The sequence below is a fragment of the Metopolophium dirhodum genome, chromosome 1 (assembly GCF_019925205.1).
Source record: "Metopolophium dirhodum isolate CAU chromosome 1, ASM1992520v1, whole genome shotgun sequence".
In the NCBI taxonomy this organism is placed as follows: domain Eukaryota; kingdom Metazoa; phylum Arthropoda; class Insecta; order Hemiptera; family Aphididae; genus Metopolophium; species Metopolophium dirhodum.
The window spans coordinates 30,045,084-30,189,262 of NC_083560.1; the positions used below are offsets into that span (position 1 = coordinate 30,045,084).

At 29.4% G+C, this 144,179-nt stretch overlaps 10 protein-coding genes and 3 pseudogenes across 10 annotated transcripts; 4 read left to right on the top strand and 9 right to left on the bottom strand.

The window, feature by feature from the left end:
* Positions 1-3,738: 3,738 nt before the first annotated feature.
* On the bottom strand, positions 3,739-4,348 carry LOC132933749 (52 kDa repressor of the inhibitor of the protein kinase-like). Its single transcript, XM_061000030.1, has 2 exons — positions 3,917-4,348; positions 3,739-3,855 (listed from the first exon to the last, which is right to left on the bottom strand). Exons 1-2 carry the CDS (start codon positions 4,295-4,297, stop codon positions 3,739-3,741), a joined length of 498 nt encoding a protein of 165 aa, XP_060856013.1. The 5' UTR covers positions 4,298-4,348.
* Positions 4,349-4,766: 418 nt separating this feature from the next.
* LOC132935922 (zinc finger MYM-type protein 1-like) lies at positions 4,767-5,612 on the bottom strand. Its single transcript, XM_061002574.1, has one exon. The coding sequence runs from the start codon at positions 5,610-5,612 to the stop codon at positions 4,767-4,769; it is 846 nt and encodes a 281-aa protein (XP_060858557.1).
* A 5,012-nt stretch (positions 5,613-10,624) lies between these two features.
* LOC132935931 (protein max-like) lies at positions 10,625-15,281 on the top strand (the record flags this gene model as incomplete). The annotated part of the gene is made up of 2 exons (XM_061002584.1): positions 10,625-10,720; positions 14,832-15,281. A coding segment is annotated over exon 2 (408 nt), but the record flags the coding sequence as incomplete, so codon positions are not given.
* Positions 15,282-20,417: 5,136 nt separating this feature from the next.
* LOC132935940 (uncharacterized) lies at positions 20,418-24,617 on the top strand. Its single transcript, XM_061002594.1, has 3 exons — positions 20,418-21,562; positions 21,787-22,624; positions 24,603-24,617. The coding sequence occupies exons 1-3, from the start codon at positions 20,418-20,420 to the stop codon at positions 24,615-24,617; spliced, it is 1,998 nt and encodes a 665-aa protein (XP_060858577.1).
* Positions 24,618-25,039: 422 nt separating this feature from the next.
* On the bottom strand, positions 25,040-28,523 carry LOC132935952 (kelch domain-containing protein 3-like; annotated as a pseudogene).
* A 24-nt stretch (positions 28,524-28,547) lies between these two features.
* On the bottom strand, positions 28,548-29,981 carry LOC132935961 (ubiquitin-conjugating enzyme E2 W-like; the record flags this gene model as incomplete). Its single annotated transcript, XM_061002610.1, has 4 exons — positions 29,747-29,981; positions 29,579-29,667; positions 28,805-28,907; positions 28,548-28,745 (listed from the first exon to the last, which is right to left on the bottom strand). Coding segments are annotated over exons 1-4 (414 nt in total), but the record flags the coding sequence as incomplete, so codon positions are not given.
* A 2,500-nt stretch (positions 29,982-32,481) lies between these two features.
* LOC132935971 (kelch domain-containing protein 3-like) lies at positions 32,482-35,263 on the bottom strand. The gene is made up of 7 exons (XM_061002614.1): positions 35,113-35,263; positions 34,854-35,015; positions 33,499-33,686; positions 33,210-33,423; positions 32,850-33,140; positions 32,679-32,778; positions 32,482-32,560 (listed from the first exon to the last, which is right to left on the bottom strand). The coding sequence occupies exons 1-7, from the start codon at positions 35,261-35,263 to the stop codon at positions 32,482-32,484; spliced, it is 1,185 nt and encodes a 394-aa protein (XP_060858597.1).
* A 24-nt stretch (positions 35,264-35,287) lies between these two features.
* Positions 35,288-36,721, bottom strand: LOC132935979 (ubiquitin-conjugating enzyme E2 W-like; the record flags this gene model as incomplete). The annotated part of the gene is made up of 4 exons (XM_061002627.1): positions 36,487-36,721; positions 36,319-36,407; positions 35,545-35,647; positions 35,288-35,485 (listed from the first exon to the last, which is right to left on the bottom strand). Coding segments are annotated over exons 1-4 (414 nt in total), but the record flags the coding sequence as incomplete, so codon positions are not given.
* Positions 36,722-39,141: 2,420 nt separating this feature from the next.
* On the bottom strand, positions 39,142-42,187 carry LOC132937211 (kelch domain-containing protein 3-like). Its single transcript, XM_061004033.1, has 7 exons — positions 41,853-42,187; positions 41,594-41,755; positions 40,238-40,425; positions 39,949-40,162; positions 39,589-39,879; positions 39,417-39,516; positions 39,142-39,298 (listed from the first exon to the last, which is right to left on the bottom strand). Exons 1-7 carry the CDS (start codon positions 42,001-42,003, stop codon positions 39,202-39,204), a joined length of 1,203 nt encoding a protein of 400 aa, XP_060860016.1. The 5' UTR covers positions 42,004-42,187; the 3' UTR covers positions 39,142-39,201.
* Positions 42,188-50,848: 8,661 nt separating this feature from the next.
* On the bottom strand, positions 50,849-80,640 carry LOC132934553 (SUMO-conjugating enzyme UBC9-B-like). Its single transcript, XM_061000875.1, has 6 exons — positions 79,683-80,640; positions 60,236-60,305; positions 60,083-60,166; positions 51,349-51,466; positions 51,117-51,261; positions 50,849-51,040 (listed from the first exon to the last, which is right to left on the bottom strand). The coding sequence occupies exons 2-6, from the start codon at positions 60,299-60,301 to the stop codon at positions 50,977-50,979; spliced, it is 477 nt and encodes a 158-aa protein (XP_060856858.1). The 5' UTR covers positions 60,302-60,305; positions 79,683-80,640; the 3' UTR covers positions 50,849-50,976.
* On the top strand, positions 60,972-62,855 carry LOC132935987 (uncharacterized; annotated as a pseudogene).
* Positions 80,641-88,997: 8,357 nt separating the features above from the next.
* LOC132935994 (uncharacterized) lies at positions 88,998-93,836 on the top strand. Its single transcript, XM_061002648.1, has 3 exons — positions 88,998-89,305; positions 92,161-92,587; positions 93,381-93,836. Exons 1-3 carry the CDS (start codon positions 88,998-89,000, stop codon positions 93,834-93,836), a joined length of 1,191 nt encoding a protein of 396 aa, XP_060858631.1.
* Positions 89,444-91,520, bottom strand: LOC132937522 (uncharacterized; annotated as a pseudogene).
* Positions 93,837-144,179: the final 50,343 nt, after the last annotated feature.

Below are 144,179 nucleotides of genomic sequence, written 5' to 3' on the forward strand. Positions count from 1 at the left end.
GTATTACTTTGTAGTAGTACAATATTAATTATTAATTTATTATTTTATAATTTTATAATTAACAAATAAATACATAAATTAATATTTATAAAAACAAATTATGCATAAAATAAATTAATAACAAAATAGGTAAGCATATTGCAAATTGGAATATATTAAAGGAATGATGAAAATAATAATAATCAACGTTTACATAATATGGGTAATGGATATTTGGTATTGTATACAGATATAAAAATTATTATATACCAGTATACCATAGATAAAATATAATTAAATTTGATTTAATATATTATTATAAAATAAAGTAATTTATTAATTATTTGGTATACCGTTTTGAGTAATAGATTCACATCGGTCAGAGAGAAGAAATGAATCGTATATGTATAATTGTAAATGAAATGAAAATTGAAAATACAAAACGCGCCGAACTACGTAGTCGTAAATATATTGATCATAAAAACTGTCCAAAGTCTTTGGAAAAAGTAATTTCCCTGTGGTCAAATCTAAATTTAGATTGCTAGGGCGTCACATTAACATTTAGATAGTCAGAATAACACTAAATAGTGTTGATTTAACAATAATGTCAACTTTCAAATCAACTATTCTATGGAATAGGTATATTGTTTGTATTAAATATACAAATGTTGTTTTAACACTTATAATTTATTATAAGCTACAGAAAACTCAATTTAAGATTTGTTTATCCAACTCCTACAATTAAGTAAAATTAACAAGAAAATTACTAAAACCGAATACTTAATAAAAGTTGATTTAAATATATTTTACTTTTGAAATGTTTTTAATTTTTGTTATTTAAAACATGGATGTTGTTAAACAATATTATTTAATTCAAATCTTCATTTCCATTATTTAAACCACATTACGATCTTAATTTAATAATCACACATTGAATACCTTGACATAAGTAAAATCAACTCCATTATTTCTATGCGTGTACATGCGTATAACAAAAACCTATAACCACAGCTTTTGAATCAGAAGTTGGAATAAAAAAACATTTAAATTTTATTTGATCTAATTTAATCTCAAATTGAATAGAAATGTTATCACTTATCAGTAATTACATAAAAACAGCCAACAGTAGTTGAAAAAATTAGGTTATTTGACATTTGAAAAAATCTATTAAGAGGACGCTACCCATACATTAGTAGTTGTTTCCGTCTTACACACGTACGACATACCAGATTTTGATAAATTTACGTTCACTAGTTTCATTAGTGTGCTGTTAGTTTTGATATTAGAGTGAATTGACCTATTATTAAATTTTTAGGTAAGAACATTATCTATGCTTAGACGTTGCCGATTTTTCGAAATTTTTATTTTTAATTAAGATATGGGTATGGGAAATATCAAAAATTAAAAATGCTCATATCTCGCTTGAAAATTTAAATATCGTATAAAAGCCAACGTTTAAGCACAGATAAAGTTATTATCTAAAAAATTGATAATAGGTCAAATCACTCTAATATAAAAACTAACAGCACACTATTGAAACTAGTGAACGAAAATTTGCTATGTCGTACGTGTGTAAGACGGAGACAACAAATGCACGTAGCAACCTCTTAAATGTACATAGGTACGTCTAATATAAGTTCACTACTTGAATGTTTTTTAATCTGTTGTACAAAAACTATATACTTTTGTCATATAAAATAAAGTATTTGTCTTTTGATTTGATCGAACTTATTATAAATTGTTCTGTATTCATAATATGTTATAAATGGGTTATACTTATAAAAATCATCATAAACGATATTTCTTTTTTAAAAATGGGATATGCATTTTTTTTTATTGCATTTATTTGAACATACCTGTGTTCTATTACGCGATTATATATATCTTGTAACAAGTACTTAGAATTTTTATAACTTTTTTTAACAAATTGTAGATAATTTTCAAACTTAAATGAACTAAATGAATCAAGAGGCCCGTGATTTTTTACGAAATTGGGTAGATGAATTAGATCATGGACGTTATAACTAATATATTGCTTATCGTACAAGTTATAATAATCATCGACAAATGTTCGTAATAACATATTGGCCAAATCATTGTAAATAAAAAAAGTTTCACTGGAAATAAGAAGGCGGATTACAGTATAAAAATGTATATAGGTAGTATGTTCCCTTCAGAATTTTGTAGATTACCTAAATCATTAGAAGAAATTGAATTTTGGAAAGCAACATAATTCAGATAATTTCTTCTATACACTGGGCCAATGGTGTTAAGAGGAAGACAAAAAAAAAGTTTTACACTCTGACACTCATTAGTCATTAGGTATAACAAATTTAATAGTTCTGTTGAAATAGTATTAATATCAGGAATCAGGATTAGAAAATCTAACATGCTTAGGTCCTTTCAACCAGAAAACATTAAAAACAAGGATTCTTTTCATTACATTTGTTGCTTGTCGTGTGTTAACAAATGGTATAACTAATAATATAGTTATATATTCGAGTATACTATCATGATTGTTAGATTATATTATTATATTAAGTATAGCTACTATGGAGTTATATCGTTGTGACAAAATTTAAAACCGCTGTTCCGTCTAAAGTGTTTTATTATAAAATTGTATTAGGTACCTATATACCTATTATAAATTATCACTACTTAGCGAACAGTCATTCTTTTAGCATTATGGTGTTCAAATTCAGATTTTAATGCGTATTAACACTATTATAGAGCATCTATACTCATATTATATTAATTTTTAATATTGTATTATTACTTTATAGTCTTCCAAGTTTAAGAAATTCGACAATAATGACTTCATTTTTGTTCTCATGTTTTTTGTCGTACATAGTACACAAACGTGGATAATATTTTCCATCTCGCGTATAAGTTGTACCTAACACAATGTATGAATATTTTCAACTTAACAATGGCTTAAATCTGCGTTTTGAATATTTTATTGTGTTACTTCGGTATGTATCATTTCCGTAAACTTTCTATAGAATAGAATATCATTGAACATTTTGGACGTAAAATATTTTACACGGCACACGCACTAATTTAAAATCATATTTTCTAGGTCAAAAAAAAGTCAAAATAGTTTTAAAATTGTATGGAAAATGGTCATTTTAAGTTTTGGTGAAAATGTTGAGTGTCTAGGGATATTGATCATTACAACGAAATCAAAAATCGATTGATGAAAATTCGTTAGGTAATTTATCGGTGAAGTTCTAATATTGTAGATTAGGTTAGGTATTCAATGTTCTTTCCAATGAAATTGTGATGCGATTGCATCAATTTATTAAATTAAATTTATGATTGTATTGATATTGACCCCGGAGTCGCCCATCACATGACATTGATTTTTGTATTTTGTACCTAACAGTAAATAATCGGAAATATTTTCAACAATTTATTGATGCTGTCATCGGCGGTTCGAATGAAGATCTGGAGTTATTAATCGACTACTTATTATTATTATTATTGTTTATTAAACGCCGAAACGGCAGTTTTACATAATATTATTACAAATAGTATGGTTATCAGTGTTCAGTGTTATAATTATCAACAACTATTTTATAATATACAATGCACAGTTTTTCAGTGGCGGATTTTCAAAATTTTTCTGGGGGGGGGGGGGTCCTAAAAAATAATATGCATTTCAAATGTGTTATTTTTATTTTTATAAAAACAAATGTGTTATATTATATTGTGCTTATGTATATAATATACATACTATATTGTCTATATTCATAAAATTTACAAAATAAAATCTAATCTTCTTTTGGTTTTGCCTAGTTCTGCCAAGACTGCGTCAACTGTTAAGCATTGCTCATCCCTATGAATCGACATCATTGCCAAGCCGTTTAGTCTAGCCTGAAATCAAAATATTTTTTTATTGATGTATTTTGCATAATATTTGACTATTTATTCTTACCTCGTTCATAGAATTCCGTAGATATGTTTTGATTCTTTTCAAATTTGAAAAGGAGCGCTCATTTGATGCAGTAGAAACTGGTATAGTAGCAAGGATCTGAAGGAGTTTGAAGACACTTGGGTACATTTCTTTATTGCAAAATGTCATTGCTTGGAGTGCATTTTCTGGCTTTTTTCCCATGTTTTTTAATCTTCTTTGCCATAATTTATATTCAGTTGATAATAACGAATGATTTGTGAACTCCAGATCATCTTTGTAATCATCGGCTAATTGAATAAATTTATCTTCATTTTCTTCTGTATCAAACAGTGACTGAAAATTGTTAAGCTTAATCTTATGATTGACAAACCTTTGTTCAAGTTCAGTTATATAAGAATCCATGTACGGATTAAATATGGATACACGGTAATACTCTTCGGTAGATTTTGCTTGAATATTCATTCTATGTACTTGTCTTCCTATAACTCTCGGCATTGTTATTTCCACTTGAAATTGAGCAGCTAAATCATGTGCAGCTGTATATATTTTTTTAAATGAGTTTTCAGCATTATTTCTAAAACATTTCATTTCTTCTAAAGTTTCATCAGCTAATCTAGTTGCTAATTTTAAATCAATGTCAACTTTTTGCAACTGTTTAGATAGGGGTAAACCAAATCCAAAACCTTTTGATAATATTAATAATGAAATAATGAATTCTCCATCTAAGATTGATTTTTGTAAGCGTTGTGCTTTTCCACTTGTATCATGATCGTTCCATTCTGATATTTCACTAAAAGACTCTACAATAAATTCAAAAAGTTCTAAAAAATCATGCACCGCGTGATAACGTTCAATCCATCTCGTTGCACAACTACGTTTTAGTGTTTTTTTTTGTTGTGTCATTAGAGGAATCTAAAATTTTGTATGATAAAACATTTTTTCGTTTGGGATGTATGAAAAAATCTCGAATTTCGCCAATCAAGCTTAAACAATTCATGATTGGTCGCACACCACATGATTTAGTGACAACAAGGTTTAAAATATGTGCAGAGCAATGAACATACATCGCAGAAGGATATATTTGTCTTATGTGAGATTGAACGCCATTATAGATTCCCGACATAGACGCAGCACCGTCATAACCTTGTCCACGAAGAAATTTAAGCTCTACACCGAATTGCTTAAGAGTTTCTAATATTAAATTTGCTAAACCTTTACCTGTTGTATCATGTGCTGGTACAAATTGTAAAAACTCTTCACAAAGCACAAGTTTATTTAAATCAACAAATCTGACACAGAGAGACATTTGTTCCACGCCCGATATATCAGCTGTTTCGTCAGCGAGTATTGAGAAACATTTTGTAAAATTTACACGTGCTACAATATTTTTGAGTAAAACTGAATTACAGGCTTCAATAATAGAATTTTGACTTGTTTTACTCGTATATTTAATTGTACCATCACTTTCTAAACACATTTTCAAATTTAAATCTCCTTGAGCTCTATAACGAAGAATTTCTCTAAAGTTTCCTTCATTATTTTTTAAGTCATTGTCATCAGATTTAGTGATAACTAAACGACCATCATCACGATGCCCTCGTAGAGAAATGTTCTGACGCCCACATAAAATAATAGCTTCAATTATTGGTTTAATTTTGTTTCTATTTTCTGTAATCTGTTTAACTCTCTCGGTATCTAATTGTTGTTCAATAGACATTTTTGGATTTTTTAAAACGTTTGAAAAATTAGTAGCATCAAGAAAACAGTGATATTATATAGTGATATTCTAGAGATGAGTGTTTGGTAAATATTTCAACCGCGTGTTTCCAGTTATTAAATTTTTTTACTACAAGACTACCTAACAATTAAGAATTGTGTCCACCATGAGATTTCGAAAACGCTACACAAAATTTACAAAATGCACCGTCTTGTATTCCTGAATACGACAACCAAGGAAATCGCAGTAACCATGCATATTGAAATTTAAGATTTCTTACTTTTTGGTCTTTTCCAGAAGTAATTGATGTTATCGGAAATTTATAATTTATTTCTGGTGTCCAAACTTTATTTAATATGTCATAAATTTCATTTTGTGAAAGTATTTTGTTGCAGAATAAACTGATATCATAATTATTATGAGTTAAGGACGAAAACGGAGTTGCTAAATCATAAATAGATTTTTTTTGTACTAATATCAGTAACATTAGGTGAAAGTGGTCTTTTAGTTGATACATTTTCTCTTAAGGTACAAGTTTGATTAACATTTGAAGTTTGAATAGGTTTTAAAAAAAAATTTTTAATGGATGTTTGGTTTTTAGACGACATTTTATTGAAAAATAAGTTTGTACTCACTTATGATTTTCTGTAAATCGACTATTGCGTTATTACAGTGTGTCAGTGTTAGTGTCAATTGGCGACGGTCAACTAATCTATACATTTTAATAGTAGGTATAAAATTACAGAAATAGTGTGATAATAATATTGTTCTCTATAGTGGAAAAATACGCAGATAAACTCACTTTCGCTATACAAAAGAATATCGGGAATTAACGTTACGACGGACGATTTTATCAAAACTATTAAAATACGATTGTAAAATATTTTATTATATTATTATTATTTCAGTAGATTCTTGATAACCAACCTACTTATATTTGAAATATATATATATATTATTATGTTATACGGTATACCTACTGCAGGGTCAGACTCTGTGTATGTATTATTTAATTATAAATGTATTATATCAGTGTCTGGGGGGGGGGTCCATACCCCATGGACCCCCCCCCCGTAAATCCGCCACTGCAGTTTTTGTATTAATTTGTTTAAATATTTAATTCTCCCGTGCTAAGTGGATTAACAGTATCTCCATCGAACCAAAATGTTGTGAAATAAACTGAATAGGTTTAGACACAAAACTCCATATACTTACTAATTAAGAATTGATTTTATAAATTTTTAAATATTTTCGTTTATTCCTTGTCCGTTAAAATGGACTTACGTCTTATTTGTTAAGCACTATACCTACCTACCAGAAGCAAAATTACAGTAAATCCATTTCAAGGGAGATATTGTATATTTTTTTAAGGACGTTTTCTTTTAATAGGGGGATAAGTAGGTACTTTTCATATTCTGAGTGGAGGATGAATGTATAAATTTACAATAATGTGTGTTTTTTTTTTAAATTTTTTTATTTGTAACTGTGTACAAGATACGTAAATGAAATAATATTTCAATTTTCCACTTCAGTATCTTTTTCGATAGGAAAATGAATCTAGTTGGTGTATTGAAGATGTCGAAATTAGAAATTCCTAATAATTTTCAAAATCGCCGGGAAAAACAAAAAAAAATTAAATAAAAACGAGAATTTTTACGCAATTCGTTTTCAAGCAAATCGATTTTGGTTATTGGTGTAAATATAAAATAGACTATAGATACATGCAATTTTCACTGAATATTAAGGTATAATAGAATTTTCTATTCAACATAAAATTTAAAAAATATATTCAGCTGTTTACGGACATTTTAAGTTTCCAATTTTTTTTAGTTTTTTTTTGTATAAATGTAATTACAATTATATATTTATATTCATTTAGTCAAAAGGTTTGTAAATTTAATACAAGGATTGTAATTCATTGTTACAATGGCAGTTTTTTATGAGCATTTAAAGTTCAACTTTTGACAAAATACGTAAAAATCACAAAAATCACAAGGTTGAGCATAAATAGGGTATAAATGTATACATTACTTTATTCACAATAATATCTTCAAATATACTTAGCAATATCATATGCTGACTGACTGTCTTCGCTCAGAATCGCTTTTCTTATACAATATTATTATATAATTGAATTCAAATTTAACACAATCAATTACAGTGACCCACTTAAAACCTACTGCACAGTAAAGCCACACCCACTTGCCCATTTTTTTTTTAAATTATATTACGACCGGTCGTAAACTTCGCGACACCAAGTGAAACCACACCCTTGGCTGTGATTTCACTAGATAATATATACATATATAGAAAAATTTTTTTGTTGGATAGGACTATCATCGGGGAAGGCTATAGGCTATATAACATCACGCTACGACCAATTAATAGAAGTGCTTAAACAGGTATTTTGAGATTTACAATGGAAATATTTGTTTATAAATGGTTGCTTTTGGTTATAGGAGAAATAATTAATAGAAACAGTATTTATTTATTATTGGTTGCTATTATTTGTTGGGTACAAAGCGTGAAAATTTAGTAGAAGGCGCCTCATTAATTTATTGTTATATGTTTATTGCTTCAAAGGCAGATGAAAAAAATTAAAAATCCATAGTTACAGTTTTTATTTATAAACATTTAATTCAAATTTTGACAAAATTTGTCAAATTTAAAATGTAATAATTATTTTGTAGTTAAAAATGTATAAAATGTTCTTTTATAGATAAAGATTGAATATTTAAAACATGGCTCTTCGTAAATAGGTCATTTATAAATTATTACTTTATTCACAATAATATCATCAAATATACTTGTTAATATCATAGGCTGACTGACCGTTTTCGCTCAGAATCTTTTTTCTTATAGAATGATATTATATCATTGAATTCAAATTTAACACCATTACAGTGACCTTACCCACCTTTTTTTATATTGTTATTATTAATTATTATAGCCGGTTGAATTAATATTATAATATTATTATTATTTTTTATTCGTTGCCCTGGCGATAGACAAAGCATTAGAAATCAAAAACTCATTTTTAGCTGGTTTTTGTAATTTGTCGGTAATTTGTCGGTAGTTTTTCCTGTGGCATTAAATGACTAATGAGAAAATTGAAAAATTACTTCTCTAAAGTACTGTCTTGATCCAATTTGCTAAAAGATAAGGTACTTTATGTTGAAATAGAATCACTCCTTCTGGTAACAATTTTGTATAAGGGATAAAAAAAATAAACACTAATGTAAAACCACAGCTCAAAATTTAAAATATTTTCATAGTAAAATACAAACATTTGGTTAATGATTTATTTTAATACGTGTATTATTCAAGTTATTATTTATATAGGTAGTTGAATTGATTTTTTTATAAAATCTATTAATGTATTGCAAGACAATTAATATTTAATTTTTTATTTTTTATGACAAAAATTCGAAGACATATTTTTTCTACTGAATTATTTTTAACATTATTTTGATTTTTTACCTATATATCAAATAGTCTTTGGTTTTTCAATATTTAATAATGTATGATAATTAAACGATTTAAACTGGAGAAACTATTCAATTTGATAATTTATGCAAGTGTGCTAGGAGAACACAACGTCGATACAAGCAGTACGCACTTGTCTACCTTTTTAAAAATGAAGTTGACTTTTTAGTCTTATTATCGTTTGTAGGAGCTAACACTATCTTTTGCAGGAGTTAACACTATGCCTATGTAGAATATTACTTACATGGCTACATGTGTAGGAGTTTACTATTCCCCTAATACATTAGCGTATTTAAGAACGTTATGTTCCTATAACATACAATTTTGTGTATTATTCGTGTGTACAAACCTGCACCGTCAATGTTTTGTGCTGGAAAAAATTTATTTTATAGGGTCGACAATAATGTTGTTTTTATTAAAGCTCGTGTGGCTCAGTCATTATAGAATCGAATATCGATGATAATATGAATAGTATTATATATATATTTTTAGTAGCTTTGTTATTTTAGTACAAAATAGTGGCGACCAACCTTTTTTTACCGAGGGCTTTCAAAAAAAATTCTCGACAGGCCAAGAATTTTTAACATTTTCTTTTCTTTTAATTATTATATTTTATTTTAGGCACATATTAATACTTAGTACACTGATAAGTTCAATTATTTATTAGATATAAAATGTATATTTCAAATATAAAATATAAACATATCTTTATTTTTTTTTTAATGTGAGTGTTTGTTTTTGTTCACATAGAATATCAATATTAGGTGAGAATTAGGTCACCACTAGTATAAAATATTTCGAATGGTTAGAATGTTTTCAGTTTAATGTATGTCCGATAATCATCATACACATATTTTAAAACTGTATGTAGCACCACGGCGTAATCCTATTTTAATGAATTATATTATAAAATTTTTAACACAAAAAACATATCGCCCCGGATCAAAAAGTGGCAATTTATTGAAATACGCCTATCTACAGTGTTTATAAGGGTTTGTAATATGTACATAACCGGAGAGAAACGGAAAACGATATAAATATCGGTATTTATTGCGTATACCTACTATAGTGCAGTATGCCTACGTGACTTTGTGGTAAACAATCAACGCGAAGATTATGTAAAAAAAGGAATTTAAAACGAACGTTTTAGGGTCGAATAATATTGCTTAATATATTATGAACATATGGGTACCACACCCATCGTTATACATGACGTGACATATTTCTACGAATTGTTAGAGAGTGACCCATCGCGTCCAAGGGCCAATAACAGACCCGTGCGGTATGTTTTAACGAGCATTACAGTATCACAATACGAGTACTACTATTATATACATATAAAAACTACGGACAATGGAATTATTTGGTGGTAGGCTCACTTTGCGGTGTCCGTTCTGAGCCAGTGGTTGTACAGTCTATAGAGTTAAACAGGTGGTGGGGTGAGTGTACTCGGGAAGCGACGATCTCTGCGTCTGCATTCCATGGGGCTTAAATACGCACGCAGTGCATTCACAGCTGTCGTTTCGGTTCGATCAGAGTGCATTAACACCGCGTTTTATACAAATATTATTTTTTCCCCCGCTAAACATTCAGTGACTGCCTATACAACCAAATTATTATCGGTGAGTATTTTCTCATTAATCATCTCACTTAGTTCCATTATATTATTTCACTGTCAATATATCTATTAGTCTAGTGTGCTTACATTGTTGTGTATAATAATAATATTCAGATATTATATCCTACATAACAAAGGGTCTCGCGAGTTCTTGTGTACAACCCATATATATAATATATTATATACTTTCTGAGTGAGACAGACAGAACATTCGATAAGAACTATGCATAATGCATTGTATATTATCTATAGTATTATTTTCAGATAAAATATTTTTCTCCGCTTATATTTTCGTAGGAATACTATATTTTTCTGATAAAATACGGTTCGGATGAAATATTTTCTACTTTAGTATTTTCGATGACAATATTTTTCGAATAAAATATGCTTCTGGCATTATATTTTTCATATCAAATATAGTTCTGACAAAATACCTTTCTCAATTTATATTTTCCGGCCAAAATACTGTTCAGACAAAATATTTTCGGTCATTTTACATGCTCCCACAAATACTATAGTACCTACTGACGACTATCTGTCGTCCTGGACAAATGTTTTATATTATAACATTTTAAATGGTCGATTAAAGACAATAATATAACAGGCACGGATCCAGATCAAAGATCACATATGGGGGGGGGGGGGGGGGCAAAATTTTTTTTACAACAAGAATACAATTACAAATTGTAATTACAATATACTTACACTTTATTCTAAATTTAAATTTTTTCCCAATAGTAGTATAATTTTAATGTAAAAAATCAACGATAAAGTATTAAATAACAAAATTTTAACGTTTTTTCATATTGTCGATTTTTCTAAAACTGTCAATTATTAAGATTACTTGGATAATGATGTACCTGATAATGATCCATCGTTTTTGTTGCACATCAATTACGTTAAATATTACGAATAATATATTATTATTATTTTAGTGCATTCTATATATTTTAGAATAATTGGAATATTTTCGGTTCTAATTATTTCAAATAAGTACCTATAAACTGCTGATATAATACCTATAGCATAACGATATGTCACCGCTTTCCTTTTATTCAAATATGTTTTATAATATCATTTTATCTTAATTCATCCCTCCTCCTAAAAGCGGGAATATATTATTTATGGTCGAGTAACCTGCTGGTACGAGTTTTGTATGTAATTTCAAAATGTCATATTATCTTGTATTATTGGATTTTTATTTTTAAATCGTATTAAATTAGTATAATATATTTTATTTCAAAAATTAATTGTATTATAAAATATATTACTTACAAAACAATGTTCATCAGTACAATTTAATTTTTAAATAATATAGGTAACTAAACTATATAAAATTATATTTAATTTAGGTAAAATACAAATACATTTACATAATGATTTATATTTCGATATTTCAGTCACAATTTATTTTTAAATTAAAATGACAAAACCATATTTTAATATTGGATAGTTAAACACCACATTTTTAAGAGGTTAGATCATATAGGATGTAGTAATAGCGTATTATTTTTTTGCTGATATAACTGACGAATCTCCGAATTAGGTGATCGATACAACTCCTCGCATAATAAATTATTCATAGATTACTATCACAAAATTATTGTAAATCTCACTATCTTAGTTCGTGGTTAATACGTATATTATTTATATGTATTAAAATATTTGTATTTCATATATTATTATAAAAATGTAATGTAAAAACTATATTATATATTTTATAATTACACAACCATTAGGTCCGTAAAAACATTGTCTGCGGTTCGGATTCGGACCGTGGTCCGCCAGTTGGTGACCCCTGGTCTTTAGTACCTATATATGATTTAAGTCAGTGATTCTTATCATTGGATATCGCGTTTTATCATTAATATTGTATTTGGTATTAAACAAAGTTTAAGATGACGTCACGCATCGTAAGTACACTAACATGTTGTCTTCGTTTTACTAATGCAGAACATGTATACCACAATATTTACATCCTGCAGTTCAAATTTTGTGTTGTTAGCTTCAATATTAGAGTGAATTGACCTCTTATCAAATTTATAAATTAAGAACATTATCTGTGTACTATCGTTGGGTTTTTATGATATTTTAGGTTCTGAGCGAAGGGATAAATGTATTGATTTTACAATGATGTGTATTTTTTTTTATTTTTTTTTTGTCTGTCATCACCTTTTAGGACAGTAAAAGTACTTGGATTTTCTTCAACAGTAACATTTCTGATAGGAAAGTGAACCTAGTTGTTACTTTGGGGAGTCAAAAGTAAAAAATCCCGTTTTCGAGAAAATCGATTTTGGTTTTTAGTGCAACTCTAAAACAAATGACCGTAGGTAGGTACATGAAATTTTTACTGAATGTTTATATTTACATTTTCTATACACCATACAATTCTAAAAATTATTTGACTCTTTTTGAGCTGTTTAATTGTCAGTTTTCAATTTTTTTAGTTTTTTTTTCTATAAATATCAATAAAATTTTATTTGTTGGGTAAAAAGTGTGAAAATTTAATAGAAGGCTCCTAGGTTATTGCCTCAAAGGCAGATGAAAAAAATTAAAAATCCATACTTACAGTTCTTATTTATAAGCATTTAAAGTTCAAATCTTGACAAAATACGAAAAAGTCACAAAAATTAGCAAATTAGTTTGAGTTGAAAATTCATAAAAAATTTTCTTTTTACATCTAAGATTTGTGAGGGTCCCCCATTTTGGTTTTAATATTACTATTGAGCGGGTAGATATAAATAAGTATCAGTTTTATGATAATTGTTCATATTACCTGATGATCACACGTGAATATTCTGAATGTGTACGAGAGATAAATACGAGAGCGCGATAAGATACGATTAACGTGTTGCTCGGTCGAAGGTGCACTTGTAACTGATACTAATGTTTAATTGTATTCATAGTTATGAATTATCATATTTATCAACTGATAAACCACTTATAATAAAAATGTTGGCTGTTTTTGTAACTAATATTTCATTGGGTATGGTCGAATTGCACTTATTTTAGTCGAACTGCACTTGGGGTCCAAAAAGGTATTCCAAAAAAAATATCATGCATTTGAAGGGATTAAACGTTTATAAAACTCTTTTTTCCCTTCCTAATTACAGGCTTAGGACTGACATTGGTTTTTATCATTGGCGTAGTTAAAAATTATTGTTTTATACATACCATTATCCATTATGTTTTATAATTATTATTGCTTTTTTTTTTTACTAATTTTGATAATTTTTGTACAAATAATATATACATTACTTTTTTATTCTTATTTTAAATCGTCAAATATTATTATAATAATAAATGTGAACGCTCCATATAGAATCCGTAAACATTAATACCGATCCCAGAATCCAGATCTAATACTATAACATTTAACATAAGACACTCGTTATTTCAGAACCCTCCTAACCCGAATTCAATGTCTCCGTCTTACAAATGTAAAACATAGCAAAAACTGTTTTGCGTGGATAAGAACCACTCAGGCTGTAGTCCAATCCAAGCAACCAAATTTTCACACTATAAAGAGAAGAACATATTTTAATGTGCAACGTTGTTTAAATTGTTTCGATAGGTGTCAGAACTCAAAAATGAGTTATTCAAGTTTGAAAAATACTGAATTTTCAAAAATAAGAACTTTTTTCATATTCGTTGTCTTGAAAAAATTAAAATACAATTTCACAGTCAATGTTCTCCTTTTTCTATAGTGTTTGGTTGCTTAATATGTAATTCGTTCTGAGTAGATCTTACCAGCGAAAACAATTTTTACTATGTTCTACATTTGTAAGACGGAGACAACACATGCGTCTATTTATAAAATTTTTAGTCATCACATATCATTCTTGTGTATTCTAGGTACCTACTGCTAGTCCGTGCCTTGTCTCATTTTACGATTTATTCGTATGTGATTGGATAGAAAATTTACATAAGTTGTATTAAAACTGAGTAACCATCAATATTTTTGATTTTTATGCAAATGCATTGCAGGGTAGATATGACCGAATCATATTAATATTATCTATTCAATTTGAAAATTGAATATTGGTTTTTTACATGATGATATATTATAATAATTTGTTAAAATTTTTTCATTAATTATGATTTGTTTTATTTAGTTTTTCACCAAAAAAGTACATTGAATACATATACTCAAGACGATGAGTGATGATGGCCGTGCAGACAATGGGGCAGAGAAGAATTCAATAAGGATGCGCGAACACCATAATTTTGCGGAACGCAAAAGACGTGATATGATCAAAGACAGCTTTACAGATCTTAAAGATACTGTTCCAACACTACGAGATGAAACACCTGTTAGCCGTGCCAAGATATTAAGAAAAGCAGCTGAATACATACAACATATGAAAAAAAGAAATGAAAGCCACCAACAAGACATTGATAATCTCAATCGGCAGAATGATATGTTGGAATATCAGATCAACCAGTCAAAGAGAGTTAAAAATGTTAGCAAATATACTGTGCAGCATAGTAATTTAGCTGTATTCGTATCAGAATCAGACAATACTGATAAATCAGAAGAAGATCTTCAAAAAACTAAAACAGAACTAAAGAAAAAAAAAATTTATGATTAGATTTAAATGTCTACAAAAATTAAGTGGCACATATTATATGTCTAATTTTGTGGGTACATTTAATTCATTATGTACAAGATAGGTAACTGTAATATTTAGAAGTATTAGTAATATTATTATTTGGTATAAAATTTTTAACTGACATTTTAAGGAAAATCAAGATTTTGTTTATTATACCTATATTATTATTTTGTATGAAACAGTTTTGAAATATTTATAAATTATAGTGAACAAAATAAAAAAAATAATTATTTATAAATGTATGGAATTACTTTTTAAAAAAATTTCAAAATAAAATATGTAAATCCATAAAGTAGGCATGTACTAACATGCACTGTACCTGATGTACCTACCTAATTTCTTAATTTGATTATATATTTATCTTAATTCCACAAGTGTTGGATTAAATAAAATAATAAATCTGAAATTGAATGTGTATAAACATAAAATGAACTGCTTAAATTAAAACAGCCTTTGACAGGACTGAACAAATTTTGTATGGGGTTTCACAGTTAGGTACCTATTGTATAGTATAACATAAAAACAAAAAAATATAGATGGATATATTCATTTTAACCCAGGTGGTGTCATAGGTCATACAGATAGTAAGTACCTACCTACATAATAATTTAAAATAATTAACAAACAATATTTAGTAGGTAGGTAACCGTAAATACTAAATAATAGGTAGGTACAGATATTTTTAGTATATTAAAAATTATCAAGAATGTAAGTTTTAAAATGTATTTGGCTATGAATTATGACTTTATAAGGTTATATAATATAGTTATATTTACCTAGTATTCTTAAATTGTTACCTATTTATGAATATGTATAAAGAAACTCCTATATATTGTTGTATACGCACTTTTCAGTTTAGGTGGTTTATTAAGATTTATTTATTTATTTTCAATAATCTCACTATTTTCTGTTTGATTATTAAAATTTAATTCCTCATAAATATTATTAGAAGTATCATTAAACCTAACGTTTTTTAATATATTTTCATAAGTTTCAGAATTTTCCTTTTAACAATTTTGGTAAGTTATATTTTAATTTTCTAAAATATTTTCGGTTTTATTCACAAATGAGCTTGTACTGGCATTAAGATTATCGTATAATCTTAAATTATCTTTTGATATTTCTGAAAGGCTGTCTGAAGTTAATTTATTGATTTTACTTGTGTCAGGGCTCGAATCGCTCAAATCAGATATTCCTGCTTCTTTTTCTAATTTATTAAAATCTATTTTATTAACTTTTGCTTTAATTAAAATTAAATCACATTCTTCTTTGCTTAATATGTTATCTATGTCGACTAATGGTATAGTGCCTTTTAATTATCTACCAAGTTTTGCTCTTAATTCTCTAGACTTACCAGTTGATTTTAATTTTTTGTTTTTGCAATATTGAATAAGAAATGGTTTTATGAGAGTATAGATTTCTGTTAAAGTATTTATTTAAATTATAAACTTGAAAAATTAATTTAAATAATCCTAAATCTATACTTAGACATATTAACTGTGTTTAATTATAATTAATTACTTTTAACTAAAATTGTATACCTAAATTACAATATTGTTAGAATCCCTACAAATTTAAATTATTAAGAAGTTTTATAAATTTATTGTAAGAAAAATTTATTAGGAGTGTTTAAACAGCAAATTTATACTACTAGATTAATTATATTCTAATACAAAACTAATTAAATAATAAAATTACTACTAAAATTAAAATATAAATTAATTAACGCCAAAAACATTTATATTGGTAAACGAAGAATTATTTGTAATTATAGATCGCATATAAACAAATGTATTATAATGAAAGCCATTAGCCCTCGACAAAAAAATGTTAAGTTATAGCATTGATTATGAATACTATTATTTCATATCATTATTCTTATTTATCCTTTTCTCATTTTTACTATTTTCCCATAGGTACATAAGAATGTCATGTTTTTTTTTAATCATCGGATTTCAGTATGGTTAGGTTAGGTTGGGATTTCAATAGCGCATATAGGGAGGAGGCCCCCCGGGCCCATACTAAAATTGCAGGTTCAATTAAAACATTGCATGCTTGTTCACGCTGTTTACAGTTTTTTAACATTACCTATAAGTTAGTTAAAAACATTTTTGACGAATCAGTAATGAAATATTAGATTGTCATGACTTCCTTTGATGATTTCGATATTAAATTCATAGTACAAATAACATTAAAATATATACCTAAATTAAACTGTCAATATTTCTTTCAAAAAAAATATAAAAACTAATTTTACATACCTGCCTAATAATTATAAAATAAAATTGCTCAATATATATTTGTATTGTCTATGTCATAATTACAACCTCTCGGTTCCCTAAAATATATAATTATGTTAGTGCAGTGTACAAGTGATTATAACTTATTTTAATACCTTTTAATGTATTTCTTTTAAAAATTAAATTAACTTAACTTATTAATTGAAGTTAAGTTAATTTAACAGTATTTGTTAACTTAATTTAAACTTAATTGATGTATACAAAATGTCTATTAACTTTAGTTTTAATTTAATTGAAAAAAACTACTTAACTTAACTAAACTGAGTTAAAAAATATCATTAACTTGACAAGCCTTGAGAATATCTAATTTTGAAGTATAAACACATAATGCACATTTTATTTCAAAAAAATGATCAAACCTCAACTCTCAATTAACAGCTAACTAAAAATATATACTGTAGTATACATAATAGACTCTACAACCATTGAACCATAGGTTAAATATTCTATAGTATTTTTAATCTATACTATAACATACAATATACAATATTATATTATATAAATTATAAATACATCAATATATTTCTGTAATCAGCAAAGCGACAGAAAATTAACATTACGTACTAAATATAACATAAAATTCTATTTTATAAGTTTTTTCCCACTTCACTTAATATTTTAAAACAACTTTAAAACGTTTTTTTATTTTTCTTAAAGGGTTTTGGTATCAACAGTTATAGTCTTTAATAAATATTAAAAACAAATTACGTTTATTTTCGATTCTATTATTTACAGAGGGTTTTCGGTTTTTTAACAGGTTCTTTTCAGTCCTGTCTCAGTTCCTAATTATAATTGGTAAATTTATTATTTTAAATATAGATTTTTATTAATTATGTATATGTTTAGGTACTATAAGTATGTATGTAATGCTGTATTTCTCTGTAAATGTAGTATCCATATTTTGTGTCTACATAATACATATATTTAATTTTTATTTATGTATTTCATTCAATAAATATCCGATAAAATATCTTTAACAATACAGTTAATACAATAAAGTAAATCAAGAAATCCATGTAAATTATTCATTTGGTTTACAATTGTATTAACATATTGTTACAACGATTCAAACTGTATAATATTGTATAAACTCGCTCCCGTGCTTTTTACTTATTACTCCGGTAAATATTGACAGTTTTTTGTGTTCTTTATCTTGATCTATTCTAAAAAGTGCGCTTTCAGACCGGTGTCGTTTTTGAGTCGGTCTGACCAATACCCTCCCCTCAAGAGCAACTATTAGTGCTTCCAGCTTATTCACGGCCGCTGTAGAAACGTGAGTTCAATCTTATTTTTATCGGTACAAAGCTCGAAAACCCGTGTCAGTCGTTATCGCGTTATCTGAGAGATTAGACCCGCGCACTGACCCGGGCGTTATACACTGTGTGCGTTTTATAGTTGAAACAACATTTATAAATATAAATATAAACATATACATCGTGATGCAGTGATCGTTAGTTGTCCGCTCATCAACCCGCACATCTCATCAGCCCGTCTTCTTACCTGCAGCTTTGGTTGCCTACCTTATCTTACAAGGCGTATTCATTTAAATGAATCAGAGCTCACCCTCAAGGATCTCCACCCGATCAACCACTGCTGGCAATATTGCTCCTGTAATGTCTGGCAAGTCTTCTAAACCAGCCTCTTCTTCTTCCGATCTGTTGACCCTTGTTGTTTTTAACAACACTATGGCTGAACATCAAAAAACACAAAAAGAAACCCTGGCCCAATGCAAACGCTTGTGTGAATCTCAAAATGCTCAATTTTCTGAGCTCAATGAAAACTTAGGTCGTCTTTCCTCTCAGGTTGTTGAATTAAAATCTGAGAACGACAAACTCCAAAAAATCATCTCTAGTCTCAGCAATCGAGTCCAAGATCTTGAATCTGCAAACAGTAGTCGTCTTATCTCCTCTGCTGACACCTTTCCTAGCATTTTCCATGAGATCACGGAACGTGAGCGCTGTTCTCGAAATGTCATTATTCGTGGTGCTCAAGAATCTTCTTCTTCTGTATTAGAAGATAGAGTCTCTAATGACGTCCTAAAAATAACCGAGGCTATCAAACCGTACTTTCCTGAATTACCATCAGACTTTAAAGCAATAAGGCTAGGTAAACCCAGTGATCGAGGTCCCCGACCACTCAAGGTTTTCTTCCAGTCCAAAGAAATAGCCCAGAAACTTGTCTCAGACTATAATACTAATATCAGATCTTCTCATACTGACAATATGCGCCATCCCATTTCGGTTACTCGTGATCGCACTCCCAGTGAGCGTGAAGCAATTCGTCGCGTATACACTGATTTGGAAAATCGTAAAAAGAACGGTGATTCTGACTTAGTAATCAAATACAGAGATGGACTCCCCTATATTGTACCGGCCCGCAGATCATCCCAGGACAGACGCCATCAAACATCAAACTCGGCCTTTACCCAATCAAAAAACTAACAGTACTCGACTGTTCGCTGCCTAGGCAAGCACTCCGTCGCCTCAACAAAACTGTAAAAAATGACTCATGCTACTACTCCTGCTTAACTGATCCACTCTGCAATTGTATGTATAACATTAAACTTCGTTCTTCAAATTGCTCACGCTGCTACACTGCTGAAATAACTCTAGATTCTTTCTTGCTAGACTTCACTAACCTTAAAGCCTCATTTTGTAAACCTAATAATTTTTCTAATATTTGTAATAATAACTTTTGTGATAATGCCCTTAATTGTAACCTTAAAATATTCTATCAAAATGTTCGTGGTCTAAGAACAAAATTAGTTAGCCTCAGATGTTCTTTCCCCATGTTTCACTTTTATGATATCATTATCCTCACAGAAACCTGGCTGACTCCTGACATAAGTGACAGCGAACTTGGTTTCGCTGGCTTTCAAGTAATAAGACTTGATAGAAACCATAATAACAGCACTTCTACCCGAGGTGGCGGAGTTCTAATTGCTATCAAGGATACCCGTTCCTTTCAACCTATTTCACTAACCGTATCTAATGTTGAACAAGTATTTTTATTATTGTCCCTAAACTCTGGCCACTTATTGGTAGGAGGTGTATACTTACCCCCTCGATCCCCCCTTTCTGTAGTTGAATCCCATACCACTTCTGTTGAACACATCATTTCCTCTTATAAACCAAATTCCCTAGTCATATGTGGTGATTACAATCTCCCTAATATCAACTGGTCTTCTGATGAATTAGGATTAATCGGGACTAATGATCCCAGTATAATTTCCACAACTATTATTGATTCTTTTTCTTACCTTAATTTTTTCCAGCATAATTTCTTTCGCAATAATCATAGCAGTATCTTAGATCTTGTCTTTTCCAACTCCAATAGAATTACAGTCAATTTAGCAACGGAATATTTGGTTATTCCTGATCCTTACCACCCACCTCTTCACGTGGTCCTTCCTTCACAATCTGACAAATCAGTAGTTAATACTCATACTTATAAAGATTTTAAGGCTGCAAACTACCCTGCCATAACGCAATTTATTAACTCCTTTAATTGGGAGTTAACATTTTCACAGTACACAATCGAAGATGCAGCCTCTGTTTTTAATGAAGCCCTACTTCATGCTATCGATCTGTTTGTTCCCACAAAAATATTTAAATTGCCAAAATTCCCTGCGTGGACATCTCCCTCTCTCAAAAATCTTATTTTGGAGAGAAAGCGAGCTCACGCACTCTATAAGTGCTCGAGGTCCCCCTATGACTACTCAGCTTTTTCCAAACTTCGTGCTAAATGCAAGCGCCAATCTAAAATAGACTACCAGTCTTATATAAAAAATACCGAAAACTCGTTCAATCGCAATCCCTCACTATTCTGGAAATCTATTAAAAATCTAAACCAGAAAAACACTATACCCGCCACACTATTTTGGAACAATGATAAGGTTGATACTCCTCTTGGTTCGGCTAACCTATTCTCTAAGTACTTTTATTCTATGTATAATCTATTTCTCCACCCGTCAATATTTCTAATATTAATACTATTCCATATGAACTTCCTTCTAATTGTCACTTCTCCCTCAACGATGTACAACTTGCACTCAACTCTTTAAAAAACACCAATTCTAATGGCCCTGACGGGATTTCAGCACGTTTACTTTTTAATTGTCAAGATTCTATTGTTTATCCTTTATTCCTACTCTTTAGGCTATCTCTTGATGAGGGTATCTTTCCAGCTGCTTGGAAAACATGTTCTGTCACCCCTGTTTTTAAATCTGGAGATCCCTCGCTCGTTTCTAATTACAGACCTATTTCCATCCTACCACACATTTCTAAACTATTTGAGTCCATCGTCTACTCCTCAATCAAAAGAAGTCTTAACCATATTCTAATGGATGAGCAGCATGGTTTCCGTAGTGGGAAATCTACTGTCACTTGCAGCCTATCTTTCACATCATATATTTTAAAAAGCTTTGAATCTGATTGTCAAGTTGATGCTGTGTTCACGGACTTTAATAAAGCCTTCGACACTGTCATTCATAGCCGCCTTATCTCTGAATTGGATTCACTTGGTATCGGTAATCCTTTACTCTCATGGCTCCAATCTTATTTAAGTCAAAGAAAGCAATTTGTAAGAGTTCACGGCGTTGACTCTGACTTATTTATTACTCCCTCTGGGGTCCCCCAAGGAGGGCATCTCAGTCCTCTTCTGTTCATCCTTTTCGTTAACTCAATTAACAGGTACATTTCATCCTCTAAAGTTCTTCTGTTTGCCGACGATATTAAATTTTTCTCAAAAATTACATCTCCGTCTGACAGTCTTCAACTTCAATCAGATCTCAATACTTTCTCTCTCTGGGCCCAGCGTATTGGCCTAACGCTCAACCTCAACAAGTGTCATGTTATGTCTTTTCATAGAAAACGTACTTGCATAATACATCCTTATTCCCTTAATGGCTCTACTCTCAAACGTGTATCCACTGTCAAAGATCTTGGGTTCTATCTCACTCCTTCTCTTTCCTTTGAACACCATATTGATGTTACGGTTGGTAGAGCGTTAAAAACTCTGGGGTTCTTAAAGCGCAACACTAGCCTTTTCACGTCCGCTACTTGTCTCCGCTCCCTCTATTTTTCCCTTGTCCGCTCTGTCTTAGAATATGGCTCAGTTGTATGGTACCCATATCTAGCCAAGGACCAATTACGTTTAGAGCGTGTCCAAAACCGCTTCCTTTCCTACGCCGCCTTTATACTCAATATTGCTCACCCACCCCATGATTACCTACCAGTTAGAACTTCCTTAAATATCCCTACTCTCGCATCTCGTCGTGTCGATGCTGACCTCTCATTCATCACCTCCCTCCTCAACGGCTCAATAGATGCCCCTAACCTTCTGTCCTCAATCTCTTTCCGCGTTCCTGTGCATTTCACTAGAAATCACTCTTTATACCTTGTCTCCTCTCACCGTACTAACTACTCCTCTAATAATCCATTAGATAGAATGCTCCGCCTACTTAATAGCTCCTGATCTTTGGCTGACTATATTATTGTTTATCTCTACTGAATGTTTTTGTCTTTAGTTTATTTTACCTTAGCATGTACTCTTCTAGCTGAACGCTGTTTAGTATAAGTTTAAACTTAAGTCTATAATTATAACTATATTTTCCATGTATTTTATTTCATTATTATCACTTCATGTTAATCTACTAATTGTACAATGTATTTATAAATTGCCGCTTGGCGTTAAATAAATAAATAAATAAATAAATAAATAAATAAATAAATAAATAAATAAATTGTATACTCCATTTACCTATGATTTACAATTTAATATTTTGATATATGTTAAATAAATGTTTCTTGAAATATACATTTCACGATATTATAATCTAATATTTTTTAATACATTTTAATAGCAGTATGGGTTAAGATTATTTTTTAAGATATCCTAGTATTACTGTATACCAGTGTTTCTCAACATTTTTGTAGCAATACGCCAAATTAAATAATATTCAATTTTTTAGAGCCCCTTAAATATATAATATTTTTGTACACATGCAGACCCGGATTTGTGTTGGTGGGCTATCGAGAAAATCTTGGTGTATCAATCAAAATATGGGCTGGTTATGAGTTTGGCCATAATTTTATTTTTATATGATAATGAGAACAACCATGATTAGAAAATATACATTTAATTGAATTATTAAACTGTACAGTAGCTGTATCTCTAATCTAGTGTTTCCCAGGAGGACAGAGGATTCCTCCCTAGGGTGAAAAATTAAGGTACTGCATGGGGGTCATATAGCGATGATGTAATTGTAAGAATAAAATATAAAATATTCAAAATTATAGTCTCTTCAATGACAACAAAACACAAATAAAGAAAAGCAGTATTACCTGTGTTTTTAATTTATCTCCTATTACTGATTTTGATAACAAAAAAAAAAAAATATGTATGTTGGTCTCCCTCGATAATTTGAAATGTCTGACTGTGGTTATTCAACTTTAATCTTAATATTTAACCAAAATAAACCTATGTAATAGTACAATAGGTAAACAGTTGTTGACATCAAATAAAACGTAGTCAATCTGAATATGGGTTCCGTAAATCACAAGTTTGTCGCTCGCTGATAAAAGGAAAGCGATTATAACAGTTGAAGCTGATGAAAAAATTTTACTTCATTGCCTTATTTACTTTAATAACATATATAATCATATAAACTATTAAATGTAGAAATAAATGTATGATAAATTAAATAATAAATACAATTTTCATTACCGAACACTCGGTCAATAGAAAACCTCTATAAATCGAATTTGCTAAGGTCCCCTGAATTTGAAATTATCGAGTGACGACTGTAGTAGTAATTCAATACATATAAAACATAAGTAACAGATATTGCAGATATTTGCATTTTTAACTGTTGTCTGTTAAAACGCGTTAATTTGTTTTACAATAAATATATTTATAAGAAATCTTAAAATATTAATAATTATTCTTAAACTATGATTCTTTATGGTTTTAGAAATTTAAGACATGATATATTTATTTACTATAGATATTTTAAACTTAAGTTGGTGACCTACTGGTTGAGAAACACTGCTGTATAGGTACAACTCCACTTAAAAAATAGTACATTATGTTATATTAGTTAGCGAGCATATTAATGAAAAGGTAAATATATTTAAGTATTTATAATTAACAAATCTACATTTAAAAAGATCTGGGTAAAATTAATGACTATGTTAAAATTAGGTATATTTAATTTCAATAAAATATGGTCACAATTTTCATACTAAATGAGAAGATATAGCTTGTGAATAAATAATAGAACTAATATTCAATACTTCAAACATTGTCATCTAAAAAGAAAAAAAAACAAATTAAACCATAATCAAATAAAAAAATCTTCATATGCTATCTTAATGTACATGGTTCATTTTAATAAGGGACAATATTTGCTTACCATTTTGTTTCATTTGGATTTTTGTTGTCAGTTTTTACATACATGGTATCACCTTCAGGTCTTTTCTGTAAAATAAAATGCAAATTATTTTTGCTATATCCTATAATATTATGTTTAAGGTCCCCACACACTGCAGTGGTGGCAGTAGCAGTTACGGCAAAATGAGTCCGGACACAATGTTACCGCCTCTGCTGCAGTGTGTGGCGTCCTTTATACATGCATATATATTTATGATGATACATTATAAAGCAACCACATTGTAATAAAAATAATTAAGTGCTCACAAGTACTTTTAATCTATACAAGTATATATTATTGGATAAATTAAAATGCTAGCTAACTTATGTGCAATAACTTATGACCTATGTCCCACAAAAGATTATTTAAGAATATGATTTAGTTTTTCACTAAAAATAGAAATATTCCATCTAAATGCACTCAAAACCTTATAAACATTCAAAAAATACAGCAACAAGCAAGTACTTGATGTTGTCTGCCTATTGATGTTATTTGTTTTATCAAAATATTCTAATATTCTCAATGTAAATATATATATATATTTGCGAAAAAATTTTTATTCAAGACAAAACAAGATTATGATCCATCCATAATTCTTACTATTCTACTCATGCAAAGGTTAAAAATGATCAAAAATAAAAAAAAAAAAATTATAGATCATTTTTCCATAACATTTTCAAATAAACAGGTAATTATAATATTACCTATCCCTAAAGTATGCTTTTATAAGCAAAATAGTAAATCAACTTTATATCTTAATTTTAAGTTTAAAAATGTATCTACATAATATCTTACCCCTTTATAGTAGCATACACTTATAAAAATATACATAAAAATATAGAAAAATGTAGGAATATATAATGAGTTAAATTGAAAAACATTTATCCTCTATAATATAATTAATATTCATGTTCTAGTAAGGATTTACTTTTTTATATTGTGTCTTGTATGTAATGTAATCTATAGTAAGCAACTAATAAAAAATAGTTTAAGCTCTGCAGAATATCATATATCATATTGTTGTTTGCATAATATTTGTGAAATCACCTTTTCTTTGCAGCTGCTTAGCATAGACATAATTGAAAGACAAACAGACTGAACTGTTAATACTGGTGACCAGTCACTAGTAAGAATAGATAAACATAATATATGGCCATAACTATACACATGTGGATGAACTGGAATGTTTTGGCCTACAAATGTAACCTAAATAAAAATATAAATGTAAATGAATTAACTATTATAATATATTAAAAAATGTTTACTTTAGGCGACTCGAAAGGATATCCTGTATCAAATTTGAACCGTAACTGAAACTGTTCTCCATCATATAAAGTGCCTATAGGGCCTTGTATATTTATAGTCCAACTAAAAAATAAAATTAAACATAAGATATTATTGATATTTTACGTACAAAACATTTTTTTCAGTAAATACAATTTAATTTGGAAATAATATACCTATCTATATACCTTTATCTATATACCTATATCTAGATAATAAATATCGGAACAATATGTATCTGTATCAATTTGCCTTAAAGCTGCGACCACCAAATATATACATTTTATTATCAATATCAGTTGCAGTATGATAATCTCTATAAGATGGAGGACGTCCCTATGAAAAATAAACCCATCAAAATTGTTAATGGCATACCTGGTAAAAAGATACAATTTTATAATCAAATATTACCTCTGTCTTAACTATACTCCATTCCATGGAGTGCAAGTTTAACATATACAAATCCGAAGTGAACAGATCCGAGCCTTCTTCATATCCGCCAAATATGTACATGCAATTTTGAATGATACATGCGGAATGGCCATCTCTCGGCTCTGGTTTATGTCCAAATACATTTGGTGTTGTCCATTTTAGTGTTTCTAAATTGATAAAAATATTTTATTGTATAAGAATTGTTACAAATATGTTTTATGTTTTTAGGGAAAACATATTTCAAATCAAGAATCAGACCAGCTGTTGATTTCTTACTAATAAAATGTTTCGTTATTAAAGCTCTGATCAGATTTTTTATATTATTACAGAAATAACATAACTTTTCTCTTTTTTGTTTTAACGCAATGGTTCCTAACCTTTTTAAGTCTATGCTTCTCTTTTAAATTTTAAAAAATCTCATGCTCATCCACTTTAAATTAGAGTTTAGACGACCTTTTTACAAAACAAATGCAAACATGAACATTTAAAACATAAAATGTTTAGCACTTTTATCCTGCTCAAAAATAAAATAATGTTTATTTTGAAGGCTTACAGAAACAATTACTAGGTATGGGTATGCAAAATTTGAATTGTATTTTAGTTCTATTAACTGCTCAACTGATCAATAATGAACTGGTCAGCTATTTATTTGTCTTGATGTATTTATCAAGTCTTGACTTGTCATCAGTTCAATTATGCATATTTATTATATGATTTTAGTAGTGAATAAATAATTTCAATAACAACATTACAATACCTTTGTAAGCTAATATTATGATTTTAATAATGCACTGTACAAATATGAATGAAATATTTTAATTAGCATAGTACAATTAAATTACCTACCCTTTTTGGTTCAATTATAATAGTAATGATAGATACTATTATTTATTTATTTTAATTACCTATTTTATAAGTGGCGTAAAACCTATGTCTTAATAGGACGTTGAACCCAGTTTTCAAGTAGACAAAATATTAAATTTGAGTGTTATATGTATTTTTAAATAGGTATTAATATTTAACATGCTCATAACTTGGGTTAAAAATCAAAATATCGTTAAAAAACACCAATGAGTGTACATGAATATTCTGATCTTTGAGTTCGAAAATAAGTCAACTCATTATAATATTTAAGTTAACACCACAATATTGAAACTGCTGAGCATTCATTGTGGTGAGTGTTATGCAAAATTTGAACAAATAGACAACATATGCAAGCACATACAGTCTTCTTCTTATTTTTTTAATAATAAAGAAATATTTAAACATAATTTCATTTAGGTACCTAAATATATTATTTTTTTTTCTTTTATTAAGATTTAAAACAATAAATTACCTGTGTTAAAACAGTACAGAGTGTTACAAGCTCTATTACCATTAAATCCGCCCCACAGATAAATATTAGATCCAAGATTAATTGCTGTGTGGCCATACCTCATGAACGGTACACATGAGCAGTCTTGATTATTTAGCTCCGGTTTCCACCATTTCAATTTTTCTGGAATTACAAAACTAGCATAATACTTGCATATTATTACATTAGGAATGAACTAGGGCACGCAGCGCTATAGCCTAGACGTCCTACAACATTTTACCAGTGTCTAGTATATGTATGTCGATCGGCTTGAATTTTGTGTGGTCTACATCGACGCAGTAACCACCAAACGTAAAAATGCTCGTGCCAATCACGACCGCTGCGTTGCTGACCAGTTTAGGACCACCGGACGTGTGAACCGTGCAATACATATTGTGCGGTATCGTGGAACTAATGGAATCCGTCGACACTCCGCTGGATGAGTTCGAAGAGACCTTTTCTTTGCAGCTGCTTAGCATAGACATAATTGAAAGACAAACAGACTGAACTGTTAATACTGGTGACCAGTCACTAGTAAGAATAGATAAACATAATATATTGCCATTACTATACACATGTGGATGAACTGGAATGTTTTGGCCTACAAATGTAACCTAAATAAAAATATAAATGTAAATAAATTAACTATTATAATATATTAAAAAATGTTTACTTCAGGCGACTCGAAAGGATATTCTGTATCAAATTTGAACCGTAACTGGAACTGTTCTCCATCATATAAACTGCCTATAGGGCCTTGTATATTTATAATCCAACTAAAAAATAAAATTAAACATAAGATATTATTGATATTTTACGTACAAAACATTTTTTTTATTAAATACAATTTAATTTGAAAATAATATACCTAGTCACACTAAGTTGTTGTATTTATAAAAATGTTAATACTCAAATGATAGTTACATTATTGAAAATCCAAGTTTGGATTTTTATAATGATTGTAATTAAATGTTTATATTTTCTACAAAACTTTTTATTTGATGAAATAACTTTAATTTGTTGGAATAAATGTTTATCATGTCTGGTGCTGATCTACATATTGAAAAGATATAATTACTCGCCTCTAAAATATTAGATTATTAACTATAAATTAAATAATTTGGATAGTCTAAAGGTTTAGAATATTGTAGAGTATTTATATAAATCTCAATTTCTGTTGCAGAACTAGTAACAAATACATTGATGATAGATCAACATAATAGCCATAAGATCAAAAAAAAATTCTATATTATAATACCTATACCAAAAAACATAATTAAACCCGATTCATTTTAGAGTTAAAATAAGTACCTAGGTATATATGAAAACTAGACATTTTAATAAAATTATAACAAGACACAGATTACGTAAAGTATAAACATTTGAATACTATATATTATTAAATAAATATTGATTAAACACATAATCAATGATTAATATTACTTACTTTCTAAGATTTTGTTCAGCTTGTACATCTATAGACATACCTGGCGGAGGTTTTTTGGCAAATATTTCAAACTCTTTCATAAGTCTGTTCTATGAAAAAACGAAAAATGATAATAATTTTTTTATACGATAAAGATGTAATTTTCACAATGTATATGGAAATACATACTTCAAATGGAGTTTTCCCTGCCATTTCACGACTATTTCCGACACTAAAATAGTGAAATTAATCTTATGTTTTAGTATTAATTATCGTGTTGTTTGATCATCAATAATTTAGAAATTAATCTAAAATACGCCTTATTGGTAGTTTACTAAAATCTATGAAAGGGAATGTTATATACCTACTCGATTAGCGCAACACGAGAGAATCGCGAACCCCTTTCCGGAGCAGGTTATCACAGTTTTTTTATCATCGTAAGTTTGTCATCACTCAATTTAGACTCGTCGATTTCTACAACTTGACCTACACTGTATAATCGTTAATTTTTTTGGGCGAAAATCAGTTAGCAGTGATGCTCACATTGCTAAAACAAAATCGAAAATATCCCTCGACTTGTTGTGTAAGACCACCTTGGGTAAGCCTCGGAGTTCAAAAAAAAATCCAAGTTACAAAAAAAACGATGAAAATAAAACCGTGATAACCAGCTCCGAAAAAGAGCTCGCGTTGCTTCCGCGATCAGGTTCTATAACCACAACCTAAACTATTTTCTATGAAATTTGTTCCATAGTTTAGTAACCGATTAGTATTCAATCGTAACCGAAAATTTGGAATTAGTAACCTAAATCAAGTACCAGGAAACCCGTTTTTCCCAAACAGGTGCTGGTGTCACGTTATGCCAGCACCCGCACATTGAAATGAGTTATTTAGAAAGTTCAAAACCAAACTAGGTTTTAGTAACCGATTAGTAACGATTCGTAACCGAAAATTTGGAATTCGTAACCTAAACCAAGTACCAGGAAAACCGTTTTTCCCAAACAGGTACTCATATTTTAATCCTTAATATATTCTTCGCATGTATTTTTTATCAAGTATATACGATCATATCCTTGATCAAAAGTATTTTGGGTAGTTTTTTTTAACATGAATATTTTTTTTTTTTTATCATAATTTTAAATTTGTGTACTTATTTATATTATATACATTTTTTTATTATTATTTATTATATTTCATTTTTCTTACTGATTACGAAACAAAAATATTTAAAGAAATGTTATTAAGTATTAACATAGTTATTTTTTAATTCCAATTAACCTATTTAATTTATAATTGTATTTTATATAGATATTTTATTTTTTATTCATATTTGTTTTTGATAAATTAAAAGGCTGTTTTTTATGTAGTAAATTTTTTTTATTCAATAAAAAAATTGAAAAAAAAATACTAATTTAAAATATAATAATGAATATATAATAATTCAGTTGAAATTGTTTACCGTGAACAATAAGCATGGACAAGAATTAAATAATGTCACTAACATAACTGATCTGCAATTAAATGGTATTCCGTCGACTACTATAAAGTATAAACATTCCAACATCATTTTCATTTTCATTTAGTAAGATAGATCTCCGAAACCGGATAGCGGATTTCGCTGTTTGGGGTCTTGTTAGATTCTCATTGGTTTGGAGAAGTGCATTGACGATTTTCAGAACTTTATTTTTAATTAGTTAATTTACTACAGAACATTAAAAAAAACTAAAACAAATTTTATTGGTTGTTTTTTGATGTTTTTCAGCTTTACAGCTTTGTAGTGAGTTAACGATTGGAGAGTTCTGAAAATTTTCACTGCACTTCTCCTAGCCAATGTGAATTTAACAAGACCCAAAACAAGAAAATCCGTTCTCCAGTTTCGGAAATCTACCTTGCTAAATGAAAATCTAGCAAAAAAATAACTCTTTTTAAGAAAAATGTAATTATTTAATTTTTTTATTTTTAATTAAATTTTTTTTCATATTGCCTATGATAAATCTGGTAAATATCATATGCTGTATGCTTGTATTCGTTTTAAGGAAACAAATTATGTCGGTATGATATAAATTATTTTGTATTTGGTCAGATTATTACACATAATTTTACAGTATACCTAAGTACTAAACTATAAAATATAGCTAGGTAATAGCAGAATAAAAATGTTTATTTTGATTTTAGCTAATAAATATATAATAATTCATTTGAAATTGTTTTACGTGAACAATAAGCATGGACAAGAACTAAACAATATCACTAAAAAAACTGATCTGCAATTATATGGTATTCTGTCGACTATTATAAAGTATAAACATTCCAACGGCAAGTTATCAGCCATACGCAGCTATATTTCACAAAGGAGATGACTTAAACTCTGGTAAGTACATAGCGTACTTGAGAGAGATAAATTCAAAATGGATTTGTGCAAGTAACATGGATTTTTCTAGAAAAGATGGTCAACCAACAGTAGAGATGTCTGTGTCATAGTTTTAAGAAAAGTATGAGGTTGTTGTATGAACTATGAACTACAAATTTAAAAACTGTTTGTTTATCCCAATTTACAATCAAATTTAAATACAAAATAATGAAAGAAAATCTCTATTTTACCCAAAATGTTTAAATGATCTCTATTTATTCATATTCTAGATTAAACCTTTTATTAAAATGTGTAGCATAAAATTTTTATTTATGCTTATATAAAATGTTAAAATTAAATTAGTGTAATTTTCAAATATTAATTTATTTAATTACATTTAAAAATAATTATTTACTAGATTAAAATCATTTCTAATTTACAATCTAATAATATAATAAATAATAATACAGTTTATGAAGCCCCAATATTTTCTGTTGATACTAATATATGTTAAACTTTTGCTGTATTATGATGGAAATATTTGTCATCTTATAAAACAGTTACGACAAAAGAACAATCAAATTTCCTCATAAGACTGCATCATGTCGATATTGGTTTCCATTATTTCAAAAGGATGAAAGGCAGCCATATCATGCCTGAAAAATGTTTGTAAGGTTTTTAATTATACATGGAAGTTTAACCCAAATTAGACAACTTGATTAAAAATTAATGTTAAATGAGTAACATCAACCTAATTGTGATGAATTTATTTACTTTAATGATAACGGAATGTGTAGGTCGTTGATATTATCAATTTTCTTTTCTTCCATATTTTCCCACACATTCACCATACACATATCTTTTAGACTGGGCTCTATGAAAAAAGAAATACTTGATATTGTTTTTTTTGCAATTCGGATAGTGATAAAAAATTTAATATTTTACTCAGATCTAAAATATGAAGGTCATCATGTTCCTTAAGATTTGAATTAATTTGAACATACTGATCCGTAATTGTTACTGGTTTGGGAAATATCGGACTAATACCACCGGCTATAAATATCCTGTCATTAACTAATTGACAAATCTGTCTTCTTCTAGCACACGGTGGCGTGCCCTTCGGTAATATTTTCATCCAGGTGGAACTCACTGGATCATATCGATGTATGTCTTGAAAATGCAAGTCCTTGTTCTTGTTAAACCCACCGAAGATGTAAAAAAAGCCATCTTTCACAACTGTAACCAATCCAACACTTTCATTAGTAACATTATGGTAGGTACTTTTGGTAAATAGTTTTGGCATACATGCAGAATGGCTACGCCGTGCTATGGGTTTACTACCATAGACGTTTGGACATATCCACTTTCCTCTAGAGGTATCTAAATAATAAATATCGGAACAATATGTATCTGTATCGATTTGCCTTGAAGCTGCCCAATCACTGCGGCCACCAAATATATACATTTTATTATCAATAGCAGTTGCAGTATGATAATCTCTATAAGATGGAGGACGTCCCTATGAAAAATAAACCCATCAAAATTGTTAATGGCATACCTGGTAAAAAGATACAATTTTATAATCAAATATTACCTCTGTCTTAACTATACTCCATTCCATGGAGTGCAAGTTTAACATATACAAATCCGAAGTGAACAGATCCGAGCCTTCTTCATATCCGCCAAATATGTACATGCAATTTTGAATGATACATGCGGAATGGCCATCTCTCGGCTCTGGTTTATGTCCAAATACATTTGGTGTTGTCCATTTTAGTGTTTCTAAATTGATAAAAATATTTTATTGTATAAGAATTGTTACAAATATGTTTTATGTTTTTAGGGAAAACATATTTCAAATCAAGAATCAGACCAGCTGTTGATTTCTTACTAATAAAATGTTTCGTTATTAAAGCTCTGATCAGATTTTTTATATTATTACAGAAATAACATAACTTTTCTCTTTTTTGTTTTAACGCAATGGTTCCTAACCTTTTTAAGTCTATGCTTCTCTTTTAAATTTTAAAAAATCTCATGCTCATCCACTGTAAATTAGAGTTTAGACGACCTTTTTACAAAACAAATGCAAACATGAACATTTAAAACATAAAATGTTTAGCACTTTTATCCTGCTCAAAAATAAAATAATGTTTATTTTGAAGGCTTACAGAAACAATTACTAGGTATGGGTATGCAAAATTTGAATTGTATTTTAGTTCTATTAACTGCTCAACTGATTAATAATGAACTGGTCAGCTATTTATTTGTCTTGATGTATTTATCAAGTCTTGACTTGTCATCAGTTCAATTATGCATATTTATTATATGATTTTAGTAGTGAATAAATAATTTCAATAACAACATTACAATACCTTTGTAAGCTAATATTATGATTTTAATAATGCACTGTACAAATATGAATGAAATATTTTAATTAGCATAGTACAATTAAATTACCTACCCTTTTTGGTTCAATTATAATAGTAATGATAGATACTATTATTTATTTATTTTAATTACCTATTTTATAAGTGGCGTAAAACCTATGTCTTAATAGGACGTTGAACCCAGTTTTCAAGTAGACAAAATATTAAATTTGAGTGTTATATGTATTTTTAAATAGGTATTAATATTTAACATGCTCATAACTTGGGTTAAAAATCAAAATATCGTTAAAAAACACCAATGAGTGTACATGAATATTCTGATCTTTGAGTTCGAAAATAAGTCAACTCATTATAATATTTAAGTTAACACCACAATATTGAAACTGCTGAGCATTCATTGTGGTGCGTGTTATGCAAAAGTTGAACAAATAGACAACACATGCAAGCACATACAGTCTTCTTCTTATTTTTTTAATAATAAAGAAAAATTTAAACATAATTTCATTTAGGTACCTAAATATATTATTTTTTTCTTTTATTAAGATTTAAAACAATCAATTACCTGTGTTAAAACAGTACAGAGTGTTACAAGCTCTATTACCATTAAATCCACCCCACAGATAAATATTAGATCCAAGATTAATTGCTGTGTGGCCATACCTCATGAACGGTACACATGAGCAGTCTTGATTATTTAGCTCCGGTTTCCACCATTTCAATTTTTCTGGAATTACAAAACTAGCATAATACTTGCATATTATTACATTAGGAATGAACTAGGGCACGCAGCGCTATAGCCTAGACGTCCTACAACATTTTACCAGTGTCTAGTATATGTATGTCGATCGGCTTGAATTTTGTGTGGTCTACATCGACGCAGTAACCACCAAACGTAAAAATGCTCGTGCCAATCGCGACCGCTGCGTTGCTGACCAGTTTAGGACCACCGGACGTGTGAACCGTCCAATACATATTGTGCGGTATCGTGGAACTAATGGAATCCGTCGACACTCCGCTGGATGAGTTCGAAGAGACCTTTTCTTTGCAGCTGCTTAGCATAGACATAATTGAAAGACAAACAGACTGAACTGTTAATACTGGTGACCAGTCACTAGTAAGAATAGATAAACATAATATATTGCCATTACTATACACATGTGGATGAACTGGAATGTTTTGGCCTACAAATGTAACCTAAATAAAAATATAAATGTAAATAAATTAACTATTATAATATATTAAAAAATGTTTACTTCAGGCGACTCGAAAGGATATTCTGTATCAAATTTGAACCGTAACTGGAACTGTTCTCCATCATATAAACTGCCTATAGGGCCTTGTATATTTATAATCCAACTAAAAAATAAAATTAAACATAAGATATTATTGATATTTTACGTACAAAACATTTTTTTTATTAAATACAATTTAATTTGAAAATAATATACCTAGTCACACTAAGTTGTTGTATTTATAAAAATGTTAATACTCAAATGATAGTTACATTATTGAAAATCCAAGTTTGGATTTTTATAATGATTGTAATTAAATGTTTATATTTTCTACAAAACTTTTTATTTGATGAAATAACTTTAATTTGTTGGAATAAATGTTTATCATGTCTGGTGCTGATCTACATATTGAAAAGATATAATTACTCGCCCCTAAAATATTAGATTATTAACTATAAATTAAATAATTTGGATAGTCTAAAGGTTTAGAATATTGTAGAGTATTTATATAAATCTCAATTTCTGTTGCAGAACTAGTAACAAATACATTGATGATAGATCAACATAATAGCCATAAGATCAAAAAAAAATTCTATATTATAATACCTATACCAAAAAACATAATTAAACCCGATTCATTTTAGAGTTAAAATAAGTACCTAGGTATATATGAAAACTAGACATTTTAATAAAATTATAACAAGACACAGATTACGTAAAGTATAAACATTTGAATACTATATATTATTAAATAAATATTGATTAAACACATAATCAATGATTAATATTACTTACTTTCTAAGATTTTGTTCAGCTTGTACATCTATAGACATACCTGGCGGAGGTTTTTTGGCAAATATTTCAAACTCTTTCATAAGTCTGTTCTATGAAAAAACGAAAAATGATAATAATTTTTTTATACGATAAAGATGTAATTTTCACAATGTATATGGAAATACATACTTCAAATGGAGTTTTCCCTGCCATTTCACGACTATTTCCGACACTAAAATAGTGAAATTAATCTTATGTTTTAGTATTAATTATCGTGTTGTTTGATCATCAATAATTTAGAAATTAATCTAAAATACGCCTTATTGGTAGTTTACTAAAATCTATGAAAGGGAATGTTATATACCTACTCGATTAGCGCAACACGAGAGAATCGCGAACCCCTTTCCGGAGCAGGTTATCACAGTTTTTTTATCATCGTAAGTTTGTCATCACTCAATTTAGACTCGTCGATTTCTACAACTTGACCTACACTGTATAATCGTTAATTTTTTTGGGCGAAAATCAGTTAGCAGTGATGCTCACATTGCTAAAACAAAATCGAAAATATCCCTCGACTTGTTGTGTAAGACCACCTTGGGTAAGCCTCGGAGTTCAAAAAAAAATCCAAGTTACAAAAAAACGATGAAAATAAAACCGTGATAACCAGCTCCGAAAAAGAGCTCGCGTTGCTTCCGCGATCAGGTTCTATAACCACAACCTAAACTATTTTCTATGAAATTTGTTCCATAGTTTAGTAACCGATTAGTATTCAATCGTAACCGAAAATTTGGAATTAGTAACCTAAATCAAGTACCAGGAAACCCGTTTTTCCCAAACAGGTGCTGGTGTCACGTTATGCCAGCACCCGCACATTGAAATGAGTTATTTAGAAAGTTCAAAACCAAACTAGGTTTTAGTAACCGATTAGTAACGATTCGTAACCGAAAATTTGGAATTCGTAACCTAAACCAAGTACCAGGAAAACCGTTTTTCCCAAACAGGTACTCATATTTTAATCCTTAATATATTCTTCGCATGTATTTTTTATCAAGTATATACGATCATATCCTTGATCAAAAGTATTTTGGGTAGTTTTTTTTAACATGAATATTTTTTTTTTTTATCATAATTTTAAATTTGTGTACTTATTTATATTATATACATTTTTTTATTATTATTTATTATATTTCATTTTTCTTACTGATTACGAAACAAAAATATTTAAAGAAATGTTATTAAGTATTAACGTAGTTATTTTTTAATTCCAATTAACCTATTTAATTTATAATTGTATTTTATATAGATATTTTATTTTTTATTCATATTTGTTTTTGATAAATTAAAAGGCTGTTTTTTATGTAGTAAATTTTTTTTATTCAATAAAAAAATTGAAAAAAAAATACTAATTTAAAATATAATAATGAATATATAATAATTCAGTTGAAATTGTTTACCGTGAACAATAAGCATGGACAAGAATTAAATAATGTCACTAACATAACTGATCTGCAATTAAATGGTATTCCGTCGACTACTATAAAGTATAAACATTCCAACATCATTTTCATTTTCATTTAGTAAGATAGATCTCCGAAACCGGATAGCGGATTTCGCTGTTTGGGGTCTTGTTAGATTCTCATTGGTTTGGAGAAGTGCATTGACGATTTTCAGAACTTTATTTTTAATTAGTTAATTTACTACAGAACATTAAAAAAAACTAAAACAAATTTTATTGGTTGTTTTTTGATGTTTTTCAGCTTTACAGCTTTGTAGTGAGTTAACGATTGGAGAGTTCTGAAAATTTTCACTGCACTTCTCCTAGCCAATGTGAATTTAACAAGACCCAAAACAAGAAAATCCGTTCTCCAGTTTCGGAAATCTACCTTGCTAAATGAAAATCTAGCAAAAAAATAACTCTTTTTAAGAAAAATGTAATTATTTAATTTTTTTATTTTTAATTAAATTTTTTTTCATATTGCCTATGATAAATCTGGTAAATATCATATGCTGTATGCTTGTATTCGTTTTAAGGAAACAAATTATGTCGGTATGATATAAATTATTTTGTATTTGGTCAGATTATTACACATAATTTTACAGTATACCTAAGTACTAAACTATAAAATATAGCTAGGTAATAGCAAAATAAAAATGTTTATTTTGATTTTAGCTAATAAATATATAATAATTCATTTGAAATTGTTTTACGTGAACAATAAGCATGGACAAGAACTAAACAATATCACTAAAAAAACTGATCTGCAATTATATGGTATTCTGTCGACTATTATAAAGTATAAACATTCCAACGGCAAGTTATCAGCCATACGCAGCTATATTTCACAAAGGAGATGACTTAAACTCTGGTAAGTACATAGCGTACTTGAGAGAGATAAATTCAAAATGGATTTGTGCAAGTAACATGGATTTTTCTAGAAAAGATGGTCAACCAACAGTAGAGATGTCTGTGTCATAGTTTTAAGAAAAGTATGAGGTTGTTGTATGAACTATGAACTACAAATTTAAAAACTGTTTGTTTATCCCAATTTACAATCAAATTTAAATACAAAATAATGAAAGAAAATCTCTATTTTACCCAAAATGTTTAAATGATCTCTATTTATTCATATTCTAGATTAAACCTTTTATTAAAATGTGTAGCATAAAATTTTTATTTATGCTTATATAAAATGTTAAAATTAAATTAGTGTAATTTTCAAATATTAATTTATTTAATTACATTTAAAAATAATTATTTACTAGATTAAAATCATTTCTAATTTACAATCTAATAATATAATAAATAATAATACAGTTTATGAAGCCCCAATATTTTCTGTTGATACTAATATATGTTATTTTTTGCTGTGTTATGATGGAAATATTTGTCATCTTATAAGACAGTTACGACAAAAGAACAATCAAATTTTCCTCAGAAGACTGCATCATGTCGATATTGGTTTCCATTATTTCAAAAGGATGAAAGGCAGCCATATCATGCCTGAAAAATGTTTGTAAGGTTTTTAATTGTACATGGAAGTTTAACCCAAATTAGACAACTTGATTAAAAATTAATGTTAAATGAGTAACAGCAACCTAATTGTGATGAATTTATTTACTTTAATGATAACGGAATGTGTAGGTCGTTGATATTATCAATTTTCTTTTCTTCCATATTTTCCCACACATTCACCATACACATATCTTTTAGACTGGGCTCTATGAAAAAAGAAATACAAGATATTGTTTTTTTTTGCAATTCGGATAATGATAAAAAATTTAATATTTTACTCAGATCTAAAATATGAAGGTCATCATGTTCCTTAAGATTTGCATTAAATTGTACATACTGATCCATAATTGTTACTGGTTTGGGAAATATCGGACTAATACCACCAGCTATAAATATCCTGTCATTAACTAATTGACAAATCTGTCTTCTTCTAGCACACGGTGGCGTGCCCTTCGGTAATATTTTCATCCAGGTGGAACTCACTGGATCATATCGATGTATGTCTTGAAAATGCAAGTCCTTGTTCTTGTTAAACCCACCGAAGATGTAAAAAAAGCCATCTTTCACAACTGTAACCAATCCAACACTTTCATTAGTAACATTATAGTAGGTACTTTTGGTAAATAGTTGTGGCATACATGCAGAATGGCTACGCCGTGCTATGGGTTTACTACCATAGACGTTTGGACGTATCCACTTTCCTCTAGAGGTATCTAAATAATAAATATCGGAACAATATGTATCTGTATCGATTTGCCTTGAAGCTGCCCAATCACTGCGGCCACCAAATATATACATTTTATTATCAATAGCAGTTGCAGTATGATAATCTCTATAAGATGGAGGACGTCCCTATGAAAAATAAACCCATCAAAATTGTTAATGGCATACCTGGTAAGAAGATACAATTTTATAATCAAATATTACCTCTGTCTTAACTATACTCCATTCCATGGAGTGCAATTTTAACATATACAAATCCGAAGCGAACAGACCCGAGCCTTCTTCATATCCGCCAAATATGTACATGCAATTTTGAATGATACATGCGGAATGACCATCTCTCGGCTCTGGTTTATGTCCAAATACATTTGGTGTTGTCCATTTTAGAGTTTCTAAATTGATAAAAATATTTTATTGTATAAGAATTATTACAAATATGTTTTATGTTTTAGGAAAAACATATTTCAAATCAAGAATCAGATCAGCTGTTGATTTCTTACTAATAAAATTTTTCGTTATTAAAGCTCTGATCTGATTTTTTATATTATTACAGAAATAACATAACTTTTCTCTTTTTTGTTTTAACGCAATGGTTTCCAACCTTTTAAAGTCTATGCTTCTCTTTTAAATTTTAAAAAATCTCATGCTCATCCACTTTAAATTAGAGTTTAGACGACCTTTTTACAAAACAAATGCAAACATGAACATTTAAAACATAAAATGTTTAGCACTTTTATCCTGCTCAAAAATAAAATAATGTTTATTTTGAAGGCTTACAGAAACAATTACTAGGTATGGGTATGCAAAATTTGAATTGTATTTTAGTTCTATTAACTGCTCAACTGATCAATAATGAACTGGTCAGCTATTTATTTGTCTTGATGTATTTATCAAGTCTTGACTTGTCAGCAGTTCAATTATGCATATTTATTATATGATTTTAGTAGTGAATAAATAATTTCAATAACAACATTACAATACCTTTGTAAGCTAATATTATGATTTTAATAATGCACTGTACAAATATGAATGAAATATTTTAATTAGCATAGTACAATTAAATTACCTACCCTTTTTGGTTCAATTATAATAGTAATGATAGATACTATTATTTATTTATTTTAATTACCTATTTTATAAGTGGCGTAAAACCTATGTCTTAATAGGACGTTAAACCCAGTTTTCAAGTAGACAAAATATTAAATTTGAGTGTTATATGTATTTTTAAATAGGTATTAATATTTAACATGCTCATAACTTGGGTTAAAAATCAAAATATCGTTAAAAAACACCAATGAGTGTACATGAATATTCTGATCTTTGAGTTCGAAAATAAGTCAACTCATTATAATATTTAAGTTAACAACACAATATTGAAACTGCTGAGCATTCATTGTGGTGAGTGTTATGCAAAATTTGAACAAATAGACAACATATGCAAGCACATACAGTCTTCTTCTTATTTTTTTAATAATAAAGAAATATTTAAACATAATTTCATTTAGGTACCTAAATATATTATTTTTTTTTCTTTTATTAAGATTTAAAACAATAAATTACCTGTGTTAAAACAGTACAGAGTGTTACAAGCTCTATTACCATTAAATCCGCCCCACAGATAAATATTAGATCCAAGATTAATTGCTGTGTGGCCATACCTCATGAACGGTACACATGAGCAGTCTTGATTATTTAGCTCCGGTTTCCACCATTTCAATTTTTCTGGAATTACAAAACTAGCATAATACTTGCATATTATTACATTAGGAATGAACTAGGGCACGCAGCGCTATAGCCTAGACGTCCTACAACATTTTACCAGTGTCTAGTATATGTATGTCGATCGGCTTGAATTTTGTGTGGTCTACATCGACGCAGTAACCACCAAACGTAAAAATGCTCGTGCCAATCACGACCGCTGCGTTGCTGACCAGTTTAGGACCACCGGACGTGTGAACCGTCCAATACATATTGTGCGGTATCGTGGAACTAATGGAATCTGTTGACACTCCGCTGGATGAGTTCGAAGAGACTGACGAACGCGAGGCACTGGTTACACAAACATCGAACTTCTATCGCTTTGAGCTCCTACACAGATTTTTTTTTAGAAACTTTTTCTGAAAACACAAGTGCCTAGAAATCCGGTCTCGAGTGAAAACGGGAGCACGAGACCACGAGAGCTGTATGGGACGTTAAACACTTAAACCTGTTGATAAGAATTAACACATCATACAGCATAGGCCCGGACGAAAATCGTGACGGCCATCTTCCTAACGCGGAATCAGTGTGACCATTCTATGAACTAAAAGCTACCTGGGCTGGTCGCCCAAAATATTTAGAGGCCGCTCCAATTTCCACCCCATTATATTGTTAAAATACCCAAGAATCCAATAATTGTGTAAAACAGTTGCCCCATATTCAAACATTTCTATTATGACATTTGAGATTATTATGAGATTATCAAGAAATTTGAAATCTCCAGTAGGTAAATATTTACTCATTGCCCAACCATAAAGATTATTTGCATCCAAATATTCTAAAAATATTGATTCCTCCTTTTTTTAAAATTTATTCCCCATATATTTATTATTTGCTTTTGAATATCTTTGACTACATTGAGATAAGCCACCTCTGATTCCAGATCCAAACATCAAAATTTGATCTACATCTGTTAATAAATCTAATTTTACATTTGTCATTCCTTACATAGAATCCCATGCAAATCCTGGTGTTGTTAAATACCATAGAGGATCTAATTTATAATTTTTTAAAGAAATATCTCTACAATTTTCCATTATATCTGTTAATAATAAAACATTGATCTTGTTATATAAACTAGTAAAGTCACAAAGATTTTGTATATTAAACACTTTCCACATTTTCTGTGAGTTTTCATATTCATCTATTGTTGTATTTTTATCAGTGAGAGTACTATAAAATTTTTCAATAGGGGGTAAACATGTTTCATTAAATTTTTCTGAACAATCCATATACTCATAAGGATAAGCTAACTTTCTAGTAACTTAATTTAAATGTTCTTCAGGAAAATATTTACCAAGTTGTTTGTAATTAATGGAAAAATATAAGAAAAACAGGGGTGATAGTCCCTACTGACTATTATTTTCTATTGAAAAATAATTTAATATTTATTCTTTAATTAAATCAAGATGAACAATAAAATCATTATCATCAAAAACATATTTTTTACCATTTTCATCTATAATATCTATTACTATTTCTTGAAAATGTCCTTTAATTGGTATGTACATTATTGGATTAGTTTTTATATATGGATTATTTTCACCATAATAAAAATTATACAAAAGATCTTCCTCATTGTGATTACTATCCTTAACAGATGTAAAAGGTTTTTCAATTATATTGCAATGTACATCTAATTATCGTTTATTTATATTATTATTTAAGTTGTCTCCAATGTTTTTATATAAAAAATACATCTTTTCAATCTCTAAAATTAATTTAAAATTTTGGTCCAACAAAAAATCAGTTTTTGAAGTTAATGTAATGCAATTTTTATCATTTTGTAATTTAATATCTGAAGGTAATATATTATTCTATTGTTCAATTGAATAGTTTCCTTTTATTATAGTTCTAATTTCATTACTTTGACTTGTTATAACACCATTCAAATTTCAAAAAAAATCTTTTGTATAAAAAATTGTGAAATTTGTGTCTGGTTTACTGCCTACAGAATTAAAGAATGCTAATAAATATTCATCCATATTATAATTATAAAAGTTAGTATTAATATCTAATTTATTTTTATCATTTATTGTAAGTGTTATAAAATCGTCTTTTTATCAACATTCAATATTGATTCTAATTCATCTATTGAATAAATACCAATGGGTATTTTATAAATATTATTTGAATTTTCATCATCTTTACTTATTATAATTTTACATTCTTTCTCTAAATTAATATATTTTTCATCGGAAGTAGGAACATACATTGTTGATTTATTAATAAGTAATGAAAAATCAATTGTTATGTTTTGAAAACCTAAATATTTTTTTTAATTTTTCATCTAAATTATAATGACAAGGAGTTTTTATCTAAAATTTTTTATTAACATAAGATAACACTATAGGTTTAAATAGTTTGTTTAATTCTGTTATACTATATTCCCCCTTATTTATTTCTATAAATTTATCAAGAATTTGTATTTTACAATCTGTTTCAATATTAATAATTCAATTACCAAAAAACCTTTTAAAAACATTGAATCCAGACCTATTTTATAATTATTTTTATTATTGTAATATTTTTCTGGTAAACAAATACAACCATTTTTAACTTTTATAAAGACCATTTATAAAAGTAATTATATTTTATTTTAATAATTTTATCAAATTTTATCATATGCATTGTATTTTCATTATCTAAATTTTTCAATCCATTATAAATAAGATTAAATTAATTTTTCGATTTTTGATTATATAATGAAATATTTTCTTTTGTAAACACCTCTAAATATCTATTTAGTAAAAATACTTGAAATTTATTATCCAATATAACAACTATTGTTTTACCATAAGTTGTATCAATATATTTGAAACGAGTAACCTCATATTTTTTTCCTTTTTCTAAATCACATAGTTTAACAAACTCATATTGATCGTTGTATTTATTTAAAATTTTTTTTTCAAATTTTCCATTTCTATTATTTATTATAATAGAAATATATTTTTTTTCAATCGCGTGACGGTTTTTTGTAGCGCTGCATAAAATTGTCAATATGATTTGTTTCTACTGTGTTTGCTCTCGTAGTAGGATTTGAAATTAGGTGGGGGTATCATAGGGCCGGTAATTGTAGTGCTTCGGACGATTGGTGATTTACATGTGAATGTAAGTTGTCACGTGGTGCGGCCTACATTATCACCTTAATATCTATCTACCTCAGTCTCCAATGGCTACATAACACTACATATTAAAAGTTTACCCCGCTTCATATTTTTCATTTAAGTATAACTCCGTTGTGGCATATGTTAGAATGTTCATTAAACATTTTTGATTTTAATTCTTTATAGGTTCCCCTCATAGTATCATAGTGAAAAATTGTTTTCAAAGATTTTTGAATTTTTATGACGCGTGCCCCATTCGGACACGCGTGAAATATCGAACAAATAATATAGTTATATTCTAGGCATTTTGTGTTCGGAAGCTGTACCTGTATTTTGCAATTCAATTTTGTGAAAAATATTTTAATTATTAATGCAATTCACGAATATATTGTTAATAATAGGTCATGAATGTAAAAAATATTTTAATTATTAATATATTTAAATTTTGTTAAAAATTTTTTGGGGGATTTTATGAAAAACATTGTAATTATTATTGCATTTCGATTTTTAATTATTAATAATATATTTTTTTGTGAAAAATATTTTGGGGGATTTTGCAATTCAATTTTGTGAAAAGTGTTTTAATTATTATTGCATTTTGATTTTTTAATTATTAATAAAATATTACATTTCAATTTTTAATTAATAATAAAATAAGTTTTGTAAAAAATATTTTAATTATTATTGCATTTCAATTTTCTGATCTTTTTGCATATTATTTTCTTTGTGATCTTTTATTAATGATATAATGCATTGCGCCAGGAATGGTACATATATACTACTTGTACACAATACATAATATATTATATACATAAGGATTTAATAATAAATTGTATAGTAAATTAACTTACCCTAACTGCAGATTTTTCATATGTTCGATGAATGAAATAAGAAAAAATAGATTTAGAAAGAATATATATTATTTAAAATACAAAATATTTTACTAAATACCTATACAAGTAAAATATAATCCTCTACGTATGAGTCATAAGTGTCAGCCGGGGACATACGCCGCGAGAGTACCTACTGTGGTCGAGATCTGGCCAATGGGTGTCGTCTAAGGCTAGAGAAAAACGAATGTAGATAAGGACATTATTAATATACAATAAAATATATTATGTAAGTAATGAAGATTAAACGATGATGTCATTCTTGTTGGAAATTAATTTAAAAGAGTGGCTTTCGTTGTAGTACCATTTGGTTGAAAACCCAAATGACTGGTAAATCAGAATAATGTTAAAAAAATAAATCATTAGAAAAAAAATGTCTTCATATTTTTGACATATAAATTAAAAATTAAATATCTGTCTTGCAAAAAAAAAAACAATTTAAAAAAAATCAATTTAGCTACCTATATAAATAAAAACTTAAATATTAATCGTATTAAAATAAATCATGAACAAAATGTTTGTATTTTATCTATAATTATATTTTTTTATGATTTTCACATCATAACATTTAGCTTATTATTATTTAGAAATTATTTTTTGAGCTTTTCAATTCCAAAATCATGTATTCAAATAAAATGTTGGAGAGTGCGATATTACCCTATATTTTTTTCAGGTAAAAATACCTATGTAGGAGTTTACATTTGGCCATGTATTGTAGTAGGTACCAAACGCGCAAAAATAGTATATAAACCTTATAACATATACGTGTATACCTATTTAATCATATTATATAATCTATTATTTGTATATATTAATATACAAGGATTATGTATGTACAAGGAGATAATAATATTATTATGTAGATAAGGACATTTAATTTACGATAAAATATATATAATGAAGATTAAACAATGATGTCATTCTTGTTGGCAATTAATTATAAAAAGTTGCTAATGGTTATCATTACAGTAGGTACCGACTGATCGAAACTAAAAAGAAATAGATCAGACGGCCTAATATATTATTTTTTATAACAATAATAAGTAATAACCTATAATGAAATCAATAATTGAAATAATAATTTGATTTTCAACTTCAGTATCTTGTTCGGTTGAAAAGTGAATCTTGTTGATTCTTGGGGATGTCAACATTTAAAATTACCAGAAATTTTCCAAAGCACCGTGGATAACAAAAAAAAATTAATTAGGTATACGCAAAATCGGTCTTGGTGTAACTCTAAAACAAATAACCTTAGACACATGAAATTTTCACTGAAATATTATGTCGTATGTTCCATACATGTATATACGCATGTGAATATATTTACGAACCTTGATTCTTCAAATAGTTGTTGATTACACATTTAGAAAGTATTTAAGTAATTTTTGCTGATAAGAGGTTACGTACATTTGATTAAGTTACCTACCTATAATAGGACTTAGAAGTTCTTACTAGTTACTACGTAGGTAGGATGGGGGTCAATAGGAACGTAGAAGTGAATATGAAAGAATGTAGAATAACATGTATGCATCATCATCTTCCATTTTTCACTTTTTATGATTGTAACAATTTTTTATATAATTACCAAGCCCACCACCCTCAATTTAAAAGTAGGTATTGTGTATATTAATGACTACATGGTAATTAATTGTCTTTCTGTGGAAAGCATCATATTTTATTTTATAGGCATACTCAAAGAAAGTGGTGTCATTTGGTGGTTCCCCCTTGTCATTAGCGGGCCATATTATTAAATAAAATGTGTTTGTTATATATTGTTTAATTATTATAGACATCTAACGCAAAAAGATACATGGGAAACAAATTTGAGAACATTTCAGCATTTCAAAAACAGTCCAATGACAATGTTGAAGTTGAACGTAATACCCCAAGCATGATGGTAATTGCTAATTAATAATACGATAAATAATTAAGTGTTAGTTTTTTGTTTTAAAAATCAAATTCAAAATCAATAATACATTTTTTTTTTTTGTGGTTTTCATCCTGATTATAAATAACAGTATTAAATATATACATATTTTTAATGCAGGTATATATTTCTTAAAAACAAAAACATGTTTAAAAGTGTTATATGTAAAAAAAATATGCATATTATATTTTTGTTTTGTTATCTATAATATTATATTAATATAGCTAGTTAGTATAAAATATTTCTGTGACTGGCAGTTTCAGACAACTTCCACATCCTCAAACCAATCAGCTCACATATGGAAAACTCTTAGATAGAACCTGTATGTCAACTATTCATTAATAAACGATGCTTAATTATCTTTTAAAACTACTTTTGTGCTTCTTAATAATAATAAATTAAAATAAAATAAAACATTAGTACATACCTACTCTATTATATACCTATTGTAAATTTATCGTCATCTAATGTGGAAAGAAGTGGCGTAAAGAGGTATTTTGAGAATACATGCAATTAACAAATTTACCCACCCACCCACCCACCCATTTTTTTTATTTAAAAAAACGTTATTTTGAACTGGTATTTGTAACTGTAATTAACTTAAAATAACTAGAAATATAATTAAGATGTCTACACAAGAAACGCGTGATGTCCTAAATCTTACCTTTACATTTTATTACAATACATTATAAATTTATAAATATAAGATAAAATGTTATGATATAATGTTTTATTTACAATTATATCCTCTAAGAAATACAAAAATTAAACATTTAAGATTTTATAATAATCAAATTATACTGTATACACTTATTATTTTTAATGTAATGCTTTAAATAAATATGGATTATTTATTATTTAATATGATTATTTTATAACATTATAAATTAAATAGTTCACCGAACATTTTACTAGAAAACGTTAAAATGTTGCCTAAAAAACTCTAAAAAATTTTAAGTTCTTGAATGATGGACCGAATAAACATTGTTAAGTTATTTGTTCTTGTAAATTTAATCGGAAAAACGTTTTGAAATAATACGTTCTTGAACATTAAATCATAAGAACATTTTGAAATAATACGTTTTTGAACATTTTATCAGAATAACGTTGTACAGTAACACTCGTTCTCGAACGCTTTTAAGTTCTACGTTCTGCAATATTTAATCAGAAGAACGTTTTAGAGTAATATGTTCCGATTTTTGAATTGTTATATGTAACGTTTGTAAGATAGAGACAATAAGGGCAGGCACTAAATAAAATAATATTTTGTTAAATTTTAGGTACCATTATACCTATACCATTATACCGACATAAATAAATTATAGAATACAAATACATTTATGAACAGTTTTAAAAGTTAAAACTAAGATTATACATTTTGATCTGAAACTTAAATATTTGCACGCCTATAATTTCATATAAGTTAAGCTTTATACCGTTTAAGTACTTCAGTAGGTACCTTATAATTACGATTTACGATTTACATTGTTTATCCTCTTCAATGTTTCATAAAAACTAAAGATTGTTAAAAATGTCTTAGATTTTTTTTATTTGAGTTAAGGCTTTGATAACTGTGGTCATTAGCCGGTTACTGTAGTGGAAAGGTAAAGTTGTTTGAACACGTGTATGCGTAGCTAAGATTTTACACTAAAACTCTCGTGGTCACCCATCCGGGAACTAGTGGCACCAGCCAAAAGCCCAGAACACCAGGCCACTTTTAAATGTTTGTTTTACGTTCTCTGGACATTTTAGATAATAGATATTATCAATAATATATATATTACATTAAGTTGTGTTAAACATTCAAAGGGAAGTTGTAAATTTTATGCAACTTCCTAGGGAAGACAAAAGCAAAAACCCTATGGATATTTGGTCAAGACTTAAAAAAATATATCCATTGATGTATGTATGGATGTTTAGTTGCTTTAGCATTACCATCTACTCAAGTAGGCAACTACAACAATGGCCAATTATTTATATTATAAAAACTATGATTTACGACAATCTGTCCTACACAATTTTATAATCTTTGATTTTTAATAATACTCGTATTTTAGTTCCAAAAAAATATAAATATTTAAATGTAATATAATGTTCATTATAATATTATAATACCTAAAGTTAATTTTTTTTTTTTGTTAAATAGGTCAGTCAGAACGGTCTTTTCTCCAGTTTGAAATTCATATTAAATTATCAACAAAATAGGATGAACCCCAGTTTACTGGAAGACATAATGGTTACGATTAAACTATTTATTTGATAAAAGTTAATCTACAGTACCTATTCTTATATATTTAAAGAATTCGTTGATTATTATTTATTTATTATTATTATTATTATTAATTAATGTATTAGGTTACTATATTATTACTCATAATAACTTATTACCTAGAATCTATATCATCATCATATTATATCATCTTATGTTTCAAAAATAAATGATCGGCTATTGGATTTATTTTGGCTGAAGCTTCTTTAGCTCTTTCAAAGTCACATGATACTGTTGGGTTATACTGTTGTATTCCTTACCTTAGTTATTAGTAAAGATAGGACTAGATGCAATTTAAGTTTTAGATTTTGATATTAAAGTACTAACTATTCTTAAATAATTTTAAATCCAAAATAGTCAAAAAGATAAAAAAAAATTCATAACGTTATTTTCAAAGTTTGAAGAACATTTTAACTTATTACATTCTTCATGTAATTGTTCAAAGAACTTAATAGGTTATAACGTTTTTCTTTAAACTGTTCAAAAAACTTAATGAGTTATAACGTTTTTCTAGTAATTTTTCAAAGAACTTAATAGGGTATAAGGTTTTTCTAGTAATTGTTCAAAGAACTTAATAGGTTATGATGCTTCTCATGTAAATTATTTAAAGAACTTAAAAGATTAAACGTTTTTAATGAAAAAGTTTAGTAAACTTAATAGTTTATTATGTTATTTCATATGAAGGACCCATAAACTAAATTAAATATTTGGTTTCGTTCCATTATATTTTGGTTTATGAACAACAATAATATTCTTTAACCGTTTTTTTTGCGTTCCATTCGGAAACCCTGAATAGTACAGCTATAATAAAATAAAATAAAAGAATTTAATCTTTTAATGTAAAAAAAAATAAGAAGGCTAATGTTTAATGTTGGTAATGATACATTTGGATACTTTTTATTGATTTACAGAAGTGAAAAATATATTGAGGATTGTTAATATTTTAGTAGGGTAATCAAATTAATGCATAATCTTCTCTCTGACAACTATAACTATGGTCTGGACATCGCTTTGGCTTGTGCTCGGACACGATTAAAATATTCTCCACGATTTTGGCTAAAAAAAAGTTATAAAAATAAACATAGCGTTTAAATTTTTTTAAAACTTATATTTTATATTAAAAAGTAATTACCAAAAAATATGATAGGCTTCAGCCTGAGCAGGATCTCTGATATTGGGTTCATTTAAAAGATCTTGTATCCCTAACAATAACTGCTTAATAGAAATAGCTGGACGCCAATCTTTTTCTTCGTCCAACAGTGATAAGCACACAGTACCTGAATAATCATGATTAATATTTACAAATTGAATTTTTAAATTATATTATACATATGAATAATTAAGATAGCTTATATTATATTTACCGGATGGGTAAACATTGGGATGGAATAATGGAGGTTGAAATCTGCATTTTGGTGGACTCGATGGGTAATCGTCCATGAAAGTCATACGTAAGAAATACGATCCATTTTCCCAAGGAGTCTAAATAAAAATATTAATATAAAAATTATTTAAAATGTAATAAATACATACATAGGACATTATTTTCTTTTAATTCCAAACAGACATTAAATATATGGATTCAAGTGATTTTTATATATATATTATATCATATATTTTTGGGTCTGAAGATACATTATAAAAGAAAAAAATTCTTCGATTCTAAACTTCAATGGAGGTTTCTGGTAGCAAATTAAATGTACTATAAATTTGATAAGTCTCTTTTTCTAGTACTTTTCAAAATAAATGGAAAAAACAAAAAAAAAAATATGAAAAACCTATGTAAAACTAGAATTATTACACAAGACTGTTTTTGACAAAGTTGATATTGTTTTACTATTGTAATTCAAAAATAAATAATCACAGGCTTGAAATTTTCAATGTACAGATCAATTTGAATTAATATCAGAATCTGTTAAAAATATTAACTAAAAAATTTCACAAAAGGAAATAAAACAGGCTAACATTGGAAAGCAGGTAGATATGTTAAAAGGTCAAAATAATCAAATTGAACAAAAAATTTTGGGAAATAATATTATCATAATTGGAATTTCTACAACAAAAGATAAAAATCAAACTAATATTACAAAAAGTATCATCTATTTTAAATGTCGATTGTCAGACTGATGAAATTATTAATGCATTCCGAATGAATACAAAAAAGGAAAATGGTAATCTGGTTGTTTGCTTTAAAAATAAAAAAATCAAAGACGAGATACCTTTAAAAGTTAAAAATTGTTACAAGAATAAAACCCCTTAAAAACTGTTAAAATATACGGCTCGTTCCCTGACAAAATGGTTTTTATAAATCATGAATTAACCACAACTAATCAAAAGTTATTTTGGGTTTCCAAACTCCTGGCTAGGGAGTATTCGTTTAAATATGTGTGGTCTACTTCAGAAGGTGTATTTATGAAGAAATCATATGGAGATAAGTTTATCTAAGTCGTTTCACTGCTGCAATTACAACACATAGATATCAATAGTAAATTTGATGACTGTTTCTTATCTTAATCTTTTATATTGTACTAGAACAACGTTTGTATTTACATATCTATTATCGTATGGTTCATAACAATGACTTTCTTGATATTTAAGATAAATTATTTTGTAGTTATCATATAAACAGTAGAGTCTTAAAAGATTTAAGTTAATTTTTTATTAATGATAATAATATATCTGTATTTTCTTTAAACATTAGTAGTATTAATGCACATCTAGATGAACTCGTGTTATATTTAAATGCTCATAACTGTGTTTTTGATGTTATAATTTTATGTGAAACATGGTTATTGCATGATTTTAACTTCAATTTAAATGGTTATATTGATATTAACTCAACGGGTTTGCTCAATAAAAATGATGTTGTTACTATGTTTATTAAAGATAATATTCTGGTTTTAAATGCAAATAAACACATTATAAAAAATTGTTATGCTTTAGAAGAATCACTATTTATTAGAAGTAAGCACTTAACAATATGTGGAATTAAATCGCCCAATGATAATGTTGATGACTTTTTAATTAATTTCAATTTATATTTATCCAAATTTGATAGTAAGCAATACGTAATTATATGTGGAGATTTAAATATTAATATCTTAAACAATAATACAAAAACTATTGAATACCTCAATATCTTAGCAAGTCATTTTTTTTTATCCTGTATAAATGGGTAGTAAAAAATTCAGCCACTTGTATTGATCATGTTTTTGTCAAAAACTTTGAAATAGATAATATTAATCCTATAATACTTAAATGTGATATTACAGATCATTTTGCAACTATCATTAACATAGACTATGGTAAAATCAACACTACCCATACTAAAAATAATTTAAAACAATATACTAAAATTGATTTTGTACTTTTAAATAATATGTTAAAAGATGATAACTGGTCATGTTTGTCTATTATTAGTGATGTTGATACATTAATTAACATATATAATAATAAATTGAACTCCTAAATTAATTTTTCTAGTACAGTGAAATTCATTCATGTTAATATTAATAAATTTTGTAAGCTTAAAGAATGGATGACTCGTGGCTTTGTGGTATCAATTAGACATAAAGAAAAAGTATCATTTAATCTAAAAAAATCTCCTTTCAATATTGCTTTGAAAAAAACTTTCTCAATTTATAGAAACTTACTAAATATGCTAATTAGAAAAATGAAGGAAATGTATTACTTTGATAAGATACAGAATGCTTCAAAGGACTCTAAAAAGATGTGGGGAATTATTAACAATGTTACTGGCAAGCATAAAAATAACAATGTTCATATAAATAATATTTTAGGTACTAATGGTTTAATTAAGAATGAAAATGTTGATATTGGTAATGAATAAAATAAATACCTGAAGTCCAGAATATTAGATTTTTTTAACAGAATTTTTCTCTAGTAATTAATTTGGATTTCTTCTAAGTAAATCAACTATGGATCCTCTGCTTATTCTTAATAAATTTGTTCATGATGTTATGATGTTATCATATTATTATTATTATTATTATTATGTTATGATGTTATCATATTATTATTATTATTATTATTATTATTATTATGTTATGATTATAGTCTAACCTAAAATTGTAATAAAGTCATTCCGCACTATGTAACGGTTGCGTACACATGTTTAATACATAACATTGGCGACGAAGATGATGAAAAACCACGTGCGTGTGATCAGTTAGTTAAAGTGTTAAACCAGTTACAGTTTAAAGTAACAATGTTAGGGCAAGTAGAGTCGTATATGCCTGGTGACGATTTTTGTGAGTACGCGGAACGTTTAGAACAATATTTTGTTTTAAATGAAATTAAAGTGGATAAAAAAGTTGCATTTTTGTTAACGTTCATCGGTCAAGAAACGTATTCAACATTAAAAAAACAAATATTTCCGGGGGATCCAGTAAAGAAGACGTTCGAGGAGCTGATAACAGTTTTGAAAAAGCATTTTACGCCTGATGTGAATGAAATATCTGAACGTTATAAGTTTTTTAAGGAAGATCAGAAGTCGGGTCAACCGATGTCAGAATATATAGTAGAATTAAAAGCAAAAGCGCAAAAATGTAAGTTTGAAAATTTTTTGAATCAAGCTTTACGCGATCGTTTAGTATTCGGAGTACGTGATAATAAATTACGTGCCATACTGTTGAAAGAGTCAACATTGTCGTTTGAATCAGCTTGTGCCATAGCTATAAACTGGGAGTTAGCTGAAAAAGATGTAAAAGGTCAGAGTATGAATCAGTTTACAGTACGACCAAAAAGCAGTAATTTTCATACAAGCCGATCAAAAAGTGTCGATAAAAGGGACGGCAAATGTACTAGATGTGGTGGATCACATTCTAGTAAGGAAGAGTGTCCAGTTAAAAATTGGAAGTGCAGAAATTGTGACAAAGTAGGACATATTGCAAAGTATTGTTTCTACAGTAAAATGAATCAGAGCAAGTTCAGAGCCAGGAGTTCAAGTAGAAGCAAATTTAGTAAACAGAAGTATCGAAGTAGTGATTCTGTATCATCAGAAAAAAACAGTGTACATGAGTTATCAGAAGAATTGGAGCAGATGCAGTGTTATGTGGAATCAAAAATGGAAGACAGAATAAATTCAGTGCAGAAGTCAGGCAGTCCATTGCTAGTCACGGTGATAGTCCAGGATAATGAAGTAGAAATGGAAGTAGACTCAGGCGCATGTGCATCATTAATAAGTGAAGATATGTATTTAAAAATGTTTTCTTTTGTACCATTAATTGATGTTGTAGTTAAATTTGTATCAGTTACAGGAGAAAATGTTAAGTTATTGGGAAAACTGTTGGTTAACGTGAGGCTGCGCGGTGACATTGAAAGCAAAACTGTTTGTTTAGAATTATTTGTCATAAAAAGTAAAAAACCGTGTGTACCACTCTTGGGTCGAGCTTGGTTGGATAGACTATATCCAAGTTGGAGAAATGTTCTTCAGTTCAATCAAGTTTCAAAAAGTAGTAGTAATTTGGATACATTAGCTGTTAAATACCCAAATATCATTCCTAAGTCGTCGAATCAGGTAATAAAAAATTATAAAGCTGAAATAGTGTTAAAGGATAATGTTAAACCAATTTTTCATAAAGCTTATACAGTACCATTTAAATTGAGAGAAAAGGTAAACATAGAAATTGATAGATTAGTGAATGAAGGTATTTTAGAACCAGTTAAATTCAGTGAATGGGCTAGTCCTATAGTAATCGTACCTAAAAAGAATGGAAGTATAAGAATATGTGTGGATTGTAAGGTGACGATTAATAAATTTATACAAACACAGCATTACCCCTTACCTAATATTGAGGATTTGTTTGCAAGTATGGCGAGTTGTACAGTTTTTTGTGTGTTAGATTTGTCTGGAGCTTATCAACAATTAGAGTTATCATCAAGTTCTAAAGAATATTTGACAATAAATACTTTAAAAGGTTTATTTAGATTTACAAGGTTAACATTCGGTGTAGCTAGTGCACCAGCTATTTTTCAGTCTACCATGGATCAGATATTGTTAGGGTTGGAAAATGTGTTTTGTTATTTAGATGATATATTAATAGGTGAAAACACTGTTGAGAAATGTAAACAAAAGTTAGATTTGGTTTTAGATAGATTAAATAAATTTAATGTTTCTATTAATGTGGATAAATGTAAATTTTTTGAAAAGGAAGTTGATTATTTAGGACATACGTTGTCGAATAAAGGTATTCGTCCACAAATAAAGAAATTGGAAGCTATTAAAGAGGCTAGGGCACCTAATAATGTGACTGAATTGCAAGCTTATTTAGGATTATTAAATTATTATGGAAAATTTATTCCTAATCTGAGTAGTGAATTACATGACTTATATAAATTACTAAGGAAAGATGTTAAATTTGTGTGGAGCGATAAGTGTCAAGAAGTTTTTGAAAAAAGTAAAACATTGTTGTTACAAAATCAAGTATTAGAAATTTATGATCAAAAAAAGCCTATAGTAGTATGTGCAGATGGTTCACCATATGGTGTTGGGGCAATTTTGTCTCAAGTAGTTGATGGGGTAGAAAAACCAGTGTTATTTGCATCAAGTTCATTATCTCCAGCAGAACAAAAATATTCTCAGTTACACAGAGAAGCGTTGGCAATAGTGTTTGCATTGAAAAAATTTCATAAATATATATATGGTAACAAATTCACATTATGTTCAGATGCTCAAGCGTTAAGAGAAATATTTAGTCCACAGAAAGGTACAGCAGTGGTTGCAGCATCAAGATTACAGAGATGGGCAGTATTGTTATCTATGTATGAGTATGAATTTCAGTATAGATCAAGTAAACAAATGGTCCATGTCGATGCGTTAAGTAGATTACCATTAAGTACAGGTACTGATATAGAAGATGATGTTATTAGTAGATTATGTATAACAAATGAATTTAGTTTAAGTACTGCAGATGTAGTAGAAGCGTTAAAGAAAGATAAAATATTATTCAAAGTTTATAACTATGTATTACAAGGTTGGCCTAGAAAAGTAGAAAGTGAGATTAAGTATTATTTAAAGTTAAAAGATAGTTTAAGTACACAGGATGATTGCTTATTTTTTGGTGACAGGATTGTAGTGCCAGAGGTATTAAAAAAGAACATTTTAAAGATACTACATAAAGATCATGAAGGTATAGTAAGAATGAAAATGGCAGCAAGAAGTGTATTATGGTGGAAAAATATGAATACAGATATAGAAGAATTTAGTAAAGGATGTGAAATATGTGATCAGACTTCTAATGTAAGTAAAGAAAAAGTTATATCAAAATGGCCTATGGTAGTTAAGCCATGGCAAAGAGTGCATGTAGATTTCTTTCATTTGGAAGGCAATACGTTTTTGGTTGTGATTGATGCATATAGCAAATATATAGTAAAGAAACTGTTAAGAAAAACAAATTGTGAATCGTTAATTAGGGAGTTGCAGGAAGTGTTTGCATTTTTTGGGTTACCTGAAGAGATCGTATCAGACAATGGTCCTCCTTTTGGTTCATGGTTATTTAACAGCTATGGTAATCAAAGTAATATTAAAATAACAAAAACACCTCCATTTCATAGTCAGTCCAACGGCTTGGCTGAAAGAGCGGTTCAAACTGTTAAAAAGTATTTTAAAAAGTATATCTTAGATAGAGAATTAAGTAAATTGACTGTTAAAGAAAAAGTAGTAAGGTTCATTACAGTATATAACACTATGCCTTCAACAGTTACAGCACAGTCTCCAGCTGATCGTATGTTTTCGTATAAGTTAAGGTCTATTATGTCATCAATAAATCCAAAAAGTAAAGCTACAGTAAAAGAAAAAAAGAAATTAAGTTTTAATCTTAAAAATAATAAGTATTATGAGAATGAGAACAGTGAAATTTATTTTAAAAAAAATGAAAAAGTATTATATAGGAATCATTTTAAAGATTATTGTAAATGGTTACCAGCTAAAGTAGTTAAACAGTATACCAAATATTTATTTGTGATTGACTTAAATAATAATACTAGGATAGTTCATAAGAATTAGTTGAGGTATCCTAGAAGTATCGATAAAGATCAGGCTTATTACACATTACCAAAAAGTAATGCGTTACATAGTGAAACAAAAAGTAAAGAGAGTGTAGTTGTGCGTCGTTCGGAGAGAAATAGGAAGGTTACAAAAAGATATGGTTATGATAATTAACTATTGTCATGTTTTGTTTTATAATTATTTTGTTATATTACTTAGTTGTTAATATTAAGTTGTATTAATGTTCTATTTACTATTATGTACTATATTATTATTTCTATTTACTTTTATTGTTTAATGTAAAAAAAAAAAAAAAATAATGTTATTTAAAAAGATTTTAAAAAGAGGATGATGTTATGATGTTATCATATTATTATTATTATTATTATTATGTTATGATGTTATCATATTATTATTATTATTATTATTATTATTATGTTATGATTATAGTCTAACCTAAAATTGTAATAAAGTCATTCCGCACTATGTAACGGTTGCGTACACATGTTTAATACATAACACATGAGAACATAGATTGTAAAAATAAAGTAATGGGCATCTTTCTTGATATTCAAAAAGCTTTGGACTCGGTTAATCATGATATTTTAATAAAAAAACTGGATTATGCTGGTATTAGAGGTTCTACATTAAATCTTATCAGATCCTACTTAAGAAATAGAACACAGGTTGTCAGATTAAATGGTGTTATTAGTGATCATGTTAATATTACGCATGGGGTACCACAAGAAACTGTATTAGGGCCTATATTATTTCTTATTTATATAAATGGTCTATTAAATTTAATTGATGACTCAAACATTTCTTGTTTTTCTGATAATACCGCCATATTGGTACATAGTGGCAATTATAATGATTTATAGAAAAAAGCAAATTTGCTACCGTGTTAAAGTATGGTTTGATAATCATATGTTGATGCTTAATATTTCTAAATCTAAATATATGATTTTTAAAATCAAAGAGCACTCATTAAATCATAACTTTGAGCTAAAATTACATTTTTTTGATTGTAAATTTTGTTCAATAGGCTACATAAACTGTAAATGTAATATTTTGGAAAAAGTGGAATTATATAAATATCTTGGTATTACATTAGATTATAAATTAAAGTGGTCATGTCATATTAATAATTTAATCTCCAATTTACGTAAAATTTTCTTTATTTTTAAAGACGTTAAATGCTACTTTAATATTAAGATGAAGAGAATCATTTACATTGCTTTGGTTCAATTTATTTTTAGTTATGGAATAATGTAATAATAATGTAATGTAAAAATAATATTTGTATAGTCTTAACTTCAATATTATTTATATAAATCTTAGCTCGTATTTTGTTAAATGTTTATACCTTGCTTAATCTTAAATTGTGTTTATTCTTTCTGACATTTTTGACATAATAACATGTATACTAAAATTATAATCTGAACTCTACTCTCCTAAGACAAGCAATGCTTACAGGGAGTGATGCATACTGTCTATTGTTTTATTTTTGAAATGTATTGTATTCATATTTGCAAAAATAAAAAATTATTATTATTATATTAATTTGAAAGGCTCATAAACTTTGAAACAAAATTAGAACTATAATTACGAATATAAAAGATATTCTCAAAAATAGGTAAATTTTGTTACAAATATCATGGGGCTATAAAATGGACTTGTACATAGCAGTCCACGGTAGTTATATTGAAAACATAAAAACATTGAATACAATTTGAAAGAGTAGTGTGTTCTTTATCGCCTATTGCGTTAGCATCAGTCATCAAAGTGTGAAAACCATACAATTTAATTTTACAATATTAAGCTCTATTTGTGATTATATAAGTTGCTTTCATACTTAAGGTAATAAACAATAAGAATTTTATAAATGCAGAAAATCATGTTAAAAGTTATACAAAATGATTTTAACTATATTAATTAATTTATATAAAATAGCTAGAAAACTGATATAGGTATGCTCAAAACTAGAACATAATATTATGTTTTAAATTTAGTGGCCATTTTTTTGGTACCTGGAAATCACAATCAGACACAGGTATATAATGAAATAAAAAAATATTATTAATACTTACACCCTTTTTTCCAGGTATATAGCATTCCCAAACCATAAGGTTCAATGTACCATCTTGATTTTTGGCTGGTTTAGCTACGAAACCCTTGAGATAAAAAATTGTTATAAATTATTACATGTAGACATTTAGTATTTTAAACATATTAATACTCACAAACGGAGGATTTTTCCTCCATGCTTTACGTTCTTCTAATAATCGACTTACTGCAATACCAGACATTTTTCTGTAAAAAAATTATATAATTTGAAGACAATTCATATAAGTTTAAATCAAACCACATACATTCAAAAATTTACAGAAATTTTATTCAATTATCAATTAATTGTAGTAACTATTTATGTTGACTAAACCTACTGTAGTATGTGACATGTATTCATTATTTATGCATCTGTTTTAAACATTAAGTTTATATATTATGTCTAGTCACTAGTATTTTAGTGTATAAATTTAATATAACAACAGTCGGAAACATAACAGTTTTAAGTGCCCAAATCTAAATCTATCTAAAGGGTTAAAGTACAAGTAAATTGAAAAATATTCAATAAAATATCAAATATTGAGCCTGCAATCCGTCAACAAATATCTGACTCACATTTGGACTCAGTGATATGACCACCTTAGGGGTAATGTTATAATATATTGTAGTGATGTATGCTTATGGTGTAAAAGACTTAGGTTAGAACTAAAAGGTTAGGTTAGAATTAAAAGGTTACAATTAAAATAAAAAAATATCGTCAGAATAATGATAAAAAATTACAAGTACGCCTTTTAAAAGAGCAAAATTTAGTAATTTAATGAAGTCAAAGAAAAGGATAAACCAAAAATGTTCAAGAGTTAAAAAAAAAGACTAAAAGTTGTACAGCATAACTTAGACAAAGTAAAATCACAGATGTTTCAAATTGAAGCATCATCTCTAAGTGATTTAATTATTAAATCAAATTTATCTGATATTGATTCCAACCTTGTGCACGAGATATTTAACGCTGCAAAAATAAAAAATAAAAGACAAAGAAGGTACAGTGAAAGTTGGATATATTATGTTTGCTTTTTCATATAAGGTAAGCTTAAAATCAGTCACTATTAAGAAATAAAATAAAATTACAAGTATTAAATTACAGAAGCCCGTGTGGCTACAAATTTCTTCGAGATCAAAATATTCTACCTCTGCTATGTGTCAATACTATTAGAAAGTATTTATTGGCATTCAAAAGTGACTATGGATTTGACTTAATTTTTTTTACTCCTTAAAAAAAATGTTAAATAAAACTTCACACCAAAAAAAGGAAATTCTATTAGTGAATGAAGTTTTTATTAAGGTCGAGTATTTCAGTTAATAGTCGCACTTTACCTTACACTGGCTTGGAAGATTTTGGTGGAGATATACCAAATTGAGAAGGTGTAAAGGCTGATCATGGTTTGGTATTTATGTGGGGAAGTCTTGCTGATAATTTTACCCGACCAGTGGCGGTATTAGCTTCCAAAGGTATTTTAAGTACTTATATCATCTAAATTTAAAAATTATTATGTTTTTTATTTAAACATGTATTACTAGGTATCAATTTGACTAAAATAGTTATAAAGGCAGGTAATAATGCTATTAGAAGATGTAGGAGGGAGCAGAAGTAGTGGGTTTGACTACTGATGGCGCTTCTACAAACACAACGATGTGGAATCAACTAGGTATCAGTGTACTAAGTAATTGCTAAGTAATTGCTTTTTAGGTCCGTTTGATGACCAACGAAAAGTATTTGTCTTCAGCGATGCTCCACATCTTATTAAAACAATAAAGAATCGCCTACACGACAAAAAAGTTTTAAGAGTAAGCTAAAATTTAAACTTAGTACCTATAGATATATAAAATTAATTATCGATCATACCAAAATGTCTCACTTTCAGATTCATCCATTTAAATCATTAATAAAATGGGAATATTATCATTCCATATTTAATTTAGAACACCACAGAATTTTCGGCTATTATTATTATTAGTTTCACCATAGCAAGTGTACCCAAAATTTAATTTGTCTTTCCGCAGCCGACAGCGTAAATGCTCTACGTATTTTTGTCGCTCTTCTGGTCTTCGTTCAATCGCAGATTATAGGTATAATATTTATATTATTATTACTTATTATTAATAAAACCTTTATACTAATCTACAATAAATTAAATCGTTATTCTTGGTGGATTATGTATTATTTTTCAATTTTTATATTATCAAATTAATCTGATCCTATGCATATAAATAATTACAAAAATAAAATCATTACTAGTTGCCCTAAATTTGATTTAATGTATCAAAATACTTAGAAAATTATTATGTCTTGGAATATTGAATTAACATAACATGCTGTCATTGAAATTAGTAAAATAGTAACAATAATTTACGCGTATTTGTTTTCAGTATTATAATTATCATATATTTAGAATTAAACACTTGTCAAATGATAAAAAAAATCACTAAATAATAATATGTATTTTGTAGACAATGGCTTTACCCAAATCATCCAAAAGCTGGAGCGCACATATGCTTGCTGCTGCCGATGACGATATAACATCAACAATATTGGGTCCAGCCTTTAAAGTAAACCCTCGCTCTACTGCGATGGCCGAACTATATCCTATCGCTAAGACTGATCTCAAGATTTGGGAAATACAAGAAAACTTCTATGCATTCTCCATGAGTGACGCCTCACCATTTACATATACAAAGAACACGCGGTTTACCAAGTCTACCCATGACGAGTTGTCGATAGTAGCGAAAAAAAAATATTAACAAAGGTTTGTTGTTTTATTTCCTAATAACACTGATAACAGCGCATATGTCGATTATTTTACACTGCCATGATAACTATCTTGTAACTTTTGATAATAGGTGAACTCATTGAAGGATTAGTGGGTTCAACGTATTGTTTGGAGAAACAGTACATTATTGAAAATCAAAATGACTTTTCAATAATTTGGAGTAGCCGAGCCAACTGCGATATGTTGTTCCTAGGCCCAGCAGCATTTTGCAACCATGCATGTTTACCAAATGCAGCTTTGAAATGCATAAATTAAAAGTTGTAGAAGCTGCTGTAGAAACTTTAAAAAACATTAGTGCAGGGGAAGAGATATCAGTATTTAATGGGAAGAACTATTTTGAAAACAACAACGAAGAATGCAACTGTGTGACATGCTATGAAACGCAACGTAAGTTTTCTGTACTTGTATAATGCCACAGGCACCTAATTTATTCTAATTCTTTTTTTTTAAATTTCAGATGTGAATTGCACATACTCAAATGACAACCAAATAACACAAGCAACGCCTGAAAGTGAAATTGGTAATTTATTAGTTTGAATGAAGTGAGTCCGAGTCAGATAGCTTTCCACAATTCCATCTTCACCGAATATAGTATTAAGTGTCCAACAAGCAGAAAGTGAGTCCGAGTCAGATAGCAGCATAGATCTGATGGGTCTAGTGATGAATTTGAAGATAACCCCAAAAAGAATGAAGATGATGACATTGATGATGACGATGATGATGATGACGATGATGATGGTGATGATAATGACGAAAATGAAGATAACAAGGAAAAAAAGTATCCATGCCCCATGTGTTCGAACGTATATAGGTACAAAAGTTGGTTAGACAGACATTTGACAGTACACAAAAAAAGGTTTGCATGCGAATTTTGCCCAAAAGTTTTTAAAAAGAAATATAAACTTCAGATGCACACACAAGTGCACAATGGCCCAAAGAAATTCAAATGCCCCGATTGCGACACCACATACAATGACCCTTAAAATAGAAATAAACATTGGCAACTGAAACACAACCAAGCTCATGAAGAGATTATATGTATATTATGTAGAGAAAGTTTAACGTGTGCCAGAAACTTACGATATCATATGAATCAACACAACAACCTTACGCCGTATAAATGTAACATCTGTGAGTTGTCATTTAGTAACCCTGCATTCTTGTCGAAACACAAAAAAAAAATCCATCATTGAAGTTCAAAGTTTCAGATATGAAGTATAACTATGATAATACAACTATGTTGCCCGAGAGCACAATACACAGGCAAGTCAACTACAGAACCAACCGATCGTCAACTACAGAACCACCCGATCGTCAACTGTACTCCTGGTGGGGATGAGTACAAAATCGCCATTCACATTTTTCAAGACCCATCGATTCATAACTTCAAAACATGATGAATTGTCAGTCGTGGCATAAATTAAAATAAAAAAAGGTTTGTTTTATTTCCCTTATAACACTGAACAGTGCATAAATCGATTAATTTACACTACCTTGATAACTATCTTGTAATTTCCCACTATACCACAGAATTAATATTACATCTTATAAAAGATGAATTTATGATCTTAAATATGACCTCTCGTAAACATCTAATATTTGTTGTTAGGATGTACAAAACTTGTCTAATTTTAGTTCCGAAATATAACTTCTGTATAACATACTATAGATCAATAATAATTAGCAGTTTATTTAAAAACATTCCTAGAGATGTGTATATTGTAACGTTCCTGCGTAGTTAAGAAGTTCAAATGTATAACATTTGAGATTTAAAAATGTAACAGCACATAGGAGTATAGTAGCATAAACATCACTTTATTTTTGTTTATATTTTTGCTAATATTATATTAAAACTAAAAATAGCCATATGTTATATTTATATATATATATACTGTGGGTAATTTTATAACAGATTCTAATGGTTGTAATATTAATTATAAAGTTCCTAAACCACACGTGCGTAGAAATTTAATCAGAGAGCTGAACTCAACAAAACACACTTCATTTTACAATTGTAAAAAAAATGTATCAGTAAGTTAACCTATAACATTAAATCAGCTTAAAACTTAAGAAAACCCTACACGAGCATACAACATAGTAAACTTGTGTTCAGTAGAACCAATTTTGTGTTTTAAGCCGAGTGAATTTATCTATATTATTCAAACTCAGAGCTATGAACATCATAGAACATTTTTTTATCAGATAACCATTTTACTTGGCTTATAATCCAAGTATCTAGTTAGTTTTAATAATCCTTATCCTTTACACTTATCTGTTTTAATGTAGGAATGGATTAATAATAATGACAGTGCAAAATATAAAAACATGATGGTAATTTTGTAGATTTGGAAACTATTAATCCACCTGAACATATTTTATCTTTAGTCAAAGTAAGTTTTATGTTCTCAATTAAAATTATTTTGAATATGTATTTGAAGAAATTAACTTTTTAACACATTCTCTCTTAATTACTAAAAAAATAAAAATATTATTCACCTTTCTCATGTTTTTATACTTTTCTTTTACATTGTACCTATTCTTCAAATATTTTTTAACAGTGTTGATTCTTATAATATGTAGAATATCTGATGGCTTAATCTGCTACTTTTACATTTTAAACTTAAATAATAATATAAATTATTGACATAAATTTGAGCTATTTATAATTAAAAGTTTATAATATTATATATTAAGATAAATTAGTAAAAATAGTAAACATTATAATTAGAAATAGCCAAATAACTTAGGAAGAAGAAATTTTTTTTTTAATTCATAAATTATTAATGAATTATTTTGGATTAAAAGAAAAAAATAGTCTAGTCATTTATTTATTTTTCATTAAAAATAGGATGATGCTAATAAGGTTAATGAGAATGCTAAAAGTTTAAATGAAGACATACCTATGCAGGAAGATGATATAAGAATAGGATATTGTGATGTTATGGTAAGCATTTTTTATCATGGTAAAATCATATTATGTGAATTATGATAACTACTAATTAGTAGCTACACATTGCACAATTTCTATTATTTATTTGTATAGAGTATAGACAACTTTGAACTTAGTTTTTTTCTTCTTTTTTTTGTATTGTCTAATCCAGTTATTGTATTTCTTTTATATAATTATAATTAGGTATTTTATATTTTTATAATTAGGTATATTATTAAATTGAAGACTAGTCGCCATTTATTAATTTATTTCTATTCAACTTTTATTTTCCAATAAAATCTAGTTGTTTGACATATTATTTTATTTGAATTGTTAATGTTAGATAATTTTAGCTTATTATTATTTATTTTTAAAATTTTTAAGTTTTACTTATTTAGTTTACAAAAATGAATAATGATTATATATCTATTATTTTATTATTTGTTGAAATAACCAACAAAATAAATGAAATATTAAAAATAAAAAGGAATATATAATTTGACTTTAATCAGTTTTGGTCAATTTATAAAACGTTGTAAGCAATTGTTTAAAATTAATGTTTTCAACAAGTTGTTTAAGACATAACAAAGTTCTGTATGCAAAACCAAAGATATCACATTTGACACCAACATTAATACTAAAAATAATATTTGCACTAAATTAAAAATTTTTTTAGGTATAAGCCTGTCTAATCTACCAATTATTACCATATATTAAAAAAAAAAAATAACAAAATGCGAATGCAGTTACAGTTAATACAGTTATAATACACAATAATATTCTGATGATATGGAACTTTATAAAAATTCACAATGATAATATTTGGTTTCATATTAATGACGACATTCAACTGTTTTCCTTTGTAAGTGGCATTTAATTGAAAATAAATTTAAGATCCAAAGAACTTGTCTGGGACACACCATGATAATATCAGCGTTGTATAACTAGAAGTGAAATACAGAGTTTCTGACGTATAGGTGCGCTTATAACATAAAGACCAACGTGTTTGAAGGTCTGCGGACAGCATAGTATCCGCACTGCTTATAATTGTTGCAAAAATATATTTCCATTGTTCAATATTGATGTAATATTATATACCAATGGATCATATTTTTTAAGTATAACTGAAAGCAATTTATGTTGGGTCATCTTGAAAGGTGGGTTCAATAGTTTAAGGATTATTCTGAAAAAATTGTAACAAGGTTGTCATGTTGAACTTTAAGCATTGGCCCATATCATTCTGGTGAAGTTTGAATATAAGTTGCACCAGCAATGGACGGTCAGACAGTACATAAGACTATTAGACAAGTTTAAACATCATTTACTCAAGGTGAGATGTGATTTTTTTATATTCCAATTACACTTTAATATTTTATTATACTGTTGACTGTTATGACGATATTCGATCTTGCAAAAATCATTTATAATGATTCTGGCTATTGAAAGTTTGTCACATATTTTGTTTTCAAAGTTTGCTTTACATATTGTGGCTAAAAATGGAGTCAATTTAGTCCCATGTGTCACAGTTTTTCAGAATCAAAGTTTTATCTCCGACACAGCGGTAGCCAATCTTTCAGTCCCATTACACAAGATGTCATTCAAAGACGGACATGATGTAATAACTGATGATGCGTAATTGTTAATATGTTATAGTAGTGAGGATGTCCTACATTAACACGGCATGATGAGGTAAATAACAAACCGGTAATGTAGAGAAGCATAGTATTTCAAATTTGTTTTATATTACTATGTCAAGGTACTCTTTCGTGAACTTATGTCACACGTTTGGTAGAGTAGTCCTTTACAAGGTTGTTTAAGAACTGTACTGCAAAATATTTACCCTTGATTACCCAAAGTTACTGGGCCACTGTTTGAAAGGTAACCTTAATTAACTGTTGACATGACTTTATTAACTGTTGTTATGAAATATACTGATGTATGTCCATCCAAGTATCAATAGGTTGTGTTGGAACAGCAGTAACATTCATTTTTGGTAATATATGACAGGTAATTGTAGTTCAAAATCCACTTGTCACACAATAGCACACAAATATTATTAACTAAGTATACCCACTGCAGTACACTGTAAAATTGTCAAACGGGTATTATTGTGGAACATAACATCTGTACGAATAAATAAAATATGATTCCCACTCTTGAATACCAACATTAAATGTTTGTCTAGCTACTGATGCTATTAATTAAATCATTGTCCTAAGATATTGATACGGTTTATAGTTCATTGAAGTTATTCAGTTGAGTTTATACGTGCTCAAAACACTAAGTTTTGTACAATTGTTTTTTTATTGCAGTCTTATGTTCCCAAATTAATAAATAACTATTAATTCACGCAAGCTTATTTCTTCTCTTTTGACAATTCATGATAAATTCTTTTCAAAAACAAAATCAAACAGTTGAATGGTCTTTATGATCTTTTTGAAGATGTGGTGATTGGTCGAGGACGATTACTTCAATACTAATTCCTACAATGTATACAATTCAAATTACTTAATTATTAATAGCATAGGAATCACCTTATTATTTTTTTTCTATTTTTCCTTTTATTACTTATTATAATATACATTAATAATACACTAATTTTCATATATTTTTTTTTTTTTTATAATTCATGTTTTCAATAAATTAATTATGAGTATGATCCATCTATGCTCTACAGTTGAATGGCCTTTTTACAGTATTTTTAAAGGTTCTCAAACTTATCAACAAACAGTGGTAATTAATTGAGTATGTATTTGATTTATGACTAATTATCCTACAATAGTACAATTAAAATAACTTAATTTCTAATATCATATAATTCATATATTACAAAGAATCAATCACTTAACAATTTTTTTTTTTTGTTTTTTTTTTTTCCACAAAAATGTTTGCAATAAATTATGTATAAGTTATAGCATAGGCACCACCTTATAATTTGTATTTTTTTGCATTCTTTTTTTTTTATTCTTAATTACTTATTGTATAATGCATTATTTATTTAATAATAAGTATAATTTTCATATTTTTTTTTTTACACAACAGTAATGTTTGCAACAAATAAATTATAAGTATGGCCCCAACTATGCTTTACAATGTTATAGGAATCATCTTATAAAGATTGTTACTCATTTTATTTATTATCCGTAGGTATCTATTAGAGTTTACGGCTTTGCCTATCACTAAAAGGTAAACCTTGTGACGATAGACAAGAATCAACATATTATAATATAAGGATTAAACATAATATAATTAAAACGTAACATAAAATACATTTTATATGTAGTAATAAATAACCTAAATAAAAGTAGTGCAATTATAATAGTTTTAATAATGTAATTATTAATTATTAACTATAGGCAAAAAATTTACAATACAAATGAACATCTTTTGGTAATAAAAAAAGAAAGGTAGGTACATAATTTTTTTTCTTTTATATTATGTGACTTAGTAACCATTTTTTAATTAATAATTTTAAACGAACATAATACAACGAATTATAATAACCTAACAGTATGACTGTATTAAATATAAAATAATTTAGTTGGTCTATCTCTATGATATTATGTAATTTAATTTTTAATAATTTTGTTTATTTACAGATGTTATTTGGAAAAGAAGTAGCAATATGTTTTGTAATACTAATGGCAAAATACTAGAACATGAGTACTATGAGAATATTAGTGTATCCAAACATGGATAGGGTGCCGCGGTTTGTGTAGTGAATTCAAAATGTATGGCCTGCACTGTTAAATTAGATGGACAAGATAGAGGCTCTTGTTGTACCTCTTTCACCGGTAATTTATCTAAAATTATTTAATTCAAAAGTTTATTTATATTTGTTAAGTAATTATTACCCATAGAAACTGAGGATGATTTATTTACTACTACACACATTAAGTAAAATATAACTGAATTACCTACTACCATAGTTTGGGGTGACTTTGATAATGCGAGGTGAGATTGATTTTTATCGGAATTATTGATTTATTCGTATAGGATGGCTACACTGCTTATATAATAATGATAAAAACTATCAGTTATTATGAGTGGTTAGATTGTGATAATATTTATCGTTGGTACAATCATGTTTTTTAAATTCTTCGATCTGTATTATCACATTTACTAACGTGCGTGTTAGTCGTCAAATTCCTGTTGCTCTCAAAATATCGCCGCAAAGTAAGTAAAACATTATATTATAAGTTTTTTTATTAATATGGTCCAAATGATACACCTGCATGGAACAAATCTGAACTATCGTTACAATTTAAAAAAATATATCTATTGAGTATGCTAGTAATATGTATCTTGGGGCGAGATTGTTAATCGTGATGGGGTGACTGACTATAATTCAAATATATTTTAATATACACTTTTTGTGGTTAATAGTGGCTCGTAAGTACAAAAAAAAAATTGGGTGCAGACCCTATGTGAATTATGCAGATTCCACAATAGAAGATGCCTTGAAGACAATAGTTGATGGTGAACTATCAGTTTTGGCTGCTAGCAAACGTTTTAGCATACCTTATGGTACATTATATAACCGTTTTCATGGTAAACATGTCAAAACAACTGGTGGTCAGACAGTGTTTAGTGAAGAAGAAGAGAAAAGTATTCTAAGTGCAGTGATAAAATGTGGTGATTGGGGTTTCCCTTATCGTTAATGGATGTAAGGTAATTATCAAGGAATAATTTGATCTAAATAAACATTATAATGTAAAAATATAATACCTACTTAAGTACTTACTTACATATTTTTTTTACATTCAGAATAGTAGCAAAAGCATACCTTGATAACGTAGGAGTTGTTGTAAGCAAATTTGGTAACAATAATCTACCAGGAAATGATTGGGCTCGTAGATTATTGAAAAGACATTCGGTGATAGGACAACGAATTGCAACAAACATTTCCAGAGCTCGTGCAGAAGTATCACCAACCACAATAGCTGAATATTTTGAAAATCTAGAAAAAGTTGTGGATACTATACCACCTGAAAATATATTTAACTACGATGAGTCAAATCTACAAGATGATCCTGGGAAAAAAAAGGTAAGCAATTAAATAAATATATATTTCAAATGGGTATGAAAAAAATAAAAATAAATAGGTGCTTTTAATGTCTGTATGGTTGGTATGCAGGTAATATTTAAAAGTATTTATTTATAACTGCATAAGTAGTATTAGGTAATCTTAATAACTCTTTTATTTTTTTTTTTAGGTTTTATTTAGACGTGGGACAAAATACCCAGTCAAAATTCAAAATTATTCTAAGTCATCCACAACCATTATGGTATGTGGTTCAGCCTCTGGAGTGCTTTTGCCACCGTACATTGTATTTCGTTCTGGAAGTTTGTGGGAATCTTGGACAAACGGTGGACCAAGAGGGGCTCCTTGTTGTTCTAATGCATGTTGTAATAAAGGATCAAGATACAATTGCACATCACATGGGTGGATGGAATTAAACACTTTTAAAGATTGGTTCTTTACATCATTTTTACCCCATGCAAAGCGTTTACAAGGGAAGAAAGTTTTGATTGGGGACAATTTGGCCTCCCATTTTAATATAGATGTTATAGCTGAGTGTGAAAAATCAGATATATACTTTGTGTGTTTACCCAAAAACTCTACCCACTTAACACAACCATTGGACGTTTCATTTTTCCGTCCATTAAAGGAGGCTTGGCGTTATTGCCTAAACCAATGGAAAAACAAAAATTCAAGACAAAAGGCAATTCCAAAATCCACATTTCCATCACTAGTTAGTGAGTGTTTAAACAGGATGAATGAAGTTGGAAATATCGCTGAAAACCTTAAGTCAGGATTTAAAGCAACAGGTATTTACCCTTGTAATCGCCAAGTAATAACTGAAAAGCTACCCAGAGAATGTGAACAAGAAGTTGTTAATGATACTGTCACTGAATATTTAAAGACACTGAGATATGACAAGACTGAACCTAATCATAAGAGGAAGAAGATAAATGTAGCACCAGGAGTAAGTGTTACTACAGCACTTTTAGGTTTGGAAACTAGCGATGAAGATGAAGTTGTCCTATTTGAAGACACAGATGAAGAGGAAGAAATACAAAAAGAAGCTTTGCCAAATTATGAAGTGCCCTCTACTAATAATATAAATATTGGGACATTCTTGTTGGTAACTATAACATCAGGAAAAAGAAAAAAAACAAAATATCAATATGTAGCAGTGGTAAAAGACATTTCCAATGACATTTACCACATGAATGGTTTGAAGTCACTTGATACATCTAAATTAACGTTTAAAGTGTGTGATAATGATTTATTTGATGTTGAAATTGATGAAGTAGTTGCGGTTCTTAAAACACCAAAAGTTGAAAAAATTAGAGGACATATTAGGTATGTTTTTCCTCATGAAGTTGATGTGTTTGAGACTTAGTTATTGTTGATTTATCAAAATTGTAATTTACATTACAACTTACTTAATACCTAACCTACTTAGTACCTATAATATTGTGATATAATACCTACCTAAGAATGTCAAAGAGAGACAGAATTGTTTAATTAATTAATTATTTTATACTATGTTTTGTTTTAAAAAGTTCTTTATTAATTAATTGTTAACCTATTAACTATTTAATAAATCCTAATTAAGACTGTCAAAGAGAGACTGAGTAATGGTATAATTAATTGTTTTATACCTATTGTTTATTTTTAAAAATTATAATATAATAAAGTTTGTTTTGTTTTAGTGAAAAACATAATTGTATATTAATTATTACAAAAAAACCTGATCGTTTAAAAATCCTATCAAAGTCACCCCACTGTACATTTTATGCAATAACTTCTAAACTACTCAACCAAATTTTATGTGGGTCGAGATTGACTGGTCTATATGCTGTACCATCAATTTAACATAGAAAAAATGAGGGTATCAAAGTGACCCCACATGTGGTTTAAGATTGATAGGAACATTCAAAAAATTATATTAAAAAAACTACTTACGTTTTTCAAAATATTACTTAACCTATTTAAAGGCAAAATAGAACTTGAAGTAACGATACCATTTTGAGATTTTTATTCATAAGTATACAAAAGTTATGAGTAATAATGTGCAAAGAAAGTTGTAAAAATTATCAAAGTCACCCCAAACTACGGTAGTGAAGAAGTATTTATTAATGTGTCATAATTTAGGTGTTCATATTATTTAAAATTAGAACTTGTTTTCTCATACCCATAAACCATAGGGGTAAACCACTATAGGAAATCGGTGCACAAATCATTGGAAATCTTCGGAAATCATTGGTAATCATTGGAAATTATAGGAAATCATGGGGAATCTCGGAGGAAATCTTTTGAAAAAAGTTTAAATATTAAATTTTCAAAATATGCATTAAATATTTTATATTATTTTGTGAATTATAGGTAGTTTAACACAATTTTGTTTTACAATATTTACGTAACTGGGAACAAATATTTTTTATAATTATTAAAATTATTTTAAGAATGTTAACTTAAAATTTACGATTACAGCTATGACATGCTATGACTAATATTTTTATTTAGGTAAAACAAAAATTTGAGAGTACCTATTTCTTTGATCGTTTTAACAGACATAATATCTATTATTAATATTAAATATTATAACCAAATATTAAATTTTGTTCATACTTATTATTATCGTCGATATTATCTTATAACTTATAAGATAAAGCCGGAGATAAAGTAATTATGTATAGGTACACTTGTCTTATAAGCTGCTAGCGCTGCTAGGTTGCACAATATAAGAATCGATCTATAATCGATCTATGAACCAATACCGGTTTTATAATAATTTATTTGTTAGAAATTGTTAGAATCATATTAAAATTAAAATTAAAAAATATTTATCTCATGTTTCTTTGGTTTATTGAGAACCTGTGGAGTAATATGTGATTAGTTCATGTTAGTTCAGTATTTGGTTCATTACCTATACATATTTATTGAACCTTAATATATATTAAATTGTTATTCCTACTTACCATATTTTTTCTATGAAAAAAAGCAAAAAACCTTAATATGACAAATATTTACTAAAACATTGATTTAATATATTTTTGTTGTAAATTATAATCTTGGTACATGGCTACTATTTAAGCTATTTTTAGCTATTTTTTCTATGGTTTTTTAATATGTAATTTTTTTTTGCTAAAAACTGATAATATCTATGATAATATTTAATAAGATTAGACATTAAGTACTTCCTTAACTATTCAATAAGCAATGTGCAGTAACCAGTAGTTGGTATACTTATGCTTTTACATTATTAAAATACTATATATAAACCATTATAAACCTATTTAAGTAATGTTAGAGTATTGTTTACAGAGTTTCATAAATATGTAGTATTGTCTTCAATGAAATTTCAGAGTTGTCTTGCTTCTTTAAAACATTGGTAGGTATGTATTTATTATTGTTGTTATTAATATTATTTTATTATGAAAGATTGTTTAAATCCATCTGACTTTGTTTTTTAATTATTTTTAATACTTCCAAATAATGTTAAGTATATCTTTGCCTATTAACTCATAAGATTATAATATCATCAATATAAATTAATCAAATCAAGTTTTTAAAAATATTATTGAATTGCATACATGAGTATTTTGAGCAAAATGTATAATTTTTCTTATCTTTAAGTAATTCAACTTCAATAAAAATTGGAATAAAAAATAATTTCCTCTCACTTTATTGGGTTGTATTATTATAAATATAGACACCTAATAGTTACCTATATAGTTACTTAATAGGTAACCTATTTATAAAATGTATTTTTAAAAAAAGCATACTTAAACAAAATGTTGTATCTATTGTATTTAATGCCATGTTTTAATAAATATGTCAAATATTTAAATTTATTTAATTTTTAACGAAAAGAGATTATTAAACACTTTATCATCGACTTTATTTTTCATATATTTTGAAAATATCTGCCTTACCACCCATTCGATTCACAAGCCACCACTGAGAAGTCCAGAAACAATACAAATACTAAATCGTAATAAATATAACGGGCGCCCAAAATTACTGTTTATCAACTACAGTAATTGTAAAAACTACCTACATTAGTAATAATATTAATAAAACAATGTGAAAACAATAATATTACACACGTGATATAAGATATAAATACTAAATACACAAATCTGATATAATAGAAAAAAGACAAATCTGATATTATAGATACTGACATCACAAAATTAAGTCAGTCTCAACGTGGTATATAGTATTATATCACCTACTGAAATAATGCAACAACGGCTCCTGATTCCCAGTGATTTGGGGACAGCTGCGTGGCCAAGCCAAATAGTATTGTTGACAGCGAAAAGGAACGCTATGCAAAACAACATCCAACAGTTACTGGACTCTCTTTGTGGTCATTTTATTTTCACTTGTTTGTTTTGATATTATTGATAATTTCCCTCCAATTTACAAAATAGTAATACAGCGTATCTCATTTGTACATGTGATAACACGTATCTGCACAATTTTACATTACGTTTTGCGAAGACTTCGTTTAAACGTCTAAAATTAATTATTTACCATCAGGTAATTATACTATTACGCTTTTAATAATTTACTTATGTCTTTACTTGATATTTAAAACATTATAATTGCTATTAACAACTTTATGTATGCTTAAATTGTGACTTTTAATTTAGGTTCAGATACGTGTTATTGACACAGTCCACTGGAACCGTTTTAAGTCACTTACGTGGTATCACGGAACGCCAGTTAAGGTACTTCAAAATTATTGAATTTTTTTATTACTGATACACTATATTATTACATTGAATCAATCAAACTCAATAAGTATATTTTTGTGATTTTGTAGAGAAATATGTCAAAACGAAGAATAAAACAAATGTTAGACTTATCATGCGGAAATAGAGAAAATACAATTACAAATGTGCAGACAAATACAAATCATGGAAAATATCAAACATTCAACGATTTATTATCTTCAGCTGAGTTTGTCTTTGAAGATATTGAAACAGACCTGGTAGATTTGGGTAATGTAAATGTTGTAGAAAATGATCTTAATTTGCTATTACAACCAGAAAATATGTATCCTGATAATACTCAATATTATTCTGATGACTTTCAGTGTAATGTTGAGTTAGAATCAAATAATATAGTTGACAATAGTTTAGAGCTTAATTTATTTGAGAATAATATGGTTGTTTGTAATGAAAACTTACAAAATGATTCATTAGCTGATGTTGAATTTAATGAAGTAAATTGTACTGTGGAAGATAGTGAAGAAAATGTATTAAACTGTGAAAAGCGCCATAGTATAATACCTCAGCCTGATAAGTGGAAAAGGGAAACTACAAAGCATTTGAGAATGAATGGTGAAGAATATATTGGGTACCAGAGAAAAAATTCAATAGTAAGTCATAATGTATTAAGACCCCCAAGAAATATTCAACCAACATGTATGTCTCCGTATTGTAAAAAAGCAAAAAATAGATTTTGTAACACTTTTGATGAAACCCAAAGGTTAGAAATATTTGTTACATTTTGGAAAGCCACTTGGGAAGAAAAGAAAACATTAGCATGTACTTTGGTAAATAAAATAAAAACAAAGCGATCTACAAAAGGTAAATATGGTGATGATAGTAAACGGGAAAATACTTATGACTTATGAGTATAGTTTAAAGTATAAAGATTTTCCTCCTGTAAAGGTCTGTAAAAAAATGTTATTGGCAACTCTTGGTATAAATGAATTTATGCTTCATAATTGGATTAGAGAATCTACTAATGGCCTTCCAAAAAATATTAAGCATTCTCTTGATAAAACTATTAATGAGATATCACCTCAGTCTTTGGTAAGAAAAAGAGCTTTACATACTCGTGTAGACCATTTCAATAACTGGCTAAAGAGTTTACCAAAAATGCCTTCACACTATTGTCGACAAAGATCTAAAAGGCTGTACTTAGAAGGTCCATTCTTCAGTTTTCAAGAAATTTATGAATGCTATACCAAAAAATGCAATGAAGATGAATTGAAACCATTTAGTAAATGTTATTTTAATAATCAAATGAAAATCAACAAGATTTCCATCTTTAGCCCTCGTAAAGATAAGTGTGATTTTTGTTCATCGTATGAAATGAATCATGTAAGTGAAAATGATTATGCAGTACACTTGGCATATAAAGAAAGTGCTAGGAAAGAAAAACAGTTTGATAAAAGTAGGGCACAAAAAAATGAAGTTTATTGCTTTACTATGGACATGCAAGCAGTTAAGCTTTGTCCATCTTTGAAAGCCAGTTCTTTGTACTACTCTATGAAACTTAAGTGCCACAATTTTACCATTTATAATTTAGCCACTAATGATTGTTATAATTACTAGTGGCATGAAGGTGAAGGCGACTTGGAAGCTTCAGTGTTTGCTACCATACTAGTTAAGCATTTAACAGCGATATGTGTTGAAAAAATACCCATTATAATTTATTCAGATGGTTGTGGCTATCAAAATAGGAATATTATTATGTCCAATGCACTTCTTCAATTTTCCAAACATCAAAATGTAACTGTTGAGCAAAAATTTTTAATAAAAGGCCATACACAAATGGAGTGCGACAGTACTCATAGTTTGATAGAAAGAAAACTTCAGAATAAAGATATTTTTCTACCATCAGATTATGTCAGAATTACTACTGAAACTAGAAAATATCCGAATGCATATAAAGCAGTTTTACTAAATCATGATTATTTTTATGACTTTAAGTCACTGAAAGAATATACTTCGATTAGACCTGGTATAAGTAAAGGCGAACCAGAAGTAAAAGATATTCGAGCATTGTTGTATGATCCGTGTTCATTTAAGATTTATTATAAGCTTTTGTTTAATGAACCATATTGTGAAATACCTAAAAAAATCATGAGAAAAAAAATAAAACCAAATTTAAGTAACACCACTGAAGGACAGATGTTTCAAAAATTGTATAAAAGCCCTTTGCCTCTTACCAAAACTAAATGGAATGATTTGCAAAAATTAAAAAAATGTATGCCTACTGACACTCATTCTTTTTATGATACATTATCTCATTTGAATATTTTCAAAACCAAAGCTGCTAAAATATAGTCTCATTGTTGAATGTTTAAAATTTTGTATTACATCTGTATATTTTACTGTACATATTTTGTTAGTAATATTAAAGTAAAGACTGAAAACATGAACTTAAGTCTGAGTATAAAGAATTAATTTAAAGCAAGAAAGTACAACTGTATGACTTGTAATTTTGAAGTCTTAATATTTTTATTTTTATGTGTTTTGATAATATGTATTGAACATTTTTTTAATCTATTAGGAAAAATAACTTAAATTTAAGTCATTTATTTAATTTTATATCAAGTGCAATTATTATTATTATATTATTATAATATTTTATAAAACATTTTTAAGTCATTTCATATCATTAGAAGTCTAATTGTTTTTTATTTTTAAATATGAAGTATGTTATCTGTAATAATATTGTATAAAAAAGTTTAAACCAAATTAGGTCAGTTGTTTTATTTTGTATAAGTGCAATTTTATTTTTATTTTAAAACTTTTCTAAGTCATTTCTTATAATTAAAAGTCTGATTGTTTTTTATTTTTAAATAATATTAAATATATCATCTGTTATAATATTGTATAAAAAAGTTCAAACCAATTAGTTTAGTTGTTTTATTTTATATCAAGTGCAATTTTATTTATATTAATTTTATAATTTATATAATTTTATTTTAAACGTTTTCAAGTAATTTCTTATAGTTAGAAGACTGATTGTTTTTTATTTAAAAAAAAAGTATATTTGTTTATTTTGTGTAAAATATTTATTATTAGTAATAATAATATGTTATCTCACAGAATTGTTAAAAAAATATAAATATTACTACTCTATTAATATTAATATTAATATGTTCTCAGTTTTTTCATTATTTCAAATATATCTATAGCATAACTGTTTGATTATTTTCAATAAAAAGTACTGAATTAAGTATTTTAGTTAATAAACAAGCATTTTTTAATGATGCAATAACCTAACCTATTGTTAAGTACCTAACAATGAATAACACTTTAATATTACATTTAAATGAAGGTAGTTTAATATGCAAAAATGTACTTATCAAGTAATACCCTGTATCTACCGGTATGTACACATTCTATCATGGTGATTCCACGTATCTACACTAACTTCACATGAATTGGTAAAATGTTAATTTTACAACATATTATTATGATTAAACTATACATTTGATGTAAATATAGTCAAAGTTTAATTGAAATGTCGTTGTATTAATATTTATTCAGTTTTTTGTTGTTCCTGAAAAATTAACAAAATGCAGATACGAGGTATTGCCGTTAGTGTAACGATATTATGCATTTTATAATGGTTCGCCTATTGGTATTCATATTGGTATTTGATAAATCATTACTAGGTAAAGATAGGTAATGCCCTTGGTAATGCAGTGTATTATTTTTTAGGCGCTCCAGGATGATGCATTCCGAGTTATAAAAACTATATAGGTAAACACATATTTTGTTTCATGTAACAGATATTTCTGTTTGCACCGTTACCAATCCTACGATTGTTGCGGTTGTCGGCAACGACTAAGAACGTGAACGCGTACGGACGGGAGAGGGGAAGGGTTACCCAAAACATTTGATTCGAAAATAAAACTTTTGATCTGACGTACAGTGACATACGTATTATTTTGTACTACGCATTCATTTATGAAGGTAAAATTACGGGCGCTCAAATATTAAAATCCTTGCAGACTACAAACTACAATGAAAACTAGATATAAAATACAATCTGGTCTGGCCCACTGAACACGTGGAGGAACTCATTTATAATAATATTACCTGAATGGCGACAGCAACAGCTACTGGTGAATGGTTGGTGGTCGCTCGCTGAACAGGCGTCTCCGTGGATGCGAAGATATTATTTAGACGAGTTGAGGATGTCGGCAATGAAACGAGGTATATCACACGAGGTATGGCGGCGGCACGAACGGACGGTGAACGAACGCGACCGCCAACGCGAAAACGAGATATTCGATTAACGTTTATCTGCTTGGAGACTGCCGGTTGATCAGAGAATCGGCAAAGAAAAACACGAGGTTTCGCACGGACACGGTGAACAGACTACGACGCGACGTTGTCACTAAGTTGCACGACGACCGCTTAAAAAATAACAAACCCGGCCGGCCGACGGCAGCGCGACTGGCGGCGAGGCCACCAGCGAACTTGTGCGCAGGACGACAGAGGGGGACCCGGACGCATATTAACATACTGTACACTGCTACACGACCGGTGTTCTCTGATTGGACGATTCAAATTTACCGCAGTTTTATTGGAATTATTGAATAATAATATAAACAATTGTTGAATGTAAACAACACACTCTGTATTATGTAGATTATAAGCAAATTATTCGTACTGTAGTACAGCAGACGCTGAATAGGTATTTTATATTTCTATAGCACATTTGTTCTATGTAGTAGCCTGTAGGACGATTTGTCGTTGCTTTATATTACGCCTCGGAGCACTATAGTTATTCATATCAATATACAAATTATTATATTATTACATATATCCGATCTTATTTTTATTTACCTTTAGCTTCTGTATATTATCTGTATACTTCAACAACAATATTCGATATCATGTTATCAAAAGTATATGATATCAGATGCCGCGGTTTTACATATTTATTTTTTGCAAATATAGGTACACAATACACATTATAAAATAAGACAAATAAACAATATGCAACACTATAGTAGAGTTCAGTTTATAAGTTAGGTGTACATGGTATTATGTCAAACAGACATAAAAGAATTAATACACAAAAATACAAATAATTTAAATAAATATAAATATTTGTTCAAATAATGCCATAGTGTAGATTATACAAAAAAAATTTTAATTCCTTAACATTCAAAGTTAAATAAATTAATGTTTAGTTTTTTACATAAATTTGATCCTATGTTTGAGATTTTAAATAATATTATTAATAGTTAGCTATAATAAAACAAGTACCTATTATAATTATGATTATAATGTTATCACAATGCGTCAATGGGTTATTGTTTTCACCATTACAATTTACAAAATGAATCTGTATTTGCCTAAGTCGTTCATAACAAAGTTACTTACTAGTGAACTAGAATGTTATGAATATGTCATTCAATCAAACATTAAAACTAAAGAACACTGTAATTTGTGGGTTTCTGAATTTGGAAAATTAAATAATATTAAATGGAATGCTATCTTCTCGACCATGCGGGAAAAAAATTAATTGTTTGTAAGTATAATATTATAGGTACATTATTTACTAATCATAGAATATATTACATTTATGTAAAAGTGGTAAATACTCACAAATGTTCATAAAATATAATTCTGGGACATTAGGTATTGTATAATTTACAATTAATATAAGTCAGCTTTTGAATTTAACACTCAATTTTTATGATTTAATAATCTTATTAATTTGGTTGAGTTTAAATTATTAAGAAAATATAAATATAAATGTAATATATTTTTAGTAAGGCAATATTATGAGGTGATCTATCCATTACTATTCTGTCATTATGCCGGTCAAACTAAACTGTATCAAATTAAAAGTGCATATAATATATTATATTATATATATTTACATTTATTATTTAAACGTCAATAACATTTTGAATATTTGATTTTTTGATATTACAATATTGACATGAATTCAGTAAAATCTATTTTTCAGTAACACTAATCAATGATTATTATTGTAATATGATATAATATTGTCTACAAGTAAATGAAGGATACATTATATAGGCCAGTAATTCAGTAATAATATTGTACATTTAAGATAACCATATTAATATGATTATTACATTTTGGAAGTTAAAATAGATTAAATAAAAAAGATAATTTTTTTTAGTTTGAATATATTTATTGATTACAAGTTTATACACCTAATGGATTAGGTGAAAACAATTTGAAAATAGTTTTATTTAGTTCTATAATATCTTTATAACTTAATAAAGATTTTAAAATTTCTGATAAAAAAAAAAGTTGAAAAATCTAAAAATACCTAATTAATATAAGTTGTTTGTACATACTTTTTTTACTGTGGTAGATAGGTAACTGATGAGTATTTTTTGATTATTCATGTATGATTATAAATCTGTAAGAACACTTACACAATTTATCTTTTTTTGAATCAAAAATTACAATGAAATAAAACTCAAGAATATAAATTTAATATTTATCAATACCATGCTGATTTTAAATGAGTTATAATTTTTTAATAGTTTGGATTTTTAGAATGTTTTTATTATTGGTTTCTAGGAAAAAATTTGTATGTCAGCATATCTCAGTTCGTAAAGTTTCTAGATAAAAAAATAAAAAAGGGAATTCAAAAAATGCAAACTGTTTAGCTTCTGTCACATGTATGGTAAAATTAGATAAGATACTCATTCTACACGAAAAGTAGATCCCTATATTAAGGTTTGGTAATTTGTATATTTTTCTTATTACTTATTTAAATAAATTATTAAGATAAGTACTAATAATTATAATTCTATTGTTTGAAAGTTGTACTTACATTAAAGTTAAAGATCATTAAAGATCCATTTGCATTAGTTATTATTACCCCACTTATGCAACGAGCCCATTCTTTAAAATCATCTAGTAAAATTGTATTTGTAGACAGTACATCTGCCTGTGATGCAGACAATTATTCTATAACATTTATGCTTACTCCGTGTGCTGCAAGTGCAGTTCCATTAGCAATAATTATTACAAAAGGTATATTAAAAATTAATTTTATCTATCTATAAATTAATTTCAGTTAGCTTAGATCCTTATTTAATAAATTAATAGGTCAGACATACCCGGCATATAACACTGGATTTCAGTTACTAAAAGAATGTGGTATAAATTGCTTTGGTGGCGTTGGTTGGCCAAAAATCTTTATAACTGATAATACTGCAGCTGAAATAAATGCAATTGAAAACAACTGGCCGAATAGTATTCATTTACTATTCATTTTCCATGTTTGTCAGGCTATTTGGCGTTGGGTCTGGGACTCAAAGAATAGCATACCGAAAGATAAGCGACCAATACTTATGAAGTATAAGTACAATAACTTACATAGTTTTCAATCTATTTTATATGCTGATACAGTTGATTCTTCAGAGAAATGTTTTAATGATAGTATTAAAAACTCTGAATTTCCAAAATACACAAGATATTTAAATGAACATTGGCAAACAAGACACAAATGGCGTTTGGCGTGGAAACTACAATTTTATTTACCTACAAAATTGTACTAATAGGTACGTGCAAAGTGCAAACGTAATATAATTTCATTGGGAATAAACATGAAACACCTCAATATCAGAACATTTTTCAGCAGTTCTTCGAAAAATATTTCAACAAATATAAAAACTGAACCGTCTGAACCAATAGAAAATCCAGAAACAAATATTTTTTAAACTGAACCATCTGAACAAATAGAAAATCCAGAAAACAATCACGGTAACAATTCTTTATGTTTAAATAACTCTAAAAATGAAAATAGTAATTCAGTAATAGATTTAGGAAGTTTAGAGTCTGACCCAAAACAACCAATTTTATCATATCCATTAAAAAAAAATAGGAAAACAGAATCGTTCATTTTCTAGTAAATACTATGAAAAATATTTCTGGATTGAATATAGTGTACATCAAGATTTCTTATTTTGTTTTGTATGTAGACATTTTGATAATTTAAATAAATCAGAAGAAATTTTAAAAAAAATTGGTTTTAATAAATGGAAAAAATTAATGTTAAAATAGGTTTAACTAGGTTAAAATATATAATTTAAATAATCTGGGGCTTGAGCCCCCCAACTAAATGTATCAAGCTCCGCCTATGGTAGTTATGTAACTTCTAGTATTAATAACAATAATGGATTCATATGATAAAATATTATAATATTGCGTATTGCGTACAAGGGTGTATCTACTCTTATTTTAACATTTTATAAATACTAGGTGCATTAAAGGGAGAGTATGTTTAATAAGTAATAACCTAATAGGTGGTTTATATTCCTGTTTATATTATTCCCATGACATCATTTCTAGTTAACTATTTAATTAAAAAATAAGCCGATAATATTAAAATATATATTGTCAAATAAAAAATTGTCCGGGACTGACGAATGACTGATAACATTTAGAAAATTATTACGGAATTTCCGGGGAAATAGGGAATAATAATAATATTAATAAATAACGTACCTAACAAGGAGTACCTATGCTCATGAGAGCGTAGTTTGGTATAATTGTCTGTGGGTGCTTTATAGGACTAGACAATTATAAAAAGATTTAAAACTATAATTTTAGATAAAATGTAAAAAATGAAAGTAAGCACCATAAGGGGGCTACAAAAGTTTCTGTGGGGGCTGTAGCCCATGCATACTACGTCCCATGCCTATGCTATATACTTGGCAATGACGCGATCACGAAATGACGTCCGGGTCTCAAACTATAATGTCACCTCGAATATCACCGACTGCAATGATTTCGAGTGAATTGGGAACGGCTGCATCGTGACCACTCCAAACAGGTGGTATGACGAACGGCGAAAAAGAACGCTCTGTAAAACATCCCGCAGTTAGCGGATTAAAATTTATCATGTCGCGGACTAATGAAAACGTGTGCGCGCGATGCACCACCGCCGTGACGGTCGACAGACGCTTCGGTTGTAGGCACAAAATGTGCAATTATAAAACAATTTATCGGGAAACAGGACGATGAAAAAAAAAAAACGCACGACAATCATTTCTCGGCACCGATTGTACGCTCGCAACACAACAATACGGAGCGAAGAAAAAAGGCGACCGTAATATGCCAATGGCGGAATCCACGTGGTTTAGTGGGAAACGACGAACGGCAAAACGGTAAAGTGCAAAAGTCAACGCGCCCGACAGTTACTCCTGAAACTTGAGTAGTCGACAGTCGAAGAAACACTCACACACGTCTTGGCGACGGGCGCTGAAGCGAATTCCGCGCGACCGACGCGCGACGTTCGTACCGTTCGCTGCCCAGGCTGTGGAGAGGGAATTAATGCGACGAAACTTCGAGAACCTCGTCGAAGTCCGTACTCCGTAGCAATGTTGTGCGAAATTATATAATATGCTATAATATGCTTATCGGTGTCGCGCACAAGCCACAATTTAAATTGTTCTGGTAATCTGGTGTATCGCTTGTTGAGTCGTGAACTCGTGAACAAATTGGGTGAAAGTGTCGTAGGGTACTACTATACTTAGTCTAGTGTGGGCAATACAAATTATAGCAAAATATTAAGTCAATAGAAGTTAGAACCGTTATTTTAAAACATAACATGCCTTTCATAAAGAATATAATATGTAAAATATTATTAACTATCGTTTTTGTAATAGGTGATTTTACTCTAAGATTACTCAAAAACATAAAAAAATTATTCTGCGTAAATGTGTTTTGTCTATGTTGCGCGTGGGCCAGAGAAAACACAGTGCGCTGGCATCCTCTTAAGAGGACCATGATATTATATTTTTTGTCATTTTTTGTCACTGTGACTCCGTCTTGGACACGTACGACATGGCAAATTTTCGTTCACTTGTTTATTAGTATACCGTTAGTTTTGATACTAACGGTGAATAAACCTACTATCAAACTTTTAGGTAAGATAATTATCTGTGCTTAAGCGTCGGTGAGATATAGGCATTTTTAATTTGTGATAATTATTCACATTCCTACTCACCTATATCGTACATTCGTATATATCTTGAAAACTAAAATATGGAAAATATTGCCGACCCTTAGCCACAGATAATATTCAGATATTATTACCTAAAAGTTTGATAATAGGTCAATTCCCTCTAATATCCAAAACTAAAAACTAACGGTAGGTACTCTATTAAAAGTAGTGAGCAAAAATTTGCCATGTCGTACGTCTGTAGACTACTCTAACTGGAGCAGTTCAGTTTCAACTAGTTCACAACAAAGTTACTGGAATACCCGTATCTACTCGCCTAGTGAAGTTGAACCAGTCCAACAAACAGTACACCCAGATCAAGAACTTCTTACTAACTTTTTGCATTTCAAGAACGCATGAACATTTTTTAACGTATATTTCTAAATTGTATACATATATTTATAAAGTAATTGTATGATATTTATAACATGTTAAACTATTACTTACTACTACTACTTATGACCACGGCCTAAAAAACCTATAACCTACCTTCAGTCTTGTTAAGTATTCGAATACTTGTATTTAAATACTAGTATTTAAATACTTTTTTTATATTTCAAATACTTTTTAAATACTTTTTAACCAATGTATTTTAAATACTTAAAAAATACTTTTTATTTGTATTTATATTCTAGAATACTAAATACTCTTTTACATTCTTATGTTCTACTCCAATTTCAATTTCCAATATTTTGTAATGTACTGTTTTAGATTTTGTTTTTAAAATATTATTTTATAATGGTTCTAACTTCTGAGAATTTATAAATAAGATTTTAGATTTCTCCAAAATACAAGCTGATAACAGAATGACTGAAACCCCCGTCAGCCACTCACTCCCACTTACAGTCATACGGGACACAGTCACACAGACCACCACGACTAGTTCTTGAATCTATAAATAGTGTTTATTTTCAAGTTGTAATAAGCACTAATAACATTATAACAATAATACGATTAATACGACTTTAAATTAAAAATTATTATTGTATCTCTTATCTAATGTGTGGATGTATGGTTGTCGCGTTGTCGGTTGACGGTACTATACAGTACCAGTCACCAGAGTACCTAGTTAATAATTATAAGATATTTGTTATAATATTACATTATTATTTATTACAAGAGTTGATAATACTCTATAGTCTATCGTCTATGTTTGATGTTTTTTATAATTTATAAATCATACTATTTTATTTACCAATTTAATACTATATGTCTATATCAAACGTGCAAAGGCAAACAGGCGACAGGAAACATCGTGTGCGTCCTGCGTTGTTAATTTTTGTTGCTAGTTGTTAGTTGTTACTTATTAAATTATCAAGTATTATTTTTTAAACAACAATGGATGAAACCGAGGAAAATTGTGAATTGGACAATCCATGTCCACAAGTGAATATTAGTTTACCATGGCCGGTATATAATTCACATTTTAAAGTAAAAAAAATACTTATCGACTGTGATTTATACACAACTTTTGAAGTTTCTTGTAATCATTGTGTGACAAGTAAGACTCAAACTGCTGATTCAAGATCTATGTCCAATCTCCGTAAACATTTAAAGGTAGATATTATTATTATTATTATTATTATTATTAAGGTATTATTTTTTTTTATTTACTTATAAATACATGTTAGGCATTTGAAAATGTAGGCCATTGCTGGCAAGTCTAAAAGTCCTTAAAATTATTTATTATTAATAGGTTAGGTTAGATTAGATAATGTTAGTCCTTATAAGTAAATAATAGTTTTTCCAATATTTGTTGGTTTAGGTAGTTATATTAATAGGTATATCTCAAGTCAATAGGTCATAGACTATGTAAGTCCTTAGTATGTAGACATATAGTTTATATCTAGATATATAATTAAATATTTTAGATAGTAAATTCCTATAATAGTTTATAATTTTCACAGCTTAAACATAGTCAAAAAAAAGTATTTTGAATACTTTTAAAAAGTATTTGTATTTATATTCAAATACTTTTAAAAGGAAGTATTGGAATACGTATTTTAAATACAATTGACACCAAGTATTTAAATACGTATTCTGAATACATTTGAAAAGTATTCTTAACAAGACTGCCTACCTTTAACGAATAAATTAATTATGTTGTAATAAAGATTTTTCTCTCATCATTCCAGTGTTATGTTAATGCGAAATGTGTTGTTGCCCCAGTCAATAATAGTATCAAATTCTTCTCACAGATATTTTATATAGTATAATAATAATAAAAAAAGTGCGACAAGTGGGTACCGCTCTGCTATACAATACGTTATAAGTAGATCAGTATTATGGAATATATTATATTAAATTTGAATTCAATGATAGACATTTTCATATACTTATAAATAGCTCAAAAAATCGAAATATTTTGAAAATTTCACGTATCTACAGTTATTAGTTTTTTCGATACATCAAAAAAACTAAATTTATTTTACGTAAAAATTCCCGTTTTTCCTTAATTTTTTGTTTGTTTTTTTCGACGCAAAAAATTACCTTTCAAAAGTACCAACTAGATTAAATTTCCTATTAGAAACCACCTTTAAAGTTCAAAATTAAAGCATTATTTCGACTATTTATCGTAAAGACAAACACAAAACTTTAAAAATTAAAAAAAAACACACATCATTGTAAAATTAATATAAATATTAAACATACCTCAAAGTTACCATTAGCCTCTCTTCAGGGGATATACATCTTCGGAAGTTTGACTGCTTTTGGATTTTTTCTCTTATATTTTCCAATATATAATAAAAAGTTGATTTAGTCGTTCTCATATTTTCCCTATCCTGTCATTCGTGTGATACTTTCGCTTTTTTAATAATAAATATTGAATAGCAGGACTTGTTTCCAAACACAAAAATGAGGGGACATCCATTTTATAAATTATAACCTACACTCATTGCATTGAAATAAACAACTGTCGGTCAATTTTATCGGCCGACGTCTGACGAAAAGTATCGACCGGCCGACGTCGGTACCACTGTGACCGCAGCCTAAGGCTGGGGCTATACACGACAAAATTCGTCGAGCGGATTTCGCAGCGGTTTTCGTTCTGTCTGGCTATACACAGCGGATTCGCGTGACGAATTCGCTCAATATTTTCTCCGTGATTTTCCAAATATTTAAAAATATTTATACCATAATTTTGACATAATTCAGTTCCGAAGTTATTAATATAATTATATAATAAAAATTCTACACCCTGGTGGGGTTAGCACTAGACGTCAAGAATATTCACATAGCATGTGCGAGCACTTACGGTACCTGTTCATTATTTATTCATTTTCGTTGTGTCCGTCGTAGTTATATCTACTTTGGTATAGTATTGGTACTTGACAGCTAAAATATACAAATATATATATATATTTAAAACAGTCATTGTCACCGTTTTTATCACCACGAAAAACATGTCAAGTGAATTAACAACTGAGGAGCTTGTGGCTATTGCTGTAGCACTAGAAGAAGACGAGAACAAGATCCAGAAGAAAAGAAAATATTCTGTTCATCCATTAAATAAGGAAAGGAAGAGAAAAGGCCAGTTTCATTTAATATATGATGATTTGCGTGTATATCCTGAAAAGTTTTTTTCTTATTATCGGATGTCTATGCTGGCATTTGATGAATTGTTGAGTATCGTCAAATCCAACTTATTAAAAATGGAGAATTTCAAAAATGACACAATAACACCAGAAGAACGCTTGACAATTACTATGAAGTATGTATATTTTTATAATTATTAGATCATTATTTATATTTAAAAATCAAAATAACTTTTACATCATGTAATATTATAAAAAAAACAAAATAGGTATACCATAATATAGGTACCTGTAGTAGGCATCTATAAAAATAATTATAATACATCGTTTGTGTTTTGATTAGCCATAGAATATTCTTGATCTCTAACCGTTTTTTCGAGTGTTTGCTGCGTGTACGTGTAAGGCTGAAGAGGTATATATGGTTGAAATTGAGGCTGATGTGTATAAGGCTGAGGTGGTGTATAAGGCTGAGTTTGTGTATAAGGCTGAGATGGTGTATAAAGTTGATGTGGTGAGTAAGGCTGAGAAGTTTGGTTATCGTTTGTTGTATATTTTTGTACGAGTTGCATGACATCTATTCGGAATTTAATATTATTTTCATCATCTATACTCTTCATCGCTGGTAACAAAGAAAGCAAAAAATGTTTATTTCCATCAAAAACTTCTTCTTTGTTAGTTCTCTTCTCGATGGCGTTCAATACGTGTTCCTGAAACACAGATAGTTTTTTCTTCGACTGTTTAGGCACTGTATTGCGGACACTGGGAGACATTGCCTGGTCTGAAGCCGTCGGTGAATCGAGGTTATCTATAACATTGATTTCTTCTGCCGAATTATCATTTTCAGTGTGTGCCATGTTTCCTGAGGTACTGCAATTAAATACAATTTTCATTATTTGTTATAAGATAAGAAAGATAAGATACTGATAAGAAAATAAAATCCTTTTTATGGTATATTCCGTATACAATTTGTTTTCAGTAAAATCTCAATTTTATACAAGCAATTTATGTTTATTCACTATAAATATAAATAGGGAAGTGAAAAAGTAAATACTTTGTAATTTATTTAAATCCACCTATTTAAAATTTATATAGTCATCAATTTCAAAATGTTTGTTTTTTGAAAAAATTATTTTTAAAAATTTTATAGTGTATATAAATTGATTTTATAAACATTCAGTGAAATTTTCGTGTATCTACAGTTATTCGTTTTTGAATTACAACAAAAAAACAAAATAATTACATGAGAAATCGAGTGAATATCAAATGTTGTAAAAATATGAATTTCAAACGCTCATAAAAATTTAATTTGACTTTCTTGTAGACATTTTTTTCTTCATAAAGATAGACAAATGTATGAGGAACCTTGTATTACATTTTCAAATCTTAGATTTAAAAATAAATTTTTTTATGAATTTGTAACTCAAAATAATTTGGAAATTTTCGTCATATTTACGTATTTGTCAAGATATGAACTTTAAATGGTTATTAAATAAAACTGTGACTAAGAATTTTTAATAATTTTAAAATATCATCGTAACAATATAATAGAAGCCTTGTATTAAATTTTCAAGCTTTTTTATCCAACAAATAAAATTTTATTGATATTTATAGAAAAAAAAACTAAAACAATTGGAAACTGAGAATGTTCCTAAATAGTTCAAAACAAAACAAAATATTTTTAAAATTTTATCGTGTAAAGAAAATGCAAATATAAACTACCATTGAAAATTAATATACGTTAATTTTTTTCAAAGTTACACCAAAAACCAAATTTTTTATCAAAAACCAATTTTGCGTAAAAATTCCCGTTTTTCCTTAATTGAGAATTTTAAAATTTGACCTCCTGAATGCACCAACTAGAATCACTTTCCTATCAAACAAGATACCTACTGTTGAAGAAAATCAAAGCAGTTTGCTGTCCGAAACTATGATGACAGACACAAAAAAAAAACACACATCATTGAAAAATGAATACACTTATCTCTCCGCTTAGAATCTAAAATGTTACGAACTAAAAAATTCAAAATTAATTTCAATTTAAATATATTAGCAAGTAGGTAATTAAAAATATGTCACGAATAAAAATTTGAATTAAAACGACACTTAGATATTTCCTGATTAATTAAATGTATCTCTATTGAATACTTACGATCTTCCGTCTAAATTAGGTTGTAAAAATGACAGATTGTCAAAATAACAATACTTTGTTTTTTTTGTCATAGCTGATCCCGATTTCTCATATTTCTGAACCTCTTTTTTAAATGCATCTTTTAGATTCTTCCATCATTTCCTCATAATGTGTATAACTAATTATGAAAAATGTTTTCATTAGGTACATGTGTTAAACAAGTGTAAAAAGGTGACATATAATGGGTAGGTACCGCGTTGCATGCTGTGTAGGTTATAAATTATAAGTGGATAACTGTAATGGAAGGTGTTAAATTTGAAATCAATCGATATTACATCATAAAATATAATATTTTAAAGATGATATTATTGTGATTAAAGTAATTTATTTTTCTATTAAGCTTTAATACAGTGGGTTAAATTATTAATTTTTGCCTAGAAGATTGCATTTGAAAATAATAAATATCATTGTGTGTATAAAATATAACAGGTAATATATTTTAAAAGTTTCAACTTTCAAGTACACATATATAATATTTTTAAATTATAACCAAAAAAATGTTGAAAGTAAATCCACGAATATTTTTTATAATGGTCTGAAGTTAGAACTATGACAAAATCCGTCAAATGTCAATGTGCATATACTTATATATATATTTTTTGAGGTAGAAAATCATAAACATTTTTTATAAATATCTAAGATTTGAAAATAGAATGCAAAATTCCTCATAAGTCCTCCTATCTTTAACAAAAAAAAAGAAATTCTACTGGAAAGCAAACTGAGTAGGTATATATTATAAAATATTTTTGATTTTTTTGTTACAATCTTAATTAATACGATTTTTATATTTTTATAGGTTTGATAATTTGGTATAAAATGTAAAATTTAGAATTATCATTTTAGGTATTTATCAACGGGAGCTACATTTAACCAATTGCATTTAGACTTTTTAATTGGAAAAAGTACAGTTCGAGTAATAATAAAAAAAACTCTCAGTGTTATATGGAAAAACTTACAGCCTTTAGAAATGCCAGAACCTACCAAAGACGTGTGGATTCAAACTGCCGAAGGATTTTATAATAATGCGAATTTTCCTAACTGCCTTGGTGCAGTCGATGGAAAGCATATTCGAATAACTAATCCGGCAAAAAGTGGTTCAGACTACTTTAATTACAAGCATTTTTTTTCTATAATTTTAATGGCTTTAGTAGATTCGAACTATTGTTTCCTTTCCATAGACGTTGGAGCTTATGGACGTGAAGGAGATCCTAATGTCTTCAAAAAGTCACCATTAGGTAAAAAGTTATACGATCGTCAACTGGACATCCCTGTAATGATATGCTCACATACCATTATAATAAATAAAATAAAATCTTACAGAGTAATAAATAACGGCCAGACTGTCGCTTGTAGAAATCGGACTTCCCTAATAAACCGTTGTCATAGGCATGATATCTATTATGCGATCACGAATTAAGAAATCGGCACGTACCGGCGACCCGTGGGGCGCAGGACGTGCGGAATTCTTATATGTCGCCAGAGAAAACTAATGGTAAAAAAGGTCCTTGCCGCCAAAGAGAAATCTAGCTCGGGGAAGTACAAAAAACCTTTGATAAAAACCGCCTACCTCTCTCTGGTCGGCATATCCGTGTCGTCCCTTAAATCAGTGCATGAGCACCAACCACCAAAGTAACAACCTCTCAAGTACCAAAGAAAACCGATTTCAACGAGCGACAACTGGACTTCTTATGCAAGCAATAATCAGTGCGTTCGTTAATTCAATTTGTGTATTTGAAGTAGTACTTTATTTTATCTAAAACCTAAAAATCCTACAGTATTGTCTACGAACAACTGCGAATCAGGTAAGGCATTTAATATAATATTTTATATTTATTGCGTTAATACACTATATGTGCTTTTTACATAAAACTACATTGTACGGTGTATTTGATCTAATTCTCGAATACACGATCTCGAGAGCCCTCCGAACACCTGGAGGAAGGTAATAGCTTAATTTTACTATTTTAACATCTATTTTAATATAAATATCGACAGGAGTCGTATTTATATTCCTATTTTTATTTTATCTAATTTTACGTTATTACATCCCATTGCCAAAAAAGTTACCTAACGATGATGATAGTGTAGAACAACCATTTGTGATAGTTGGAGACGAGGCATTTGCCTTGCATGAAAACTTACTCAGGCCTTACCCAAGAAAAAATTTAGATTTGAAGAAAAAAATATTTAATATGAGACTCACTCGAGCTAGACGTTATGTGGAATGCACGTTTGGAATTCTAGCGAACAAGTGGAGAGTTTTTCATACGCCTATTTTAGTTGAACCTGAGTTTGCTACATTGATAGTAAAAGCAGCATGTGTTATTCACAATTTTGTTCGTCGTCGAGATGGTGTAGAATATGAAGATACACTTCACTGTCCATTTGAATCTATTAGTTCTGAAACTAACCTTGCTAGAGGGTCAACAATTAGTGCAAGAGATGTCCGAGATTACTTTGCTACATACTTTGATAGCCCAAAAGGAAAATTAGATTGGCAGTACAATGCAGTACACTAATATCTACAATAATACCTATATTGTTTAGCAGTACTTATTTTCAATTTCAAATACTAACTTACATTTTTCTTTTTAAATTTTAAATTTTAAATGAACTGTATTTAAATAAAGATGTCGAAAAAGCAAAAGTATGTATTTAATTTAATCGTTTTTATTTTTTGCAGGTTATATACCTATTACTTCCTACACATTTGTTTTGTATTAACCATAGCAGATGCAAAGACATTTAATATACACTAAAATATATTTGTTATTAAAAATTATGAATACATACATGCATATTCAATTGCAGATTTGAATTAAATAATTTCTATTAAATAATTAATATAATATAAATTAGGATTCGGATATTTATACAATTAAAATTATTGTTATACTTAATATGCATTTATGCACTAAAAAATTACCAAATATGCATTCGAAATATGCACTAAAAATTATGAAATATACATTTTAAGCTAAAAACACAGCAAAATATGCACAGGAAATTAATTTTTATATTACATATTAGTTTATGTACTAACTATGTTAATACGTGGTAAACTGTATTAGTTATACACAAATGAAAAAAAAAATAAACTCAGTGAAATTAATTTTTTAGTTGGTTTAAATAGTTCGATTGTTTAAATTGTTTTTAGAAAAAAAGTTTGAAAATGTACTGAAATATTTTTTAAATTCCAAAATATGCATTTCAAATACAAAACTATAAAATATGCAAAATAAAAATTGAATTGGTTGATTCAGTAGAACATGAATCAAATTTGTATCCAAGTCAGCATTAAATTAAATAAATAGATAAATAAATATATATGCAATTTCATAAACATCCAAACCCTAAATATAATTATTTTAATAATTAATATTACTCACTATAGTCATCTTTTTCTTTTTGATTAAGTCCAGTCCAGTTTTCATTAATACCTTCGGCTACCGCAATCCATTCTTGTGTTTTTTTGTCTGTTGTGAGTCTGTATTCTTCACTGGATGTGTCCCAAATGCATGGTCTATTTTGTATTTCGGCTATTAATCTCTCACAATCGATAACCATATTATTAATATTTTTGGTCATATTAACGGAAAGACAGACGAAACAATAATAATCCAGTTTTACAAAATAGATGCCCTTCTCGTACCCCGATGAAAACTAATAATAATATTAATAGGTATATATCACCACCTATATCACTACATTACGATGTTTAAAATTTTTAATTTTAGCCATGATGTTGGCGGAAAGACACGCGATACTCTAATAATTCATTTAACATTTTATATAATAAGTAAATAAATACATATAAATACTTTTTTCGTACCTGGTGAAATAATATATTATTATGTTTATGATATTTATGATTTTACAATAATACTATTTACAATAATATTGTATTAAAATACCGTAGGTACTATAGTAATAATCGCCGCGAAATTCGTTAAACCAAAATACCCGTATAGCCGCTATCATTAAAAGTTAATATAAATAGACGGTTTTGCGGTTTTATGGATTGGGCGGTTTTGGAAAAAATCGTCGGCCGACCGCGAATATCGCGGCGGATTAATTCGCGGCGAACTCGTATAGCCAGCCCGATTTAATCATATACGTTTTCGACGACAGCGGAATTCGCCGCGAAATCCGCTCGACGAATTTCGCCGCGAATATCGCCGTGTATAGCCCCAGCCTAAGACGGGGGTAGGCATCCTCTTAAAGGTAATACTTTAATTTTACATTGTAAGGTAATTTTATTAATTTTTAGTGCATTATAAACATAATTTTATTTTTTATTAAATTATACGAACTAAGAATATTTGGGTATTTTTGTTTTAGGTATTTTTCATCCGTAGGTACTAAATATCAAACATTATATTTATGAAAGCGATAACGTTCTTAACTGTCGCCAGCGATTATCGGATGTGGTGTCATTATTTTTCAGATTCAATACGATTCGCGCAAAATATTTTTCTTATAATGTATTTTTGGGATAAAATATTTTTCTAATAAAATATGGTCATGATGAAATATTTTCAACCTGTTTAGTTAAGATAAAGTGTTGAAAATTCTGAAAGTACGGTAGTTTGGAGCCCATATTATAATGTGTGCACCGAACCTATTTTTATCATGTCGCGATGTCGCGTCGTTCGTCAAAACAATAACAGTGTACACTATCCATTAATTGCGCCAGTGTGCTCTCAAGTCAACTAATAACTACTAAGTAGGTACCTTATTTTGGTATGCACCTATAACAAAATTAATATTTTTACTATCTTACATAGGTATCTTATACATTTCTTGTGCACCACCACCACCAGGAGAACCTCACGAGCCGTTATAATTAAGTTATAATGTTTTATATTAATATATATGTTATATGTACCTATATACATTAGGTACTACATTAGTATATTATATACCCATATATTATATATATATATATATATACATTATATTATATTATATTAAGGGTCTTACTCGTCGAATTAAGATAATAAAGTGCAATTTCATATCGGAATTTATTACGCGTTTAGTTATTTATATTAAATTTTCACCCGTTGTATAATACACTAATACGGTATATACGATACTAACGGCAAGAAAAATATTATATATTAATAATTATTTTATTTTGTTCGGATTATTATTAGTTAATTAGTACCTACCTATTCTAATCGCAATAATTGTAATATGAAACACGTAAAATATAGGTATAGCCGTATAATAGGTATTAACTATTAGCATTGGCCATTGAGTATATATTGTACAATAGGTATATATATTATGTATTTATATACAATATATTATGCTCAATGATATTAGGTATTACTATTGCCGGCTTATGGCATTTTATCCTTAGAAAATGCTAAATAAAACTAGGTATATTATATTGTAATAACGTAAAATTAAGATAAAATAAAATCTAAATATAAATACGACTCCTGTCGATAGTTATATTAAAATAGTAAAAGTTAGAGTAGTAAAATTACGCTATTACCTTCCTCCAGGTGTTCGGAGGACTCTCGAGATCGTGTATTCGAGAATTAGATCAAATACACCGTACAATATAATTTTATGGAAAAAAGCACATAGAATGTATTAACTGCAATCAACATAAAATATTATATTATATGCCTTACCTGATTCGCAGTTGTTTGTAGACAATATTGTAGGAGTTTTAGGTTTTAGATAAAATAAAGTACTACTTCAAATACACAAATTGAATTAACGAACGCACTGATTATTGCTTGCATAAGATATCCAGTTGTCGCTCGTTGAAATCGCTTTCTTTGGTACTTGAGAGGTTATTACTCTGGTGGTTGGTGCTCATGCACTGATTTAAGGGACGGACGCGAGGATGCTGACCAGAGAGTGGTGGGTGGCTTTGTCACTAAATTATTGTGGGCCTGGGAACTATATTATTCTTTGGCGTCAGCATAAAATAAGGTCACACACATCCTACGTAATATTGTTATGAGTGCGTGTCGATATCTTAGTTGTCGTTGTTAATGGTTTTATTTGATGCGACCGATTTCTACAAGCGACAGTCTGGCCGTTGTTTATTATTCTGTAAAATATTAGTTTATTATAATGGTGTGTGAGCATATCATTACAATATATTTATATTATTAATAGGTGTACGGTAGGCGTGCCCAACCTTTTTCAACTTGCGGGCCACATTCGACATATTTATACTTTATTTATACTGCGGGCCGAACCTATATATCGGTAATTTTGATCAAATATACACTATTAATATACTTTAAATTATAATTTTATTTTTATTTATACAAAATTTATATTGACCTATATCTCTAATTTTATAAAATGGTCACGGGCCGGTTGGAATGGTTCTAGGTCACTTTGTACGGTCGAGCATTAAAAGTGCGAAACGCGGACACTTTGTACGGTCGGGTAAAAAGGTACATTGAAGAACGCGGACACTTTGTACTATTATATACATAAAGTATATATATCATAAATATAAGTTATATACCTAAGTAGTAAGTATATATAATATTATAAATTATAATGTAAATTATTAAAATAGAAAAACTAAAAATAAAAAGTAAATTGTTTCATCGTATATTAATAATGATCAAAATAATCAAACAAACAATAATATTATTATAAATCTTAATTGTATTATAATATTAGATATTAGTTTAAAGCAAATTAAAAATGTGTACAATATAAATATGTCATAATGACAAATAAAATATAATTTTTTACCTATAATATGGAAATAATTCGTCAAAATTAACGATCTAAAAAATATAAAATTTCCATTCTTTAATATTTAAAAAAATCTTTAAAAACTGCATGTATAATATATGGAATTTAAAAATTCCATATATGTTATTTCCTTTTTTTGATGTTTGTTACATAAATTTAATAGTTTATTATTGCCAGCAGTATAGGATTTTTGTCTCTTATGAAGTCTATTGCCACATTCATCCAATTGTATTGCTCGCAAAACCGTCCAAAAACTTAGTAAAATTTGTCATATATAATATATAGTATTATTTACTTGCTAACTTAGGTATATAACTTATATTTATAATATATATACTTTATGTATATAATAGTACAAAGTGTCCGCGTTCTGCAATGTACCTTTTTACCCGACCGTACAAAGTGTCCGCGTTATACATTTTGAACAATGGACCGTACAAAGTGACCGTTTACCGGTTGGAATATTTCTACTGGCCGCTGGTTGGGTACGCCAGGTAAACGCTTATCTCTCTAGACCTAATTAATAAATAATAATATATTATTATAAGTAATTTTTATTCCAGTATAATTATATAGGTACCCACTATGTAATAAGTAGTTAACAATTTTTTACTATTGTGCTAAACTGCTATTATATAGCGTTAAAAAAAAAAACTATAAAGGTGGATATTATTCGTTTAAAATGTTTATATAAGTACACACTGAATAGAATAGCAAAATATGATAAAAGTTAATTTGTTTGAGTGTACGGCACTTCTGCATAGCGGGAAATTTAGGTAGGTACTTATACGCAAGCATAACAATAATGCACAATAACAACATCGATTATTAAGGATTTGACTTGTCAAAAGTCAAAACTACTGTAGATTTGACCAATCTAAACAATAATTTTGTTTGTTATAATGTTTTACAATGTAATATAATCTAATATATAAAATTCTCGTGTCACAGTTTTCGTTGCCATACTCCTCCGAAATGGCTTGACAGATTTTGATGAAATTTTTTGTGCATATTCAGTAGGTATGAGAATCGGCTAACATCTATTTTTCATACCCCTAAGTGATAAGGATTGTCCAGAAAAAAATAAAAGAAGTGCTCATTTACGGTAGAAATAATTGTTTATAAATGGTTGCTAAGGTATTGGTTATATATATATAAAAAAAATATAAATAAATATTTGTGTGTAGATTAGACCTCTGGGAAGAAGGCTGGCTAATTTAAAAATGGTTAAATTTGGTTTTTTTTTATTCATCTGATATTAGTAGGGTTAGGTTAGGTTAAGATTTTGTATTAATTGATTGTATTAATCTACCATAGGTGGAATACGACAAACTTGGTATAACTTTGATACTTTAGAGTTAAATTATACACTTACGTACAAATAGCACGAGTTCTGCGATCTAACGCAGGTATATTATTGCCTACCTAGTATATTATCATACTGCTGTGAATCAGAATTTTTATCCTGGGAAACGGAAAAGTTAAGATACATTTTGAACACCATACACCGAATATTCAATAACGAATTGAACAAAGTTTGAGTCATAGAGTCTAGAGTTGGTACATTTAACGGGCAACGATGTGCACGGGATCAGCTAGTAATATAATATAATTCCGTATCATAAAATAAACCTTAAGGGGGCCTGGAGGCTGGAGGCTGGAGCGTAGAGGGGGCTCCAGTCAATGAAAAAAAGTGACTTTTAGACCAATTAGCTAGACAAAACTGAAAGAATTTGGTTTGACAGGTTTTAATTTTGAAAACGGATTATGATTGATCAACAAGTTTACTAGGGAATGATCGAGGTGATTTTGAATATTCCAATTATTGTTAGTGTCATAATGAATAATAATTGGAATGTTTTCAAAATTAAAATCTGTCAAACCAAATTCTCTGCAGCCCCCTTAGTGTAGATAATTATAATGTATACAAAAATTAGAATAACATTTGTTTATTAAACTTATTGAAAAAAAAAAAAAAAAAGAGAGTAAGTGGATGTCGCTCTGCTGTACAGTAGGTTACAAGAAGGTAAATGTTTAATGGATTGTATTAAACTTTCAATGATATAATATCATTGTATAAGAAAAATGATTCTGAGCGAAGACGGTTTGTCAGTCTGAATATTTTATATTGTTATTATTTATTATAGCCTGTAATAGTTGAATTAATATTATAATATTATTATTTTTTATTCGTATCTATGGTGATAAATAGGGCTGAGAACGTAATGCTCTATAAAACCCTAAAAAATGCTTTAAAGCCCTAACAATTTTAAATAATGCACTAAAAAATGCAGTTCAATTATTTTTAGTTTTAATAAATTTAGTACCTATACGTACACTACACATTTTAATTAATATTTGATTAAATTAACAAAATTGAAATAAAAGTGATTAAAATAATTTTCCTAGGCTAAACTTCGTTGATAAATACGGTTCTGACTGTAGAAAAAATATTTTGGCCAAACTCTTGTACAAAAACGCACGCAATCGACTGGCCGATTTTACGATTTTACTTTCGGCAATTTAAATGAAATAATTGAAACTAAATGACGCGTGTTACAACTTACGACAAGACACTTGTAATGAACGATATCGTCAAATGTCAGTATCAATTTTATTGGCCTGACAGATTATTGAGAAATAGATTGATATCTAACAGTGTTTCTAAATAATATACATTGCCACGCCGCCAATCGCAAACTCGTTAAGTATCTAAGTTTTTATGATTCAATTGTATTGTCCAATAGAGTATCTACTTTATTGTTTGTTATAGAAAAAAATAGATATAAATGTATATAAAACTTGCGTTGTCGTGTAAAATATTAAAATACAATTTTAAGTTTGAATTTTGGATTTAAAAACTCCAATAATGCCCTAAAAACCCTAAAATGCCCTAAAAAATGAAGAAAATCACGTTAAAATAAAAAATTGTCAATAAATGTAAAAAAATGCAAAATAAATTTTCTTATTCTAATTCAAAAGTACGTGTTACAGATTTGTGACCTCTGGAAAAAAATGTAAAGTGCATCGAAATCCCAGTCTTACACATAAACATTTGTGCTATTGATACTGTATTTATATATTTGTAAGATTTTAATAAAATCTATAATTTCTTCCATCTTGCAACAGACCATATGTAAAATAGACAATAGTTCAACATTTTTAAATTCAACACCAATTTCTGTATCATAGGTATCTGTAAATATTTAAATTGTATAGTAGTTAGGTTTTTGTGTGTTTAATTTGTATTACTAACACTCACGATTCGTTGTAGGCAAATGTATATAATTTATCATATTTAAAAAAAACATTATCCCTTGCTTGTTAACAATTGTATTTTTAATATAATGTCAAATTGTTTATTATATGATGTTTAACTCTAATTTTTGTGATAAACATTCAACAAAAAACTTTTTGTATATAAGATTTTGAAATTGTGCTCAAAACTAATTTCTTTATTAACTCTGTAAACATTTAAAATGTATTAATTAGGATTATGTGTAATTAATTAGTAAAATTAGTCTAAATTGTAGATATACAGTGTAACATCGTAAGCAGTTATAAAAATATTTTGTTTGACTTACATCATTGAAACGAAATCTCCTTTTTATCGTTTTATAATCTGCAGGTAGGCTAGCACTTGTAGCTGCATTTATATTGGTTGCTTAATTTTTGACAGAACAATAATTACCTAACATCGGAACTGGTCGACGTGGCTCTAACATATAATATACATTTAATCCATTAGTTTATATTATTATTTTATTAGTATTTTAGCATTAATTCAAATTATACTGACTCACCAATAAAATGTAAAAAAGAATATCAAAAATATATGTGTATTTCCAAATTTTGATGTTTCCCTTATTTTAGCTAAAATACATAATGAAATAAAATAATAATAATCATAGGTGCATTTCCCTGGCACCCCCCACCTCAGAATTTTAGATTCAAACCAAGGGCTTTCGTTTGTGCTACGTTTGTGCCGGATTGTGCTCGAATTTCATCGTTTGTGCTGCAACCCTTCTAAAGTTATAAGGGATAATGATTGGGGGTGCCAGCGAAACGACTGCACCCCCACCTCAGAATTTCGGATTCAAACCAAGGGCTTTCGTTTGTGCTACGTTTGTGCTGGATTGTGCTCGAATTTAATCGTTTGTGCTGCAACCCTTCTAAAGTTATAAGGGATAATGATTGGGGGTGCCAGCGAAACGACTGCACCCCCACCTCAGAGTTTTCAAATATAAATTATGCCATTCGTTTGTGCTACGTTTGTGCTGGTTTGTGCTCGAGTTTTATCGTTTGTGCTGCAAACCCTAATGAGCTAGAATGGATCTTTAGTGGGGGTGCCAGCGAAACGGCTGCACCCCCACCTCCAAATTTTTGAATTTAAATTATGCCATTCGTTTGTGCTACGTTTGTGCTGGATTGTGCTCGAGTTTCATCGTTTGTGCTACAACCCCTAATGAACTACAGGGGATCATTAGTAGGAGGGGGTGGTATGGAGCCATAATGCAACCCCAATTAAAAATATTGGTTCTCCAAATATGAGCCAATCTTTAGTAGTTTGCTACTGATATCCTGTACCATACAGTACTCTACTACTTCCGGAGTTATCCTTATAAATTTAATTAGGGGGTTGTAAAGACGAGCCGACACCCCCCCATATAATCGTAATAATTATTGTGAAAATTAAAATTCTCAAATGTACGTTTTTATCTTGCAAAACTATTAGAAATAACTAAATGGCGTACATAGATCATTTTTACTTTTACCGAAAAAATACGTATCCCTAACTGTTGAATCAAAGACCAAAACGAAAAAATTTTAAAAAAGTTAACCAAGGAAATACGTAATACGCGTGATTAAATCACTCAAAAATCAAAATAGACTTTAAAATTTAATAAAACACTTAGGTAAAGATATTTAACTATTTTTTTAAATTATGTAGTAAATAGTAATAAAATATATTGGCTTCAATAAATTTAATATTAAAATTAATTGATATTATAGCTACCTTAGTTACCTTATTAAACCTGTGTAGATACCTATAATACTAGGTAGTATAGGTACCTATAATTCACAAAGCACCTACTTATGTACATGTACATTGTACACATTATATAAAACTTCACTGTTAATATTTATTATTATATAGTAAGCACTAAGCAGTATAACAGTATAGTATAATAATTGTAAGGTACAATAAATTATATTATACAATAAACAATATTATTTACTTATACTTTACGTTACACCTAACGTTTTATATAAATAGTTGCAAAACATCAATGGACAATTTGTGCAGGTTATAATATAAACTTTTATTTTATAATACTTACCTATGGTATTATACCGTAAAGTTTTTTCCTTGCCCAAGCCTAAAGTGATAACATTTTTAATTTTCATTAACAAACGTAGATTTTTTAAGACATAGCCACATATAGGTATACAGGTCTGAAGCTATCTATGTGTTTTATTTTATCCTGATACGTGAGTTATAACTTACAAGACTTGTAATACAAGTTACAACTCACAATTCATTGTTTTTTAATATTATTGGATTTTTAATCATCATCAATTTATTCGCCTCTGAACTTAATACTGTCTGTTGAATAATCTGGTTGGATTACCTACCTACTTAATAGTATAATATTGAGTGTACCTAATATTGATTAGTGATTAAGTACATATTGACAATACATTCAGTGGAATCCAACTATTGTACCTACTGTATTTATTAATAATTTATTCTTCAACATAATTTGTTTAGGTTCTAAATTACTACAGGTAACATCTAATTTTTTTTCATGTTTGGAATGTTCAACTATTGCCTTTAAATAGGTATCTAAATAATGTGTATATTTTGTTATTTTTAGCAAAACTTCTTATTTTTTACTTGAGACTTGGGACTAAAAAATCAAACACACTAACAGCGCGGACCTAAGGGTAAAACATTAAATAAATAAATACGAAAAGTTCAAAATAATTATTACTCAAAACATTAGTTGATCATAACCTCATAACCTTGATCTGGGTACCCATCGATCCGGGGCAAAGACTTCTATAACATCGACTACTAAAACGGTTCGCCGCGCCCAAAATCTAAGTAACCGTGCCAAAAAACCAGAAAAATTGGCAATTTAGAACTTTCGATGCCCTAAAGAAGAGGAAAAAACGTTTCCTACGGTCACGACACATGATACCGAATTTGATCATCGACTTCCAATCTACCCAAATATCGAGTTTCAGAAACTTGGTACAAAAACTAAACGTTTTCCAAAATACACATGGGGGAGGATTCGAGGACCCCCGACTGTGGGAGTACATTTTAGAGGGTCCTAAACCGAAACGTTTGGTGAAGAAACAGTCCCCTTAAGTTGAAACCTGGCCGAGAAATACTTAACTCAAAATTTGAATTCAATGATATAATATCATTGTATAAGAAAAACGATTCTGAGTAGATACGACGGTATGTCAGTCTAGGTTTAAGACATATTATATACTTATCTATGGTATTAAAAATATAATTCACCTATAATAAATTCCAAATTAATCATATCACAATATCCATTAGGTACTTATAACGCGTTATACATCAACAACAAACCGTGATACTATCACAGATATATAATAGTTTACTTTAGAAGTTTCAAGTACCTACCCAAGAATAATATTGTACAATCACAACAAAATAACTAAAAAGAATAGTCTAGGTTTTTTAATTTGTAATTCGTCCAAATTTGAACTTAAAATGACTATAAAAATAAACTGTGTTTATGTATTTTTTAGATTTTTTGGTAACATAATTAACTACTTACGTGGAACCTTGTTTTAAATTTGCAATCCTTACCTATAAAAGTTGAACATTTTATAAATGATTAACTACAAAATAATTATTAAATTTTAAATTTGATAAATGTTGTCCAAATTTGAACTTTAAATGCATATAAAAAAAATTGTGCCTATGTATTTTTAATATTTTTCAACTGCTATTGTAACAATATAACAGGAGCCTTGCATTAAATTTTCACGCTTTTTTACCCAACAAATAAAAATTTATTGATATTTATAGAAAAAAAAAACTAAAAAAATTGAAAACTGACAATGTCCGTAAACAACTCAAAAAGAGTCAAAATATTTTCAACATTTTATGGTGTATAGAAAATGCAAATATAAACAACCAGTGAAAATTTCATGCATCTATGGTCATTTGCTTTAGAGTTACACCAAAAACCAAAATCAATTTTGCGTAAAAATTCCCGTTTTTCCTTAATTTTTCTTTTGTTTTTCACGTCGCTTTTGAAAACTACCTGGAAATTTAACTTCTGATTTTGACCTCCCCAATGCACCAACGATATTCACTTTCCCATCGAGCATGATACTGAAGTCGAAAATCGAAGCATTATTTCGACTACTTATCGTGTACACAGACACAAAAATAAAAAAATAAATTTAAAAATTTAAAAAAAAATAAAAAAAAAACACACATCATTGTAAAATCAATACATTCATCAAAATCTAAAATGATATTGCTATTATTATATTAAAAATAATATTAAATTGTCGTGAGCCAAAACAAAATGTTTAGGATGTGAGACAACTTACTATATGGGTTGAACAATGAAACTACAAACGCTTCCCCTGTCTCAAGTATATTCACAATTTATTACAATTACATGTATTTTAAAATTAAACTCCTACAATTAAGTTATTTGAACTCAAAAACTACGAGAAATAATTAATGCACACCTATGGGCTATAGATCATTTTTACCTTCCGACCACAAGTGATTTCCGATAAAACTCTAGGGGCTGTCCTCGTTTTAGGCATTCCAGAGCATCTCCTCGTAAGAAAGACTTATAATTTTTTTAATTAGCAAAGAAATAATAACGAAGGAGACAAAGAGTACAAAATAAATAAGCACTAACTTAGTCAAAACCAATGGGACTGATTTGGACCAAACAATTCAATATGGGGGGTGTCGGCTCGTCTTTACAACCCCCTAATTAAATTTATAAGGATAACTCCGGAAGTAGTAGAGTACTGTATGGTACAGGATATCAGTAGCAAACTACTAAAGATTGGCTCATATTTGGAGAACCAATATTTTTAATTGGGGTTGCATTATGGCTCCATACCACCCCCTCCTACTAATGATCCCCTGTAGTTCATTAGGGGTTGTAGCACAAACGATGAAACTCGAGCACAATCCAGCACAAACGTAGCACAAACGAATGGCATAATTTAAATTCAAAAATTTGGAGGTGGGGGTGCAGCCGTTTCGCTGGCACCCCCACTAAAGATCCATTCTAGCTCATTAGGGTTTGCAGCACAAACGATAAAACTCGAGCACAAACCAGCACAAACGTAGCACAAACGAATGGCATAATTTATATTTGAAAACTCTGAGGTGGGGGTGCAGTCGTTTCGCTGGCACCCCCAATCATTATCCCTTATAACTTTAGAAGGGTTGCAGCACAAACGATTAAATTCGAGCACAATCCAGCACAAACGTAGCACAAACGAAAGCCCTTGGTTTGAATCCGAAATTCTGAGGTGGGGGTGCAGTCGTTTCGCTGGCACCCCCAATCATTATCCCTTATAACTTTAGAAGGGTTGCAGCACAAACGATGAAATTCGAGCACAATCCGGCACAAACGTAGCACAAACGAAAGCCCTTGGTTTGAATCTAAAATTCTGAGGTGGGGGTGCCAGGGAAATGCACCTGCTTAATGGCCTAAAACCGTACAGTTTCCGCGTAAAAAAAAATGGTAAGAGAGATTTTCAAAATTTCGAATTTTCCTATTTTCATTTGCGTTTTGTCCAGAATCCGAAGGTGCTACGAAGATTTCCCTCAGAGATCAAATTTATCTCATCAGCATTCTTTAGTAAGTCTTGCTTTTCGTTTATCCGAAATGTTGATATTTGATAATTTTGGTTTTTAAAAATCTTGACTACTTGTATCGATGTCTAAAAAATCTTAAATTTTGATATTTTCGAAAATCCAAAATATACGTTTTGTGGACAGTGGTACGAGGAATAAATCAACTCATATGCTTAATGGCCTAAAACCGTACAGTTTCCGCGTAAAACAACTCGTAAGAGAGATTTTCAAAATTTCGAAATTTCCTATTTTCATTTGCGTTTTGTCCAGAATCCGAAGGTGCTACGAAGATTTCCCTCAGAGATCAAATTGATCTCATCAGCATTCTTTATTGAGTCTTGCTTTTCGTTTTTCCGAAATGTTGATATTTGATATTTTTGGTTTTTAAAAATCTTGACTACTTGTATCGATGTCTAAAAAATCTTAAATTTTGATATTTTCGAAAATCCAAAATATACGTTTTGTGGACAGTGGTACGAGGAATAAATCAACTCATATGCTTAATGGCCTAAAACCGTACAGTTTCCGCGTAAAACAACTCGTAAGAGAGATTTTCAAAATTTCGAAATTTCCTATTTTCATTTGCGTTTTGTCCAGAATCCGAAGGTGCTACGAAGATTTCCCTCAGAGATCAAATTTATCTCATCGGCATTCTTTAGTAAGTCTTGCTTTTCGTTTATCCGAAATGTTGATATTTGATAATTTTGGTTTTTAAAAATCTTGACTACTTGTATCGATGTCTAAAAAATCTTAAATTTTGATATTTTCGAAAATCCAAAATATACGTTTTGTGGACAGTGGTACGAGGAATAAATCAACTCATATGCTTAATGGCCTAAAACCGTACAGTTTCCGCGTAAAAAAAAATGGTAAGAGAGATTTTCAAAATTTCGAATTTTCCTATTTTCATTTGCGTTTTGTCCAGAATCCGAAGGTGCTACGAAGATTTCCCTCAGAGATCAAATTGATCTCATCAGCATTCTTTAGTAAGTCTTGCTTTTCGTTTTTCCGAAATGTTGATATTTGATATTTTTGGTTTTTAAAAATCTTGACTACTTGTATCGATGTCTAAAAAATCTTAAATTTTGATATTTTCGAAAATCCAAAATATACGTTTTGTGGACAGTGGTACGAGGAATAAATCAACTCATATGCTTAATGGCCTAAAACCGTACAGTTTCCGCGTAAAACAACTCGTAAGAGAGATTTTCAAAATTTCGAAATTTCCTATTTTCATTTGCGTTTTGTCCAGAATCCGAAGGTGCTACGAAGATTTCCCTCAGAGATCAAATTGATCTCATCAGCATTCTTTATTGAGTCTTGCTTTTCGTTTTTCCGAAATGTTGATATTTGATATTTTTGGTTTTAAAAAATCTTGACTACTTGTATCGATGTCTAAAAAATCTTAAATTTTGATATTTTTGGTTTTTAAAAATCTTGACTACTTGTATCGATGTCTAAAAAATCTTAAATTTTGATATTTTCGAAAATCCAAAATATACGTTTTGTGGACAGTGGTACGAGGAATAAATCAACTCATATGCTTAATGGCCTAAAACCGTACAGTTTCCGCGTAAAAAAAAATGGTAAGAGAGATTTTCAAAATTTCGAATTTTCCTATTTTCATTTGCGTTTTGTCCAGAATCCGAAGGTGCTACGAAGATTTCCCTCAGAGATCAAATTTATCTCATCAGCATTCTTTAGTAAGTCTTGCTTTTCGTTTATCCGAAATGTTGATATTTGATAATTTTGGTTTTTAAAAATCTTGACTACTTGTATCGATGTCTAAAAAATCTTAAATTTTGATATTTTCGAAAATCCAAAATATACGTTTTGTGGACAGTGGTACGAGGAATAAATCAACTCATATGCTTAATGGCCTAAAACCGTACAGTTTCCGCGTAAAACAACTCGTAAGAGAGATTTTCAAAATTTCGAAATTTCCTATTTTCATTTGCGTTTTGTCCAGAATCCGAAGGTGCTACGAAGATTTCCCTCAGAGATCAAATTGATCTCATCAGCATTCTTTATTGAGTCTTGCTTTTCGTTTTTCCGAAATGTTGATATTTGATATTTTTGGTTTTTAAAAATCTTGACTACTTGTATCGATGTCTAAAAAATCTTAAATTTTGATATTTTCGAAAATCCAAAATATACGTTTTGTGGACAGTGGTACGAGGAATAAATCAACTCATATGCTTAATGGCCTAAAACCGTACAGTTTCCGCGTAAAACAACTCGTAAGAGAGATTTTCAAAATTTCGAAATTTCCTATTTTCATTTGCGTTTTGTCCAGAATCCGAAGGTGCTACGAAGATTTCCCTCAGAGATCAAATTGATCTCATCAGCATTCTTTATTGAGTCTTGCTTTTCGTTTTTCCGAAATGTTGATATTTGATATTTTTGGTTTTTAAAAATCTTGACTACTTGTATCGATGTCTAAAAAATCTTAAATTTTGATATTTTTGGTTTTTAAAAATCTTGACTACTTGTATCGATGTCTAAAAAATCTTAAATTTTGATATTTTCGAAAATCCAAAATATACGTTTTGTGGACAGTGGTACGAGGAATAAATCAACTCATATGCTTAATGGCCTAAAACCGTACAGTTTCCGCGTAAAAAAAAATGGTAAGAGAGATTTTCAAAATTTCGAATTTTCCTATTTTCATTTGCGTTTTGTCCAGAATCCGAAGGTGCTACGAAGATTTCCCTCAGAGATCAAATTTATCTCATCAGCATTCTTTAGTAAGTCTTGCTTTTCGTTTATCCGAAATGTTGATATTTGATAATTTTGGTTTTTAAAAATCTTGACTACTTGTATCGATGTCTAAAAAATCTTAAATTTTGATATTTTCGAAAATCCAAAATATACGTTTTGTGGACAGTGGTACGAGGAATAAATCAACTCATATGCTTAATGGCCTAAAACCGTACAGTTTCCGCGTAAAACAACTCGTAAGAGAGATTTTCAAAATTTCGAAATTTCCTATTTTCATTTGCGTTTTGTCCAGAATCCGAAGGTGCTACGAAGATTTCCCTCAGAGATCAAATTGATCTCATCAGCATTCTTTATTGAGTCTTGCTTTTCGTTTTTCCGAAATGTTGATATTTGATATTTTTGGTTTTTAAAAATCTTGACTACTTGTATCGATGTCTAAAAAATCTTAAATTTTGATATTTTCGAAAATCCAAAATATACGTTTTGTGGACAGTGGTACGAGGAATAAATCAACTCATATGCTTAATGGCCTAAAACCGTACAGTTTCCGCGTAAAACAACTCGTAAGAGAGATTTTCAAAATTTCGAAATTTCCTATTTTCATTTGCGTTTTGTCCAGAATCCGAAGGTGCTACGAAGATTTCCCTCAGAGATCAAATTGATCTCATCAGCATTCTTTATTGAGTCTTGCTTTTCGTTTTTCCGAAATGTTGATATTTGATATTTTTGGTTTTTAAAAATCTTGACTACTTGTATCGATGTCTAAAAAATCTTAAATTTTGATATTTTCGAAAATCCAAAATATACGTTTTTTGGACAGTGGTACGAGGAATAAATCAACTCATATGCTTAATGGCCTAAAACCGTACAGTTTCCGCGTAAAACAACTCGTAAGAGAGATTTTCAAAATTTCGAAATTTCCTATTTTCATTTGCGTTTTGTCCAGAATCCGAAGGTGCTACGAAGATTTCCCTCAGAGATCAAATTGATCTCATCAGCATTCTTTAGTAAGTCTTGCTTTTCGTTTTTCCGAAATGTTGATATTTGATATTTTTGGTTTTTAAAAATCTTGACTACTTGTATCGATGTCTAAAAAATCTTAAATTTTGATATTTTCGAAAATCCAAAATATACGTTTTGTGGACAGTGGTACGAGGAATAAATCAACTCATATGCTTAATGGCCTAAAACCGTACAGTTTCCGCGTAAAACAACTCGTAAGAGAGATTTTCAAAATTTCGAAATTTCCTATTTTCATTTGCGTTTTGTCCAGAATCCGAAGGTGCTACGAAGATTTCCCTCAGAGATCAAATTGATCTCATCAGCATTCTTTATTGAGTCTTGCTTTTCGTTTTTCCGAAATGTTGATATTTGATATTTTTGGTTTTAAAAAATCTTGACTACTTGTATCGATGTCTAAAAAATCTTAAATTTTGATATTTTTGGTTTTTAAAAATCTTGACTACTTGTATCGATGTCTAAAAAATCTTAAATTTTGATATTTTCGAAAATCCAAAATATACGTTTTGTGGACAGTGGTACGAGGAATAAATCAACTCATATGCTTAATGGCCTAAAACCGTACAGTTTCCGCGTAAAAAAAAATGGTAAGAGAGATTTTCAAAATTTCGAATTTTCCTATTTTCATTTGCGTTTTGTCCAGAATCCGAAGGTGCTACGAAGATTTCCCTCAGAGATCAAATTTATCTCATCAGCATTCTTTAGTAAGTCTTGCTTTTCGTTTATCCGAAATGTTGATATTTGATAATTTTGGTTTTTAAAAATCTTGACTACTTGTATCGATGTCTAAAAAATCTTAAATTTTGATATTTTCGAAAATCCAAAATATACGTTTTGTGGACAGTGGTACGAGGAATAAATCAACTCATATGCTTAATGGCCTAAAACCGTACAGTTTCCGCGTAAAACAACTCGTAAGAGAGATTTTCAAAATTTCGAAATTTCCTATTTTCATTTGCGTTTTGTCCAGAATCCGAAGGTGCTACGAAGATTTCCCTCAGAGATCAAATTGATCTCATCAGCATTCTTTATTGAGTCTTGCTTTTCGTTTTTCCGAAATGTTGATATTTGATATTTTTGGTTTTTAAAAATCTTGACTACTTGTATCGATGTCTAAAAAATCTTAAATTTTGATATTTTCGAAAATCCAAAATATACGTTTTGTGGACAGTGGTACGAGGAATAAATCAACTCATATGCTTAATGGCCTAAAACCGTACAGTTTCCGCGTAAAACAACTCGTAAGAGAGATTTTCAAAATTTCGAAATTTCCTATTTTCATTTGCGTTTTGTCCAGAATCCGAAGGTGCTACGAAGATTTCCCTCAGAGATCAAATTGATCTCATCAGCATTCTTTATTGAGTCTTGCTTTTCGTTTTTCCGAAATGTTGATATTTGATATTTTTGGTTTTTAAAAATCTTGACTACTTGTATCGATGTCTAAAAAATCTTAAATTTTGATATTTTCGAAAATCCAAAATATACGTTTTGTGGACAGTGGTACGAGGAATAAATCAACTCATATGCTTAATGGCCTAAAACCGTACAGTTTCCGCGTAAAACAACTCGTAAGAGAGATTTTCAAAATTTCGAAATTTCCTATTTTCATTTGCGTTTTGTCCAGAATCCGAAGGTGCTACGAAGATTTCCCTCAGAGATCAAATTTATCTCATCGGCATTCTTTAGTAAGTCTTGCTTTTCGTTTATCCGAAATGTTGATATTTGATAATTTTGGTTTTTAAAAATCTTGACTACTTGTATCGATGTCTAAAAAATCTTAAATTTTGATATTTTCGAAAATCCAAAATATACGTTTTGTGGACAGTGGTACGAGGAATAAATCAACTCATATGCTTAATGGCCTAAAACCGTACAGTTTCCGCGTAAAAAAAAATGGTAAGAGAGATTTTCAAAATTTCGAATTTTCCTATTTTCATTTGCGTTTTGTCCAGAATCCGAAGGTGCTACGAAGATTTCCCTCAGAGATCAAATTGATCTCATCAGCATTCTTTAGTAAGTCTTGCTTTTCGTTTTTCCGAAATGTTGATATTTGATATTTTTGGTTTTTAAAAATCTTGACTACTTGTATCGATGTCTAAAAAATCTTAAATTTTGATATTTTCGAAAATCCAAAATATACGTTTTGTGGACAGTGGTACGAGGAATAAATCAACTCATATGCTTAATGGCCTAAAACCGTACAGTTTCCGCGTAAAACAACTCGTAAGAGAGATTTTCAAAATTTCGAAATTTCCTATTTTCATTTGCGTTTTGTCCAGAATCCGAAGGTGCTACGAAGATTTCCCTCAGAGATCAAATTGATCTCATCAGCATTCTTTATTGAGTCTTGCTTTTCGTTTTTCCGAAATGTTGATATTTGATATTTTTGGTTTTAAAAAATCTTGACTACTTGTATCGATGTCTAAAAAATCTTAAATTTTGATATTTTTGGTTTTTAAAAATCTTGACTACTTGTATCGATGTCTAAAAAATCTTAAATTTTGATATTTTCGAAAATCCAAAATATACGTTTTGTGGACAGTGGTACGAGGAATAAATCAACTCATATGCTTAATGGCCTAAAACCGTACAGTTTCCGCGTAAAAAAAAATGGTAAGAGAGATTTTCAAAATTTCGAATTTTCCTATTTTCATTTGCGTTTTGTCCAGAATCCGAAGGTGCTACGAAGATTTCCCTCAGAGATCAAATTTATCTCATCAGCATTCTTTAGTAAGTCTTGCTTTTCGTTTATCCGAAATGTTGATATTTGATAATTTTGGTTTTTAAAAATCTTGACTACTTGTATCGATGTCTAAAAAATCTTAAATTTTGATATTTTCGAAAATCCAAAACATACGTTTTGTGGACAGTGGTACGAGGAATAAATCAACTCATATGCTTAATGGCCTAAAACCGTACAGTTTCCGCGTAAAACAACTCGTAAGAGAGATTTTCAAAATTTCGAAATTTCCTATTTTCATTTGCGTTTTGTCCAGAATCCGAAGGTGCTACGAAGATTTCCCTCAGAGATCAAATTGATCTCATCAGCATTCTTTATTGAGTCTTGCTTTTCGTTTTTCCGAAATGTTGATATTTGATATTTTTGGTTTTTAAAAATCTTGACTACTTGTATCGATGTCTAAAAAATCTTAAATTTTGATATTTTCGAAAATCCAAAATATACGTTTTGTGGACAGTGGTACGAGGAATAAATCAACTCATATGCTTAATGGCCTAAAACCGTACAGTTTCCGCGTAAAACAACTCGTAAGAGAGATTTTCAAAATTTCGAAATTTCCTATTTTCATTTGCGTTTTGTCCAGAATCCGAAGGTGCTACGAAGATTTCCCTCAGAGATCAAATTGATCTCATCAGCATTCTTTATTGAGTCTTGCTTTTCGTTTTTCCGAAATGTTGATATTTGATATTTTTGGTTTTTAAAAATCTTGACTACTTGTATCGATGTCTAAAAAATCTTAAATTTTGATATTTTCGAAAATCCAAAATATACGTTTTTTGGACAGTGGTACGAGGAATAAATCAACTCATATGCTTAATGGCCTAAAACCGTACAGTTTCCGCGTAAAACAACTCGTAAGAGAGATTTTCAAAATTTCGAAATTTCCTATTTTCATTTGCGTTTTGTCCAGAATCCGAAGGTGCTACGAAGATTTCCCTCAGAGATCAAATTGATCTCATCAGCATTCTTTAGTAAGTCTTGCTTTTCGTTTTTCCGAAATGTTGATATTTGATATTTTTGGTTTTTAAAAATCTTGACTACTTGTATCGATGTCTAAAAAATCTTAAATTTTGATATTTTCGAAAATCCAAAATATACGTTTTGTGGACAGTGGTACGAGGAATAAATCAACTCATATGCTTAATGGCCTAAAACCGTACAGTTTCCGCGTAAAACAACTCGTAAGAGAGATTTTCAAAATTTCGAAATTTCCTATTTTCATTTGCGTTTTGTCCAGAATCCGAAGGTGCTACGAAGATTTCCCTCAGAGATCAAATTGATCTCATCAGCATTCTTTATTGAGTCTTGCTTTTCGTTTTTCCGAAATGTTGATATTTGATATTTTTGGTTTTAAAAAATCTTGACTACTTGTATCGATGTCTAAAAAATCTTAAATTTTGATATTTTTGGTTTTTAAAAATCTTGACTACTTGTATCGATGTCTAAAAAATCTTAAATTTTGATATTTTCGAAAATCCAAAATATACGTTTTGTGGACAGTGGTACGAGGAATAAATCAACTCATATGCTTAATGGCCTAAAACCGTACAGTTTCCGCGTAAAAAAAAATGGTAAGAGAGATTTTCAAAATTTCGAATTTTCCTATTTTCATTTGCGTTTTGTCCAGAATCCGAAGGTGCTACGAAGATTTCCCTCAGAGATCAAATTTATCTCATCAGCATTCTTTAGTAAGTCTTGCTTTTCGTTTATCCGAAATGTTGATATTTGATAATTTTGGTTTTTAAAAATCTTGACTACTTGTATCGATGTCTAAAAAATCTTAAATTTTGATATTTTCGAAAATCCAAAATATACGTTTTGTGGACAGTGGTACGAGGAATAAATCAACTCATATGCTTAATGGCCTAAAACCGTACAGTTTCCGCGTAAAACAACTCGTAAGAGAGATTTTCAAAATTTCGAAATTTCCTATTTTCATTTGCGTTTTGTCCAGAATCCGAAGGTGCTACGAAGATTTCCCTCAGAGATCAAATTGATCTCATCAGCATTCTTTATTGAGTCTTGCTTTTCGTTTTTCCGAAATGTTGATATTTGATATTTTTGGTTTTTAAAAATCTTGACTACTTGTATCGATGTCTAAAAAATCTTAAATTTTGATATTTTCGAAAATCCAAAATATACGTTTTGTGGACAGTGGTACGAGGAATAAATCAACTCATATGCTTAATGGCCTAAAACCGTACAGTTTCCGCGTAAAACAACTCGTAAGAGAGATTTTCAAAATTTCGAAATTTCCTATTTTCATTTGCGTTTTGTCCAGAATCCGAAGGTGCTACGAAGATTTCCCTCAGAGATCAAATTTATCTCATCGGCATTCTTTAGTAAGTCTTGCTTTTCGTTTATCCGAAATGTTGATATTTGATATTTTTGGTTTTAAAAAATCTTGACTACTTGTATCGATGTCTAAAAAATCTTAAATTTTGATATTTTTGGTTTTTAAAAATCTTGACTACTTGTATCGATGTCTAAAAAATCTTAAATTTTGATATTTTCGAAAATCCAAAATATACGTTTTGTGGACAGTGGTCGAGGAATAAATCAACTCATATGCTTAATGGCCTAAAACCGTACAGTTTCCGCGTAAAAAAAAATGGTAAGAGAGATTTTCAAAATTTCGAATTTTCCTATTTTCATTTGCGTTTTGTCCAGAATCCGAAGGTGCTACGAAGATTTCCCTCAGAGATCAAATTTATCTCATCAGCATTCTTTAGTAAGTCTTGCTTTTCGTTTATCCGAAATGTTGATATTTGATAATTTTGGTTTTTAAAAATCTTGACTACTTGTATCGATGTCTAAAAAATCTTAAATTTTGATATTTTCGAAAATCCAAAATATACGTTTTGTGGACAGTGGTACGAGGAATAAATCAACTCATATGCTTAATGGCCTAAAACCGTACAGTTTCCGCGTAAAACAACTCGTAAGAGAGATTTTCAAAATTTCGAAATTTCCTATTTTCATTTGCGTTTTGTCCAGAATCCGAAGGTGCTACGAAGATTTCCCTCAGAGATCAAATTGATCTCATCAGCATTCTTTATTGAGTCTTGCTTTTCGTTTTTTCCGAAATGTTGATATTTGATATTTTTGGTTTTTAAAAATCTTGACTACTTGTATCGATGTCTAAAAAATCTTAAATTTTGATATTTTCGAAAATCCAAAATATACGTTTTGTGGACAGTGGTACGAGGAATAAATCAACTCATATGCTTAATGGCCTAAAACCGTACAGTTTCCGCGTAAAACAACTCGTAAGAGAGATTTTCAAAATTTCGAAATTTCCTATTTTCATTTGCGTTTTGTCCAGAATCCGAAGGTGCTACGAAGATTTCCCTCAGAGATCAAATTTATCTCATCGGCATTCTTTAGTAAGTCTTGCTTTTCGTTTATCCGAAATGTTGATATTTGATAATTTTGGTTTTTAAAAATCTTGACTACTTGTATCGATGTCTAAAAAATCTTAAATTTTGATATTTTCGAAAATCCAAAATATACGTTTTGTGGACAGTGGTACGAGGAATAAATCAACTCATATGCTTAATGGCCTAAAACCGTACAGTTTCCGCGTAAAAAAAAATGGTAAGAGAGATTTTCAAAATTTCGAATTTTCCTATTTTCATTTGCGTTTTGTCCAGAATCCGAAGGTGCTACGAAGATTTCCCTCAGAGATCAAATTGATCTCATCAGCATTCTTTAGTAAGTCTTGCTTTTCGTTTTTCCGAAATGTTGATATTTGATATTTTTGGTTTTTAAAAATCTTGACTACTTGTATCGATGTCTAAAAAATCTTAAATTTTGATATTTTCGAAAATCCAAAATATACGTTTTGTGGACAGTGGTACGAGGAATAAATCAACTCATATGCTTAATGGCCTAAAACCGTACAGTTTCCGCGTAAAACAACTCGTAAGAGAGATTTTCAAAATTTCGAAATTTCCTATTTTCATTTGCGTTTTGTCCAGAATCCGAAGGTGCTACGAAGATTTCCCTCAGAGATCAAATTTATCTCATCGGCATTCTTTAGTAAGTCTTGCTTTTCGTTTATCCGAAATGTTGATATTTGATATTTTTGGTTTTAAAAAATCTTGACTACTTGTATCGATGTCTAAAAAATCTTAAATTTTGATATTTTTGGTTTTTAAAAATCTTGACTACTTGTATCGATGTCTAAAAAATCTTAAATTTTGATATTTTCGAAAATCCAAAATATACGTTTTGTGGACAGTGGTACGAGGAATAAATCAACTCATATGCTTAATGGCCTAAAACCGTACAGTTTCCGCGTAAAAAAAAATGGTAAGAGAGATTTTCAAAATTTCGAATTTTCCTATTTTCATTTGCGTTTTGTCCAGAATCCGAAGGTGCTACGAAGATTTCCCTCAGAGATCAAATTTATCTCATCAGCATTCTTTAGTAAGTCTTGCTTTTCGTTTATCCGAAATGTTGATATTTGATAATTTTGGTTTTTAAAAATCTTGACTACTTGTATCGATGTCTAAAAAATCTTAAATTTTGATATTTTCGAAAATCCAAAATATACGTTTTGTGGACAGTGGTACGAGGAATAAATCAACTCATATGCTTAATGGCCTAAAACCGTACAGTTTCCGCGTAAAACAACTCGTAAGAGAGATTTTCAAAATTTCGAAATTTCCTATTTTCATTTGCGTTTTGTCCAGAATCCGAAGGTGCTACGAAGATTTCCCTCAGAGATCAAATTGATCTCATCAGCATTCTTTATTGAGTCTTGCTTTTCGTTTTTCCGAAATGTTGATATTTGATATTTTTGGTTTTTAAAAATCTTGACTACTTGTATCGATGTCTAAAAAATCTTAAATTTTGATATTTTCGAAAATCCAAAATATACGTTTTGTGGACAGTGGTACGAGGAATAAATCAACTCATATGCTTAATGGCCTAAAACCGTACAGTTTCCGCGTAAAACAACTCGTAAGAGAGATTTTCAAAATTTCGAAATTTCCTATTTTCATTTGCGTTTTGTCCAGAATCCGAAGGTGCTACGAAGATTTCCCTCAGAGATCAAATTTATCTCATCGGCATTCTTTAGTAAGTCTTGCTTTTCGTTTATCCGAAATGTTGATATTTGATAATTTTGGTTTTTAAAAATCTTGACTACTTGTATCGATGTCTAAAAAATCTTAAATTTTGATATTTTCGAAAATCCAAAATATACGTTTTGTGGACAGTGGTACGAGGAATAAATCAACTCATATGCTTAATGGCCTAAAACCGTACAGTTTCCGCGTAAAAAAAAATGGTAAGAGAGATTTTCAAAATTTCGAATTTTCCTATTTTCATTTGCGTTTTGTCCAGAATCCGAAGGTGCTACGAAGATTTCCCTCAGAGATCAAATTGATCTCATCAGCATTCTTTAGTAAGTCTTGCTTTTCGTTTTTCCGAAATGTTGATATTTGATATTTTTGGTTTTTAAAAATCTTGACTACTTGTATCGATGTCTAAAAAATCTTAAATTTTGATATTTTCGAAAATCCAAAATATACGTTTTGTGGACAGTGGTACGAGGAATAAATCAACTCATATGCTTAATGGCCTAAAACCGTACAGTTTCCGCGTAAAACAACTCGTAAGAGAGATTTTCAAAATTTCGAAATTTCCTATTTTCATTTGCGTTTTGTCCAGAATCCGAAGGTGCTACGAAGATTTCCCTCAGAGATCAAATTGATCTCATCAGCATTCTTTATTGAGTCTTGCTTTTCGTTTTTCCGAAATGTTGATATTTGATATTTTTGGTTTTAAAAAATCTTGACTACTTGTATCGATGTCTAAAAAATCTTAAATTTTGATATTTTTGGTTTTTAAAAATCTTGACTACTTGTATCGATGTCTAAAAAATCTTAAATTTTGATATTTTCGAAAATCCAAAATATACGTTTTGTGGACAGTGGTACGAGGAATAAATCAACTCATATGCTTAATGGCCTAAAACCGTACAGTTTCCGCGTAAAAAAAAATGGTAAGAGAGATTTTCAAAATTTCGAATTTTCCTATTTTCATTTGCGTTTTGTCCAGAATCCGAAGGTGCTACGAAGATTTCCCTCAGAGATCAAATTTATCTCATCAGCATTCTTTAGTAAGTCTTGCTTTTCGTTTATCCGAAATGTTGATATTTGATAATTTTGGTTTTTAAAAATCTTGACTACTTGTATCGATGTCTAAAAAATCTTAAATTTTGATATTTTCGAAAATCCAAAATATACGTTTTGTGGACAGTGGTACGAGGAATAAATCAACTCATATGCTTAATGGCCTAAAACCGTACAGTTTCCGCGTAAAACAACTCGTAAGAGAGATTTTCAAAATTTCGAAATTTCCTATTTTCATTTGCGTTTTGTCCAGAATCCGAAGGTGCTACGAAGATTTCCCTCAGAGATCAAATTGATCTCATCAGCATTCTTTATTGAGTCTTGCTTTTCGTTTTTCCGAAATGTTGATATTTGATATTTTTGGTTTTTAAAAATCTTGACTACTTGTATCGATGTCTAAAAAATCTTAAATTTTGATATTTTCGAAAATCCAAAATATACGTTTTGTGGACAGTGGTACGAGGAATAAATCAACTCATATGCTTAATGGCCTAAAACCGTACAGTTTCCGCGTAAAACAACTCGTAAGAGAGATTTTCAAAATTTCGAAATTTCCTATTTTCATTTGCGTTTTGTCCAGAATCCGAAGGTGCTACGAAGATTTCCCTCAGAGATCAAATTGATCTCATCAGCATTCTTTATTGAGTCTTGCTTTTCGTTTTTCCGAAATGTTGATATTTGATATTTTTGGTTTTTAAAAATCTTGACTACTTGTATCGATGTCTAAAAAATCTTAAATTTTGATATTTTCGAAAATCCAAAATATACGTTTTTTGGACAGTGGTACGAGGAATAAATCAACTCATATGCTTAATGGCCTAAAACCGTACAGTTTCCGCGTAAAACAACTCGTAAGAGAGATTTTCAAAATTTCGAAATTTCCTATTTTCATTTGCGTTTTGTCCAGAATCCGAAGGTGCTACGAAGATTTCCCTCAGAGATCAAATTGATCTCATCAGCATTCTTTAGTAAGTCTTGCTTTTCGTTTTTCCGAAATGTTGATATTTGATATTTTTGGTTTTTAAAAATCTTGACTACTTGTATCGATGTCTAAAAAATCTTAAATTTTGATATTTTCGAAAATCCAAAATATACGTTTTGTGGACAGTGGTACGAGGAATAAATCAACTCATATGCTTAATGGCCTAAAACCGTACAGTTTCCGCGTAAAACAACTCGTAAGAGAGATTTTCAAAATTTCGAAATTTCCTATTTTCATTTGCGTTTTGTCCAGAATCCGAAGGTGCTACGAAGATTTCCCTCAGAGATCAAATTGATCTCATCAGCATTCTTTATTGAGTCTTGCTTTTCGTTTTTCCGAAATGTTGATATTTGATATTTTTGGTTTTAAAAAATCTTGACTACTTGTATCGATGTCTAAAAAATCTTAAATTTTGATATTTTTGGTTTTTAAAAATCTTGACTACTTGTATCGATGTCTAAAAAATCTTAAATTTTGATATTTTCGAAAATCCAAAATATACGTTTTGTGGACAGTGGTACGAGGAATAAATCAACTCATATGCTTAATGGCCTAAAACCGTACAGTTTCCGCGTAAAAAAAAATGGTAAGAGAGATTTTCAAAATTTCGAATTTTCCTATTTTCATTTGCGTTTTGTCCAGAATCCGAAGGTGCTACGAAGATTTCCCTCAGAGATCAAATTTATCTCATCAGCATTCTTTAGTAAGTCTTGCTTTTCGTTTATCCGAAATGTTGATATTTGATAATTTTGGTTTTTAAAAAATCTTGACTACTTGTATCGATGTCTAAAAAATCTTAAATTTTGATATTTTCGAAAATCCAAAATATACGTTTTGTGGACAGTGGTACGAGGAATAAATCAACTCATATGCTTAATGGCCTAAAACCGTACAGTTTCCGCGTAAAACAACTCGTAAGAGAGATTTTCAAAATTTCGAAATTTCCTATTTTCATTTGCGTTTTGTCCAGAATCCGAAGGTGCTACGAAGATTTCCCTCAGAGATCAAATTGATCTCATCAGCATTCTTTATTGAGTCTTGCTTTTCGTTTTTCCGAAATGTTGATATTTGATATTTTTGGTTTTTAAAAATCTTGACTACTTGTATCGATGTCTAAAAAATCTTAAATTTTGATATTTTCGAAAATCCAAAATATACGTTTTGTGGACAGTGGTACGAGGAATAAATCAACTCATATGCTTAATGGCCTAAAACCGTACAGTTTCCGCGTAAAACAACTCGTAAGAGAGATTTTCAAAATTTCGAAATTTCCTATTTTCATTTGCGTTTTGTCCAGAATCCGAAGGTGCTACGAAGATTTCCCTCAGAGATCAAATTGATCTCATCAGCATTCTTTATTGAGTCTTGCTTTTCGTTTTTCCGAAATGTTGATATTTGATATTTTTGGTTTTTAAAAATCTTGACTACTTGTATCGATGTCTAAAAAATCTTAAATTTTGATATTTTCGAAAATCCAAAATATACGTTTTGTGGACAGTGGTACGAGGAATAAATCAACTCATATGCTTAATGGCCTAAAACCGTACAGTTTCCGCGTAAAACAACTCGTAAGAGAGATTTTCAAAATTTCGAAATTTCCTATTTTCATTTGCGTTTTGTCCAGAATCCGAAGGTGCTACGAAGATTTCCCTCAGAGATCAAATTTATCTCATCGGCATTCTTTAGTAAGTCTTGCTTTTCGTTTATCCGAAATGTTGATATTTGATAATTTTGGTTTTTAAAAATCTTGACTACTTGTATCGATGTCTAAAAAATCTTAAATTTTGATATTTTCGAAAATCCAAAATATACGTTTTGTGGACAGTGGTACGAGGAATAAATCAACTCATATGCTTAATGGCCTAAAACCGTACAGTTTCCGCGTAAAAAAAAATGGTAAGAGAGATTTTCAAAATTTCGAATTTTCCTATTTTCATTTGCGTTTTGTCCAGAATCCGAAGGTGCTACGAAGATTTCCCTCAGAGATCAAATTGATCTCATCAGCATTCTTTAGTAAGTCTTGCTTTTCGTTTTTCCGAAATGTTGATATTTGATATTTTTGGTTTTTAAAAATCTTGACTACTTGTATCGATGTCTAAAAAATCTTAAATTTTGATATTTTCGAAAATCCAAAATATACGTTTTGTGGACAGTGGTACGAGGAATAAATCAACTCATATGCTTAATGGCCTAAAACCGTACAGTTTCCGCGTAAAACAACTCGTAAGAGAGATTTTCAAAATTTCGAAATTTCCTATTTTCATTTGCGTTTTGTCCAGAATCCGAAGGTGCTACGAAGATTTCCCTCAGAGATCAAATTGATCTCATCAGCATTCTTTATTGAGTCTTGCTTTTCGTTTTTCCGAAATGTTGATATTTGATATTTTTGGTTTTAAAAAATCTTGACTACTTGTATCGATGTCTAAAAAATCTTAAATTTTGATATTTTTGGTTTTTAAAAATCTTGACTACTTGTATCGATGTCTAAAAAATCTTAAATTTTGATATTTTCGAAAATCCAAAATATACGTTTTGTGGACAGTGGTACGAGGAATAAATCAACTCATATGCTTAATGGCCTAAAACCGTACAGTTTCCGCGTAAAAAAAAATGGTAAGAGAGATTTTCAAAATTTCGAATTTTCCTATTTTCATTTGCGTTTTGTCCAGAATCCGAAGGTGCTACGAAGATTTCCCTCAGAGATCAAATTTATCTCATCAGCATTCTTTAGTAAGTCTTGCTTTTCGTTTATCCGAAATGTTGATATTTGATAATTTTGGTTTTTAAAAATCTTGACTACTTGTATCGATGTCTAAAAAATCTTAAATTTTGATATTTTCGAAAATCCAAAATATACGTTTTGTGGACAGTGGTACGAGGAATAAATCAACTCATATGCTTAATGGCCTAAAACCGTACAGTTTCCGCGTAAAACAACTCGTAAGAGAGATTTTCAAAATTTCGAAATTTCCTATTTTCATTTGCGTTTTGTCCAGAATCCGAAGGTGCTACGAAGATTTCCCTCAGAGATCAAATTGATCTCATCAGCATTCTTTATTGAGTCTTGCTTTTCGTTTTTCCGAAATGTTGATATTTGATATTTTTGGTTTTTAAAAATCTTGACTACTTGTATCGATGTCTAAAAAATCTTAAATTTTGATATTTTCGAAAATCCAAAATATACGTTTTGTGGACAGTGGTACGAGGAATAAATCAACTCATATGCTTAATGGCCTAAAACCGTACAGTTTCCGCGTAAAACAACTCGTAAGAGAGATTTTCAAAATTTCGAAATTTCCTATTTTCATTTGCGTTTTGTCCAGAATCCGAAGGTGCTACGAAGATTTCCCTCAGAGATCAAATTTATCTCATCGGCATTCTTTAGTAAGTCTTGCTTTTCGTTTATCCGAAATGTTGATATTTGATATTTTTGGTTTTAAAAAATCTTGACTACTTGTATCGATGTCTAAAAAATCTTAAATTTTGATATTTTTGGTTTTTAAAAATCTTGACTACTTGTATCGATGTCTAAAAAATCTTAAATTTTGATATTTTCGAAAATCCAAAATATACGTTTTGTGGACAGTGGTACGAGGAATAAATCAACTCATATGCTTAATGGCCTAAAACCGTACAGTTTCCGCGTAAAAAAAAATGGTAAGAGAGATTTTCAAAATTTCGAATTTTCCTATTTTCATTTGCGTTTTGTCCAGAATCCGAAGGTGCTACGAAGATTTCCCTCAGAGATCAAATTTATCTCATCAGCATTCTTTAGTAAGTCTTGCTTTTCGTTTATCCGAAATGTTGATATTTGATAATTTTGGTTTTTAAAAATCTTGACTACTTGTATCGATGTCTAAAAAATCTTAAATTTTGATATTTTCGAAAATCCAAAATATACGTTTTGTGGACAGTGGTACGAGGAATAAATCAACTCATATGCTTAATGGCCTAAAACCGTACAGTTTCCGCGTAAAACAACTCGTAAGAGAGATTTTCAAAATTTCGAAATTTCCTATTTTCATTTGCGTTTTGTCCAGAATCCGAAGGTGCTACGAAGATTTCCCTCAGAGATCAAATTGATCTCATCAGCATTCTTTATTGAGTCTTGCTTTTCGTTTTTCCGAAATGTTGATATTTGATATTTTTGGTTTTTAAAAATCTTGACTACTTGTATCGATGTCTAAAAAATCTTAAATTTTGATATTTTCGAAAATCCAAAATATACGTTTTGTGGACAGTGGTACGAGGAATAAATCAACTCATATGCTTAATGGCCTAAAACCGTACAGTTTCCGCGTAAAACAACTCGTAAGAGAGATTTTCAAAATTTCGAAATTTCCTATTTTCATTTGCGTTTTGTCCAGAATCCGAAGGTGCTACGAAGATTTCCCTCAGAGATCAAATTGATCTCATCAGCATTCTTTATTGAGTCTTGCTTTTCGTTTTTCCGAAATGTTGATATTTGATATTTTTGGTTTTTAAAAATCTTGACTACTTGTATCGATGTCTAAAAAATCTTAAATTTTGATATTTTCGAAAATCCAAAATATACGTTTTGTGGACAGTGGTACGAGGAATAAATCAACTCATATGCTTAATGGCCTAAAACCGTACAGTTTCCGCGTAAAACAACTCGTAAGAGAGATTTTCAAAATTTCGAAATTTCCTATTTTCATTTGCGTTTTGTCCAGAATCCGAAGGTGCTACGAAGATTTCCCTCAGAGATCAAATTTATCTCATCGGCATTCTTTAGTAAGTCTTGCTTTTCGTTTATCCGAAATGTTGATATTTGATAATTTTGGTTTTTAAAAATCTTGACTACTTGTATCGATGTCTAAAAAATCTTAAATTTTGATATTTTCGAAAATCCAAAATATACGTTTTGTGGACAGTGGTACGAGGAATAAATCAACTCATATGCTTAATGGCCTAAAACCGTACAGTTTCCGCGTAAAAAAAAATGGTAAGAGAGATTTTCAAAATTTCGAATTTTCCTATTTTCATTTGCGTTTTGTCCAGAATCCGAAGGTGCTACGAAGATTTCCCTCAGAGATCAAATTGATCTCATCAGCATTCTTTAGTAAGTCTTGCTTTTCGTTTTTCCGAAATGTTGATATTTGATATTTTTGGTTTTTAAAAATCTTGACTACTTGTATCGATGTCTAAAAAATCTTAAATTTTGATATTTTCGAAAATCCAAAATATACGTTTTGTGGACAGTGGTACGAGGAATAAATCAACTCATATGCTTAATGGCCTAAAACCGTACAGTTTCCGCGTAAAACAACTCGTAAGAGAGATTTTCAAAATTTCGAAATTTCCTATTTTCATTTGCGTTTTGTCCAGAATCCGAAGGTGCTACGAAGATTTCCCTCAGAGATCAAATTGATCTCATCAGCATTCTTTATTGAGTCTTGCTTTTCGTTTTTCCGAAATGTTGATATTTGATATTTTTGGTTTTAAAAAATCTTGACTACTTGTATCGATGTCTAAAAAATCTTAAATTTTGATATTTTTGGTTTTTAAAAATCTTGACTACTTGTATCGATGTCTAAAAAATCTTAAATTTTGATATTTTCGAAAATCCAAAATATACGTTTTGTGGACAGTGGTACGAGGAATAAATCAACTCATATGCTTAATGGCCTAAAACCGTACAGTTTCCGCGTAAAAAAAAATGGTAAGAGAGATTTTCAAAATTTCGAATTTTCCTATTTTCATTTGCGTTTTGTCCAGAATCCGAAGGTGCTACGAAGATTTCCCTCAGAGATCAAATTTATCTCATCAGCATTCTTTAGTAAGTCTTGCTTTTCGTTTATCCGAAATGTTGATATTTGATAATTTTGGTTTTTAAAAATCTTGACTACTTGTATCGATGTCTAAAAAATCTTAAATTTTGATATTTTCGAAAATCCAAAATATACGTTTTGTGGACAGTGGTACGAGGAATAAATCAACTCATATGCTTAATGGCCTAAAACCGTACAGTTTCCGCGTAAAACAACTCGTAAGAGAGATTTTCAAAATTTCGAAATTTCCTATTTTCATTTGCGTTTTGTCCAGAATCCGAAGGTGCTACGAAGATTTCCCTCAGAGATCAAATTGATCTCATCAGCATTCTTTATTGAGTCTTGCTTTTCGTTTTTCCGAAATGTTGATATTTGATATTTTTGGTTTTTAAAAATCTTGACTACTTGTATCGATGTCTAAAAAATCTTAAATTTTGATATTTTCGAAAATCCAAAATATACGTTTTGTGGACAGTGGTACGAGGAATAAATCAACTCATATGCTTAATGGCCTAAAACCGTACAGTTTCCGCGTAAAACAACTCGTAAGAGAGATTTTCAAAATTTCGAAATTTCCTATTTTCATTTGCGTTTTGTCCAGAATCCGAAGGTGCTACGAAGATTTCCCTCAGAGATCAAATTTATCTCATCGGCATTCTTTAGTAAGTCTTGCTTTTCGTTTATCCGAAATGTTGATATTTGATAATTTTGGTTTTTAAAAATCTTGACTACTTGTATCGATGTCTAAAAAATCTTAAATTTTGATATTTTCGAAAATCCAAAATATACGTTTTGTGGACAGTGGTACGAGGAATAAATCAACTCATATGCTTAATGGCCTAAAACCGTACAGTTTCCGCGTAAAAAAAAATGGTAAGAGAGATTTTCAAAATTTCGAATTTTCCTATTTTCATTTGCGTTTTGTCCAGAATCCGAAGGTGCTACGAAGATTTCCCTCAGAGATCAAATTGATCTCATCAGCATTCTTTAGTAAGTCTTGCTTTTCGTTTTTCCGAAATGTTGATATTTGATATTTTTGGTTTTTAAAAATCTTGACTACTTGTATCGATGTCTAAAAAATCTTAAATTTTGATATTTTCGAAAATCCAAAATATACGTTTTGTGGACAGTGGTACGAGGAATAAATCAACTCATATGCTTAATGGCCTAAAACCGTACAGTTTCCGCGTAAAACAACTCGTAAGAGAGATTTTCAAAATTTCGAAATTTCCTATTTTCATTTGCGTTTTGTCCAGAATCCGAAGGTGCTACGAAGATTTCCCTCAGAGATCAAATTGATCTCATCAGCATTCTTTATTGAGTCTTGCTTTTCGTTTTTCCGAAATGTTGATATTTGATATTTTTGGTTTTAAAAAATCTTGACTACTTGTATCGATGTCTAAAAAATCTTAAATTTTGATATTTTTGGTTTTTAAAAATCTTGACTACTTGTATCGATGTCTAAAAAATCTTAAATTTTGATATTTTCGAAAATCCAAAATATACGTTTTGTGGACAGTGGTACGAGGAATAAATCAACTCATATGCTTAATGGCCTAAAACCGTACAGTTTCCGCGTAAAAAAAAATGGTAAGAGAGATTTTCAAAATTTCGAATTTTCCTATTTTCATTTGCGTTTTGTCCAGAATCCGAAGGTGCTACGAAGATTTCCCTCAGAGATCAAATTTATCTCATCAGCATTCTTTAGTAAGTCTTGCTTTTCGTTTATCCGAAATGTTGATATTTGATAATTTTGGTTTTTAAAAATCTTGACTACTTGTATCGATGTCTAAAAAATCTTAAATTTTGATATTTTCGAAAATCCAAAATATACGTTTTGTGGACAGTGGTACGAGGAATAAATCAACTCATATGCTTAATGGCCTAAAACCGTACAGTTTCCGCGTAAAACAACTCGTAAGAGAGATTTTCAAAATTTCGAAATTTCCTATTTTCATTTGCGTTTTGTCCAGAATCCGAAGGTGCTACGAAGATTTCCCTCAGAGATCAAATTGATCTCATCAGCATTCTTTATTGAGTCTTGCTTTTCGTTTTTCCGAAATGTTGATATTTGATATTTTTGGTTTTTAAAAATCTTGACTACTTGTATCGATGTCTAAAAAATCTTAAATTTTGATATTTTCGAAAATCCAAAATATACGTTTTGTGGACAGTGGTACGAGGAATAAATCAACTCATATGCTTAATGGCCTAAAACCGTACAGTTTCCGCGTAAAACAACTCGTAAGAGAGATTTTCAAAATTTCGAAATTTCCTATTTTCATTTGCGTTTTGTCCAGAATCCGAAGGTGCTACGAAGATTTCCCTCAGAGATCAAATTGATCTCATCAGCATTCTTTATTGAGTCTTGCTTTTCGTTTTTCCGAAATGTTGATATTTGATATTTTTGGTTTTTAAAAATCTTGACTACTTGTATCGATGTCTAAAAAATCTTAAATTTTGATATTTTCGAAAATCCAAAATATACGTTTTTTGGACAGTGGTACGAGGAATAAATCAACTCATATGCTTAATGGCCTAAAACCGTACAGTTTCCGCGTAAAACAACTCGTAAGAGAGATTTTCAAAATTTCGAAATTTCCTATTTTCATTTGCGTTTTGTCCAGAATCCGAAGGTGCTACGAAGATTTCCCTCAGAGATCAAATTGATCTCATCAGCATTCTTTAGTAAGTCTTGCTTTTCGTTTTTCCGAAATGTTGATATTTGATATTTTTGGTTTTTAAAAATCTTGACTACTTGTATCGATGTCTAAAAAATCTTAAATTTTGATATTTTCGAAAATCCAAAATATACGTTTTGTGGACAGTGGTACGAGGAATAAATCAACTCATATGCTTAATGGCCTAAAACCGTACAGTTTCCGCGTAAAACAACTCGTAAGAGAGATTTTCAAAATTTCGAAATTTCCTATTTTCATTTGCGTTTTGTCCAGAATCCGAAGGTGCTACGAAGATTTCCCTCAGAGATCAAATTGATCTCATCAGCATTCTTTATTGAGTCTTGCTTTTCGTTTTTCCGAAATGTTGATATTTGATATTTTTGGTTTTAAAAAATCTTGACTACTTGTATCGATGTCTAAAAAATCTTAAATTTTGATATTTTTGGTTTTTAAAAATCTTGACTACTTGTATCGATGTCTAAAAAATCTTAAATTTTGATATTTTCGAAAATCCAAAATATACGTTTTGTGGACAGTGGTACGAGGAATAAATCAACTCATATGCTTAATGGCCTAAAACCGTACAGTTTCCGCGTAAAAAAAAATGGTAAGAGAGATTTTCAAAATTTCGAATTTTCCTATTTTCATTTGCGTTTTGTCCAGAATCCGAAGGTGCTACGAAGATTTCCCTCAGAGATCAAATTTATCTCATCAGCATTCTTTAGTAAGTCTTGCTTTTCGTTTATCCGAAATGTTGATATTTGATAATTTTGGTTTTTAAAAATCTTGACTACTTGTATCGATGTCTAAAAAATCTTAAATTTTGATATTTTCGAAAATCCAAAATATACGTTTTGTGGACAGTGGTACGAGGAATAAATCAACTCATATGCTTAATGGCCTAAAACCGTACAGTTTCCGCGTAAAACAACTCGTAAGAGAGATTTTCAAAATTTCGAAATTTCCTATTTTCATTTGCGTTTTGTCCAGAATCCGAAGGTGCTACGAAGATTTCCCTCAGAGATCAAATTGATCTCATCAGCATTCTTTATTGAGTCTTGCTTTTCGTTTTTCCGAAATGTTGATATTTGATATTTTTGGTTTTTAAAAATCTTGACTACTTGTATCGATGTCTAAAAAATCTTAAATTTTGATATTTTCGAAAATCCAAAATATACGTTTTGTGGACAGTGGTACGAGGAATAAATCAACTCATATGCTTAATGGCCTAAAACCGTACAGTTTCCGCGTAAAACAACTCGTAAGAGAGATTTTCAAAATTTCGAAATTTCCTATTTTCATTTGCGTTTTGTCCAGAATCCGAAGGTGCTACGAAGATTTCCCTCAGAGATCAAATTGATCTCATCAGCATTCTTTATTGAGTCTTGCTTTTCGTTTTTCCGAAATGTTGATATTTGATATTTTTGGTTTTTAAAAATCTTGACTACTTGTATCGATGTCTAAAAAATCTTAAATTTTGATATTTTCGAAAATCCAAAATATACGTTTTGTGGACAGTGGTACGAGGAATAAATCAACTCATATGCTTAATGGCCTAAAACCGTACAGTTTCCGCGTAAAACAACTCGTAAGAGAGATTTTCAAAATTTCGAAATTTCCTATTTTCATTTGCGTTTTGTCCAGAATCCGAAGGTGCTACGAAGATTTCCCTCAGAGATCAAATTTATCTCATCGGCATTCTTTAGTAAGTCTTGCTTTTCGTTTATCCGAAATGTTGATATTTGATAATTTTGGTTTTTAAAAATCTTGACTACTTGTATCGATGTCTAAAAAATCTTAAATTTTGATATTTTCGAAAATCCAAAATATACGTTTTGTGGACAGTGGTACGAGGAATAAATCAACTCATATGCTTAATGGCCTAAAACCGTACAGTTTCCGCGTAAAAAAAAATGGTAAGAGAGATTTTCAAAATTTCGAATTTTCCTATTTTCATTTGCGTTTTGTCCAGAATCCGAAGGTGCTACGAAGATTTCCCTCAGAGATCAAATTGATCTCATCAGCATTCTTTAGTAAGTCTTGCTTTTCGTTTTTCCGAAATGTTGATATTTGATATTTTTGGTTTTTAAAAATCTTGACTACTTGTATCGATGTCTAAAAAATCTTAAATTTTGATATTTTCGAAAATCCAAAATATACGTTTTGTGGACAGTGGTACGAGGAATAAATCAACTCATATGCTTAATGGCCTAAAACCGTACAGTTTCCGCGTAAAACAACTCGTAAGAGAGATTTTCAAAATTTCGAAATTTCCTATTTTCATTTGCGTTTTGTCCAGAATCCGAAGGTGCTACGAAGATTTCCCTCAGAGATCAAATTGATCTCATCAGCATTCTTTATTGAGTCTTGCTTTTCGTTTTTCCGAAATGTTGATATTTGATATTTTTGGTTTTAAAAAATCTTGACTACTTGTATCGATGTCTAAAAAATCTTAAATTTTGATATTTTTGGTTTTTAAAAATCTTGACTACTTGTATCGATGTCTAAAAAATCTTAAATTTTGATATTTTCGAAAATCCAAAATATACGTTTTGTGGACAGTGGTACGAGGAATAAATCAACTCATATGCTTAATGGCCTAAAACCGTACAGTTTCCGCGTAAAAAAAAATGGTAAGAGAGATTTTCAAAATTTCGAATTTTCCTATTTTCATTTGCGTTTTGTCCAGAATCCGAAGGTGCTACGAAGATTTCCCTCAGAGATCAAATTTATCTCATCAGCATTCTTTAGTAAGTCTTGCTTTTCGTTTATCCGAAATGTTGATATTTGATAATTTTGGTTTTTAAAAATCTTGACTACTTGTATCGATGTCTAAAAAATCTTAAATTTTGATATTTTCGAAAATCCAAAATATACGTTTTGTGGACAGTGGTACGAGGAATAAATCAACTCATATGCTTAATGGCCTAAAACCGTACAGTTTCCGCGTAAAACAACTCGTAAGAGAGATTTTCAAAATTTCGAAATTTCCTATTTTCATTTGCGTTTTGTCCAGAATCCGAAGGTGCTACGAAGATTTCCCTCAGAGATCAAATTGATCTCATCAGCATTCTTTATTGAGTCTTGCTTTTCGTTTTTCCGAAATGTTGATATTTGATATTTTTGGTTTTTAAAAATCTTGACTACTTGTATCGATGTCTAAAAAATCTTAAATTTTGATATTTTCGAAAATCCAAAATATACGTTTTGTGGACAGTGGTACGAGGAATAAATCAACTCATATGCTTAATGGCCTAAAACCGTACAGTTTCCGCGTAAAACAACTCGTAAGAGAGATTTTCAAAATTTCGAAATTTCCTATTTTCATTTGCGTTTTGTCCAGAATCCGAAGGTGCTACGAAGATTTCCCTCAGAGATCAAATTGATCTCATCAGCATTCTTTATTGAGTCTTGCTTTTCGTTTTTCCGAAATGTTGATATTTGATATTTTTGGTTTTTAAAAATCTTGACTACTTGTATCGATGTCTAAAAAATCTTAAATTTTGATATTTTCGAAAATCCAAAATATACGTTTTTTGGACAGTGGTACGAGGAATAAATCAACTCATATGCTTAATGGCCTAAAACCGTACAGTTTCCGCGTAAAACAACTCGTAAGAGAGATTTTCAAAATTTCGAAATTTCCTATTTTCATTTGCGTTTTGTCCAGAATCCGAAGGTGCTACGAAGATTTCCCTCAGAGATCAAATTGATCTCATCAGCATTCTTTAGTAAGTCTTGCTTTTCGTTTTTCCGAAATGTTGATATTTGATATTTTTGGTTTTTAAAAATCTTGACTACTTGTATCGATGTCTAAAAAATCTTAAATTTTGATATTTTCGAAAATCCAAAATATACGTTTTGTGGACAGTGGTACGAGGAATAAATCAACTCATATGCTTAATGGCCTAAAACCGTACAGTTTCCGCGTAAAACAACTCGTAAGAGAGATTTTCAAAATTTCGAAATTTCCTATTTTCATTTGCGTTTTGTCCAGAATCCGAAGGTGCTACGAAGATTTCCCTCAGAGATCAAATTGATCTCATCAGCATTCTTTATTGAGTCTTGCTTTTCGTTTTTCCGAAATGTTGATATTTGATATTTTTGGTTTTAAAAAATCTTGACTACTTGTATCGATGTCTAAAAAATCTTAAATTTTGATATTTTTGGTTTTTAAAAATCTTGACTACTTGTATCGATGTCTAAAAAATCTTAAATTTTGATATTTTCGAAAATCCAAAATATACGTTTTGTGGACAGTGGTACGAGGAATAAATCAACTCATATGCTTAATGGCCTAAAACCGTACAGTTTCCGCGTAAAAAAAAATGGTAAGAGAGATTTTCAAAATTTCGAATTTTCCTATTTTCATTTGCGTTTTGTCCAGAATCCGAAGGTGCTACGAAGATTTCCCTCAGAGATCAAATTTATCTCATCAGCATTCTTTAGTAAGTCTTGCTTTTCGTTTATCCGAAATGTTGATATTTGATAATTTTGGTTTTTAAAAATCTTGACTACTTGTATCGATGTCTAAAAAATCTTAAATTTTGATATTTTCGAAAATCCAAAATATACGTTTTGTGGACAGTGGTACGAGGAATAAATCAACTCATATGCTTAATGGCCTAAAACCGTACAGTTTCCGCGTAAAACAACTCGTAAGAGAGATTTTCAAAATTTCGAAATTTCCTATTTTCATTTGCGTTTTGTCCAGAATCCGAAGGTGCTACGAAGATTTCCCTCAGAGATCAAATTGATCTCATCAGCATTCTTTATTGAGTCTTGCTTTTCGTTTTTCCGAAATGTTGATATTTGATATTTTTGGTTTTTAAAAATCTTGACTACTTGTATCGATGTCTAAAAAATCTTAAATTTTGATATTTTCGAAAATCCAAAATATACGTTTTGTGGACAGTGGTACGAGGAATAAATCAACTCATATGCTTAATGGCCTAAAACCGTACAGTTTCCGCGTAAAACAACTCGTAAGAGAGATTTTCAAAATTTCGAAATTTCCTATTTTCATTTGCGTTTTGTCCAGAATCCGAAGGTGCTACGAAGATTTCCCTCAGAGATCAAATTGATCTCATCAGCATTCTTTATTGAGTCTTGCTTTTCGTTTTTCCAAAATGTTGATATTTGATATTTTTGGTTTTTAAAAATCTTGACTACTTGTATCGATGTCTAAAAAATCTTAAATTTTGATATTTTCGAAAATCCAAAATATACGTTTTTTGGACAGTGGTACGAGGAATAAATCAACTCATATGCTTAATGGCCTAAAACCGTACAGTTTCCGCGTAAAACAACTCGTAAGAGAGATTTTCAAAATTTCGAAATTTCCTATTTTCATTTGCGTTTTGTCCAGAATCCGAAGGTGCTACGAAGATTTCCCTCAGAGATCAAATTGATCTCATCAGCATTCTTTAGTAAGTCTTGCTTTTCGTTTTTCCGAAATGTTGATATTTGATATTTTTGGTTTTTAAAAATCTTGACTACTTGTATCGATGTCTAAAAAATCTTAAATTTTGATATTTTCGAAAATCCAAAATATACGTTTTGTGGACAGTGGTACGAGGAATAAATCAACTCATATGCTTAATGGCCTAAAACCGTACAGTTTCCGCGTAAAACAACTCGTAAGAGAGATTTTCAAAATTTCGAAATTTCCTATTTTCATTTGCGTTTTGTCCAGAATCCGAAGGTGCTACGAAGATTTCCCTCAGAGATCAAATTGATCTCATCAGCATTCTTTATTGAGTCTTGCTTTTCGTTTTTCCGAAATGTTGATATTTGATATTTTTGGTTTTTAAAAATCTTGACTACTTGTATCGATGTCTAAAAAATCTTAAATTTTGATATTTTCGAAAATCCAAAATATACGTTTTGTGGACAGTGGTACGAGGAATAAATCAACTCATATGCTTAATGGCCTAAAACCGTACAGTTTCCGCGTAAAAAAAAATGGTAAGAGAGATTTTCAAAATTTCGAATTTTCCTATTTTCATTTGCGTTTTGTCCAGAATCCGAAGGTGCTACGAAGATTTCCCTCAGAGATCAAATTGATCTCATCAGCATTCTTTAGTAAGTCTTGCTTTTCGTTTTTCCGAAATGTTGATATTTGATATTTTTGGTTTTTAAAAATCTTGACTACTTGTATCGATGTCTAAAAAATCTTAAATTTTGATATTTTCGAAAATCAAAAATATACGTTTTGTGGACAGTGGTACGAGGAATAAATCAACTCATATGCTTAATGGCCTAAAACCGTACAGTTTCCGCGTAAAACAACTCGTAAGAGAGATTTTCAAAATTTCGAAATTTCCTATTTTCATTTGCGTTTTGTCCAGAATCCGAAGGTGCTACGAAGATTTCCCTCAGAGATCAAATTGATCTCATCAGCATTCTTTAGTGAGTCTTGCTTTTCGTTTTTCCGAAATGTTGATATTTGATATTTTTGGTTTTTAAAAATCTTGACTACTTGTATCGATGTCTAAAAAATCTTAAATTTTGATATTTTTGGTTTTTAAAAATCTTGACTACTTGTATCGATGTCTAAAAAATCTTAAATTTTGATATTTTCGAAAATCCAAAATATACGTTTTGTGGACAGTGGTACGAGGAATAAATCAACTCATATGCTTAATGGCCTAAAACCGTACAGTTTCCGCGTAAAAAAAAATGGTAAGAGAGATTTTCAAAATTTCGAATTTTCCTATTTTCATTTGCGTTTTGTCCAGAATCCGAAGGTGCTACGAAGATTTCCCTCAGAGATCAAATTTATCTCATCAGCATTCTTTAGTAAGTCTTGCTTTTCGTTTATCCGAAATGTTGATATTTGATAATTTTGGTTTTTAAAAATCTTGACTACTTGTATCGATGTCTAAAAAATCTTAAATTTTGATATTTTCGAAAATCCAAAATATACGTTTTGTGGACAGTGGTACGAGGAATAAATCAACTCATATGCTTAATGGCCTAAAACCGTACAGTTTCCGCGTAAAAAAAAATGGTAAGAGAGATTTTCAAAATTTCGAAATTTCCTATTTTCATTTGCGTTTTGTCCAGAATCCGAAGGTGCTACGAAGATTTCCCTCAGAGATCAAATTGATCTCATCAGCATTCTTTATTGAGTCTTGCTTTTCGTTTTTCCGAAATGATGATATTTGATATTTTTGGTTTTTAAAAATCTTGACTACTTGTATCGATGTCTAAAAAATCTTAAATTTTGATATTTTCAAAAATCCAAAATATACGTTTTGTGGACAGTGGTACGAGGAATAAATCAACTCATATGCTTAATGGCCTAAAACCGTACAGTTTCCGCGTAAAACAACTCGTAAGAGAGATTTTCAAAATTTCGAAATTTCCTATTTTCATTTGCGTTTTGTCCAGAATCCGAAGGTGCTACGAAGATTTCCCTCAGAGATCAAATTGATCTCATCAGCATTCTTTATTGAGTCTTGCTTTTCGTTTTTCCGAAATGTTGATATTTGATATTTTTGGTTTTTAAAAATCTTGACTACTTGTATCGATGTCTAAAAAATCTTAAATTTTGATATTTTCGAAAATCCAAAATATACGTTTTGTGGACAGTGGTACGAGGAATAAATCAACTCATATGCTTAATGGCCTAAAACCGTACAGTTTCCGCGTAAAAAAAAATGGTAAGAGAGATTTTCAAAATTTCGAATTTTCCTATTTTCATTTGCGTTTTGTCCAGAATCCGAAGGTGCTACGAAGATTTCCCTCAGAGATCAAATTTATCTCATCAGCATTCTTTAGTAAGTCTTGCTTTTCGTTTATCCGAAATGTTGATATTTGATAATTTTGGTTTTTAAAAATCTTGACTACTTGTATCGATGTCTAAAAAATCTTAAATTTTGATATTTTCGAAAATCCAAAATATACGTTTTGTGGACAGTGGTACGAGGAATAAATCAACTCATATGCTTAATGGCCTAAAACCGTACAGTTTCCGCGTAAAACAACTCGTAAGGGAGATTTTCAAAATTTCGAAATTTCCTATTTTCATTTGCGTTTTGTCCAGAATCCGAAGGTGCTACGAAGATTTCCCTCAGAGATCAAATTGATCTCATCAGCATTCTTTATTGAGTCTTGCTTTTCGTTTTTTCCGAAATGTTGATATTTGATATTTTTGGTTTTTAAAAATCTTGACTACTTGTATCGATGTCTAAAAAATCTTAAATTTTGATATTTTCGAAAATCCAAAATATACGTTTTGTGGACAGTGGTACGAGGAATAAATCAACTCATATGCTTAATGGCCTAAAACCGTACAGTTTCCGCGTAAAACAACTCGTAAGAGAGATTTTCAAAATTTCGAAATTTCCTATTTTCATTTGCGTTTTGTCCAGAATCCGAAGGTGCTACGAAGATTTCCCTCAGAGATCAAATTGATCTCATCAGCATTCTTTATTGAGTCTTGCTTTTCGTTTTTCCGAAATGTTGATATTTGATATTTTTGGTTTTTAAAAATCTTGACTACTTGTATCGATGTCTAAAAAATCTTAAATTTTGATATTTTCGAAAATCCAAAATATACGTTTTGTGGACAGTGGTACGAGGAATAAATCAACTCATATGCTTAATGGCCTAAAACCGTACAGTTTCCGCGTAAAACAACTCGTAAGAGAGATTTTCAAAATTTCGAAATTTCCTATTTTCATTTGCGTTTTGTCCAGAATCCGAAGGTGCTACGAAGATTTCCCTCAGAGATCAAATTGATCTCATCAGCATTCTTTATTGAGTCTTGCTTTTCGTTTTTCCGAAATGTTGATATTTGATATTTTTGGTTTTTAAAAATCTTGACTACTTGTATCGATGTCTAAAAAATCTTAAATTTTGATATATTCGAAAATCCAAAATATACGTTTTGTGGACAGTGGTACGAGGAATAAATCAACTCATATGCTTAATGGCCTAAAACCGTACAGTTTCCGCGTAAAACAACTCGTAAGAGAGATTTTCAAAATTTCGAAATTTCCTATTTTCATTTGCGTTTTGTCCAGAATCCGAAGGTGCTACGAAGATTTCCCTCAGAGATCAAATTGATCTCATCAGCATTCTTTATTGAGTCTTGCTTTTCGTTTTTCCGAAATGTTGATATTTGATATTTTTGGTTTTTAAAAATCTTGACTACTTGTATCGATGTCTAAAAAATCTTAAATTTTGATATTTTCGAAAATCCAAAATATACGTTTTGTGGACAGTGGTACGAGGAATAAATCAACTCATATGCTTAATGGCCTAAAACCGTACAGTTTCCGCGTAAAACAACTCGTAAGAGAGATTTTCAAAATTTCGAAATTTCCTATTTTCATTTGCGTTTTGTCCAGAATCCGAAGGTGCTACGAAGATTTCCCTCAGAGATCAAATTGATCTCATCAGCATTCTTTATTGAGTCTTGCTTTTCGTTTTTCCGAAATGTTGATATTTGATATTTTTGGTTTTTAAAAATCTTGACTACTTGTATCGATGTCTAAAAAATCTTAAATTTTGATATTTTCGAAAATCCAAAATATACGTTTTGTGGACAGTGGTACGAGGAATAAATCAACTCATATGCTTAATGGCCTAAAACCGTACAGTTTCCGCGTAAAACAACTCGTAAGAGAGATTTTCAAAATTTCGAAATTTCCTATTTTCATTTGCGTTTTGTCCAGAATCCGAAGGTGCTACGAAGATTTCCCTCAGAGATCAAATTGATCTCATCAGCATTCTTTATTGAGTCTTGCTTTTCGTTTTTCCGAAATGTTGATATTTGATATTTTTGGTTTTTAAAAATCTTGACTACTTGTATCGATGTCTAAAAAATCTTAAATTTTGATATTTTCGAAAATCCAAAATATACGTTTTGTGGACAGTGGTACGAGGAATAAATCAACTCATTTGCTTAATGGCCTAAAACCGTACAGTTTCCGCGTAAAAAAAAAATGGTAAGAGAGATTTTCAAAATTTCGAATTTTCCTATTTTCATTTGCGTTTTGTCCAGAATCCGAAGGTGCTACGAAGATTTCCCTCAGAGATCAAATTGATCTCATCAGCATGCTTTAGTAAGTCTTGCTTTTCGTTTTTCCGAAATGTTGATATTTGATAATTTTGGTTTTTAAAAATCTTGACTACTTATATCGATGTCTAAAAAATCTTAAATTTTGATATTTTCGAAAATCCAAAATATACGTTTTGTGGACAGTGGTACGAGGAATAAATCAACTCATATGCTTAATGGCCTAAAACCGTACAGTTTCCGCGTAAAACAACTCGTAAGAGAGATTTTCAAAATTTCGAAATTTCCTATTTTCATTTGCGTTTTGTCCAGAATCCGAAGGTGCTACGAAGATTTCCCTCAGAGATCAAATTGATCTCATCAGCATTCTTTATTGAGTCTTGCTTTTCGTTTTTCCGAAATGTTGATATTTGATATTTTTGGTTTTTAAAAATCTTGACTACTTGTATCGATGTCTAAAAAATCTTAAATTTTGATATTTTCGAAAATCCAAAATATACGTTTTGTGGACAGTGGTACGAGGAATAAATCAACTCATATGCTTAATGGCCTAAAACCGTACAGTTTCCGCGTAAAACAACTCGTAAGAGAGATTTTCAAAATTTCGAAATTTCCTATTTTCATTTGCGTTTTGTCCAGAATCCGAAGGTGCTACGAAGATTTCCCTCAGAGATCAAATTGATCTCATCAGCATTCTTTATTGAGTCTTGCTTTTCGTTTTTCCGAAATGTTGATATTTGATATTTTTGGTTTTTAAAAATCTTGACTACTTGTATCGATGTCTAAAAAATCTTAAATTTTGATATTTTCGAAAATCCAAAATATACGTTTTGTGGACAGTGGTACGAGGAATAAATCAACTCATATGCTTAATGGCCTAAAACCGTACAGTTTCCGCGTAAAACAACTCGTAAGAGAGATTTTCAAAATTTCGAAATTTCCTATTTTCATTTGCGTTTTGTCCAGAATCCGAAGGTGCTACGAAGATTTCCCTCAGAGATCAAATTGATCTCATCAGCATTCTTTATTGAGTCTTGCTTTTCGTTTTTCCGAAATGTTGATATTTGATATTTTTGGTTTTTAAAAATCTTGACTACTTGTATCGATGTCTAAAAAATCTTAAATTTTGATATTTTCGAAAATCCAAAATATACGTTTTGTGGACAGTGGTACGAGGAATAAATCAACTCATATGCTTAATGGCCTAAAACCGTACAGTTTCCGCGTAAAACAACTCGTAAGAGAGATTTTCAAAATTTCGAAATTTCCTATTTTCATTTGCGTTTTGTCCAGAATCCGAAGGTGCTACGAAGATTTCCCTCAGAGATCAAATTGATCTCATCAGCATTCTTTAGTAAGTCTTGCTTTTCGTTTTTCCGAAATGTTGATATTTGATATTTTTGGTTTTTAAAAATCTTGACTACTTGTATCGATGTCTAAAAAATCTTAAATTTTGATATTTTCGAAAATCAAAAATATACGTTTTGTGGACAGTGGTACGAGGAATAAATCAACTCATATGCTTAATGGCCTAAAACCGTACAGTTTCCGCGTAAAACAACTCGTAAGAGAGATTTTCAAAATTTCGAAATTTCCTATTTTCATTTGCGTTTTGTCCAGAATCCGAAGGTGCTACGAAGATTTCCCTCAGAGATCAAATTGATCTCATCAGCATTCGTTAGTGAGTCTTGCTTTTCGTTTTTCCGAAATGTTGATATTTGATATTTTTGGTTTTTAAAAATCTTGACTACTTGTATCGATGTCTAAAAAATCTTAAATTTTGATATTTTCGAAAATCCAAAATATACGTTTTGTGGACAGTGGTACGAGGAATAAATCAACTCAAATGCTTAATGGCCTAAAACCGTACAGTTTCCGCGTAAAAAAAAATGGTAAGAGAGATTTTCAAAATTTCGAATTTTCCTATTTTCATTTGCGTTTTGTCCAGAATCCGAAGGTGCTACGAAGATTTCCCTCAGAGATCAAATTTATCTCATCAGCATTCTTTAGTAAGTCTTGCTTTTCGTTTATCCGAAATGTTGATATTTGATAATTTTGGTTTTTAAAAATCTTGACTACTTGTATCGATGTCTAAAAAATCTTAAATTTTGATATTTTCGAAAATCCAAAATATACGTTTTGTGGACAGTGGTACGAGGAATAAATCAACTCATATGCTTAATGGCCTAAAACCGTACAGTTTCCGCGTAAAACAACTCGTAAGAGAGATTTTCAAAATTTCGAAATTTCCTATTTTCATTTGCGTTTTGTCCAGAATCCGAAGGTGCTACGAAGATTTCCCTCAGAGATCAAATTGATCTCATCAGCATTCTTTATTGAGTCTTGCTTTTCGTTTTTCCAAAATGTTGATATTTGATATTTTTGGTTTTTAAAAATCTTGACTACTTGTATCGATGTCTAAAAAATCTTAAATTTTGATATTTTCGAAAATCCAAAATATACGTTTTGTGGACAGTGGTACGAGGAATAAATCAACTCATATGCTTAATGGCCTAAAACCGTACAGTTTCCGCGTAAAACAACTCGTAAGAGAGATTTTCAAAATTTCGAAATTTCCTATTTTCATTTGCGTTTTGTCCAGAATCCGAAGGTGCTACGAAGATTTCCCTCAGAGATCAAATTGATCTCATCAGCATTCTTTATTGAGTCTTGCTTTTCGTTTTTCCGAAATGTTGATATTTGATATTTTTGGTTTTTAAAAATCTTGACTACTTGTATCGATGTCTAAAAAATCTTAAATTTTGATATTTTCGAAAATCCAAAATATACGTTTTGTGGACAGTGGTACGAGGAATAAATCAACTCATATGCTTAATGGCCTAAAACCGTACAGTTTCCGCGTAAAACAACTCGTAAGAGAGATTTTCAAAATTTCGAAATTTCCTATTTTCATTTGCGTTTTGTCCAGAATCCGAAGGTGCTACGAAGATTTCCCTCAGAGATCAAATTGATCTCATCAGCATTCTTTATTGAGTCTTGCTTTTCGTTTTTCCGAAATGTTGATATTTGATATTTTTGGTTTTTAAAAATCTTGACTACTTGTATCGATGTCTAAAAAATCTTAAATTTTGATATTTTCGAAAATCCAAAATATACGTTTTGTGGACAGTGGTACGAGGAATAAATCAACTCATATGCTTAATGGCCTAAAACCGTACAGTTTCCGCGTAAAACAACTCGTAAGAGAGATTTTCAAAATTTCGAAATTTCCTATTTTCATTTGCGTTTTGTCCAGAATCCGAAGGTGCTACGAAGATTTCCCTCAGAGATCAAATTGATCTCATCAGCATTCTTTATTGAGTCTTGCTTTTCGTTTTTCCAAAATGTTGATATTTGATATTTTTGGTTTTTAAAAATCTTGACTACTTGTATCGATGTCTAAAAAATCTTAAATTTTGATATTTTCGAAAATCCAAAATATACGTTTTGTGGACAGTGGTACGAGGAATAAATCAACTCATATGCTTAATGGCCTAAAACCGTACAGTTTCCGCGTAAAACAACTCGTAAGAGAGATTTTCAAAATTTCGAAATTTCCTATTTTCATTTGCGTTTTGTCCAGAATCCGAAGGTGCTACGAAGATTTCCCTCAGAGATCAAATTGATCTCATCAGCATTCTTTATTGAGTCTTGCTTTTCGTTTTTCCGAAATGTTGATATTTGATATTTTTGGTTTTTAAAAATCTTGACTACTTGTATCGATGTCTAAAAAATCTTAAATTTTGATATTTTCGAAAATCCAAAATATACGTTTTGTGGACAGTGGTACGAGGAATAAATCAACTCATATGCTTAATGGCCTAAAACCGTACAGTTTCCGCGTAAAACAACTCGTAAGAGAGATTTTCAAAATTTCGAAATTTCCTATTTTCATTTGCGTTTTGTCCAGAATCCGAAGGTGCTACGAAGATTTCCCTCAGAGATCAAATTGATCTCATCAGCATTCTTTATTGAGTCTTGCTTTTCGTTTTTCCGAAATGTTGATATTTGATATTTTTGGTTTTTAAAAATCTTGACTACTTGTATCGATGTCTAAAAAATCTTAAATTTTGATATTTTCGAAAATCCAAAATATACGTTTTGTGGACAGTGGTACGAGGAATAAATCAACTCATATGCTTAATGGCCTAAAACCGTACAGTTTCCGCGTAAAACAACTCGTAAGAGAGATTTTCAAAATTTCGAAATTTCCTATTTTCATTTGCGTTTTGTCCAGAATCCGAAGGTGCTACGAAGATTTCCCTCAGAGATCAAATTGATCTCATCAGCATTCTTTATTGAGTCTTGCTTTTCGTTTTTCCGAAATGTTGATATTTGATATTTTTGGTTTTTAAAAATCTTGACTACTTGTATCGATGTCTAAAAAATCTTAAATTTTGATATTTTCGAAAATCCAAAATATACGTTTTGTGGACAGTGGTACGAGGAATAAATCAACTCATATGCTTAATGGCCTAAAACCGTACAGTTTCCGCGTAAAAAAAAATGGTAAGAGAGATTTTCAAAATTTCGAATTTTCCTATTTTCATTTGCGTTTTGTCCAGAATCCGAAGGTGCTACGAAGATTTCCCTCAGAGATCAAATTGATCTCATCAGCATTCTTTAGTAAGTCTTGCTTTTCGTTTTTCCGAAATGTTGATATTTGATATTTTTGGTTTTTAAAAATCTTGACTACTTGTATCGATGTCTAAAAAATCTTAAATTTTGATATTTTCGAAAATCAAAAATATACGTTTTGTGGACAGTGGTACGAGGAATAAATCAACTCATATGCTTAATGGCCTAAAACCGTACAGTTTCCGCGTAAAACAACTCGTAAGAGAGATTTTCAAAATTTCGAAATTTCCTATTTTCATTTGCGTTTTGTCCAGAATCCGAAGGTGCTACGAAGATTTCCCTCAGAGATCAAATTGATCTCATCAGCATTCTTTAGTGAGTCTTGCTTTTCGTTTTTCCGAAATGTTGATATTTGATATTTTTGGTTTTTAAAAATCTTGACTACTTGTATCGATGTCTAAAAAATCTTAAATTTTGATATTTTTGGTTTTTAAAAATATTGACTACTTGTATCGATGTCTAAAAAATCTTAAATTTTGATATTTTC

Coding starts and splice junctions, on each gene's coding strand:
- LOC132935922 (XM_061002574.1), bottom strand. CDS start 5,612: ATGTCTATTGAACAACAATTAGATACCGAGAGAGTTAAACAGATTACA.
- LOC132935971 (XM_061002614.1), bottom strand. CDS start 35,263: ATGTATTGGACGGTTCACACGTCCGGTGGTCCTAAACTGGTCAGCAAC. Junction 35,016..35,112: donor CATACATATACTAGACACTG/GTAAAATGTTGT, acceptor TTGTAATTCCAG/AAAAATTGAAATGGTGGAAA. Junction 32,561..32,678: donor CACATTCCGTTATCATTAAA/GTAAATAAATTC, acceptor AACATTTTTCAG/GCATGATATGGCTGCCTTTC.
- LOC132937211 (XM_061004033.1), bottom strand. CDS start 42,003: ATGTATTGGACGGTTCACACGTCCGGTGGTCCTAAACTGGTCAGCAAC. Junction 40,426..41,593: donor TCTGTACTGTTTTAACACAG/GTAATTTATTGT, acceptor TTATCAATTTAG/AAACTCTAAAATGGACAACA. Junction 39,517..39,588: donor CCTTCATATTTTAGATCTGA/GTAAAATATTAA, acceptor CTTTTTTCATAG/AGCCCAGTCTAAAAGATATG.
- LOC132934553 (XM_061000875.1), bottom strand. CDS start 60,301: ATGTCTGGTATTGCAGTAAGTCGATTATTAGAAGAACGTAAAGCATGG. Junction 60,167..60,235: donor GGAGGAAAAATCCTCCGTTT/GTGAGTATTAAT, acceptor TTTTATCTCAAG/GGTTTCGTAGCTAAACCAGC. Junction 51,262..51,348: donor TCCCAATGTTTACCCATCCG/GTAAATATAATA, acceptor ATGATTATTCAG/GTACTGTGTGCTTATCACTG.
- LOC132933749 (XM_061000030.1), bottom strand. CDS start 4,297: ATGGATTCTTATATAACTGAACTTGAACAAAGGTTTGTCAATCATAAG. Junction 3,856..3,916: donor TACGGAATTCTATGAACGAG/GTAAGAATAAAT, acceptor TTTTGATTTCAG/GCTAGACTAAACGGCTTGGC.
- LOC132935994 (XM_061002648.1), top strand. CDS start 88,998: ATGTCAAGTGAATTAACAACTGAGGAGCTTGTGGCTATTGCTGTAGCA. Junction 89,306..92,160: donor CGCTTGACAATTACTATGAA/GTATGTATATTT, acceptor TTATCATTTTAG/GTATTTATCAACGGGAGCTA. Junction 92,588..93,380: donor ATCGTCAACTGGACATCCCT/GTAATGATATGC, acceptor TTGCCAAAAAAG/TTACCTAACGATGATGATAG.
- LOC132935940 (XM_061002594.1), top strand. CDS start 20,418: ATGTTTCACTTTTATGATATCATTATCCTCACAGAAACCTGGCTGACT. Junction 21,563..21,786: donor TCGGCTAACCTATTCTCTAA/GTACTTTTATTC, acceptor CCTACTCTTTAG/GCTATCTCTTGATGAGGGTA.